Below are 144,179 nucleotides of genomic sequence, written 5' to 3' on the forward strand. Positions count from 1 at the left end.
TGCCACTGGGTCCAGCACTACTCCCCGCCGCCGCTGCGGCCCTCAAGTGCCTGGGCAGCTTCACGGCGCCTGGCTTGACCATGGTCTGGGCAGGTAAGGTAGGAAGAAGTAGAAAATTAAGAAAGAATAGGATAGGGAAGAAGAAAAGAAAAGAGTTTACAAAAGTAGTTTAAAAGTAAAGAAAAATAGCAGAAAAGACAAAAATATACAGCTAGGAAAAGAGAGGGATAGATAAGAAGCAAAATCGTAAAAAAAAAACTGAAAACAAGCAAAGGATGGGAAAGATATCAAGAGGATTAAACACCATGCCCAGACACAGGAAATGAATGAAAAACAAGATGGCCGGCGCCCGTTTCCGAGCGCGAAAGTCAGTTCGCGCGAGATTTTCCTCGCGATCTCGTGCGAACCTCTAGATTTCCCGCGCGATCTCGTGCGAACCTCTACTCGCAATGCGCTTACTGCGCGAGATTATACATAGCGGGCGGAAACGGAAATACGTCACGCAAACAAAATGGCCGCGCCCGTACTCGACCTTGGGGTAAATTCGCGTGTTGCGCTGCAAGCGGCTCGCGAATACTGCAAAAAAACTCGCGAAACAACAAGCCGCAAAAAAATAAAATGCTCATTCGCACGAATTGGCGGCTTCCGCGGTCGGTTTCGCACGACGCCGCGCCCCGCGAATAGCGCGAAAAAAACCGCAAAACGATTTCAGCAAAAGCAAAAGCAATGAGCAGGTGCAAAAGGTCAACCTCATGATTTGTAACGATTCTTTGTATTGCTTCCTGAGGGGGCCCTCCAGAATTCGGTTGCCTGCTTGCAACTATTGTGTGACCCTGCTCTGACCTTAACTGTATGCCACAAAGGTCCTGATTTACAGCTAAAGGAGCAGACAAGCAGGTGCCAGGCTGGAACTTTAAATTCTTTCAGTGACACATTAATTAGCCCCTAATTCATTATTGTCAGTTGGGGCAGGGCAGGTGTTGTAACTAATTTTGCAACAATGAAAGCACTTAGCAAGTGCAAAAGATCACTAATCAGGGCGCACTAAGGAAGCAGGTGCCAGCTAAAAAAATATTCTGTGACACATTAATCAGCCCCAAATTAATTCAGGTCACTTGAGGCAGGGAAGGTGTGCTTTGCTTTGCCGAAAATAATGTACACTGGACAACCAGAGGGTGTGGTGATGAAACAGAGGGTGGCATGGGTGGGCCAGAGGGTGGCATGAGTAGTCAGAGAGTGGCAGTGGTGACAGAGAGTGGCAGTGATGAAGAAGAGTGTCCCAAACAGGCTGGACATGTAGAAACAACAAGTTCGCAAAACTTGCGACCCGACAGGTAAGTTCGCAAATTGCGAAATTGTAAAAACCCTCGCGAACTGGCAGAAACATGGGCGAACACAAAAAAAAAAAAAAATCCGCAAATTCGCGGGAATTCGCGGATTTTGCGGATTGCGAATCCGCAAATCCGCAAAATTCGCGAACGCGAGATCCGCAAAATTCGCCCATGCTTAGGTACATCCCCCTCTGCATGGGACGACTCTTGGTGGCCAGAAGCCCTTGGAAAAGCACCCATCCCGACAGACCACGCACGGAACCTAGGCGTTATCCTGGATTCTTCACTTTCAATGAACAGACAAGTCAGCGCCGTATCCTCATCCTGCTTCAACATTCTTCGCATGCTCAAAAAAACATTTCGCTGGATCCCCACCGAAACCAGAAAAACAGTCACCCATGCTCTGGTCACGAGCCGACTGGACTACGGAAACACCCTCTACGCAGGTACTACCGCTAAAATCCAGAAGAAACTCCAACGAATCCAAAACGCCTCAGCCAGGATCATATTAGACATCCCGCGTAACGAACACATCTCTGGCCACCTGAAAGACCTCCACTGGCTGCCCGTCGATAAGAGGATCACTTTCCGACTGCTGACCCACGCACACAAATCACTCTACGACATCGGACCAGAATGCCTCAACTCACGACTGTCCTTCTACACCCCCTCCCGCCAACTACGTTCTTCCAGCCAAGCCCTCGCCACTGTACCCCGCATCAACAAGACCACCATGGGAGGAAGATCCTTCTCATACCTGGCAGCTAAAACTTGGAACTCACTCCCCACTTACCTTCGCCTTACCCAGAACCACCTAGCATTCAGAAAGCAACTTAAAACATGGATATTTGACAAGTAATCCTCCTCCCCTCCCTAAGCGCCTTGAGACCCTCTGGGTATGTAGTGCGCTATATAAATTCTTTGACTTGACTTGACTTGACTTGACTATTATGCAGTGTTCACTTTTGTTACAGATAGAGTCACTTTGTTACAGGAAATGTATTAATATGTGGTATGGCGTGTTCTGTATGTGTGCGTGGAACAAAATATACGTTAAATTGGCTGATGCGTTAGAACAACAACCTTAATGTTCATTGGGTGCGAACTGTCGAAAGTAGAAGTGTTTCCTGACATTCAGTTCTCCTCCGCAGAGTAGAAAAGACATCTAATTGGCTCACATGTTTTAAGGAGGATCTTCCTGAGCTTAATGTTGAGTGGTTGCAAACTATTGCTAGTGTTGCTAGGTATTCCCTTCTCCTCTGCAGAGTGGGAGGGACATCTGATTGGCTGACGTGATCTAAGGAAGAGCTTCCAGAGTTTCATGTTGGTTGGTTGCGAACTATTGAAAGTAGAAATGTTGTCAGCCATTCACTTGTACTCCGCGGAGTAGGAGGGACATCTGAGTGGCTGACGTGTTCCAAGGAGGACTTTCCTAAGCTTAATTTTGATTGGCTGTAAACCATTGAAAGTAAACGTGTTGCCAGCGATTGGAACATGTTGCCCAATGAAATATCCCTAATACTCCGCGGAAAGGGAAGGAATCGCTGACAACACTTCTACTTTGAATTTTTTACAGCCAATCAACATTAAGCTTAGGAAAGTCCTCCTTGGAGCACGTCAGCCACTCAGATGTCCCTCCTACTTGGCGGAGCACAAGTGAATGGCGGCCAACACTTCTACTTTCAATAATTCGCCACCAATCAACAATAAGCTCTGGAAGCTCCTCCTTAGAACATGTCAACCAATCAGATGTCCCTCATACTCTGCGGAGAGCAAGTAAATGGCTTCCAACACTTCTACTTCCAATAGTTCGCAACCAATCAACATTAAGCTCTGAAAGCTCCTCCTTAGAAAACATCAGTGATGTCATTTTAGATGTCAACAGTGATGTCATCAGTGATTTCACTGACCATGCCATGAATGATGTAAAATGTAATGTCATGAGCAGTGCATTGCGGGGAAGCAAGTTATAGTTAGCTGAACTAACTATAACGGTGGCATTTCTATGGTTTTGTATGAGTGAAATGTCCAGCTATCTATTACATCCCTGAAACCTATGGTTTTTTCAGTGAATATAAATATATTCACTGAAAAAAACCATAGGTTTCAGGGGTGTTATAGTTAGCTGGACATTTCACTCACACAAAACCATTGAAATTCCTCCGTTATAGTTAGTTGTGCTAACTGTAACTCTCGCGCCTGCAATCCACTGGTGATGATGTCACATATTACATCATTCATGACATGGTCAGTGACATCACTGATGACATCACAGCTGACATCTCAAATGACATCACTGATAACAACATCACTGATGACATCATTCAGGGAGTGTGGTTTGGTTCGTTATTTAAATATGTATTATATATACACCAATCTGCATTGAAGAATCAGTGGATATATAAATATTTGGATGGAGAATTTATTAGCAGTGTGATTGACTGTTTATTTGACTAATTTATCATGTCTCACTAAATATATTAGATAGTGAATAAACTGTATGAATATCTATATTACTTGGTCAGTTGTTGTGTAAACTACTGCGCCAGTTGGTTACTAGATACGTGAAAGACTATATTAGTTATTGATTAGTTAACTGACTAATTGTATGGAAGAGTGAATATGTGTGTGAATCGGTGGGGGATCTGTGACTTCCCAAGGATATGTGAATAGTTAATTTAGTAGGTATATGACGTTAAGACTACATGTAATAATAGTTGTTTGGGTGAGTGAATATCTTTATGGGTGTGGTGATGTGCAAATATATTTCTCAATGGTACATGTACAACAAAGTAGAAAAAATGAAAAGCATCTTATGTGATAGTTGTTGTATATAAATAAATATACGTAAAATTCATTGATTGCATGAGTGACTATATAGATAACTGTATACTTGCAATAGTAATTTTATAACACACTGAGTATGAGTTACTGTCTATATGAATACATGAAGTGGTGTTTCTATAAGTGTGTAGCTGACTAAAAGTAAGTATAATCCATTGTTTGCATAAGTAAGTAGGATGACTGCACAAGTGAATAGGATGTGTGCTAGTGTATAATGTCGATATAGGTGTATAAGTATATTTGATAGTGTTCTATTGATCATTGGCAGCATGTATGAGTGAATCTATAGGTAAGTGATTAGATGTGTGTGTAGCTCTAGGAATCACTAACTGGGTTTTTAGATACTTGTATTGCTGTGTCAATGGATTCAAATATGGTACTCTGTGTTTTACAGTGAGTGATGAAAGGTTATACTAGTGTATGATGAGGCGTATCTGATTGTCACGGGGATGATGTCATCAGCGTTGTCATCGGTGATATCATTTGAGATGTCAGCAGTGATGACATCAGTGATGTCACTGACCATGTCATGAATGATGTAATATGTGACATCATCACCAGTGGATTGCGGGCGCGAAAGTTACAGTTAGTACAACTAACTATAACAGAGGAATTTCAATGGTTTTATATGAGTGAAATGTTCAGCTAACTATAACACCCCTTAAAACTATGTTTTTTTTCAGTGAATTTCTAAGGTTTTTTTAAATGATAATTCCTGACTATAACCTGCCTGAAACCTATGGTTTTTTCAGTAAATTTCAAAGGTTTTTTAAGCGACAATTCCTAATTATAATGTTGACCACTTCTCCATATCTTCAACAAGAAATCAAATCTGCAATGCGACTTAAAAAAGCCGGCAATAGTTCCACTTACCACTAACAAATCAACATCAACATTTAACTAGTATAAGGATGTCAACTATGTACTGCAGGGGTCTCCAAACTGGTCCTGGAGGGCCGGGTCCATGCCAGATTTCTTGGATATCCCCATTGAGATACATGTAGTAATTTAAAAAATCTGGCATGGATTCGGCCCTCCAGGACCAGTTTGGGGACCCCTGATGTACTGCATGAATTACATCCCACTTACACCCATATTTAAAGTGCAAAATGTGATAGAGGTACTAATTAAACACTCCCACACCCAAAACCCAGCACCACCACTACTACAACTACCCCTCTGACCCCTCCCCCTCTACTACCTCAGAAGGCAGCGCAAAACAGGACAACGGACCTTCCCAAAATAATATATCCCCTCAACAGCAGACCAGCTCAATGTTCAGAGATGTGGCAACCAAGTATGTATAAGGGAAAGAACTTGCACATCAACAATAATGTACACAACGCCAAGACTACCGGTGAAATGCTATACACAATTCACTATACAAACCAAAAATGTTTCCTTGTGTAGATATGCCATTGGTATGTGTAGTGTACTGCATAGTGGACGCAACCATATTATCTGAGACACCGGGGAATATTTCGGTCCTGTAGCTGTGTTCCCCCACCCTTTGAAGCAGAAGTGGAGTTGGCTGGTCCAACGTACGCAACATCAGAGTAAGACTATAAATAACTAGGCTACACCTTGGGCGTGGTTCACTTCTTCAAAGAGAAGAGATACCACGACACAGCAAAGGTCCTCACCCTGCCACGTAGCTGCCACCATGAGCACATGCCTCCTCGATACAGGCCAATTGCGAACTCAGCGCCACAGCACCGCAGACCTATGTCTGTATCGACTACTGCCTTCAATCTCCACTGCGGACAGCAGGGTTCACAACTTAAATTCAGCTTTGGATCTACACTATGTACACCATTGAAGTTAGCCTTGATTTATGTAAGGCAGAGACAATTGTACTCTCTGAGCTCAGACTTTGTTAAAATAAGTGTTAAAAAATCTTCGTCAATTTCTGTGGTCATTACTGCCTTCGATCTATAGTGCAGTCAGTAGAGTTTACAACTTGATACCAGTTTTGGATAAGCACTACAGACAACATTGAATTCAGTCTTGTTTTTTTTAAGGTACAGACAATTATAATATGTTCTTAGATTTTATTAAAGTATGTGACAAAAAAGCATTCCTCGTTGTCTGTGTCAACTTCAGCCTTCGATCTACACTGCGGACAGCAGGGTTCACAATTTGAATTCAGCTTTGCATCTAAACTATGGACAGCATTGAAGTTAGCCTTGATTTATTTAATGCAGAGAAAATTGTACTGTATGTGTTCAGCTATTGTTAAAATAAGAAACAAAAATCATTTGTCCCTATCTGTGCTTCGATCTACCGTTTTTGTCAGCAGGGTTCACAACTTCAATTCAGCTTTGAATCTCTACTACGGACAGCATGAAATTTAGCCTTAATTTATTTAAGGTAGGGATAATTGTACTTCATGTCCTCAGATTTTGTTTAAGGATATGACAAAAATAATTTCTTGATGTCAGTGATGACTACTGTCTTCGATCTACATTGAGACGGCTCACGATTCAGGTAGACTAGCGATTGTACATGGCACATTCCAGTAGAGAAGAGACATTATACCACTGTGACCCCCCCAAACCGCGAACCATCTTTCGGTACCACTAACTCACTGCACGACAAGTCATCTCCAGGTAGCCTTATTAAGACAGAAATCCCTAGGCAAAAAACATTGCTCCCGGTGCAGCCTCCCTGCACTACGCATTATCGCAGGATACGTACAAGCTCAGCGCCAAAGATAGTACTAACTCAGTGCACCATAAATCATCGCAAAGAAGAGTGAACAGTTTTATGTGACGGTGAGACATACTGTCCCTTTTAAATGTCCCTGAAACCTACATATTTTAATAATGTATTCTATACGTGTTCTATCTTCTACTTCAATCGTGATTACAGATGATGTACTCCACCCTAAGATCTACACTATGGACAGCAGGGTTTACAACTTGAATACAGCTATACAAGTACACTATAGACAGTAGGGGATTCATCCTTGATTTACTTAATGCAGAGACAATTATACTGTATGTATTTACATTTTGTTTAAATAAGTGAAAAAAACACTTCTAACAGCATTTGGGGCCACCGTTACCTGTTCGTGGCTTCTACTGGTCTCCAGCAAACTCTGCTTGCCCCCGCCGCCGCAGACCATCCGCGGCCGCTGAGAGGGGCAGGGCATAAGGAAACTACATTTCCCAGTGTCCCCTGCTTCGCGGGGATGCAGCCGGACAGCTGGGGCTTCCGCCTGGAGGCGTATTTCAGGCAGCCCTTCCTCCGGTGGAGCGGGGAATATTTCTAACAACATTTGGGGCCACCGCGGGCATCGCCGGGCTGAGCCCGGGCAGAGGGCGGGCCGTCTGAGGCCGTCAGAGGGCCAGAGGAGGCCGGGCTGGGCCATATCCCTAACATCTTCGGTTACTAATGGACAAGCGCAAGAAAGCCCCGTCCACGGAGGAGGGTGGGAAAAATGCCAAGGTCCCAAGACATTCTAAATCCATCATGACCTACCTATCCTTGGCAGTGGGGGCCCTCACGAAGGAAATTGCCAATGCTGAGTACGAACTGGGCCTGTCAACTCCTCCTCCAATAGACAGCATTCCATCTACCCTCACGGACATGGTGGACATCGTGCCTACTGATAACCCACCACTACCCCTGTTCCCAGAGGTGACAACTATTAATCCTCCCCCCCCATGCCTTACCTCTAAGGCAACTATCCCTAACTCGCAAGCTAGACACACTACGCAGAGCCGAACGAAGGAGAATAATGCCAATAGGGCGAGCATATCTAGCATACCAACTGACCCCCTGGGAGTTAAACTGGAGGAACTCTTTGTTGCCAGGATAGAACCCTTACTTGTTGGGATTGCTCAGGACATTGTGGACACATTAAATACCTGTTTAGAAGGACTCCTATAGAAATGCACCCTAATTGATAGACTTGTTAACACTCATTCCCCTTGCTTAGATACACGTGATAGAGGGTTGTCTACTGAGGGAGAGGGGAGTATGGAGGTGTCCAGCAAGGGGGCAACGGCACAGGCACAATGTGGGGGGTCGCAAATAGAGATCAGAGTGATTAGTGCAGGGGCCACTAAAACGCCACTCCTAGCTAAGGAGGTATTTTCCTCAAACATGGAGGTTCCACTACGTCCTCAGCACCAGTCATGTATACCTGTTCTTAGGAAGAAAACCCCTAGTAAATATAACCTTAACCTACCACCCGAAGCATCCCCATTAGTGGCTGTCTTTATAGGGGTTCCCCCGCTCATGGAAGGCGAGGAGGAAACCACCCTGGATCTCATGGCCAAGACCAACAGGTGGTGCTCGGATACATGTTGCGGGGAGAACATCGCGGATATAGTTATCTACGCAAGGAGGGTGGGATGGATTGGTAAACAGCAAAAAACCACTCAGGGGGACTGCGTGGTCATTAATTTTAGCAGGGCTGACCTGGCGGATAGACTCTTCTGGGATGGCTCTGCTATTTCATTAAGGGACCACCTGAGGCCTGTCCCCCTGGGTTTTTTCTACCCACCCCCAGTCCGTACTATACAAACTGGCCGCTTCTGGGGGAGTAGGTTGGGTGGGAGGTTACCCCAAGGAGAGGGCCGCCCCCATGGTCACACATCATTACAACCCCCAAAGCGACCAACTACCCTGTCAACTCGCTACCCCCACGATCACCAGAGCACCGTCGAGGGTTGTGGGCTGGCCTTGTATAACCGTTTTGCCCCCCTGTTGGGTCTGGAGGACGTAGACTGACTACCAGTCGATCCACCCCCCCCCCGACGGAGGAGGGAGGTAATACAAACGATGAGGTAGGGATGTGTAAAATGCTTAGCTGGAATGTGGCAGGGATCAGCTCCAAATGTGATGATTTGGGAGTGGACTAGATTTGTCTCTGGTCATAATGTCATCGCCCTACAAGAAACATATGACACATCCTCTAGCTTCTGTTTGGATGGGTTTACCAGCTTTGTCGTGGCTGCCATCCCTAGTAACGCTGGTAGAGCCAGGGGAGGCCTTTCAACTTTATTCTCTCTAGAACTTAAAGGTACTCTTAGACAAATTAAAAACGCTTCACCTCATTTTCTTATCGTTGAAAGGCAAATTAGCCCCACTAAGAGGACATTATATGTCAACTTCTACAACTCTTGGAATAGGGACACTGGTGATAACAATATCGCCAGTTTAGATTCAGTTTTAATTTCAGTCAGTCGCAACATACATATAAATTTTGAGTGCGTATTACTGGGCGATTTTAATATTCACCCCTGCAAGCTTATGTGCGATTCAAGTAATATAGAGGGGGGAGTAGGACCTGAGGGACCTCACTTTGAGCACACCACATCAGGTGAGGAGTTGGAAGATCTCTTGGCTAATTTTAACCTCTATGAACCACTGTCTACTGAGGTGGTATCTAGAACACCTACCTTTAAAGGGACCGACCCTGGAATAATCATCGATTACATATTTGTAACCCCAGGTGTTTTAAACAGGGTGAGCTCCTATTGCACAGTTCTCTCTCCCTATAGTGACCATAACCCTGTCCTACTTGAGGTTGCATGGGGAGATTTTATTGGGCCCATGCCGGGGCTAGTAAAACCAGGACATATTCTACGCCCAGTCGATCAGGGAAGAAGGCTCAAATGGGAGAAGGTGATTCCGTATAACTTTTATGAGGAAGTTTTTCCGAAAATCGAGGCCCACGCGGGGATATGCCGAAATCCAAATGCTTTAGATAGCGAAATCATAGGGGCCTTCCAAGCAATTTGTGGACAGGTCTCGCGGGACCTAACGGTTAAAACCAGGAAGGGAATCTTTAATAAGCAGCGCTGGTTCGATGCCACTTGTTCAAAAACACACAAATCCCTAATGGCAGCGTTAAAGATAAAACCTAGGCCGAGGGCAGATATTTTTTTTTCACAACAATGGAGAGAGAGAGGGAAAATAATAATGCTAGGCACTATGTGAGGTGGGAACTCCTGGTCCCCCAATTAATCTGAAAAAACAATAAAGGAGTAACCCCTCGTGGGTAGAGAGAAAGGTAACTCTCTTACAATGAGCACTAGTGCTCTGGTTAGCACATTTTGCCCCAACCTGTTACTGGATAAAGCATATCCTTATAGAAGACCCCTCACTCACCAACCTAGTTGGTGACATGCTTCATCATCGGGGTCCCACCCCATAGGCCGAGTACCTACAGGGTGTGCTGCGACACCTGATTACAGTGGAGCTGGTTTCGTTTTTATGTGTACAAGACTATCAAAATTGTGTATTAAAAAGGGCCAACACTACTCACTTCAAGTATTTATTCTTGAGCGCTTGAACCCTTAGTAAAAATAAAGTGTGGCACCTTTGCCCAATTAGGAAGGCTTTGGTGTCAAAAAGTCGTGTTAAAATATATAAAAATAGCGAAAGTGTGCTATGTGAATGTGAATGTACAAAACTATTGTTTAAAAAGGTCTACATGTTTCAACCCAAACATGGATTCAAGGGTTTTCGTCAGGACCGTAGGTGATTTGAACTGGGTGGTCCGCCCACGCTAAGGAGCGTCCTGCCCTAGTTCAATTTAGAGATCGTAAATAGGGATCTCGTGCAAAAAGGTGCGTTTTTCACTTTTGAAAAAACCTGTGAAAAGACAGGGAAACAAAAAACAGGAAGGGGTCACACACGGGGATAGACAAAATGGATTGTACCACATATAACATATATATTCATGATTATTTAGGAACAATCATAATATCCACGTGTGGAATCATACCAGCATATCACTATCGTGATTAGAACATATCTACTGCGTGGGTGGCCACAGAAATATAGTGATAAAATGCCGGGAGGTGCCTTTCAATCAAAGGGCAGCCGCCAAATGAGAGGTGTCGATATGGTTTGGCGTCTGAGATACGTGAAAATCAGGGGTCGATAAATGGGAGAGTGACCTGTTAGCGTGCTGCGCTGTGAACGGCTGCCAAATAATTGTGAGCAGTCGTGAGAAAAAAACGGTCTCAATAGTATTGAGGCGGCTGGTTATTCAGTGCTTACGCTTGAAAGCGAAACTCTCGCTTCATAGGCACCAGCGTTACCAAGTGGACAGGATTCCGTTCTCCTGTAGGTGAAAAAACAAGTTTCCAGTGTCAGCGCTGTGATCAAAGCGCATTGACAATCGAGTATTGCCCCAAGAAGAAATAGTAAATAATACAGGCGGTCGTTCCCGCTTAGCGGTCCTTCAAGTGTACTTACTTGTCGCTTCTGTTCATCAGACCGATTAACCTACTTGGTTCTTGCTCGGCGTGCCCCGTGGAGTGTCTCCGGTGCCTGTTTGCCGGTAATGTGAACACTTCCTCGTTGGGCGTGGCCGGGTCACGTGTGGTGAGCACGTGATCCGGAGATGGCCAATCACAATCTTCGGTGAACACTGTTGTAGGACTTGCCCGAGTCAAGCAACGTATACATTGCCATGGAGACAGGTGCAGTGATCTCGGGCGGACAGCGCTCGCGTTGCTTAGCTATATTTCTTGGGTATTTTTATCGTGTTTCTAAGCACATACATGGGAGGCAGATATTGCCATATTGAGGAAAGAATACAAGCGAGCAGTCAAGTCCAGACAGGATAATATTAAGAACGAAGCCTGGAGAATCTTCTTTCAACGGCCGTCCTGCGGGACAGTAGGCAATTTTGGGCCATAATCAACCAGCCCTTCTTTTCTAATTCAGCCAATGCCGCCACGGATTGTGTTATCCCGGACGACAAATGGTTGGCTCATTTTAGAACAGTGTATGGAGACAATGAGACGGACCATCAAGTTTGTCATCTGGCGGTCCCGGATGCACCTCCCATATGTTTTCACAGGGTTGAGGTCGAGAAAGCCATTTTAGCCACCACCAAGAACAAGGCACCCGGCCCGATGGGGTGCCTGCTAACTTTTATATACACTCACCCAAGTTATGGGCGGGAGTTTTGGCCAATGTCTTCACCGCCGTTAATGGCAACCCCCTTCCAACCACCTGGGCAACTTCTACCATCATCCCCATTTTCAAGAAAGGCCAGCGTGATGACCCCGGGTGTTACAGGCCCATATCCCTCCTGGACTCTGCAGTCAAGATCCTAGGCCGAGTCCTTTTGGTCAAGCTGAGGGATAGCGTTGAGAGCTGTGGGGGCTGGCCGATATTCAATACGGGTTCAGGGAGAGGAGAGGTACGGTAGAGCAATGCTCCAACTTACATCTGTTGATTTCGAAATATACGGTGGCCAAGGAGGGGTCTTTATTCCTAGCGTTTATGGACCTCTCCTCGGCCTTCGACCTGGTGAACAGGTCTAAGTTGTGGGCCACTCTCCTGAAGATGAGGATAGATGAGGCACTGGTTAGGTATATGGCCTCACTTCACCAAGAACTATTTGCAGCGGTGCGGGTTACCAATGAGGGAAGGTGTACGTCCCGTTTCAACTCTATGCGCGGGGTCAGGCAGGGTTGTATATTGCCCCCCCCTGCTCTTCACCATTTACATTAATGGCTTGGGCACCCACCTGGAGGATGTCGGGGGAGACGTTCCGCGTGCAGGAGTAGCTAAGATACCTGCTCTCCTGTACGCGGATGACGCAGTGCTAATAGCTCGCACTGGTGTCTGCCTTCAACGTCTTCTGGATGCCTTTGGTACATTCATGGACCATCTGGATTTAAAAATAAATACGAATAAATCACATGCAATGGTTGTGGGGTGCCAAAGAATTAAGGGGAGATCTAAAACCTTTAAATGCAAAGAAGAGGTTGTCACCAGAGTCCCGGCTTTCCCCTACCTGGGGGTCCTTTTTGATGAAAGGGGCTCTTGGGGACCCCAGGTTAGGGCTAAGAGCCTGGCAGTGATTAGATCCTCAGCAGCCCTCATGGGCTTTGCAAACAGGTTGGGTGCTAGGCCGATGGAAGCCCTTTTAAAGATCTATAACAGCAAATCTGTTGCACTGGCTCGATATGGTTTACCCATTTGGGGTTATGTAAACCTTGAACCGATACAGAAGGCGGAAAACAGATTTTTACGCTCCCCGCTGTCCGTCCCAAAGTCCACACCGACCTTCTCCATACATATGGAGGTGGGCCTGGACTTCGTCATTGATAGACTGAACATGGCACCTTTGATTTTTTGGCTAAAGACGTGGCTCAATGAGGAACTGTCCCTTAACCACAGGAAGAAGTCTTTTACAGATCTGGGACACCCGGAACTCTTTACATCACCTTTGGACATCAGTTCAGTTCAGTTCTTAAACTTTTATTCGGTTATAACAAAGCAAAACCATAAAAAGTACAGAGATAAAATATTACAGTACATTGGAAAATCTCAATATCGCAGTACATTTAAAAACTATTATCATTTAAAACCTTTGTAGAAAATAGTTCAGTTAGGATACTGAGCGGGAATCAAAATATCGGGTAAACAGAAGCTCAATGTTTACAGATTACAGCAAATTTTTAAACATAATTTTAAGAAAAAAAGCTACGCACTTAGCAGTGTATTGGGAATCCAATAACTGCAGGGCCAGATAATCCGGCTGACACGTTCTCAGGAGTAATCCAGCGCTTGCGGGGAAGCTCATAGTATCTACAAAACAGAGTTACATGCATTGTAGACTGTGATGATATACCATCGCATGGGCATTAGATAAGAGTGTGAGACCAGTCCTGCTCTTTAGGAAAAGTAACTAGGCGAAAAACGAATTAAATTGGAACCTAGTCAAAACATATTTTTCTTGATTAGTTAGGTGAAATGTTAACTATGGTTGTATACCCAAAACAATCTGGACCGATAGAATCTGTACATTCAAAGGTTTATTTACTTCCTGGGAAAGACGCAGTTCTCTAAGATGAGTTAGACATAGTTTTTTCAGGTCTTTCCTGGTGATGTCTGTCATTGAAGTGGGTTCTATGAAGTAAGTTGTACAGTTCAAGTCCTTAAGGAAATTGGAGACATACAGAAGCCATGGGATTTTACTCGAATTTGCCAAGGCTAAACAGTCGGTTATCAGTGAGCGGGTTAGATGGCACTGTATTTTGGTCCAAATACGGTGCCACAACAAGATCGGCTGGCATCTGATACTATCTGTCAGATAGTCAATACCCAGCTCGATGTGGCAACCGTATATTGGGGCACTTTGGGGGAGTGCCAGTAAGTATTTTAAGAACCCGTTCTGAACCGTCTGTAAAATATCAATGGGAGTGTAACCCTAGACCTCTGCGCCGTAGGTTGCTACGCTATGGCATTTTGCGTGATAGATTTTTAGCAACTCTACTGGGGCAGGTTTGCCCAGTTTCCTCGAAAAGGAAACTAGAGCTGAGGTTGCTCTTTGAAAAAGTAGTTTTTTGGTTTTCATGGCTTGTTTCCAAGATAGTCTGTCGTCTATTAAGATTCCTAAGTAGGGATATTCCCTTGTGCATTCCAACCTAACTTGATCAATAAAAACTAGTTTAGGGTTCTTCGCCCTGGGGCCGATGTGCATAACAAAGGTTTTATTTTTGTTCACTTTTAGGCCCAGAGAGAGCATAAATTGACAGCATTTATCTAGTTGTCTTTGTAGCTGGTTTAAAGTTCTGGCTAAAATTACGGAGTCATCCGCATATAACAGAGCGGGAATAGGGCGGTGTTTAATGGATGGAAGATCCTGACTCCCTTCAAGCATGGCTGTTTCCAGCCGGTTAGTGTATATATGAAATAAGACGGGAGCCAGGACACAGCCCTGTCTAACACCTTTGTTGACGGGGAATGATGGAGATAGTTCACCTCCAATTCCTTATCTAACACAGGCAGTAGCATCTGAATAGAGTTCACGGAGAAACTGTATAAGGGGGGGATCTACCCCCAGTTCACCGAGAATGGACCACAATCTTGAGGGAATTACACAGTCAAAAGCTGCCCTGAGATCGACATAGACTAGCTAGAGGTTACCACTTTTGGCCCCCACGTACTTGCTGATCAGAAGAGCTAAGTTCAATACTTGCTCAACAGTGCCAAGTCCCTCCTGGAAACCATACTGGAGATCTGTCAAGATGTTATTCCCAGACGCCCAATCTTGGAGGCGTTCCAAGATCAGCCGGCCAGCGACTTTCCCCAGGGAGTCCAGGAGAGATATGGGCCTGTAGCATGCTGGATTGTTACGTTCGCCCTTCTTAAAGATTGGGAGTAAGATGGAGGTGGACCAAGAGTCTATTAAGCCTATTTTAGTAACTGCTGCCATGACTTGAGTAACGAGAGGTGACCAGAGTTCCAGACTATACACAAAGATATCTAGAGGTACCCCGTCCGGGCCAGGGGCCTTACCGGTTTTAGAGGATGACAAAGCGTTGGTGACTTCTTTGTGATCAAAGAAAAGGTCGATGGGAAATATCTCGTCCCCGGGACGATCACCTGCCACGTGATCCTCGTTTATAATAGCCTCGGGGGTACCACCGAATATCTTTGAGAAGTGGGCTACCCACTCGTCAGCCGACACTGCCACGTCAAGATGTTGGGAGGATGCAACATTTGCCAAAAAGAGTGATTTTACAGTACACCAGAACAGAGAACTGTCTTTGCGTAAGCAGCTCTCATGTTTGGACAACAAGAAACAGGATGTAGACACAATCAAGAAGCAGTTCATGAGTAGGGCAAGAGCTGGGCGGGAGGAAAGGGAATTGCTTAAACCGTCGGTCAGGAAACATTATTTGCTTGTATATTCTATGGCACTAGCACTTTACCTGAGTCTGGTTAGAAAGCCATTTCACAGGTTTCTCCTGACCAAGTTTAGGTTTAACCTGAATACATTTTTATTTGGGTAATTTCAAAAATTGGGAAAAACCAGAATTAGCCCCCCCTGTTGCTGTGATAACTTTTCTGTCCAAGATACCATGCATTTTGTTATGTTCTGTGATCTTTTTTTAGAGCCTAGGAAAAAACATCTGTTGCCTGTTTTAAAGGAGGCTCGTTTCAAGCAGGTGAGACCAGCCCTGCTCTATCTGCAATCACTGAATAACACCCGCATTACATTTTGCATGGCTAATTTCCTGGTGGCAGCAGCTAGAATCAAAAAATGTAATATAGTAATGGGCCTGCCCAAATTAGTTTTATTTTTAACCTCGTATAAAATGAATTAAGTCACCCTTTTTATACACTGTATGGAAAAAGAATCTTATTATACGCACTATTTTGTATGATATTGTAAATAGATTTTTATTTGTATATAAATGTTTTTATCTCTTTGTATGATTTTTAACTAAATCGAATAAAGATTCTTGACTGACTGGCAAAGTGAAAAAAAACATTATTCTATAACTGTGCTGACTCGTGGCCTCGATGTACACTGCGGACAGTAGTATTCAAAACTTGAATTCAGCAATCTATCTACACTAGAGACAGCAGGGAATTTAGCCTTCATTTATTTAAGGCACAGACAAAAAATACTCCTGTGTTACTGCTAGTATGTGCAAACACCTTTAATCCCAGCATCCTGTGAACTATGTTCACAAAGAATGGAGAACACAGAGCCAAAATGTACCTCCACACCAGCAATACCGAGTACCTCTGGGGCATCACCTTCAACATTGCCAACAGACATACGTCCCCATTTTGAGAAAGTTATAATGCACTGCGTGAAATGCAATATTTTAATTTGTTATGGGGAGCAATCAGTAGACCTAGTTTGCAGGACAATTGATAACCATCAATAGTAGGTTTTTTCCCCCCCTCAAAGTACATGCAATCCAGTTTGCAACATTCAATACTTTGAGTGCAGCCTGTTCAGACCATGTATAATCACAGGGTGAGCACACACTAAACACTAGACGTACCACTAACTCAGTATACCATAAATAATTGCCCGGGGCTTTTTTAAGGAAAAATTCAGTAGTCCAAAAACATTACCCCCAGTGCAGCCTGTCCGGACCACGCATCATCGCAGGTTACGTACATGCTCAGTCCCAAAGGTCCTACTAACTCAGTGCACCATAATTCATCACCACGTGACCGTATTCAGTCAAAATTCAACTGACTCTTCATTCATTATTTCCAGAGTGTAGTACCAAACTAATTAAAACATCTATCAAACCCTATACAATAACCCTTTAGTAGCCTTCCTTCAAAAACTTCTTTTATATCAGTTCTAGGTTTAGTTGAAAAACAAAATTCACGCTGCAAGTGCCAAGGCACACTCAATGGCAGTCTACACTTCGGCAGCACAGGTCACAACTTGAACTATAATGTCTGTGAAACATACACGTTTCAACAATGTATTCCTTACATGTCTCATCTTTTATTTCAATCGTGATTACAGAATATTCAGTCCAATAGACAACACGCTGACTAACAGACCGACCACTAACTCAGTGCACCATAAACAATCGCCACGTGGCCTCATTAAGGCACAAATCAGTAGTCAAAAGACATTGTTAGCAGTGCGGTCTGCCTGAACCACACATCATCGCAGGTTCCACACAAACCGACCCTACCTTAGTGCACCACAACTCATGAACCCTTTACGATAGAATCTTCTGTGTATTATTTTACATGTAGTGCTCCTACCTTTGTACAGCAGAAATCATAAACCATTTACGATTGAATATCTATGTATGATATCATGATTACTATTCTACTTGTTACCAACAGCAACGTAATAAAATGGAGTTGAGTACACGTGCCTGTACACACTTCAACTCTCTATTTCTGTCTGTGTATTTGTTATGTTTGTAAAATACTGCTCCTGCGCCCTTTCAGATTATATTGTGATGTAAATAGCATATATGACCATTCTACCTCTGACAGTAAGTGTGGGCTATTCCATCTTTTTTTTCTTTTAGCATATTTTATATAGCGCAAAATCAACCCAAAACGATATCAGCAATTTATATGAGCACCGTATTTACAAAACATTTTCAGGCAGGCGTTGATTATGTCAATACTCTACAATAACAGGATGTGGACGCAACTCCGAGCCTCGAACACTGATTTCCAGCACCGAGTTCAACAGCATACCTGAATGACCACAAACGTATATATATTATCTGCCTTTCATGTGCCAAAAACTGTAACTTAAACCTTTAACAGCCCTGTATTACGACAGCTACAACACTCCACTGAATGTACAACAAACATTCATAATCTCAGAAATGCGTCATGTCCACCATATTTTATGTATGCAACTATGAATGAATATAGTGTCAGTGATATCCCGTACCTTCCAGGTTGGCCATGTTGTGGAACTTTTCAGCTACAATGACACATTTCCGACCCGGGTGACGTCACCACTACAAGACGGGCACCAGAATCACTTGATTTCTCATATAGGTCATGACAGAACCACGCCCATAGCTCTGGAATCATGGTTCAGAGACTCAGGCAGCACTGGCATACGTCAGGCCAGCCCACTCGGCTTACGCTTCCAGGAAAAAACAAAAATGCAACATTGCCAAGATTTCCATTGTACTGATTTCTTAGTTCTATGTCTAGTTGTCAAAACAGCACATACACACACTTCTTCAAGGCTGGTATACACCCAGACCACACCCATCCAGCACATGCGTCACTACACATGTGACCCTACCCTACCAATAAAAAAGATGGGGCGCACATGCTCTACGACATTTTAGAGTTGCACTCATTGCAAATGCTGTGATGGTCCGTCCTAGTGCTTCGAACGCCTCATGTAGGCCAGAACAACCGAGTACAAGGGCCCACCACTACGTGCATGGCCTCTTTGGTCACTGAGTTAGTGGTACCGGAATTTCTGAGTGGGTGAGGAACCTGCGATGATGATAGGAGCACGAGTATGTCGTTACCCATACCGATATCAAGACTCCGCACCATCTGTCAGATTTCTTGGTGGTAGAGCGGGACTGCATGATGTAGACGGTGTCCTGTCCAAAAAAAGGTGAGCAATGAGGAGTAGGTGCGCATCGGAGGGAGTCGATGGGGTGCAGCAGATTGGATAAAAAAAAACGATGCAGCGATTTAGGGGTACGTAGTCCTATATACCGTATCTCATTGCATGTGTATATATTTTTTCCAATAGCAGGAACGTTTTTATAATCAGTCAAACGTCCAGAATATAAACTATACAAATAATTGTTTTTAAATGTGAGAGGGAAGATTTGTGAAAGGGCGATGTTATTTAACTCCCCATTAAGATAGTAACAAATACCAAATTATAACATCTTTCTTTTACTATCTTTTATATGTAGAGCTTCAGGGTGCATTATGCCCTGGCACGTGGTGAAAAACACACCGGTGACAGAAAGGTGAGCTCCGAATATTCTTTTCAGGCAGTCTCTCATTTCCTCTCTCCTTTGTTAAAGAAATGACACACAATGTTAACTTCCTTTTTATCTTACAGGTTGTGTTTCACAAATTGGCGTCTTTCCCCCCAAAACACCTACAAAGCTCTTCGTTCGTAGATTCTGCGATGATGCATGGCCATTGTAACAACGTCTGAGAAGGCTGCATTCAATACGTGGTACACCCTCGTTGAATCACGCCAATGGCACAAGGTGAGCAAATAAGCTTATTTCCGAAACAACGACTAGTCATCTGTGAAAGGAGAGAGTGGGTAGTGTGCAGCAACTTCACTGCATAGGAATGTACAATTACCCCCGAGCAGTGAGGATAGATTACAACAGTCTGAGGGGCAGATCTACAAGCCCCTGGCACCACTTTTGTGTCACTTTTAACATGGGAAAAGTGGCGCAAGGAGCTTGTAAATCGGCCTCTGACTTCCCTTGAAAAACACTCACTTCCGAACTCTGCGAGTCAATGGGGTGTAACAGTCTAGGTACACAATATTGAGAACTCACCACTATGCAGTGGAAGTGCAAGGGATATACTACTTAACAGCGCACAGACACCGCCTTACAGTGGAAGTTGATGAAATACATTATCCTGAGTGTACACATAAATAAAGCAAAAATATACGTGTGCAGCTGTATGTACTATGCTATTACTAACTCTATATACTATCTTTCAGATCACTAAATTGGAGGGTGCACTATGAACCACCACATGCTTGGACATACAACAGAGGCAAAAGGTGAGCTACGAGTATTTTCTCCAGTATTAACTGCTCCATCTATAACTTTCTCTCTCTTACAGTTTTAATGTCATTTTTTCTCTCTTTCTCTTTCTCACTCTCTCTCACATCGTTTCTCTTTCTCTTTTAAAGTTATGGATGCTGCTGTCCACTCTGCTGTGTACAACCAAAGCTGAGTTCAACTCTGTTGGTCACAGTGTTTACACAAGGTAAGCAGAGCGGCTTAGATATACAATGCCTCCAATTAAATGCATTAGAAATATAAGAGCTTATTTACAAGCCCTTTGCGCCACTTTTGCGTTACTTTTAACATAGGAAAAATAACACAAAAGTGGCGCAAGTGGCTTGCAAATATGCCCTAAAGAATATTGTCCTGCATAATGACTTGATCTCTCACCTAATTCTGTCTCATCTCTGAATCATTTTAACACCTTGAATGCTACAGCAAATCCTCCCAGATGCTGACCTCCCTTGACTCTCATTGTTCATGACGAGCTCAGCTCGTCATAAGCACACGAGCAGTGTACTGCATGACGAGCTGAGCTCGTCATGAGCATGGAAGGGGTTAAAGACCTGTTGGTCCATACTGTAAATCTGAAACAGTAGGCATTTCCGTACAGACACCTCTTGAATGTGGGCCTATAAGAGAGGTGGAATGTATCAGGCACATTGCAGACGTGCAAATTAAAAATTATTGCCAAGTATTACCTTCAATTCTAATGTTTAACCTCATTTAGTCACATCGATCTAATTTTGAACACTTATTTTCATTTTTGTTTTACAGATTACCTACCCTACTTCTATTGGAGTCCATATCACATTTTGTTTAATTGTTTTTTGAAAGTTATGTTTCTAGATATTTATTACATTGTTATCTTTCAGTTACGTTTCCAGTTATTTATTGTTGTTTTAACCCCTTCCATGATGATGACGAACCCCAGCCGTCATGTACTACGGTGCTCGTGTGCTGATGACGGCTGGGGTTCGTCACGGCCCGCCCCTGTTCGTTTTGTTTACAGCACACCAGGGGAATCGCGGCCGCATGGAAGGGGTTAATATAAGTTAATTTTAAAAAAGTATATACGTCTTCTTTTTCTGACATTTGACTATTATTTAGTGTGATAATAATACAGTTAAAAAACATTTAAAAATAGAAATTATATTTATAACTTGAAGTATAATACTGAGGCTAACTCTTTACCAGCTCTTTACCACAGTCTATAGCTACGACTAACAGTTCCTATGGAAAACTTTTAAAACTCCAGCACAGTAACTGTTTCGATTAGCAACATAGGGCCAGATGTAGGAGCCCTATTACCGGTCGGAAACGGCCGATTTTGGCTGTTTCCGACCGGTATTAGGCTTTTCAGAAGTAGGGGGCCTACCGAATCGGTAATTTTACCGATTCGGTAATTTTACCGATTTGGTAAATATACCGATTCGGTAAAATACCGAATCGGTATATTTACCGAATCAGTAAATCCATATGTAGCTGACACTCCAAAGAGTGCCACAGGCCCTTAAGAGTCGGTATTTTACCACGCAATCCTATTGTGTGGTAAAATACCGAATTCAGGTGTGCATGCACATCTGTGCATGCACACCTGTGCCATGTGACATGTGTGACACACAGACATGCCCTTAGGTGCTAGAGGGTATCAAAGTGACAACCCCTGCACCCTTGCAGGATTCGGTATTTACCAATTCGGTAAATACCGAATCGGTATTTCCCATTGATTCCTATGGGCTTCAAGGCCCATAGGAATCAATGGGCAATACCGATTCGGTATTTACCGAATCGGTAAATACCGAATCTTACAGATTCGGTAATTGTAAATAAAAAATTACCTACATCTGCCTCCTTCCGATTGACCTACTCTTAAATACCGAATCGGTATGATTCGGTATTTAAGAGTAGGTAAATCGGAATTACCTACATCGGGCCCTTATTGTGGTAAACTTCTAACCTCTGTGCTCACTTAAGTGTTCCATGCACTGTTACTATGGTAACAGGCAGTAAGAGGTTTGGAGGTAGGGTTGAATGGTACTGGCTGTACAGAAACCGTTATATTTACCCAGGATCCTCTACATGACACAAACGAAAGCAAAGTAAAACAGAACACTGTGTACCAGATTTACAACCCCCTTGCGCCACTTTCGCTTCACTTTTCCCATCTTAAAAGTGATGCAATAGTAACGCAATGAACTTGTAAATCTGCCCCTATGCACATTACGAGCAAAACAAGTACACTACTCATTCAATTCTTTATTGATCACAATTAGACAGTATTGCTTCACGAATCACAATGAACTTCAATAAATACTTCGCGCCTGTTTAAATGGAAGACGAGATTGGCTACATTACAAAACTTAGTGGCATATTTACAAAGACGGAGTTAAAATTTTAATTGCTTTAATGGCGGCAAACTACAACAAAAATGCCGAAAATGGACTTCAAAATCCTTTGTTATCATACCGGAAGATTTTCTAAACTTTGCTGTTTCCTATTCAAGAGTGAGAGCCACCCCCTGGGACTATAAAATAAATGGTTGGGGGAGCTTCAAGGCCCACCTGCAAAATTAGAAGTGTGTGGGCCTCAACGACCCCCCTCAAGCCCCGGAAACCACCACCCCCAGAGATTTGTGTATTGTGGGAGGCAGGCTGTGTGGCCCTCTGCCTGGAGCCCTCGAGGGCCCTTGGGACCGCCACGCCCCAGGGCCGGCTCCTGCAGTGTCCCGGGATGCCTATCCCCGGAACACTGCTGTTTTCTATGAGAGGGCTGGAATCTCGCGGCTCCCGCCCTCCCATAGCAAAGTTGGTTTGGATTTTGAAAGAGAGAGAAGGGAAATCTGTTCTCTCTTTTAAAATCCAAACTAGATTGCTTTTCCACATGCATATTAGCATCTCCCCATGTGGAAAAGCAATGCCGGCTCCTGAAGGACGCGTGGAGGGCATTTTGGCTCCCTCCACGATCCCCAACATTTTTTATAAGACCCGGGGGATGGGGTCCCCGGGGATATTAGAAATTACTGATAGGGACTATTTTTTACGGTAAAATTAGAAGTCGCGCACCCAGCGCTGCGCTCAGTGCAGCCCCCGGGTGTGAACACGCTAGGTGCATGACTCCAGCTCCTTTGGTGCACAACTTCTACGCATTTGGGAGCCGGCATTCCTTTTCCATATGGGGAGCTACTAACATGCAGCTATATATACACATAGTGGTGTCCATAAGCCTAAGCTTTCTCAAACCAGGTGGGTAAATCACAAGTTATGACTTGGATAAATCCATAAACTAACAACACCTAGACGGGAGTCCCTCACAAAGAATCCAACTATGGATCACATGAAGGCACGAGTTCAAGGAGATGTTCTTCGAACAAATGAAGCAGGACTGCAATAGTCCATATGTTACATCTATACTAGAAACAGTGTATTACGAGAAAAAATAAGAAATCTCAGGAACACTAGAAAAAAACAGCCCCAATAAAAAATAGAGACACTAGCTTAAAAAAAGGGGATATACAAAAGCTCTGAATAGATGTGAACATATACAGTATCTGAAATTTACTATTTTAAAAAGCGACCTCCCAACGGGAAAATACCTCTGAAGATGTTATCTAGAGTATCCGAAAAAAGGGGGGATTGACTGATATCTCAAAGATTACAGTGGCTAGAGCGATAGCCCACATCTATAGTAAATTAAATAGGTCTTCACCTATGTTCAGACCCATCGCGGACTTATTGTCAAGTTCCACTATGTAGCGTGACTCGAGCTGACGCAGAGTTCTCTCCCTATTGCCACCCCTCTTATTCAGTGCCACAACATTAATAACAAAGTACTGCAAACAACTCAAATTGTTATTGTGTATAGCTCTAAATTGCTGTGCCACTGAGGAGGTAGGGTAGGAGTTCACTATTGCTCTGAGATGTTGAAGTATCCGCACATACACTTGTAGTTTACTGCTGCCTACGTAGCAAAGATTGCAGCTGCATTTGAGAACGTAGATAGAAAATTCTGTACGAGAAATGTAGTGGGCCTTCAGAGCGATAGGATCATCTGAAAAGGGTGTAGAGTAAGTGGCAGTGTTAAAGCCCAACTTACAAGCTCGGCACAAGCTACATTTAATCTGTAAGGAGAATGGGCCATTCTTTTTTGATATTTTTAATGCATTTGGCCTGTCAACTATATCCTGTCACTAGTCTGATTTCCGCCCTTCCGCCGGCTTCTTTATCGTCTGGGCAGTCACTATCTTGTTGAATGTTCCTATTGGGGTTTAAGAGGGCAGTGCGGTTGAGGGCCTTAATTCCTCCTAGCCATTTCTAGCCTACCTGATGCATACCCTCTAGCTTGTAATCTTTTCTTGGACTCCAATTGGTAAAGCTGTCTGGCTTCTAAAGTGGTACGTGCTCTGTGTATACGAACAAGCTCACCATATGGTATACTGGCTATCGTGTGTTGGGGATATATATATATATATACTGATAAATCATACCCTGCAGCTCGACACTGTGAGACCACACACCAGAAAGACCCCGCACAAGTTAAATACGTTGTAATAGATGCAATCCCAACAAACAAGAGAGGTGGTGACCATGTAAGAGCAATACTGGAGCTTGAAAAAAGATACATCCTCAGGCTTGACAGTAGAACACCTAATGGACTTAATAGTGATGAAGAATTTCATTCCTGTCTTTAGTTTTAATAGTGAGATAATAGTTGTAATTCAGAAGTATTTAAGAATCCAAGAAGAAACTCAAACTGACTTCTTGCAAACACGGCCCATCTCAGAGGGTTTAGAACTGCAAACAACATCATGAGGTAGTAGCCTAAATTTGAGTTGTTGGAGATGAATATGATTCGTTGATTAATTAGGCACTAGCCTGCAATTTTGAATGTTATATGCTATGTGGGTCAATGAATTGTGCATCTCAATTTGACATCTGTCTTGTTGACACAAATGAAGAAAGTTTGATTTGATTTAGTTTTCATGAGGAACATTTAGAATACATGAATGTTTACTTAAGGTGAATGAACAAACTGTGTCTTGATACTTGTCTTGTATAGCACAGACATTTGTACAGTGAAGCTTTTGAAATATGTGAATGTTTATTTTAGGCACATCATACCCTAAAATGATATAATCATGTCCGGTGTGCTTCAAAATAAACTTGATATTGTGTTTAGATTTTAAATATCAAGTGATTGTAACTTGAATTGTAAGACAGTACTGGGTAATGATGTACTGGTAGTCTTTCTTTGTTGGCAGTTTGACCCCTGAAAAGATAAGGCCATTGATCGGCATTTGAGCTGTGTGTGACCAAGGCCGCTATGTTAGCTGAAAAGAGTTGTGATTTAAGTGAAATAAAGAAGAATTTTTGAACATTCCGCTATTGAAGTCGGCTCCATTTGTTGTGGTAACATTGTCAAACGTTTCGGTGGTGCAGGGCGTGATGGAATAAAATCTACTATATGCACCGCAATTTGGGTCTGCGTCCGTTTGTTGAAGTGGAGGAAGCACTGAATCTTAAGCATATATATATATATATATATATATACTCCAACCTCCGTATTCCTCCCGCAATCGCTCTCCCTTCGATCGTGCTGGACACAGACACGGACCAAACATGAGATGCTGGTTAGTTTTTATTCAGCTGTCGCCATAACGTTTTGATCACAGACATATTGTGCATGTATATTTTCTAAATTCACGATAAATAGTACGTGTCATTTTTACGAATACTATGTATTGCCTTGACTTTGTAAGTACCTCAATTTTCAAAAATAATATCGGGTTAAATCCCTGATTATATTTACAACTTTTTTTATATACATTTCATTCTTTGTTTTTCATAATTGTAGGATAAATCCCTTAGTTGCAAAAATGATACTCCTGTTCTAGGTCATAAGTCCTGCCCCTTAGCTTTGACCTTTTCCCCAACCCGTGCAAAAGTGCTTTTATGTGCAAATATAAAAAAGGTTTTCATTTTATCAAAGTAGGACCGAGCTTCTTACTTTACATCCTGTCCTTATAATATTTCAGTTTTAAGCTTTTTTTAGGTTCTAATCCTCTTCTTTTGAGCATTTCTCATCATTGATTACTTTTCCAGCTACCCTTCGCTTTTTATTCCTTACAGGCATATTTAACTATTTTGTTCAACATATATTGTTATTATTTTTCGAGCATTAGCATTCCAATTCCACATATTATAATTGTATAATCAGCCATTTAATCATATTGCAGATGTTTCCTCTGCATCATGTTGTCACTCACTACCCCCTTTAAGGTTTGACCATTATACCGAAGAGTCGAGATATACCTAGCCATTGTCGATCACATATCCTAAATTACTCATTGTATACCAAAATATATAACTCTATTAGTTTCTTTCCCTTACATTATTTACATACTAACAATAATAAAAAACAAGTTTCAATTTCATCTATATACACTATATACATACTGTTACATTTAATCTGGTTTTCACGACAATGTGTTGCCTCAACTCATTCTCCCTTATGTTTGTTTATTTGTGTAAACACGTATAAAGATCCTCTGTCAGGTTCAAACCTGCTGGCTGTTTGCTGTTAAACTTTAATATGTAGTTGGCCTCCATTTTGCGTAATTTTGTTTCTCTGTTTCCTCCCCTCCTACTAGCTGTAATGGCGTCTACTACATAGTATGTCAGTTCTTTGTTGTTACTTTGGTGGTGTGTTTTGAAGTGACGTGCCACTGGGTAAGTATTATCTTGTGTGGTTATGGCCCTTAAGTGTTGCAAAATTCTTCTGTGTACGGGGAGCTTCGTGCTCCCCACATATTTTAGTTTGCACGGGCACTCCAAAATGTATACGGCGTACTCCGTCTTACGTGTTAGTACCTTAGTGATACAATGTTCCCGGTCACTAAATCCATCTTTGTATACTTTCTTATTGACAGCATGTACACAGGCCTTACAGGTCTTACACTTGAAAAAGCCTTGATTATTCTTATACCATGATGTGTTGTCAATTATCTAAGGGCATGTCACTACCACTCTATCTCTCATGTTAGGAGCCTTACTAAATGTTATCAATGCCTTTTTGGGGAGGTTCTGGCCTATAATAGGGTCTTTGCTAACTATTGGCCAGTTTTTGTTTATTATTTTTCGCACTTCTCTATGCTGATTGCAGTAACCCATTATTACCCGAAACGATTCTGCTGATGTTTTACCTATACTGTCCGTGTTCATTTGAGTGTTTGATATCTCAGCCGAAATATCTTTACTTCCAAGCAATTCCATTCTGTCTTTGACCATTGATTTTTGGATTGCTTGTTTTATTGTGGTTTCATGGTACCCTCGTTCCAAAAATCTAAGAGTGCAGGAATCCTGAGCTTTTTTCAGTTCATCTGGTTCACTACATAGTCTTCGAAGTCTTAGCATCTCACCATGCGGAATACTCCGTATCAGATGGGCTGGGTGAGTGCTGCTTGCATGTAGGATTGTGCTTCCTGCAGTAGATTTCCTGTATAATCTACTTTCTAATTTGTTGTTGTGGGTATATACCTCGATGTCTAGGAAGGGGACCTGTGTCTGACTCATTGAGAACGTGAAAGTAATGTTAAGGTTGTTTTTGTTAATGTTCTCTATGAACTTTTTCGCCTCCATCCGTGTACCCCTCCACACAACAAACAAATCGTCGATAAAGCGGTACCATGCTACAATATTTTCCTTCATCTCTTTTTCAAAGTTGGTTCTGAGGACCAGTTCTTCCCAAGCCCCCATGTGTAAACATGCAACGCTTGGTGAAAAATTGGCCCCCATTGCCACTCCCTGACGTTGTCGATATACGAGATTATTGAATATGAACACATTGTGTTCCAAGCAGTAGGTTAACATTTTTATCAACATTGCATTATGCTCATTGAACTCTTCAGTTCTCCTTGTTAAGTAATATTTGACAGCTTCTATACAGTCCAGATGTCTTATACTCGTATAGAGGGCACTTACATCCAATGCTAGCAACCGATCTCCCGGTTGCCACTCAATGTTTCTCATTTTACAAAGAAAGTCACTTGAATCACGGACATATGAATCCAGGGATTGCACATAAGTCTGAAGAAAATGATCAATATATACCGATGTATTCTCCAGGAGCCCCCCTATTGCATTGATGATAGGTCTACCCGGGGGGTTATTTAGGTCTTTATGTACTTTAGGAATAAAGTATATGCAGGGCATTATTGGATGATCAACTTTCAAATATTGATATTCTGATTCAGATATCAGTTTTTTGCCCTTCCATTTGGTTAACCAAGAATGATATTCAGTTTGCCATCCCTTTACTGTTATCGCATTGACTCTTTCATAGTGATCGCGATTATTTAACTGCGCATAAGCTTCCTTTTCATACATTTCCTTTGTGAGTAAAACCACATTACCTCCCTTATCACTTGGTCGTACTATGATGTTTTTATCCTTGTTCAATTTTGTTACCAAGTTTTCATAGTCCATTGTTAGTTGATTGTTCTTGTAGTGTCCTTTACTTATTCGTTTATGTAACTCCTTCAGATCATTCGTTACATTTTCATGAAAAATGTCGATGCCATCACGTGGCATAATGGGGCAAAATGTTGATGGTGGTTTCAGTGATGTGAGTCCCGTTCCACCTTGTTTCTTACTTTGTGTACTTAACGTACTTGGCACAAGAGGCATTGGTTCCTCACCCTCTGTTTCCCATAGTTCAGCTAACTCTTGAGAGAGTGTTCCGTGTTGTTCCTCTTGATTGGTACTGTCATCTGCTTTTCTCAGTTTATGATATTTTTTCAATTTAAGCTTCCTTATTGCTTTGTAAATATCAATCCATGCTTTGACATAATTGAGATTTGTTTTTGGAGCAAATGAAAGTCCCAGTTTTAAAATATTTTCCTCTTTGTTTGTCAGTGCCATAGTAGTAAGATTGATTATTGTTTTGTTCGGCGTGGTTATTGCTTCTTGGTCCACTTCCCCCGGCCTCTCCACGTGGGTTGATTCGCATTTCCTCCGCCGTCTCGCCCTCTGCCTTTTCCTTGCGTTGTAGTTCTTCCTCCTTCGTTGTAGTTTTTTCGCGTTCCAGGTCTTAGAGATTGCAGTCTGTCCTGGCATAAAAAAATGATTTCTTCTCCAGGGGAGGGTCTTTTTCTTTGTGTGTCCGCCACCAACTCCCTTTGTTCTGACTCCGAGCCACTTCCTCCTTCCGAGCTGAAGTCCGATATTGTGGAGTCAGTTTGGTCCTTACGCATTCTGGATTGTGGCGCCTTATCTCGTTTAGCTGCCTGTGTCTTGCCTGATAACGCAGTACGCATGGAATCATATCATTTTGAAAATGTAAAGATTTGTCCCAATTCATAGTCTTTACGATCTCTCTGGAACTTGTATGTTTTTCGGTCAATAATCTTTTCTTCCTCTTTTTTTTAGCCTGGTTTTCATTCCTTTCAATAGTTTTATATATATGTATACATATATATATATATATTACTTACTGGCGGTCGCCAGTAGGTATATATAGTTAGGATTTTTTCTCTATGGGATTTTTGAAAATTCTATGTCTAATAACTTTGGCGTTTGTGGACGGAATTGGCTGAAATTTTCAGGAAAATGGCACACTTTGTTTCTGAGCAGCCCCTGAAAATTTGGGGGGGTTTCGTCAAGGGGGGGCTGAGAAAAAAGGGGGTCCCAAAACGCGTTTTTCCCATGTTAATTTCCATAGGGCGGTTGGTCTCACTTTTAGCTCGAATGGCTGAATGGATTTGCACGAAACTTGGCAAAATTGTAGGGACTGTTAGCCCGATGTGCCTTTGCTAGGTCTCAATATATGTGCTCCAGTGGATTTTGATAAATTAACGTTCAAAAAAATATATATATCTGTGACAGCGCTCCGGGTAGCGCTCCGGTTCGCGTACCTGACGCGTAACGGAACTTCGCGAAGCGAAGCTGATTGGCTCTCCGGTGTCTGTCAACATTCTAAACAGTCCGGAGTGGCCGCCATCTTGTTTCTCGGTAGGATCGAGTGACAAGAGGAGGCCAAAACAAAGGGGGAAATGACCATAAGGGGGAATATTAGATCCTCCCTGACCCCATAGGTTTGATGTGGAGGCTTTAAAAGGGCCCCGCGGGGCTAAAGATAAGGAAAACGTACTCAAGAAAGGCTTAAGCTTCTGTCCTTCCAATGATTTCAATCTGGTCGACACTAAGATCGACTTTTTCAGATACATTAGGAAGCTGAAATTCCAGAAGATCTTTGCCATGCATCCTAATACCCCTATAAATGTGGATAACCAATCTGCAAATGAACTTGAGGATAGTGTAACCCTCGCTTAATTTTTGGAGACAGCAAACAACACAGCTTTGACAATAACAAACACTCAAAGTGATGATGCACAAACTCCATTCAGTGCGAGCAAACAAATCGGAGACCCAAGCAATATGAGAAAGAAATCAAAGAAACTCCCTAAAACACAATATGATGCGATTGACGTCTTCAGTGATGCAGTCCTTTTGGACCTTGAAAGACTGGCAAAAGAAAAACTAAATGTGAAAAATTCAAATATAACTCGGAAGGAATGGGAAGCGATAAAATCTTTGCGCAATGATGATTCCATTGAGATTAAACCCTCTGACAAGGGTGGAAACATTGTAATTTTTATCAAAGAAAACTATCAGGAGGAGGCCCTGAGACAACTAAGAGACACGGACTGTTATAGCATAATCAACAGGGCAGAATACAATAAGAGCATTACGGACTTCCATAAACTATTGGCAGTTTGGAAAGATCAAGGAATGCTTAATATGGACGAACTATTATACCTACAATGTGAATCACCCATTCTTCCCACGTTCTACCACCTGCCAAAGGTCCATAAAAACCCAAAGAGACCCCCAGGACGGCCAATCGTCTCAGCAATTGGCAGCTTACTGGAAAATGCATCCAGATTTATTGATGGATACATTGCACCGATTGTAAAGGAGCTTCCCTCCTATGTGAGGGACACACAGAACTTTCTGCGATTGATTGACAGTATTGCTTGGGAACCAGGTTTCCTACTGATAACTCTTGATGTGGTAAACCTCTATACCTGCATTGCCCACGATAATGGTATTGCTGCAGCGAAGTTGTTCCTGGATAAGAAACATGACCAATACCGGGAGCACAATGAAATGTTGATACAAATGATGAGATTCTGTTTGTATAACAATATATTTTTGTTCGCAGGACAGCTGTACAGGCAGGTTAGAGGAACATCTATGGGCTCGTGCTTCTCTCCCAGCTACGCAAATTTATTCGTTGGCTGGTGGGAGAAGCACGAGGCATGGGGGGAGGCCAACGACCAGTGGACAGATAACATTCTTCTATGGACAAGATACATAGATGATCTGTTTGTAGTGTGGCGCGGTAGTAGAACCTCGGCTGAGGAATATATTGCCGCACTTAACAACAACACCTGGAACCTCAAATTCACGAGTACAATCAGTGACACCAGTGTCTACTACTTAGATCTGGAGGTTTATGTATACAAGGGGAAAATACAAACCCGACTATATAGAAAACCTAGGACGGGAAACGCTGTTTTACATGCAGCTAGTCAGCACCCCAAATGCCTAATCGGGAGCATCCCATATGGCGAATTCCTCCGCTTGAAAAGAAACTGCTCGGATGAGGAGGAGTACGTTCAGGCAAAGAAGGAAGCCAAAAGAAGATTCCAGGTCAGAGGGTACTCTCATAATGTACTAAACAGTGCTGAAGAGAAATCCAACAAAATCCCAAGAGAACAACTACTGATAGCGAAACATGTGTCAAAGCAAGAGGAAATTCCCAGAATGATCACCACGTTTAACGTGAAGTCAGGAAGGATAATGCACGTATTCCAAAAAAACTGGCATATCCTTAACACTGACCACGTAATGAGGAAAGTCATTCCAGAGAGACCTGTAATAACATACAAACGCAGCCAGTCTCTGGCGGACCATCTCGTCCATAGTCACTATGTGTCCGAAAAGAAGAAATCTGTACAAATCTCCAAATCGAAAGGATTTTTTCCTTGTCGAGCCTGCAAGGCCTGTAAAAATAGCAATATAACAAAAACATACCCAGGTAGAACCGATGAAAATGAGCCTGAAAAAAACATCAAAAAATTACTCAATTGTAATTCTGAGTACACTATCTACTGCCTCCTATGTCCGTGTGGGAAACGCTATATAGGCAGCACAATCAAGCCTACCAAGATGCGAATTCTCGAACATATGCGGGCAATTGCGAATAGAGACAAGTCGTACCCTGTGGCATGACATTTCGCAGAATTCCACAAAGCAACAGGGACCTGCTTAGCTTTTATTGTATCGATCAAGTGGAACGTACTGAAAGGGGTGTTGATAGAGAGAAATTACTGCGTACTCTTGAGTCTAAATACATCATCGGGCTAAAGACAATGGTTCCCTGGGGACTTAACAACAATGAAGAAATGTGGGTACACCTGTAGATGCAATTGGGTACGGAAGAACAACTGACAGTACCCCATCCCACATCCAGGTTCTAGCTTAGGCTGCATTTTCTGATCTGTATCCGACAATTCTACAAGACCTTGACTGCCCATTCAGGGCTTAATAAAGCGCCTATAATCTATAGATATACTTTTGCCCATTCAGGGCGGAAGCTTACATGACAAGGCTCAGGTTACGATGTAAAAATGACATATGTTCAAATAATATGCTATTGTGAATACCGTAGCCTGTGAACTAGAATAATGCTTGAAAAAATTCTCAGCATGCATGCATTCTGATAAAAAAGAGTAACTTGTTGCCTAAATGTTTTTAAATTGCACTAGAGCACTTTATTATAACACAACGCCGTGTTGATAAAATGAATGTATTTGTGAATTTGCACACTAAAAGATGGCCGCTGCTATTTTTCTATTACAATGAAAACCGTCATTTATGTTTATGATGCAAATACGGAATGTGGCTTTAAATGGCGTTGTGTAGTAACGCAAGGGTGAACACTAACGAAGCCTTCTGGCGAAACGCGTCTGTTGTGGGGGTAGGGGCCTGAATTAAAAATTCACAAACTCATGGTATTGTGTGCTGGTCGTTTGTCTAGCCGAGTGGAGTGGACTGTTCTTGAATATATATATATATATATATATATATATTTATATATATATATATATATATATATATATATAGTACCTTTACATTCACGAGCCGGTCCTAATGGAATTTGGAACACTCTGCCCACTTGGGCCTGACCCCTGTAGCTTCTATGTATCCTGTCTCCAATGAGTTTCATATGCTCAATATTATGTCAATTGTCAAACTTAGAATAGATGAGTTGTGACTGACTCGTACTTTACACTAGAGGACTTCAACACACATAGATTTGGCCACAATACCCATCCGAGGAACACAGTCTCTACTATGATAGTTAATTTACTCAATTAAACCGGCTCTCACATTTGTACATTATTTAGCCCAAAACCCGCAATATTACTTTTTCTATGCCCATTTATGTCACAGGGACTATTTTCACATTTCAATTCCAAGATGTGTTTAATCCCTTATTATTGTTTCACGTATTGTTGTGCTATTGTAGGAATGATGTATTAACAATGATAATTTATATTTACTTTGTTGCATTAATTCTCTTTGTATAAAATAAAATTGCACTGTCATGCAAGTACAGACATATGAGACTTCTATGTCTATTGCTCAGCCACAGGTTGCCGTGACAACCAACAGTGAGTGGTTAGCAGAAATACAGAATGTCTAAATGTACCTGATGTAGTGATCAAGGCTGTTTGCCGTCGAAAAGTGAGTACGCAACTACCACAAAGCTGAATACCTACAACACACTATCATGTTAATTGATAGGATCTCTATGTGCCTGAAAGAAAATGTATTTATGTTTGAGAATGTCCATTAAAAACAACTGCAAGGCACTTCTATGGGCACTTGCTTCGCCCCCAGCTACGCCAACCTTATGGTGGGCTGGTGGGAGAAGCAGGTGCTCTGGAACGATCAAACTGAAAAATGGGCCAACAATGTTTCTAATTGGCTAAGGTACATAGATGACATTTTCTTTATATGGAGGGGAACTGTGAAAGACCTTAATGATTTCATTGGATGTTTGAATTGTAATGATGTCAACCTCAGGTTCAGAAGACACTATAGCCAAAGTTCTGTAGAATATCTAGATCTAAAACTCACAGTAGAGAAACCTCTTCAGGGAAAGCACAGCTGGGAATTCCATCCTTCATTCCACCAGTTTCCACCCCCCAGCTTCAGGTGGGGTATCCCCTAAAGCGGATTCCTCAGAGCCAAGCGTAACTGTAGCTCTGAGGAAAATTTCACACGGGCTAAACAAGAAATGAAAATGAGTTTCAAAGACAGGGGGTATTCTAAGAAAGCTCTCCATCAAACTAAAATCAGAGTTGAGTCTCAGAGCAGAGAGGAAATCCTAGAAGCTAGCAAAACCAAGGTTTTCAAAGGGAAGAGTGAGAAGTAGCCCACAAGATTTATCACAAAATTCTGCAATCAATCAAACCAGATTTGTAACATCCTCAAGAACAGAAGGGACATTCTTTGGAAAGACCCCATATTGCGCAATGAGATAGGATTAAGACCATCCATTACATAAGAAAGGAATAAATCACTGAGGGACATATTGGAACACAGCCATCTTCATCCTAAAGAAAATAATTGCCTCAAGCAAACCAAAGTGTTCCGTAAATGTGGTAAATGTAAGGCCCGTTAGACGTAGTATCAATGTCACAGAGAAACTTTAGGAAGAACCAAAACGAAATGGAAGATACAGAAAGTTGTAACATGCAACACTGAGTACGTAGTATATGCCATTGTCTGCCTCTTTGGCCTTTGGTATATATGATCCACCACATTTGCAGTCAAGAAACGGATCCTTGAACATTGGCACACGATCACCAACAGTGATATGAGATATAGTACCGCGAAGCACTTTGCCAAGGAACATGGGGGAGACTGGACCAAAGCCAGATTTTTTGGATTGGATACAGTCAACCTCAATCCCAGAGGAGGCAATCGGATTGCCACGCTCCGCAAACGTGAATCTCGCCTTATCCTCTTAGCAGGTACAATATTTCCGGATGTCCCTAACTAAGTTGAGGAACTGTATAGTCACTTGTAAATACCTTTAGAACCACTGTAAAGTTCGAGAATATTGCCTAGCAGATGTCCCCACATTCCCCTTCCCTTCCCGTCCACCACCACACCACATCCTTGTTTTTATACATCAACACTGCAGATTTCATGATTATATGTAGCTGTTCCGTTTAGTAACTGTCTTGATCAATATGTTAAAGGTCTAAATTATTGCCATGAATCGCGTTGACTGTATATGTACTAATCGGTGTGTTTCTCCTTATAGGAATGTGGTGACAATACATCGCACAGGAAATCACGTCTGAGTTACAGATATGAGCACCAGAGTCCTGGGCGGCAACCCATCTCATTCCAAGTCACTCCTAGCACAATAGGGTACTATACCCTCACCGCACATTAGCTTCATTAGGTTCAGGTTTCATACGTCTTTATTTCGATTATTGCATCATAAAAGACAATTTCTACAATAAAAATTAATGGGGTACATAAAATGGATAAAACATCATATTTACAGTAAAACATTTCATCATTTAAGAAAGAATTAAACAATATATTAAAGACCTAATATATGAAAACCCTTCTAAAAATGTATCAATCAACAGGCTGCAAGTGTCTGGTTCGGATGATCCATGCCCACCCCAGAAACTTAGCCACACCTGTTACCACCATCTCTGATGTATTGGTACGTAGCGCCCACAAGGCTTCTGAGCTCCCTTTAATTTTCATTTTACAACAAATAGGCCTAATCCATTTGGATCTAGGGGCATAATAAGCTGGACACGGAAAGATAAAGTGACCCACACTCTCCTTTTGATCAATACACCAGGGGCAGAGCTCATTAGAATGGCCAGACCAGTTTTTGGTAAAAGATCTTACTGGCAGGGACCCAACACGAAACTGATGGTATAGTTTTTTGTCTAGAGTTTTTGTAATGACGTCCCAATAATTCTCCACAAAGGGGTCTAATTTATGGGCCAAAAATCTGCCTGACAAGCTGGTAGCATCAGATTGCGCAATAGATGGAAGTTTAACAGAAGCCCAATAAAGTGCTTTAAAAGCTTGCTTCGACGGAAATATAGTAGACCCCGGAGAGACCCACAGGTCATTCAGTCCCATGTCCTCCAGAATTAATTTCACCTCACGTAGCCAGGGAATGTTACTAGAACCCAATGCTGATCTCACACCCATCAATTCGCTGGCAAAGAGACTTAAATCTGGTGATGTCCAGATCCGTCTCCACAGAGCCACAACCCAATAAAGCGCCATCTCGTTAATCGGTCTGCAGCTCATGTCCAGCAAAAGTGGTTTGGTTGGCGTAGATTGTGGGAGACCTACCAAATTTTGCGTGAATTTGTTTTGTACTTTTACCAATGGTGAAAGGTCCTTGTAACCCCATAGATCAGCCCCATACAAAATGGCAGAACTAATCTTGGCCTCATAAATCCTGAGCGCTGGTTTAACCCGTTTTGTTAATGACATTTTTTGTTCCTGAATTAAACAGCCCGTGAGGCGTGCAAGTTTTAAGCAAAGCACGTCGATCTGGGGTTTCCAGCGGAGTCGATAGTCTATGGTCACTCCGAGGTATGTCTGAGGATGGAGTGGTGTGGCTCACTGGTTAGAGGCGGCAGACCCGGAAGCAGAGAACGGCCCGGGACCAGGGTTCAATTCCCGACGTGGCAGGGTCGTGGACCAGGGTCAGTGGACTTGATAATTCTCGCCTCGGTGTCTACTATAACCAGGGATCACACTCGGCAACTCTGGGTATTAGCTTGCCTCATCTCTACAACGGCCCCCCACATTCGCCGGGGATGCCTGGTTTCACCTTGGAGATACCCAGTAGGGACCATCTCACAGGGATAGCCAGGACGGGTTCCCCAGCGGTCTACAGCGCCACAACGCCTCAGGGCAGCAGTGCACTTTACAAGACCACATACATTACATTACATTACATTACATTACATGTCATGGCCTCCACTTGCTCAAGGCTGGCACCATTCAACGTAACAGAACTTTTAATGGGACAATTTTTGGTTAAGACCATAAATTTGGTCTTACTCACATTTATTTGCAGATCGTTTAATTTACAGAACTCCGCAAACCTATTTAATGCGGTTTGCAACCCTCTGCGTGTCTTTGAGAGGAGTAAAGTATCTTCTGCAAAGATGAGCATTGGAAATTTGATCCCACCTAAGCATGGTGCATCCGTGGGGGTGTTGGCAAAAAACGTAACCACCTGATCTATAAAGAATAGGAAGAGGGTGGATGCCACAACGCACCCTTGACGGACACCACTGTGTTACAGGAAAGCTGTCCCTCACCTGCCCTTGGCCACCCCACCTTACCCTGGCAAAATTGCCCTTGTGTAATCTGACCACAAGATCTAGTAGGTCTAGCGGTAATTCCAGATTTCTCAAGACTACCCATAATTTGGCTCTTGGCACAAGATCAAAGACCGACCTCAGATCTATAAAGGCGGCGAAGAGGTGTCCACTGCCCATCTGCACCACCTTCCAGTATATCAGAGTAAATCTGAATACCTGGTCGATGGTGCTGATGCCTGGTCTGAAGCCCGCCGGTAATGGGGAGAGAATGTTTTCCATCTCCATCCACCCCTGGACTCTCTCAAGGACCATCCTGGCAATTTTATTTTGTAGTGAGTCGATTAAACTGATGGGGCGGTAATTTCCTGGTGCTGAACGATCCCCCTTTTTTAAAAATTGGGAGAATTTCCGTCCCTTTCCAGGAGTCTGGAATCCTTGCCCCTTTAGCGATTGCATTAGCAATCAGGGTTATGTAAGGAACCCAAAGTTGGAGATTTGTTTTGAAGAGGTCCGCCGGAATAGCATTCATCCGTGGCACTTTCCCCGATTGGACCAAACTAAGAGCAGACTCCGTATGAAAAGTTGTAAAAATCAACGAGTGACTATAATGAAGGTAAGTTGGTGACTGTATACCTTGCCCATTAAAAGGTTGCAAATTAGGATCCTTAAACTGTAGTGAGAAAAATTCCACCCAATCTTCCACAGACACATGGTTTGCTGGGGTTTGGGAGTCGGGGTTCCTGCCCCATTTCACAATTTCCCAAAATGTAGCCTGATTCGTGGATAAACATGCCTCAAAGAGATTGGACCAGTGACACTCGTCCCACTCTCTCTTTGCCTCCACTGGATTTTTTTATACATTTTGCGTGTCATTTTAATGTCACTACTGACCCTTGATTTAATAGCTTTGATAAGATTGCTATGTCCTGCCCTACAGTTCTTAGAAACACATTCACCTTGCCACTCACTGAGCATGGCAAACCAAGGGCACTAGACCCTCCAGTAACATGGTAACAGTCACTCATGCGCAGTAAATCTGCAACGCACCAACACACAGAATAAAGACACACTGTGACATGATTAAATGCTAACATTTTAGCCAACATCTACCAACTTCCAACATGCCAAAAACTGCAGTTATGATGTACCCACATGCACTTATGATTTATATGCACCACCTCAAAGTTGTTTTTTAAATGTGACATATCAACATGTATCTATTATTTTCTTTATGTCTATGACAATACAATTACACTGTACCTTTAAATACCATGTATTGTGAAGCGTGGGTCATGTGACCAAGACTACGGCTGTAGTCGAAACGCCTCGTACCTAGCTGCCAGGAATAAAACCTTACTTGCTAAATCGATCTGTGGGCTTGTTTGATGTCTGTTCCATCCGATTTCTTTCTCTGGAAAAAAAATAATAAATAAATAATATATATATATATATACACACACACACACACACACACACACACACACACATATATATATATATATATATATATATATATATATATATATATATATATATATATATATATATATATATATATATATATATATAAAAATAATAAATATATATATATTCACTGAAATAACCATAGGTTTCAGGCCCGTTATACACTCACTGATTCTTCAACACACCTTGGCATATATATAAAACATATCTAAACTTTACAGAAACACACAGTCACTGGATGATGTCATCAGAGATGTCATCAGTGATGTCATTTGAGATGTCATCAGTGATGTCACTGATCACGCCATGAATGATGTAATATGTGACATGATGAGCCGTGCATTGCTGGGGCTTGAGTTATAGTTAGCTGAACTAACTATAACTGTGGAATTTCTATGGTTTTATATGAGAGAAATGTCCAACTAACTATAATACCCCTGAAACCTATGTTTTTTTCAGTGAATTTCTAAGGTTCTTTAAATGCTAATTTCTAACTATAGCGGGCCTGAAACTTATGTTTTTACAGTGAATTTCAAAGGTTTTTTAAATGCTAATTTCTAACTACAATGTCCCTATAACCTATAAAGTTTTTTAAGTAAATTTTAAAAACACCTGTATGCTTTTTATAGTGAAAACGAACATAACAGTAGTCTTTTATTACTTACAATTATGGCTCCTGGTTTTATGGTATTTATGTTTTGGGCATTTCTGTTTCTATTTATCCATATTTAAATAAAATAATTAAATCTGTATTTACCCTTATATATTTTGGGTTTGGTAAAAAATTAATCGGAATTGAGTATATTTCTACATTTATTTGGCTGACAAATATGCACTCATGCCTGAAGGACTGAACGTTTTCGGTCATATAAACACTGTCAGATGATAAAATATGCATAACCTTGATATTAAAATGTGCATGTTTTCTTTTACGACCATATATATTGCTCTTTAAGACTCTTTACTAAAATTGTTTTATTGTTTTAACCCTTATACTTGTAGACCGACAGACCTATTGGCCTGGTAGTCATGATTGACAGCATTTAGAATCGCTAAAAAAACTAACCCAATTTACGTTTTTATCCACGTTTTAACCCTTTAAGTGCTGCCGTCCGCCAATGGTCGTCGCGAGCACTACCTTGCCAGTGCTGCGCCCGACCGTTGGCCGACTGGGCCACACGCATTATTCGAACATTCAGCACTGGGCGCTGAACGTTCGACGCTCCTAAGGTGTTAAAATAAGTACAGAGAGGAAAATAAATACTTTTCTGTCTGTATTTATCTGTAAAAACGGAAATCAAGGAGCCCTACTTATAATTTAGCAATGTTTACAACTTAATTAGCAGTAAATAACATATAAGTGTAGTAAAAGTGTGACGCTGCCCCTATATTACCTGACACCACTATCTCACTGTGGGTAACACCTTGCTTAATCTTCCCAACGCCCCTGATCACAGGCACACCTTTCCAGGGGTAGCTCTACGTTTTACAAATGCTAGCATTTTTTTAATTTAACGTGATAGTGATGACAATTATTAGCACGTTTTTTTTTCTTCTATTCTTAAAGATATTTATTTTCATATCTTCTATTTAGATGTTTTTAATCATGAGAAAGCAAATGACACAGTTTGCCGGGTAACACTTTTGGTTCTCTCCAATTTTTGTAGATATTAAGGGCCTTATACGTGTGACGATGGAAATCTAAACCTTTACAGCTTCACAGTTTGTAACTTTTCCCAACACATGCACAAGTTAAACAGTTAAAACATGAGCATGTGTAAACTGTAAAACGTGACATCTAAATGGGCGGATCCTCATCTTCCTTGCATACACTAGTCAATAACAAAAAACTATATAAACCACACCCGTTGTGCGATTAGTTTCATTTTCGCGAGTTATTTCTCTGTGTCCATTCTGTGATGCAGGTTCCATTTTCTAGCATCATATTCTTCTTTTGCGTCAACAAAACATATTCTGGAGTTGTAAGTTGTTTGATTATGGCATAGCAGATATTTATAATACGTAGTTATTTGTCAATATTTCAACATTTATATGTAGTAAATAGTGTTATTGCATGTTTTTGCCTTTTTTCTGTAACATCTGAGGCTTGTTATGAGAAACAGATAGATTACTGCAAACATTGCTCCTTTTCTGGCTCCTTTGAGCTCATATACTCTGACTTTATATATTATAATATTGACACTGTACTTGACCTCTGAGGTGTTGGTGATTTGTCGGCACAATCCCGAAACATTTACAATTAACGTCACCACCTTCCAGTTGTTAGTCTGTTTTCTCCTAGGGATCATATACTGTTAAGATGTATAATATAATATGAACAGTCATGGTGATCTCAGAGGAGTTTATGACCAGTCGGCACAAAGACTAAAGATATGTATAAGCAACATCGCCAGCTTCGGGAGTTTATGATCTGTCGCCACGAACATCAAACTTTTCGACGTTCTGGAGAAAAGAAGCTCAGAAAATAATTACTGCTCGAAAGTATTTCGTTATGGATCTTTGGTTCTATTCATAAATTTCTTTTTCTTTTTTGTGTAACAATGGTGTCATTTGTTATATTGCAATAGTCTGTCCTATTGTTACCGAAGAGGAATTGGAGATTTGTCTGAGCCAGCTGTAATACGGCTTACTAACCTTCATATCTTACTTGATAAGATATTTTTTCAGTGAGCATATTTTACGAAATTGCAGTCTAAAAAAATTGTGCTTTCATACATACTTTGTTACTTTAAATATTTGATAAACTCTACATTACTGAATATTATTTTCTAATTTTTATTTTTCTCAGTTGTGGTTCCTATACACCTTCTCCCTATTGAATATTTATTACCAGTACTGTATATTATAATAGTACTGTGCTATATATTCTTCAAAGAGTAAGTGATTTGTTAGCGGAAAAGTGTGGGACCTCTAAGCACTACGACAGAATATACCTAAATTCTACAGAATACAAATTTGAAAAATGATAATGCATACATTTCTATGTAATATGAAGTCATATGTGTTTAACTGTTTTTAGCTTGTTCTTCTGATCTCAGATGATGTAATACGGGAGTGTTTGTTATAGCACTTCTTTTCTACTTTATCTAAAAGTAACTGATGCCCTCTTATATTATCAAGAATATGGGGCAACACTTTTACAAACTATAGCAGAAAAAAGGAGTGTGTTGCCATGCTTTACTGATATTTCATGAAATTCCATTTTTATTTGTCACCCCTTTGATATATATAGCATCAGTTTCCCAAGAAAGTTTAATTGTATTTGCTAAATAAAAACTCTTTCAAACTTAGACTGATATTTTTGCTGCGCAACCACACCTCCCTGTCAGAAAAGTAAACACCACATTATAAGTAAATAGTGCTCCTGGGAAGTATCCCACCCGCAAACTTGATAAAAACAAGCCCGCAAGACACTGCTATTTTTCCGCCGTGATTTGTACACCCCACTGCAATTATATAAATGGCTCTTAAAAAATATTAAAAACAATTTTTACCTTCAAAATCCCTGTCGACAACCTTGTGACCACTGTACAGAGTTAATAGTGTACCTACCCTCTCGTCTACTACTTTGTTTTCCCATACTCCTTTGGAAGTGCATCACAAAATGACTGATAACAGTGCGCCATTCCCACCCAATAAGGAGCAAACATGTGCTCTGAACACTTTAGCCAATAAAATGTTTTATGTTGTTCCGCAGAGGAGGAGGGAATGGCTGTCAACACTTCTACTTTTAATGCCTCCCAGCCAATGAACATTAAGCTTAGGAAGGTCCAGCTTGGAACACGTTACCCAATGAAATATCCCTAATACTCCGCAGAGAGGGAAGGAATCGATGACAACACTTCTCCTTTTGATGGTTTAAGCCAATCAACATTAGGCTTAGGAAAGTCCTCCTTGGAACACGCCAGCCAATCAGATGTCCCTCCTACTCCGTGGAGCACAAGGGAATGGCGGCCAACACTTCTACTTTCAATGGTTCGCAACCAATCAATATTAGGCTCTGGAAGCTCTTTCTTAGAACACATCTGCCAATCAGATGTCCCTCCTAATCCACGGACATCAAGTGAAAGGCTTCCAACACTTATATTTTCAATAGTTCGCAACCAATCAACATTAATCTCTGGATGCTCTTCCTTAGAACACGTCAGCCAATCAGATGTTCCTCCTACTCCGTGGAGCACAAGTGAATGGCTGCCAACACTTCTACTTTCAATAGTTCAAAACCAACCAACATGAAGCTCTGGAAGCTCCACCTCAGAACACGTCAGCCAATCAAATGTCCCTCATACACCGCGGGGGAGGAAGGAATACCTAGCAACACTTCTACTTTCAATAGTTCGCAACGAATCAACATTAAGCTCAGGAAGGTCCTCCTTACAACATGTGAGCCAATTAGATGTCTTTGCTACTATACGGAGGAGAACTGAATGGCAGGAAACACTTCTACTTTCGATGGTTCACACCCAATGAACATTAAGCTTGCTTTTGGACCACCTCAGCCAATTAAACGTAAATTTTGTTCCGCGCACATATACAGAACACGCCCTCCCACATATTAATACATTTCCTGTAATAAAGTGACTCTATCGTAACAAAAGGGAACACTGCATAATAAATAATCATTATTCCACTTTATATTAAAGAAAGGCCGCAATACGGCGCTTTGTTGTTTTCCCGATATAATTTCCACAGCCTACTGTACCCCCCTCCCAACATGAGTTACACTTTTTTATTCACTGTATGAGGCTATCTATGTCTCATCACCTTTCACATTACAGAGATGGACACAGTGCACTTGCGTAGACACAGCATGTAGATTAGATGATAGAACTACTGTCCAATTGCACATCATACATGCAAAGATAAAGACAGGCTTTTCCGATCTGCAAGCATTTGTCAATACATGTCTAGTCAATTAAGTACATGCCAGGTGTTGTAACACAATGGCATTTATGCATTTATGTTGAAGACAGGAATATGACCATGTATTTATGTATATGTCCGTTTTTGTAACATAACTGCATTTAGGCATTATTATTGAAGATATTAGTATGTATCCTACTGTGGGTAAACACAGGGTGTAGCAGGTCACGATCAAATGGAAATTAGTTCCAAAATGTCCACCACAGATCCCGAGTTCGGGACATACCTTGTTGTGCATAGTCCTCTGTCTTTGTTAAATGTTTTACATGGAGGTGTTTGTGTATTTAATGGTGACTTTTTTTTCCTTCCAAACCTGAGAGTGTATTATTATCACATAGCGAAAATGGATTTGGATGTGGTTACTGGGCGCTCTCCCAGTGTGTGCAGCACCCTCCACGGGTCGGGAGTCTCAACAGGATTGCTTTGGAAATTGGATATATTTTATATATATCTATATATATCTATCTATATATATCTATATATATATATATATATATATATATATATATATATATATATATATATATATATATATATATAACTATATATATATATAACTATATATATATATATATATATATATATATATATATATATATATATATATATATATATATATATATATTACCTACTGGCGGTCGCCAGTAGGTAGTTATAGTTAGGATAATTTTCAATGTTAAATCTCAACATTCTATTTTGAATAACTTTGGCGCCGGTTGACGAATCTGCCTGAAATTTTCAGGAAAATGGTCTCATGGCGGTCCGGTCCTTCCCTGAAAGTTTGGGGGGGATTCGTCAAGCGGGGGCCGAGATAAAAGGGGGGTCCCAAAACGCGTTTTCCCCATGTTAATTTCCATAGGGCGGTCGATTTCACTTTTAGCCCGAACGGCTGAATGGATTTCCACCAAACTTGGCAAAATTGTAGGGACTGGTAGCCCGATGTGCCTTTGCTATGTCTCAAGATATGTGCTCCAGTGGATTTTGAGTAATTTAGGTTCAAAAAAATATATATATCTATAGCCGCGCTCCCGTGCGCGCACGGGAGTGCGCTCCAGGCGCGACACGCGACTTGCGCGCAGGAAGCTGATTGGATCTCAGTTGTCTGTAAACATTCTAAACAGTGCGGAGCGGCCGCCATCTTGTGTCTCGGTAAAATCGAGACACAAGGAGTTTGAAAAAAAAAGGGGCAAATGACCATAAGGGGGAAGAGTAGACCCCCTCTGACCCCCTAGGTTTGATGTAGGGACTAAAATAGGGTCCTGCAGGGCATTAAAATTTTTTTTTCGTTTTGCGCGGGGATAGCCGCGCTCCCGTGCGCGCACGGGAGTGCGCTCCAGGCGCGACACGCGACTTGCGCGCAGGAAGCTGATTGGATCATAAGGGGGAAGAGTAGACCCCCTCTGACCCCCTAAATCCAGGACTATATTTATGAAGGCCTTGCGCTGTTAGTTTTGCGCTTCCTGTGCGTCAATTTTTGTGACGCACCAGCGGTGTAAAAAAATGCGCATTGTTATGCAATATTTAAAAAGTGACGCATCTATCTAGATGCGTCACTTTTTAAATATAGTGCAACGAGGTACATTTTATTACACTGCTGGTGTTATGCGTCACTTTTCTGTGCGCACTCCTTATGACGTTCCAGATGTGTCATATTTAATGTATGACGAATCATGTTGCAGATACAATATGGCGCAGAGTTTTAAAAAGTGACCCATGTACCTAGATGCGTCACTTTTTAAAAATAGCGTCAGGTATAATGTATGCAGAGGGGGTGTTCTCTCGCAAAAAGCTTTGTAATAGCGACGCAGTGAAATCTTTGAGATTTCACTGCGTCAGTTTTAGGATGCTGTTGCGTCAAAATCTTGTGTCTGCTTTACAGCAGGTGTTAGACTGAGGCAAGACCTTTCATATGCTGCTTTCCCCATTTGAAAGGACACATTACTGGAGTTGCGTCACTTTTGTGACGCACTCCAGCAATGCGTTACTTGGAATGTCATAAGGAGTGCGCACAGAAAAGTGACGCATTGCACCAGTAGTGTAAAAAAATGTGTTGCGTTGCGTTATATTTAAAAAGTGAGGTATCTAGGTAGATGGGTCACTTTTTAAAATCAAGCGCCACATTATATCTGCGTGAGGTATAATGCATGCAGAGGGGGTGTTCCCCCACAAAAAGCTTTGTAATAGCGACGCAGTGAAATGTTTGAGATTTAAATATAAATATAGTGCAACGAGGCACATTTTATTACACTGCTGGTGTGATGCGTCACTTTTCTGTACACAGTCCTTATGACATTCCAGATGTGTCATATTTAATGTATGACGAATCATATTGCAAGGAGTTACAGATACGTCAGTATTTCTGACATATGTGTAAACATAAAAGTGATGCGAGGCCGGCGCAAAATTTTGACGCAATAGCATCCTAAAAGCGACGCAGGGAAATCTCATAGATTTCAGTACGTTGTTATTACCAAGCTTTTTGCGAGGGATTGCCCCCTCTGCATACATTATACCTGATGCAGATACAATATTGCGCAGAGTTTTAAAAAGTGACCCATGTACCTACATGCGTCACTTTTTAAAAAATAGTGTCAGGTATAATGCATGCAGAGGGGGTGTTCCTTGCAAAAAGCTTGGTAATAATGACGCAGTGCGTCACTTTTAGGATGCAGTTGCGCCAAAATCTTGCGCCTGCTTCACAGCAAACCTTTCACATGGTGCTTTTTCCATGTGAAAGGACACATTACTGGAGTTGCGTCACTTTTGTGACGCACTCCTGCAATGCGTTACTTTTGTGTTTAGAGATATGTCAGAAATACTGACATATCTGTAACTCCTTGCGAATTGATTAGTCATATATTAAATATGACATATGTGGAATGTCATAAGGAGTGCGTCCAGATAAGTGACGCATCGCTATTTTCACGTAGCGATGCGTCACTTTTCAGAAATGAGGCCTCCAGTTTATTCACTGTGTCATAAATTTCTTTTCTAACACTCACCTTCTTTCAGTCCTCCTACTTCACTTCCTTTCACCTCTCATACCTTTCTGTTCTTTCTTACTCATTCTCCTTTCAATTATCAATGCACTATATTTCACTTACTCTTCATTTTTTAAGATTATAGCTCTTTGATGAGAATTGGAGGTAGTTCTGAAAAGAACTTTTGGTTTTCTTCTTTTAACTGAAGAGGAACAAAAACAGGGAATAGAAACTGCTCAACAGGAGCAAAAAGAAAAGAAAAAAATTAGGGGTGGGAAGGGCAGTGATGGTTCTCTAATGCCCGAACCATGAGCAGGACACTTTGCTCCCCATAGGTGAGGAGTTGATTGCAGTATCTGCATCTGACGACCCCATGGTTGAATGCAGGTTGGATGTTTGCCACCTGCCCCTGAGATTGATCTCTTCCGGAAGAAGTTGCTCCTCCTGTAGATGTAGAGGCCCCATCTCTAGGAACCTCCTGTGCCAGAGCCCTGACACTTTCCCGGGCAAAATTCTGGGGGTGCCTGGTCTCCACATGTCGGATCATCGTAAAGTTTCCAAAAGAGTACTTTTTTTGGGGGTTACCCCGTGACAGGACCTTTTTGCAGATCCTGCACTCTACTTTTGGTGCATTCACCTTCTTCTGGTCTGCTGGGAATTTAAAGAATTTCCAAATGAAATGTCCCTTCTTCTTTGGGGTAGGTGGCTCTTCATCAATGAAGTCATCTTCACTGCTGGATGATCTGGCAGCCATAATGAATCCAGGAATATGGAGCAGCAAAAAATGCAGGTCTTTCAGTCACAAAAGTGAAAGAAGAAGTGAAGGAAATGGGTGGGGATTTCATTCATTGTAACAAAAAACTGTTAGCAACCAATGAAAAGTGTTATTTTAGGGTCACATGACCTGACGCGCTTACGATGCGCGCTCGGGTGCACTTCCGGGTGCGTTTACGCAGCGCGATCGTAGGCGCTTCCGGGGCGCACACGTGGCGCGATCGTAGGCGCTTTTGCGTGCGTTTAGGCGCCGCGCACGTATGCGCTTCCGAGGGCACGTACGTTGCGCGCCGAAGTGACGTCATCAAACTTTAATAGAAATGCATAATCATTTTCCATATTAAAAAAAACAAATTTTATTTGTATGGTACGAAATGTTTTGCATTATTATTAACTTTTCATTCATATTTTTTTTTCACGAACGACAGTTGCGCTCTGGGTGCGCTTTCAGATGAGCGCACGGAGAAGCTTACAGGAGAGCTTAGCTGAAAGCTTCCCCGTGCGCGCACCCAGAGCGCAAAAAAAAAAAATCATAAAAAAAATGAATACTTAAAAAAAACAGCAAATTGTAAAAAAAAAAAGGTTAGAAACTCGATATACAAAGGAATTAGCATTTAAAAAACCTATGAAATGCACTGAAAAAACCATAGGTTTCACACCAGTTATAGTTAGGAATTAGCATTTAAAAAACCTTTGAAATTCACAGAAAAAACCATAGGTTTCACACCAGTTATAGTTAGGAATTAGCATTTAAAAAACCTATTAAATTCACTGAAAAAACCATAGGTTTCACACCAGTTATAGTTAGCTGGAAATTTTACTGATATAAAACCATTGAAATTCCCACGTTATAGTTAGTCGGACTCACTATAACTTGCGCGTGCAATGCACTGCTGATGACGTCACATATTACATCACTCATGACATGGTCAGTGACATCACTCATGACATCACTGATGACACCATCCTTGTGACATAGTGACAGACCTCCTCTCAGTGTAAAGTAACCCTTGAGACACATATTCAAAAATAGAAACTGAAATTTTTAAAAAATGGACATACCTATATCAGTTACAACAAGCAATTCTGTACTTCCACTATCTATATACTCATCCACTCATTCACCAACAGTTCTATATAGTCACTCATACATATACTCACTCATCATATGAAGAGATACACCTATACATTCTGTTACACACCGACATTCATCCAAAAGTTACTCACACACATATTCACACGTGCAAATAAACTATTGAACAACCATTTATTTGAAAATAGAGTTATACACACACTTCCACCTTACTTCTATTGAAAATTACACATATTTATTCTCTTAAACAATCACTTATAGAAACACATACTTATTTAAACAGGAAATCTTACAATCTCTTACTCTCACATATACTCAGTTATATACATCAATATTCATATATACTAGATTAAAACATATGTAGTTACTGATAAAGACACTAGTGAGACAGTCATTCACTCACTAACAAACACATATAGACACTCATCCACCCATACAGTCCTGTACATATGCTGTCTTCAAAACACATACAAACAAAGAGTCAGTCACTCATGCATCTATGTGCTAAGTAATACCTCCACCTAACCATATAGACACTCATACTAATACTAATAAAAATATCAAATAACCCATATACATACGCATGTAGCTACTTATCAACACATGTAGCCACTTATACACAAAGTGAAACACTAATATATGTATTTAAATATTTAAACATAACTCACTAATATTTATTTTTCAGAAAGACACATATTCACTGGATGGTGTCATCAGTGATGTCATGAGTGATGTCACTGACCATGTCATGAGTGATGTAATATGTGACGTCATCAGCAGTGCATTGCACGCGCAAGTTATAGTGAGTCCGACTAACTATAACGTGGGAATTTCAATGGTTTTATATCAGTAAAATTTCCAGCTAACTATAACTGGTGTGAAACCTATGGTTTTTTCAGTGAATTTAATAGGTTTTTTAAATGCTAATTCCTAACTATAACTGGTGTGAAACCTATGGTTTTTTCTGTGAATATATATATATATATATATATATATATATATATATATATATATATATATATATATATATATATATATTAAGTTCTGAAAAAAGATAATTGCACTTGCGGGGGGTTTAAATCCAAGTTGGATTTATTTTGCACACAAGGTTACAAAGATCAGAAGCGTTTCGGAGGTATGCCTTGTCAGTATCAGGCGGCCACCATGACGCTGCAAGATATAAACAAAACCACCTCACAAAATCTCACGGGATCTGTCTCTATTAGACGCCATTGTATGGTCAGGCAACATCGATATCGACATAATGAAAACAAATATATTGCTAACATTGGAGATAAGCAATAGAAGTGTCCAAATAATATATTGTTGAATTCAGGGTATAAATTGCACAAATCTACTTGGTTCTAGATTGGGAGACCAATTAACTAATTAGTTAAAATTTCAAATAATTTCATATGGTAATTGCATATTAACCCGGTCTCTCCCTTTCTGAACCAAAAACTGATAAATTCTTCTCATGGGCTAATAGGGCACATTTAAATAATGCAAAAAATAATGTGCACAATTCAAAGGTTAAATTATCAACATAATACTATTCATCTCCAATAGAAATTAACTAAATTCAAAAACTAATAATTGCAGATGCATCCTTAATCTCAGAAATTCAATTCATCTCTTGTGGCCTTAGGTCTCAGTGTGAGTTGGAAAAATTAATGACAAATGTTATATACAATATTTACAGTGTTTACAGGTGTACTTTCAATTCCTCCCCCATATTTAGTCCCAAAGTGGTTTTTGACGCCAAATCAATAATATAGCGAGACTCCAGTCTCCTAAGGCGTTTCTCTCTATCTCCACCTCTGGAGTCTCTAGCTACATGGTCTGGACAGAAATAACTCAGAAGTTTGAGGATACTGTTATGATAAATGTGAAAATGACGCGCTACGCGTTACTGTCATTGTTTTGTCTTCCCCTTTGATGTTCCAAAATGCGGATCTTAGCTGGGTGTTTTGTACTCCCTATATATCTAAGGCCACACGGGCAGATCAGACAGTAGACTACCAATGGTATCAGACAGTTCATAAATTTCTTAATGGTCACTGGATCACTCTTACCAGATACGTGATAGCATGTGATTTTCTTGCTGTCCGCGCATTCCTTGCACTTATTGCAGGGATAAAAAACGCCCAGACCCTGTATACCTCTGTTGACAGGTGCTAAGTGGCTCTGTACTAGTTGATCCTTTAGTGATCTGGTCTTACAAAAAGTAACAGACGGGTGTGCAGGAATATCACAACCAATAATTGGATCGTATTTTAATATATTCCAATTGGAATATATAATTTTCTTCAGGCTCTTGGCAGCATTAGAAAAACGAGTAATGAGCCTAAGGTTGTTGTTACCTACATTCTTCTCTTTGGAATTTTCCTTGATCAAGTCTGTTCTACTTCTGCCCTTTGCTTTCTTCCATGCTTCACTCAGTACTCTTTCTTTATAGCCACGTTCTCTGAATCTATTCAGGCTAGCTGCACCTGCTTCATTGAAGTCTTCTGGCCTAGAGCTGTTGCGTTTAATACGCAAAAGTTTTCCATAGGGAATGCCGTTCTTGAGACTTGTGGGATGACTACTACGTGCATGTAGCACTGAGTTTCCCGCAGTAGGCTTCCTAAAGAGTTCTGTTTGTAATTTGTCCTCTGTGACAAAAACTCTGACATCTAGATAAGTAACCTCAGTATTGCTAATTTCCCCAGAGAACTTCAAATTTAGATCATTGCTATTGAGATGTTTGATATATTCCTCAACTGGCTCCCTATCGCCTCTCCAGACCAAAAAGAGGTCATCAATGTAGCGACTCCAAATTATGGTCTTATTGACCCAATGGTCGCAGGAGTACGACCAGGCCGCCTGCTTCTCCCACCAGCCAATGAACAAGTTCGCATAGCTGGGAGCCAAGCAGGCTCCCATGGCCGTCCCCCGTTTCTGTCGAAAGATCTGCTCCTGAAAGATAGAAATGTTGTTAAACAGGCAGAAGCGAAGAAAGTCAACTAGCATCTCACTATGTTCTCTGTATTCAGATGGTCTTTGCTGCAAAATCTGAGTAATAGCGTCCAAGCCTTGTTCGTGAGAAATACTCGTGTATAGATTGGCTATATCCAGAGTCACCATTAGAAAATCAGATTCCCATGGGCTTCCCTCAACATATCGTAGGAAATCCTTGGTATCTCTAGTGTAACTGGACAATTCCTCCACAAATGGAAAGAGATAGAAGTCTATGAACTTTGACATATTCTCCAACAAGCCCCCAATAGATGAAATTATCGGGCGCCCTGGGTTTTTTTTGGGGTCTTTGTGCACCTTCGGCAGATGGTAAATTGTGGTTATCCTTAGATTAGGAACTTGCAAAAATGTGAATTCCTCTACTGACAGCATTCCTTTCATATGCCATTTTTGCATATATATATTTTTTTTTCACAAAGGATGCGGCTCTCCTGAATGGTATTTTAAGCTTATTTTATTGATAAGCGTTCAGCCCACCAACGCGTTTCAGCCACTCTAGGCTTTTTTCACGGTTAGTAAGTCCTTCATTAGTTTCACTATTTTATACTCCCACTTCTGCCTTCAAGTGGCATTGTGGGATATGTAGTGTAACACAAATTGTCAACAAACTTTATACAGATCACAGAAAGACAGTCACGCTTTTTGTCAGGCTATTGCATTATTTCATACGGCTCGCATTGTGTTTAACCTTGGCTATTTGACTGCATATGTGCAATAAATAAAGCGTCACATTTTGGTTTAGTACCCATGATAACATAAACTTTTCAGGGCATAGTTGCACGTGATTTACCCAAATTATACATTATTGCTTTGTGTATTGGGTTTAGTACGCTTTTAAATGTCAAGGTTCTATATTGCACAGTAGTGGAGGGCTGGCTGGTATCCTATTCAAGGTGCACATAAAGTTCCTCATCATTATTTATGCCTCTTGTGCACTTTGTCCTGAATCTTATGATCAGACGTGACTCCATTTGGCGTAGTTTTTTCACACGATCACCCCCTTGATCTCCTAGGGGTATCATTTTGTTTCCATAGAAGCACAATGCTCTCCAATCCCCCTTTTACAGATGCGCATATGTTTTGCTGTGGCATATGTCATGTTGGCGTTCTTGACTGCACGTATGTGCTCCAGGATTCACTTTTTCAACATACAAGTTGTGCTCCCTATGTACTTCATTCCGCATTTGGACTCTATCATGTATATTAGGAATTTGGAGGTGCGAGTTATATTCTGATCAATTAGCATCTTTTTCCTATTCGGTTCAAGAATGCTTGTCATGTTGGCGCCAATTTTGCAGGCTTTGCACGAGTTGCATGGTTTAAAGCCTTTTCGTTGGCTAGTTAGCCAATTTGTTTGTTGTTTAGTTTGAAAATGGCTTTTCACCAAAAGGTCTTTCAGGGAGATGTTTTTTCTATAGGTTACTGTTGGTTTGTTGCCCACAAGTTCACCTATGTCAGGGTCTACTGAGATGAGGTGCCAGTATTTCTTCATTTTGTTCAAAATGCATCCACTTTCCTTACTGTAGGTAGTCACGAACCTCGGCGGATCCTTGTCTTGGGAGAATTTCGGTTTTTCAATGATAGTTTCTGCTTTCGTTTTGAGATCAATTCTTTTTTTGCATTTGTTCAACGTACGCTCATTGTACCCTTTCAAAGTGTGTCTCCTTTCCTCTGCATCTGTTTCTTTGGAGCAGTTCCTTTTCATGCGTATAAATTCCCCATAGGGTATACTGTTTATTAGTGGTTTCGGGTGGAAACTGGTTCCATGTAGAACACTATTTGTTGCGGTCTTCTTTTGGAATACTGTTGATTTAATTTTCCCATACTCTACGTAGATCTTAGTGTCTAGAAAATCAATTTGTTTTTTGTGAGTTGTACACATAAATTGCAGACCGATCTCATTTTGGTTCAGTTTAGAAAAGTATTTCCTGAAATTCCTGATCTGTTCCATTCCAGATGAGGAACAGGTCATCTACGTAGCGGACCCATAGAACAACCCGCTCCAGATCTGTTTGATTTTGTGTGTTCCATGCTATGGTCCTTTACCACCACCCCATGGTGATATTCGCATAGTTCGGGGAGAATGAAATTCCCATGGTAGTGCCACACTCTTGTGTGAACAGCTCCTTGTTGAATAAAAACACATTATTGGTTAAGCAGATTCCTATCATCGTTAAGAGCATTGTTGTGTGTTCCAATTCTGGTATATTCCTTTGTTTTAGGAAGTATTGACAAGCTGTTAGCCCGACTTCATGTTTGATTGAAGTGTACAATGAGACGATGTCTATTGTGACCAAAAGATATCCCGGGTTCCAAGCTATTCCTGTGAGTATCCTGAGGAAGTCACCAATGTCTTTTAAGTATGAACTATTATTCTGCGCAATGGGGGCTAGAAATTTGTCAACATACTTGGACAGGTTTTCATACAGGGAGCTGCATGAGGAAACTATGGGCCCCCCTGGAATATTTATTACAGTCTTATGGATTTTTGGTAAAAAATATATACACGGTGTTACAGGGAAATCCATTGTTAAAAACCTTCTTTCATCATCGCTAATTAGTTGTTTCTCATACCAGATTTGCAGGTTGTCCTTCAGTTCTCTTATCATTTTCTCCATAGGGGTATTTTGTAGTCTACAATAGTTGTTTATGTCATTAGGTTGTCTTAATGCCTCTTGGACATAATCCTTGGTATCCATCATCACAATATTTTCCCCCTTATTGGCCGGCTTTATCGTAATTTCTTTGTTCTCCACTAGTGAGTTTATTGCATTCCTCTCTTGTGTCGTGATATTCTCTCTATGATTGGGGTTTCTAACATTGGTTAGTCCAACTCTTCAATCATAGCATCCGAAAATAGATCGATTTTATTTCCTGGTGATAGGGCGGGACAATATCTTGATTTCTTTTTTAATCCGGTGTCAGTCCTTTTATTAGTTTGTATGTCCAGGTGTTCCAGTACTTGTTCATCAGTCATAGCTTCATCCTCAAGCTCATACAAAATGTCAAACATAGTTTTTTTAATCCGGCAGTTGGTCTATTGAGATAGGCAGTTCGCTTTCGCCACGATCTGATGTGGTGTTTGCCTCCAGGGCTGTACATATTTTGTTGGCCTGAACTTTTGCCAATTTGAGCTTTCTAATGTATTTGTCCAGATCACTTCGTATTTGTGTATAGTTCAAGTGAGATTCAGGACAAAATGATAGACCTTTGTTGAGAACTGTCTTTTCATCTTGTGATAATTGGTATTGTGAGAGATTGACAACGAGATTAGTTTTTCTATTTCCTGTTGCGAAGAGGATATTATCTTTTTCCGCTTGGCCCTTCTGGTATTCTTGTGCTTGTGAGGGATTTTGTATTCCTCATCCTCGGCCTTGGCCTGCTGCTCTTCCGCCGCGGCTCCCCCTTGTTAGAGTCTTGTCTAAATTCATCAATCTCACTTCTTCTAAAAAAGAAATTTTTACAGTTTTGTTCATCTCTCTTGATGTCTCACTTTCACTGACATCCGACTCGCTCGTGCTCACCACTGTTGTTTTAGTGTATTGAGTTGGATAGCTCTTTTTTAGGTTGTCATACCGTCTTGCAAACGTGAGTATTCTACCATGTAGATAATCCTGCTTGTCACGTTTAAATTTGCGTTCTTTGCGTTCCTGTATTTCCTGCTCATATTTTTCTAGTCTAATGTCCATTTCCTTTCTTAATTTTTATATTTCCTCCTGATTTGTCTCCTTAGTTAATGCTTCCTCCATTTCTTTTATTTTTGCTGTAATTTCACTCACATTCAGTGAGCTGCGTTGCAGAGAGGTATTTAGATGCCACGCCCCTTTTTACACCTCTCTGCAATGCAGGCGCAGCTCTGTGGCATCTAGTGGCAGTACCCGGTGGGCTAGTTGGCCCCCAGGGACCCTCAGGATTGAAGAATTAATTCCCCAACTTCAAATGTGCCACAGCTCGTGTTTGCACACGTCACCTCAGGCCCCACCCTCTCCCTTCACCACTGTGCAAACGCACCCTGGGCGCGTTTTAAGTTGGAGGGTTTAGTCCCCTTGAATCCTGAGGGTCCCTGCGGTCCAACTAGCCCACCAGGTACCTCCAGTAAGTGCCATAGAGCTGCAATGCAGAGAGGTGTAAAAAGGGGCGTCGTGGTCTCTGAACCCCTCTCTGCAACGCAGCTCCCTGGCAGATAGTGGAGGTTCTTGGTGGGCTAGTTGGCCCCCAGGTATCCCCAGTATTCAAGGGGAATTACTTCTCCATCTTACAATGCACCAGGGGGTGCGTTTGCAGAGTGCTGCAGGGGGGGGGCGGGGCCTCCGGCGCGATGCCTGTCCTTTTTTATTTATTTATTCTTTAAAGAAGGGGGGCTGTGTGGCCCCCCTTCCTTTTCTCTTTTAAGGGCCCTGGGGACCCCATCCCCCAGGGCGTGACCCCATTTAAAAAATGTATATATAAATGTTACGGAAAGGGGACCGCGTGGGCCCCGGGTACCCCATCCCCTGGGGCATGGCCAAATATTTTTTTTTTATTATGGAACGGGGATTTGTGGCCCCCCACCTAAGGCCTCTATTGGCCCCGGGGACCTCATCCCACGGGGCCGGCCTTTATTTATTTATTTATTTTTTTTTTTTTTCTTTGGGAGGGGGCTGCATGGCCCCCCTCCTGGGCCACTTCTGTCCCCGGGGACCCCATTCCCCGGGGCCTGGCCATTGCTTTTTGTTTCGGAGGGGGCGGTGTGTCCCCCCTCCTCCGGCCTATTAAGACACCGGGGACCGCATCCCCAGGCCGGCATGCCTTCTTTAATTTGTAGGGGTGTCGGGCTGCGTGGCCCCCCTCCCGAACCACTTGTTGCCCCGGGGAACCCATCCCCCGGGGCCATCCCTATCCATTGGGAACCGTGGGGGTCCTCAAACCCGCCCACGGTCCCGCCGGCTCCCCGCTTCCTGACATGCAGCTCCCCTTATGGGAAAGCAATTCTGCTTTGCTTCATTGAAGCAAGAGCAGGTTTCCTGCTCTCCTTTAATGAAGCAACGCAGAGTTTGTAATGACAGAGTGGGAGCCTGTCATTGCAAACAGCAGTGTCCAGGGCACCCCGGGACACTGCAGAAGCCGGCCCTGGGGTGTGGCGGTCCCCAGGGCCATCAAGGGCTCCAGGATTTGCAAAGCCATAGGGGTGAAGGTCCCTGTGGCTTGGGGGTACATTACGGACCCCCCAATTTTAATAAATAGAGCCCTGGGGAGGTGGCGGTCCCCGGGGCATGTGGGGGGCTTGAGACCCCCACACAGGAATAATTTGAAAAATAAAAGCCCAGGTGGTGGCGGTCCCCAGGGCAGTGGGGGGGCTGTGTGACCCCACAAATTTATTAATAAAAACCCCAGGAGGTGGTGATCCCTGGGGCTTGGGGGGGCTTGGATGCCCCTCCACGTAAAAAATCAACCCCCCTGGAGGTGGCAGGGGGGCCATGTGCCCTCGCAAATCTTTGTGCAAAACCCCAGGCGTGGCAGTCCCTGGGGCAGTGTGGGGGGATTGGGGCACCCTACACTTTTTTTTCTGCCACCCGGACCTGGCCCTCCCGAGGGCTTCATTTATTTTCTGCACATCCCCGATTTCTTTTTTTTTTAATGCATTTTTGTGGGACCCCCTAAGCAGGCCTAGGGCATCATGGTGTTGCTTTCCTGACCCCTTTTCTTGTTTTGCGCCTTAGTTTTTCTGTTTTCTTGTGCCTCGGTTGCTGCCAACACTTCCTGGTTTGGAGTGTTGACATACAATTAGCATGAAGCTCATGATCGGGAGGGTGCGCGGATCCACCATGCCTTTATATATCGATATGGTTTTTATTTTTATTTTCTTAGCAACTACTGAATAAATTTACACCATTTAAAGAGTTCTTTCTTTTTGCCAAATTTGGTGTAATTCCGTTCAACAGTATGGGCTGTAGCTGTGTCTAAAGTTTCCTATGAGAATTACCATGGAGAAAACATGTTTTGGGACCCCTTTTTTTCTCGGCTGCCACTTGGCGAATCACCCCAAACCTTTCAGGATAAAAGCTGACCTTAACAGGCCATAAGTTTCGAAAATTTCACGAAGATTCATCAACCGGCACGAAAGTTATTGGGAAAAGAATGTTATGATTTTCCTATGGATAATAGGTCCTAACTGTAACTACCCACTGGTGACCGCCAGTAGGTAATATGTACATATTGTTTCAGTGGTTTCTCACAAAGAAGTCAGCATCACCCACCGAATGGGGGGACAGTGCAGGTCAGTGAGTGTGAGACTCGCTCAATATTATGAATGTAAATCCTGAACAATCATCATGATTCAAAAGCCGGCACACAGTGTGTTGGTTTACAGGTATTTTAATGGCAAAAAAATATATATATACACGCACTGCAAGACCACACACCAGAAAGACCCCGCACAAGTTAAATACTTTTTGATAGATGCAATCTCGACAAAAAAGAGGGGTGGTGACCATGTAAGAGCATTACTGGAGCTTGAAACATGATTAATCCTCAGGCTTGACATTAGAACACCTAATGAGCATAATAGCGATGAAGAATTTCATACTTGTCTTTATTTTCAATGGTGAGATAATAGTTGTAATTCAGAAGTATTTAAGAATCCAAGAAGAGACTCAAACTGACTTCTTGCAAACATGGCCCATCTCCGAGGCTTTAGAACTGCAAATGCCATCAAAAGGCATTAGCCTAAATTTGAGTTGCTGGAGGTGAATATGATTTGTTATTTAATTAGGCACTTGCCTGCAATTTTGAATGTTATATGCTATATTGGTAAATAAATTGTGCATCTCACTTTCACACTTTTCTTGTTGACACAAACTATGAAAGTTTGATTAAATTTAGTTTACATAATGAACATTTAGAATACATGATTTTTTTTACTTAAGGTGAATGAGCAAACTGTACCTTGACACTGGTCTTGTTTAGCACAGACATTTGAAGTCTGATCCATTATGTACAGTGAAATATTTGAAATATGTGAACATTTATTTTACGCACATCATACTCTACAATGATATAATCATGTCCTATGCGCCTCAAAATAAATTTGATGTTGTGTTTAGATTTTAAAATGTCGAGTGATTGTAACTTGAATTGGAAGACAGTACTGGGTAATGATGGACTGGTAGTCTTTCTTTGTTGGCACTTTGGCCCATGGAAAGATAAGGCCATTGATTGGCAGTTAAGCTGTGTGTGACCAAGGCCACAGTGTTGGCTGAAACGCATTGTGGCCTACGTGAAATTAAGACTTTTTTAACATTCCGCAATTGAAGTCGGCTCCATTTGTTTTGGTAACATTGTCAAACGTTACAGTGATAAATATATATATATATTTGGTCAAGGTCACCGTGGAGTGACCGAAACGCGTCATGCTGGCGAATCCGTGTGAATAAACCTTTTTGAAATTTCACCCTTGCGCTGTGGAGTGGTCTGTACCTGTGGTATCCGTTGTGGCAGATTGGATCTTGGTCCTGGTTTGAAGCAGCGGAACAGGACTGTGAAGTGCATATATATATATATATATATATATATATATATATATATATATATATATATATATATATATATATATATAGCCTACTGGTCGCCAGTAGGTAGTTATAGTTAGAAACTAGTTTATATAGGAAAACCATTTTTTGATTTGTTAATAATTTTGCAAAATTCTCCCCAATAAAAGTTTATCCAGGTCAGCTCCTATCCTGAAAGTTTGGGGGTGATTCGTCAAGCGGGGGCTGAGAAAAAAGGGGGGCCCCAAAACTCATTTTCCCCATTTTAATTTCCATAGGAAATTTTGCAAAGAGCTCCAGCCCGAAATGCTGAACAGAATTTCCCCAAATTTGGCAGAAAGGTAGAGCTTGGTTCAGAAAGCAACCTTTTTTTTAAATGGTTTAAATCCGTTCAGTAGTGTGCGCAATGCCGGATGCTTGTTCGCACTGTGCAATCAGTGGAAACCGCATCTTGCTCAGTGCAAGTGGTCGTGTTCTGCCGCTTGAGTAGATTTATACTCGAGCAGCAGCTTTCTCAACGCGGACTGGTAGTTTCTTATCGCGAGCGGTCGTGAGCATACATGACCACTCGCAATGAGAAACCTGACCTCCCCACGTTGAGAATCTCACCGGGAGGTTTACTTTCCATGCTCGCGATCGGCAACTTGATGTTGCTTATCGCGAACGAGGAAAAAGTCTCGCCGGGGTGATATTTTGCTTGCTTGTGGTCGCCAACTTGACATTGAGGACCGAGGGCAAGCAAAAAATGGCCGCTACGCTATGCTACGAGTTTTTGCACTGTGCTATGTGCAATTCGCATAGCGCGTAGTGGGGCAAACTACGCAAACTACATGAGCGTAGCATAGTCCTACGCCCAGGACTACCCAGAAATCCCTCTGTCACTACCCATGCACTTCACAAATCAGCCATCTAGCATCATGTACTTATCCAATCACTCCGCCAAAACCCAAGCAGTCATAAAATCACCATGCACTGTCCTTGCAGCTCTCTAATCATGGAGTCACTACCCATGTACTCATGCAATGACCCAGGAACTAACACATGGCAAATACAGAGGAGGTCATGCTAATCCCAGGGATACCCCAACGCATAGTGTTTCCTAGTGTATGTAGGTGTTTTCACTGTATTCTAAGTGTCTTTTAACATAGCACTGGCTCCGGTCCTAGTTAGTCAGATTCAGTTACCACCAGTACCAGTCAGTAAAACGTTGGGGGCACAGGAGGGCTTTTTATGCTCCTCTGTTGGTTCTTTCGGCACATCTCTTGCTTCATCCTGCACTTTTGTTCATCTTTCTGGACTTCTGTTGACTCTTTCAGCATTTGTCTTGCTTCTTTCTGCGCTTTTCTTCCTCTTTTGTCACATGTCCTCCCTTTGTAGGCATAGTTAGAAATTAGCAATTAAAAAACCATTAAAATTCACTGGAAAAAACATGGGTTTCAGGCACGTTATAGTTAGAAATCAGCATTCAAAAAACCTTTGAAATTCACTGAAAAAACCATAGGTTTCAGGGACGTTACAGTTACAAATTAGCATTTATAAAACCTTTGAAATTCACGTTATAGTTAGATGGACATTTCACTCGTACAAAACCATAGAAATTCTGACCTTTCAGTCAATTGAGCTAACTATAACTCGCGCCTCCACAATGCACTGCTGATGACAACATATATTACATTATTCATGACATGGTCAGTGACATCACTGATGACCACACTGATGACATCTCAAATGACATCACTGATGACATCACTGATAACATCATCCACGTGAAAATCTGATTCAGTTCCTCACAGTCTGCTGTAACCTTTGATACACCCACTGCAAAATACAGACTACCATTTTTGAAATCATCAACATTCAAAAACCAGTTTATACATACACACCTACTGATTCCTAGGTCTACACACACATCCACTCATTCACCCATAATAAGCTTTTAATTAACAAGTGATTACGGACCCACCGTGGGAGAAGTAATGTACAGCGAAACTTCAAAAAAGACTCCAACGCATCCAGAACGCCTCCGCCCGACTCATCCTCGACATCCCCCGACACAGCCGCATCACCGGACACCTGAGAGACCTGAACTGGCTCCCCGTCAGCAAGAGAATCATGTTCAGACTCCTCACCCACGCACACAAGGCTCTCCACGACCTGGGCCCCAAGTACCTCAACGACCGCATGACCTTCTACACGCCCACCCGCCAGCTACGATCGACCGGCCACGCACTCGCCACCGTACCACGCATCCGCAGAGCCACCGACGGAGGAAGATCCTTTTCCTACATTCCAGCCAAGACGTGGAACTCCCTCCCCACCCACCTCCGGCGAACCCAAGACCATCTCGCCTTCAGGAAGCAGCTCAAGACCTGGCTGTTCGAGCAGTAACTTTCCCCTCCCCCAGCGCCTTGAGACCCTCCCGGGTGAGTAGTGCGCTATACAAATGACGTGATTGATTGATTGATTGATGTTGCTTTTCTGAACTACGTGTTCCATCAAGTCTCTATGAATTAAGTGCAGCCCACTGAGGGCAAACAACCAATGGCAAAGTAAATAAAAGGAGAGCAAATCGTACTCACCTGTATAGCTACCTTTGATGAAGGGACAAAGAGTCTAGAAACGTGTTAGGCAAATTAATTGTGCTTGGATGAAAAGGAGAGTTGTCCATAAATAACCGGAAGGTTGGCTTGCTGACGAGTGCATCTTCTGAAAGCTTCAGGGCATTTGGTGACAAATATATATATACTAAGAAGTGAAGCTTCCTTTCCGGTTCTGCACGCCTTAACATCCATCAATAAAGTTTGGGAAATATAAAATACGTTTAGGCCTCTCCTTGTTGGCGAAAGTTGGATGGATATGAAGCAGTCACACCTGGGCCGTGGAGAGAGCCCAGCTGCTGGTGCAGTCCAGCTGTGATGCTGAAATTCGCTGTGGCATATAGAACGGGTGCCGAGATGGTGGTTAGCATGAGAGGCGTGAAGCAAGAAGAGAGCAACACTCGCCCACTTGGGGATACAATTTTAATACTTGCTTTGAATGCGATGACTCACAGGAGGATATTAGGCACTGCAAATATTTAGAAATTTTGAACAACACACCGTCTAATTTGAAATTCACATATGAAATGAGCGATACCAAAGTAGTATTTCTGGACACTGTAATCTATGTAGGAGGAAACCAGATTCACACTACTGTACACAGAAAAACAACAGCAACAAATTCAACATTACATGCCAGCAGTTTTCATCAACAATGCTTATTTGAAAATATCTCCTATGGGGAATTCTTAAGAGTCAGAAGAATTTGCTCGGAAGAATCACTATGGGAACAACAAAGTCCAATAATGGCAAAAAGATTTGTGAAGAGAGGGTATGCAAAAAACCACATCAAAAAAGGATGGGAAAAAGCACAACAAAAAAATAGTATGGATCTTTTGCAATCCAGTAAAAATGAGATCTTGAAAAGTGATCAAGAACCAATAGGATTTATAACAACCCTATCGAAAAGAATCACCACAAATCAAAAATATCCTAAAGAAAAACTGGAAGATTCTTAAATTGGATACCACTATAGGATCAATAGTGGGTAATGCTCCACAAATAACATATCGACGAGCACCAAACTTGAAAGATCATCTGACTCACAGTCACTTCAAAAAGTAGAAAAGGAAATCATGGTTATAGAGTTCCGGTTTCAAAAAATGTTATAACTGCAAGGTTTGTCAAATAGCTAAAAATGTGCAGAGTGTAATCATGGCAAATGGAAAAACGTGGGAAATAAAAGAACTCATCACTTGCAAAACTCAATATGCAATATATTTCATGGAGTGTCCATGTCATCTCAAATATGTGGGAAGCACAAAATGTGAACTAAAGAAAAGGATTTTAGAACACGTAAGAGCTACCATTCATCAAGATAGAAGTAATGCCGTAGCCAAACATATGGAAATCCATCATGACATCAATTGGAAAAGCTTATCGTTCTACGGAATTGATACAGTGAAAAACTCAACCAGGGGAGGGGACAGAGTAAAATCTTTTCGAATGAAAGAATAAAGACACATCCAGAACTTACGTACAATGAATCCACATGGGTTGAATCAGAGTGAGGAGATGTACATACATTTGTAAATAGTGTTAATGGACATTGAACAGTAAAGGACATCAGTAGGTAACATCTTTTTAAGTCTTCAGAAACATCACATTTTGCCATATAGGTTTCAATTGAATTTATTTTTTAATGCACAAATATGATCCCCAAAAAAACTGAAAAAATGTAAAATATAGTGGGGAGTAAATGATTTGTTAATCACAACATGACCCAGAAATTTGATTCATTCAGGACACTGGGAATAATTTAAGCAATGAGGCCAAAAAGAGGACATCACAGAATTACCCCACCAGAGACGGAAATGTTTGGGAACATATAACCTCAATTGTTTTTTGAATATTGTATTTTGAAAATTATTTTTGGACCCCTCAGTTAATTCAATTTAAAATTTAAGACTATTAGGGATCGCATTTATAATGTTTTACGTTTTATATTTGCATTGTTTATATTTTCGGGTGAGACACACATAATTTGTATTATTTGCACTATTTGTTTGAACTACATGAACCACAATGCCCTGGTAACAATAGTCACATGATATCATAATGTAATGAGTTGCTAAAACCAGAAAGTACCAAAGGGGCGTTACAATGAACAAGTTCTAAGTCTGAACGAAACGCATTGGTGTGTTTGTTTGTTTTTGGAAATAAAACTTTGGACTTTTACAAAGACTTTGTTGGAGTGCGACCCTTGGCTTTGTGAAAAGGAAGTGTGGTTTATATTTAGCTGGCTGCTCTCCCGCGGGACAACGCATGGCCGAAAGCAGCGTCAGGACCACGAATTGAGCGAAAAGTGACGAATATATCTATATATATATGTATACATATATATATTTATATATATACATACATATTTTAAGTAGGGCCCTTTTCAAAACTGGCTGTGAAATCGAGGAAGAGATAGAGAACAAAGAAAAAGACAGACCTTCTCACCAGTGTGCTGGCTGCCTAAAATAAATGTGCATGTGTGCAATTTATTAATCAGCAAATGTAAAGGCTGCTAATGAGCTTGTAGATGTTCAATTGATGAAGTCACTTCACTTGCAACTTCATAGTGACAAAGATGTATTCCTTTTTAGAGGTAATGCAAGAGTGCTATCAGGAGGACAATCATAAAAATGTTTGCACTAGGTACAGCATGATTGTGTATTATAAAACATATTTATTGAAAACACTTGTGTCCTAAGCCCTACCTCATCTTGAAACAGCCCATCTTATACTGTGTATAATGCAATTTCAAAACGATGACTTACCTATTCAAAGTGCTGTCTGTTACAGACTGTAAATATCCAAGTCACGGTTTCCCAAAGAGCAAACCAGGATTCACTTCTGTGACTCTCTGGTCACACACACAGACGTCTCCTGTGATCGCATGAGCCAAAGGAGGTTAATTTCCTAAAGATTAACTTAAAGTGCATTAATTTTTTGTTTAAGATGTGTTAGCAACAAATAAGTCACAAAAAATTGTGTTCTTTTCAGCCATGACGTTGATCCCATCATCAAATGCACTGGTGGCACTCCGGGTCACAGTTCCATTACCTTTTTAAATGAACGTTAACTCTGCTTGTAAATAAAGACTGCATGGAAACATGACAAATAAACACTGCCGCGCTTCCAGGCCTCTATATTTGAAGGTATTGCTGAGGCATTTGTGCCGCCTCGGGAATACAGCTACAACCCTGCACCGTGGTCACAGTTTGAAGACCTTTGGCTGTAGTGTGAGGTGTGCAAATGCGGGAAAGAGCCATACAGGTGGGAAGGGAAGGTGCAACAGAGATAGAAGGGGACCTTGAAGAATTGCAATGCAGTAAGGAGCATGGAGGTCTGGAAGACAAGCTGAAAGTATAAACCTGGAAGAGAAATAGTTCCATAAAATTATTTAGGAATCCATGCACAGCACCTTGTACAAAATGGGTTAGGGAAATCCAACCAAGTTTCAACCCGAGCTCCTCGAATTCTTCACTGCTCTGCTACTGCAACGTTTCAAAATGTAGGCCTAGTGGCCAAGTGTCTTTGATCATGCTCTATCCCTTCCTCTGAGTGCCCACATGTGTCCTTAGTTCTCCAACATGGCCAGCTTCCGCTGCGAAAATGGTCACAGAGGTAAGCTGCTTTTTTAAAGGGCAGAAGGATTGCAAATCTTTGACACATTTTCTTGTGAATTGCGAAGGGAGGGGCACATGCCTTTGCAGCCACCGTTTCGTTGGGATTCTCAAGGAAACTGAATGTTAACATTGTGTCTTGAAAATATGTTTGCAACTCGTAATGTCTGTTTGGTACATTACGATGTTGTGTTTTAACCATGGCAAACTATGCCACTTGGTTCAATAGAGACTTTGCGCGGGTGAAATCCTATTCAACAATCAGGCTCCATATGGTGAACTTAGGCCGCCCAGTTTCTTGAAAACAGAACAAGTGATTCACTTTTTATCTACTCCTCGGTGCTGATAAAAGTGCCAAGTGCGATTTGCCAGATTTCCAGGTATTCCATTTAAAGAAAGATGAATACACGGCAGGGGATGGCTGAATGTATGTGCAGGAGCAATTTCAGGTAATAGAATGCGATTCAGAGTTAATTCCATTGTTTACACACGTTCCCTAATTACATGCATATATTATATCCGAGGTTTATTAAAGGTATGTCCGTATAATAAACATACTGAACCTTTCGTATATGCAGCGATCCTGTTTTCAGAACTGAAATGAAAAACACATCCTCCAAGGAGTAACGATTACCAATTCTATCTTAGGCTGAGCGAGAGCACATTCCCCTTCAGGGTGTGTGTAACACATGTAAACAGTGCGCTACCTCGGCAGCTCTATGCTGATTCATTGATTGCAGTGTCTCCGGCTCTGGCTCTTGGCTCCCGGGGGTTCTGCCTTTAAAGGCCTCTTTCCCTGCAGATGCCTTTTGGATGCACTGTAGATGGGGTGTTCAGAAGACCGCGAAACAAAGAGCTTAGCAAGGGAAATACAACAATAATACTATGGTGGAGAAGTGTGGCTCACTGGTTAGAGCAGGCAGACCCTGAAGCAGAGGTCAGACCCGGGACCAGGGTTCAATTCCCGACGCGGCAGGGTCTTGAGCTCAAATGTCCACGGACTCGATAATTCTCGCTTCGGTGCCTGACCTAATCATGGGTCCACACTCTGCAACTCTGGGCATTAAGCTTGCTTAATCTCCACAACGGCCCCCGCGGTGGGATGCCTGGCTTTCACCTTGGGGATGCCCGTTAGGGGCTATCTCACAAGGAAAAGCCAGGACGGGTTCCCAAGGCAAGCACCGAGGTGCCTCCGGCTGATTCGAGCGCTATATAAAAACATACAAATACAAAAACTCCTTTTTGGTAGCAACGTCGACTCTCTCTTACCATACTTCCAGAGGTACATTTAAATTACATTCACTGTTGACGCCAGATTGCATAGTCCACCTTTGAAATACGAAGCCATACATTTTTGAATTCAAGTGACAAATATTGTAACCCTTGGAAATACATAAACTAACCCTATGTATTCCATTCTATCCACCCACCAATGCAGTAATCAAGCAGAGAATTAAAAAGTCAATTACATATAGTACTTAAGTATAAATATGTCACAACCTGTGGCCATATCATGATGAGATGCGCCCTCTCAGAGCAGAGTCAAATGCCCATTTTTGCAGTCCGAGGCGTCTAAAGCTGACACAGATATCTCAGGAATATGTACGAGTTAAAGCATGAACTTTAGACATCACAGTCAAAGACCCAATCTCTGCTCACCGTTTCCGACTCACTTTGCCTAAAGATCGTATTTTATCTTTAGAAATTCATAGTTATTTGTCCCTAATAATGCATGACACTTCCCTTGAAGTGTTGCACTGTTTCCAAACTTTAATATTAGTGATGCAGAGGTTTTGAATGTGAAGTTCATTGTCCCTCGAGACGAAAGTCATATAATGATGTATGATCCTTGTAATTGTAATAAGCAGCAAACAATCAGAGGCACTCGTCTCTTAAATGGGTGTAAATGATGCAGCATTACAACATGGTAAGTTTTCCATATAGTCCTTGGCATTATTGTAGCCTGATTGTGGGTCTATGGATTGAGTCATAAAGCAGTGACAAAAGAATATGAGTAGTACTACTGTCATTAGCGAACTGATATAAATGATGAATTGCTTTGGAAAGGTTGACGCCCAGTCTGGTGGGGAATGTGATGTTGAACACCACAGTACACTTCACCCTTGCTGTCATCACCTTAAGGTGAATTTCTGATCTTCTGATTCCTTGCTGCCTTCTGATCAAGAAAGCTCATTGTGGGGGGGGGGGGGGGGGGAGGGTGAGGGAGGCTGGCAAACAAGCAAGATGGCTTCATTGTGACAGAGCTTTGGTCACCCGTCCTGTAAACTCAGGTCAATCCGTGCAATTATCCTGCCCCCGCTGAGCACTCTCCACAACACGAGATGTGCGAAGCCGGAAGATGACCGACAGCGCCCTTACCGGAAGAATCAGAGCTCCGGAGGTGAAACCTCCGACAGAGGCCTGCTGGAGGGTGTGACACCTTCAGGCTGAATTGGTGATTGAGCCTGAAGGTGAAAGATTTAAAGATCGACTCCACGAGGGGCTGAACATCTGATATGATTGGTCCAATTGCTATACCTCAGGTAAAATTGATGATGGGGAGGAGGAGGGAGGGGAGTGCGGGTGGCATCCGGGAGCTGCTCCACCAAGTTTCGAGGGGCCTGGTTGTAGAGACTGGCCAGGGCGGTGATCGACCGGGTGCCGCAAGTTGCAAGGTGAGGTGAGGCACAGATATTGAAATGCGCTGGCGGATGGTGGAGAGACCAAGTAAGTGCCATCAAAAATATGTTTCAGCCATCTTTGAAAGGGAAATCCGTACCTTACTGTGGGATGGCGGTGCGCCTCGTATCGCCCTCCAGAAGCTGACAAAAGGGTGGTACGATGGTGGGATTGCCCTTCCAGATTTGCGCTCATACTATTGGGCCTTGCAAATGGGGGCAATTAATCATTGGATCTAGGACTCCTTGTCAAGTCCATCTTTTCAGTTAGAATGGTATCAAACAGGGCAAGAAGAATATGTGGGCGCCCTCTACACCAATGTCCGGAGGGCACGTCATTTGGGACCCATGTCACCAACCGTAGCCATTCGGCACAAGGCCACTAAATGTCTGGGCTGGATGGTAGATTCACGAAAGCCACACCTTTGTGGTCCTCTCAGCGGTTAGGATTGCTCGGTCACCACACAGGTTTCGACAAATGGGACACCATGGACATATCAACTATAGGGAAATTGGTCTGCAAAGGCAAACTTCTCACGTTTAAGTAACTACAAGCTAAATATGCTCTTGAGCCGGGGAAGTTTTTCGATATCTGCAGATTAGACATGCCCTTATTACGAAGATTTCAGAACTGACTTCCCTACTTGGGTCCCCCCCTTTTAGAGGACCGCTTGCTCTCAGAACCTCTCTTGAACAAGGCTGTCTACTGTACTTATTGTAAACTCTGTAACAACTTACCTGACTCCTTTCAGACTCTTCGTGATTGCTGGCGGGCAGACATAGGACCAATAGATGACAGTGACTGGTAATCAGCGTTAATGTCCCCCAGGGAGACAGCATTAAACCAACGCTTTCGCCTCATACAACTAAAAATTCTACATACGTTCTACCTTCCTGGGGTGCTAATGGCCAAAATAGGAAGTCGTACAGATGCATTTTGCCTCAGAGGCTGCCACCAAGAAAGCACCTTTTACCATGTCTTGTGGGACTTTCTCGAAATACTTTCTCTGTGGGAGAATGCAACCAAGAAAATGCAAGACACATTGGGTAAACAGATGCGACCGACACCAAGGTTGGGGATCCACTGACACCAAGGTTGGGGATCCTGAACATATGGGAGTCATACATCTAGTGATAGAGACACTCACTTGGATGCTGCTGTGGGATGGTGGGGCTGCTATGATATTATTAGCTAAGTTGTCTCAGAACTGGTATGACGGGAGCATTTTGCTCCCTACTCTACAACATTAATATTGGGTGGCCCACGGGTGGTGATAAAAAACTGAGTCTGCATCCCTCATGAGGAACCAGCCTACAGAACCTTAGAGCGCTCTATGGGGAGAGGCACAGGACTTCTTGTCCCAACCCGACAGCAACTACTCTGAGACTTTGGCATACCACAACAGCGGCGCTAGGATGGCATGGTGGAATTACCCAGGCAACACCACTGTGGGTCACTGCACAACTGGCCAAATACCACAGCTATAAGAAATGGGACTTAACAGGTATCTCACAGGTGAAGGATTTGTGGTCAGATGGAGCAGTGAAATACTTTGAAGACCTTAGCAGGGAATATCAATTGGCTCCCACAGAGTCATACCGATATCATCAAATTAGGCATGCCCTGGGGGTGAGTCATACCAAAGGGAATGGAGTTGGCGAAGGCTGCACCGCTAGAAGACAGGTTACTTGACGAATTCATGCATAGATGTGCCATCTCCTTGACTTAAAAATGATGTACAACCCCGCAGACCCTCTGCTATGCCTCAGAGATAAATGGGGGGAAGACCTGGGACAACTTGACGATAATGATGAGTGGCAAGAGGCGCTGGCATCTCCAAGGAAGGTGCCCATACGTTCTCAATTTTGATTGGTACAATCGAAGTCCTATTCCAAATTTACTATTCATCCACCTCCATGGTTAAGATGGGGAGGGCTGAGTCGTCCAGGTGCCCAAGAGGCTGCGACTTGAAGGTACATTTTTCCATCTAGAGTGAGAGTGGCCAGTGCTCCAGCCCTATTTGAAGGCGGTGGAAACAAGTATGATGCACGTATGTGTGGGTGACATGGGGATTTTACCAAAGTGGTGTTTGTTAAATGTATGTGAAGCAACTGATCTCTCAGCATCTCTAAACTTTGGGTCAACATTGCTTTCACTGTTGCCAAATAAAATATAGCAAGGATGTGGAGATCTGCCTCTACACCAACACTGTGGAACTGGGAATTTGACATGGATTGGTGCATGCAAGCGGAGAAGGTGGTTAATGAGGGGAGACGGTATCCACATAAATTGACGAGGTTGTGGAGTCGATGAAATGAGAACAGGTGGATGCTGGGTACACCTGTTGGGAGATTCTATCCGAATGCTGTGGAGCAATAGAGGCAAGGGAAATAGCCCCACTAAGGACAGAAGGCAGGGGGTAGCTCTTGGGACATCAAACAATACCTGTAAAGGCTCTTTGTCATTGTAGTATCATAATGCTGCATATGCTGATGGTTGTTGTTGATGCAGCTTAAAGCTGGGCAACATTTCTTATCACACTACTCATTTACACTCTGATCATTTAATTCACTGGGCCCATAACATAAACTAAATTGTCAATGGTCCTCCAATTGATAGATTATATGAGCCAACAGGGACTTGGATGTTTATAGAACATGAGGCAATTTCTTATGAGGACCTGAAATAAAAAATGCAAAATACATACTAATTTCCATAATCAATTCATAATTATCACCAACATTTATAATCTCATAAAACAAGAACGTTCACTCCAAGAATGATTCAAATACAATAAAGTTTCCTCATGTAAATAATTTACCTGACCATTAAATTTGAATGGTCAAGAAACATTACACCGCATTTCATACATCGCATTTCATAATCAGATTTTATAACAGTCAATTAGTAAAATTAGCCACACAATGCGATACAGATTCACATTTGCTGGTTGCCTCAGGAAGAAATGAGAGAGAAACATGGGAAAAATCGAGTTTTTATTGATACATTTTTGTCAAAAGTGTTGTTCAATCAAAAGAGAGTTCTTTGTCTTAGAGCACAAGACTACTTCAGCTAAATTCTGCCTTCCGAACAAGGACAGAAAAGTCTCTGAGGCCTACAGGAAAATTTGCGAAATCATTACCATGTTATGACTAATATAAAACGCACATTAATATAAGTATTTCGATGTTCTTAATTAGTTCAATCATTATTCATTTTTAGAAGTTTCATGTCAATATAGGGCTATAAGATTAACAGTTAGTGGGGTACAGATTGTGCAATTTGACATACTTGAGTAACTTAGTAGTTGACTACATTCATTAATGAGATTGCTGCCAAGAGCATAGAACAATGACCACCCAGCAATGCTAAATGGATGTAGACAGATCCGCACCCATATGACATACAAAAAACAAAATCAATGTCCTGAGCAAAATGCATATATTAACGCAAACAATTAAATTCACACAGTGATCTTCTCCAGTGTTTTTGTCGATGTTTAATTGTATCAAATCCTTTCAGGTAAGTGCTTCAGTTCTTATTTTTCTTTTCTTTTCCAACAAACGAAAGCCACCCAGCCAACACGTGTTTCATGTTATATGGGCATTCACAGCATAGTACAGGGTCAAAGGCTAAAAGATATGGTCAGTGAGTGATTGCTGGGGTAGCTGGGTCCTGAAAGTGGACTGTTGGTGTGTCGTGATGCAGTGTATTTTAAAAGAAATGCATCTTAAGTGCTTTCCTTAGTTAGAGCAGGGTTAGAGTGGTCCTGAAAGATACCAAGATATTTTTCCAAATTCTTGGTGCATTAATGAGAATGCCTGTTGTCTGTTCTTTCCTTTTCTTGCAACTCTTTGTCTCCATTTGGATGATGTCCCGGCTGTGAGCATGTCTTGAGCCTGCAGAAGTGGTGAGCTTTTCCTCTAATCTTTAAGTATGGGCGAAATATGCGAATTTGCGCGAAATCGAATTAGCAATCCGCAAAATCCGTGAATTCGTGCGAATTTGCAGATTTTTGTTTTTTTGCAAGTTCGCAGGGTTTTTTGCATGTTCGCAGGGCTTTCTGCGTGTTTGCGGGCCGCTTGCATGGCGAAGTTACCCATGCGGTCATGTATGGGCACAGCACCCTCTGGTTTACCACTACCACCCTCTGGTTCATCACTGCCACCCTCTGGTTCACCACTGCCACCCTCTGGTTCACCCCTGCCACCCTCTGGTTCACCACTGCCACTCTCCGGTTCACCCCTGCCACCCTCTGGTTCAGCACTGTCACCCTCTGGTTCACCACTGCCACCCTCTGGTTCATGACTGCCACCCTCTGGTTCATCACAGCACCTCTGGTTCACCACTGCCACCCTCTAGTTAACCACTGTCACCCTCTAGTTCAGCACTGCCACCCTCTGGTTCACCACTGCCACCCTCTGGTTCACCCTTGCCACCCTCTGGTTCACCCCTGCCACCCTCTGGTTCATCACAGCACCCTCTGGTTCACCCCTGCCACCCTATGGTTCAGCGCTGTCACCCTCTGGTTCACCACTGCCGCCCTCTGGTTTACAACTGCCACCCTCTGGTTCATCACAGCACCTCTGGTTTATCACTGCCACCCCGTGGTCAACTGCTGTCATCCTCTGGTTCAGCACTGCCACCCTCTGGTTCACCACTGCCACTCTCTGGTTCACCACTGCCACCCTCTGGTTCACCCATGCCACCCTCTGGTTCACCACTGCCACCCTCTGGTTCACCCCTGCCACCATCTGGTTCATCACTGCCACCCTCTGGTTCACCCCTGCCACCCTCTGGTTCACCCCTGACACCCTCTGGTTCAGCGCTGCCACCCTCTGGTTCAGCACTGTCACCCTTTGGTTCACCCCTGCCACCCTCTGGTTCATCACTGTCACCCTCTGGTTCATCACTGCCACCCTCTGGTTCACCACTGCCACCATCTACCTAGACCTTTTGTGACTCAGCGCCAGCACAAAAGATGTGCCATGGCGCTGGGTATTAACTAACCATGGGCGAATTTTGCGAATCTGGCATTCGCGAATTTTGCGAATTTGCGAACTCGCAATCCGCAAAATCCGCAAATTCTCGCGAATTTGCGGATTTTTTTTTGTGTTCTCAAGGATTTCTGCCAGTTCGCAAGGATTTCTGACAGTTCGCGAGGGTTTTGTAACAGTTCGCAATCGCGAACTTACATGTCGGCTCGCAACGGTCACGATTATGTTGTTTCTACGTCTGGTTCATCATCATAGGTTCCCAGCACCCTCTGTTTCACCCCGCCACCCTCTGTTTTACCCATGCCACCATCTGGTACATCAATGCCTTATGCCACCCTCTGGTTTATCATCACTGTAGATTATGGGGGGAAAAAGCAAGCACACCTGCCTGCTTCAACTGACATGAATTAATTTGGGGTGGATTTATTAATGTGTCACTGTTTTAAAATTCCAGTCTGGCACCTGCATCCTTATCTGTAATTTGCTTTCTGTTGCAGTGCAATTATTTTTTCCAGGACCTTTGTGGCCTACTTGTAGCTATTCTATGAGCCTGCTGTGAGGGTCAGAGCAGGGTCATACAATTGTTGCAACTAGCAACTGAACAATTGTTGCAAATAGCAACTGAACTTTGGGGGGGCCCTTGTCAGGAAGCACTACAGGGAATGGTTACTAATGATGAGTTTGAACTTTTGAACCTGCTTTCACTTTTGCAAAACTCGTTTTTCTGCAGAGCAGCATTACAGCAACTTTAATGCCCCACCAAGCTTATATGAGAAAGTTGATTTCTAATCCAAAAGTTATCCAAAGAAAATCAAAAGGCCTCAAATCTAAAAAAAGTGCAGGCAAATGTCAACCTGAGGAGTTATTCTGATAAAAATAATCATTTTCAGAAGGTCTATGCTGCTTGCTAGTAGATTTCTTGTGCGGAATTGCAATTTTTGTAATTTCGCGAGTGCGAGATTGTTGCTGCCCGCCGCACCTACATGGTCACAATTGCGAACTTACACCGCAAAGAAAAAAAATCCGCTGCGCGCGAATTTGCGGATTTTGCGGGAAATTCGCGAATCTCGCGGATTGCGAATTTACCGAAAATCCGCAAAATCCACGACCGTAACGGATTTTCCGCCCATGCTTAGTATTAACAACTTGAAGATTCTGAGAGATCCGTCAAGTTGTAAAGCCCTGCCCCATCAGGAGGCGTTCCGGAGCAGGGGAGGGCGTTCCTGCACAGGAACGCCTCCTAAAAGTAGCTGAGTGAAATCTACAAGATTTCACTCAGTCACTTTTAGGCCAATGCTGTGTCAAAACCCTGCGCCTGCTTGAAGCAGGCGCAAGGCTTGATGCAGCATTGGGAGAAAGGGCCCCCCAGAGCATTGCTGGAGCTGCGTCGCAAGCGCAACGCAGCTCCAGCAATGCGCTACTTTTACCGCACAGATGCGTGACGTATCTGTGCCGTTTTTGCCACATGGTGCGCCGCATTGTAAATGCGGCGCACCATGGGTGGCGGAGCTGCGGCGTACAATAACTGGCGCATCCCTGGGGATGCACCAGTTATTGTAAATCTGCCCCTATACATTTAGGCAACGAGGGAGCACTTACTAATTAGACAGTAGAAAGTACTCCAGTTGAGTAGAGGTATTGCACAAAAAGGTGGCATCTCCGTGGACAAACACGCAGGGCGGGATTCATTCTGCCCCCTGTTAGACTAATTTTTTGTGCCCTTCTGCCCTCTGTTAGACTTGCTTTTCCCTTGTTTTTCTGCCCTTCTGCCCCCTGTTAGCCTCGTTTGTTGTGCCCTTCTCCCCTCTGTTAGACTCGTTTTTGTGCCTTTCTGCCCCATTAGACTCGTTTTTTGTGCCCTTCTCCCCTCTGTTAGACTCGTTTTTCCCTTGTTTTTCTGCCCTTCTGTCCTCTGTTAGACTGTTTTTTGTGCCCTTCTGCCCTCTGTTAGACTCGTTTTTCCCTTGCTTTTCTGCCCTTCTGCCCTTTGTTAGACTGCTTTTTGTGCCTTTCTGCCCTCTGCATCACCACATCATCACTCAGCGCTACCCCAGCATCACTCAGCACCACCACATTATCACTCAGCACCACCACATTATCACTCAGCACCACCACAGCATTACTCAGAACCACCACAGCATCACTCAGCACCACCACAGCATTACTCAGCACCACTACAGCACCAGTCATCACCACCACAGCACCACTTAGTGCCACCACAGCATCACTCAGCACCACTACAGCATAACTCATCACTGCCACATTATCACTCAGCACCACCACTGCACCACTCAGCGCCACCACAGCATCACTCAGCTCCACCACAGCATCACTCAGCACCACCACAGCACCACTCAGCAGCACCACAGCATCACTCAGCACCACCACAGCACCACTCACCACCACCACAGCACCACTCAGCACCACCATAGCATCACTCAGCGACACCACAGCATCACTCAGCGCCACCACATTATCACTCAGCACCACAACAGCACCACTCAGCACCACCACAGCATCACTCAGCACCAGCACAGCATCACTCAGCACCACCACAGCACCAATCAGCACCACCACAGCACCACTCAGTGCCACATAGCATCACTCAGCACCACCACAGCATCACTCAGCACCACCACATTATCACTCAGCACCACCAAAGCACCACTCAGCACCACACAGCAACACTCAGCACCACCACAGCACCACTCAGGACCACCACAGCACCACTCAGCACCACCCCAACATCACTCAGCACCATCCCAGTACAGCTCAGCACCATCACAGCACCACTCAGCATTACCACAGCACCACTCAGCACCACCACAGCACCACATAGCCCCACCCCAGCATCAATCTGCACAACCATTCAACAACAACTGGTTCAAATATGTTCTCTTAATGTTTCAAACTTTATTACAAATGTCACAAAAAGATGTTAATATTTCACTTCTGTTCTTGGATTTTCGTCACAATAAAATACACTGAACATAATCTTCACAAAAGTTATTTACAAACGTTTATGCTATTGCCATTATAAATTAAAATCACTTTTATTTAAGTATTAATTATTTAAAAAAATTAAAAGCCTTTGTAATTTGTAATATCAATACAGCTAAGTCATGTAAATACAAAACATGTTGCATTACAAATGCTATAGGTGTCACATATGCGAAAGTTATAACTATTGGCATTGTAAATGACAAAGCTATTAATTTAGCTATTTTCAAAACCAACACATAAATAAAAAAATTGTCATTTACAAGACCAATAGCTCAAACTTTCCTAATGTGAGACCTATTGCATTGCAAATGCTTGTTTTTATATCTGTGAGTGCTTCCTGTTGAGGTGTAATTTTCGTGACAGGCGCCTCATTGCCTACTTGTAACTATTCTCTGACACTGTTTCAAGGGTCAGAGCAGGATCAGAGTATAGTTGCAAGTAAGCATGAGCGAATTTTGTGAATCTGGCGTTCGCGAATTTGCGGATTTGCGAACTCGCAATTCGCAAAATCCGCGAATTCTCGCGAATTTGCAGATTTTTTTGTTTTTATAGTGTTCGCAAGGATTCTGCCAGTTCGCGAGGATTTTGCAGCAGTTCGCAATTGCGAATTTACTTGTCGGCACGCAACGGTCGCGACTATGTTGTTTCTACGTCTGGTTCATCATCACAGGTTCACAGCACCCTCTGTTTCAGCACTGCCACCCTCTGTTTCACCCATGCCTCCCTCTGGTACATCAATGCCACCCTCTGGTTCATCATCATCACTGTAGATTATGGGGGGAAAAAGCAAGCACACCTGCCCTGCTTCAACTGACATGAATTAATTTGGGGTTGATTTATTAATGTGTCACTGTTTTAAAATTCCAGTCTGGCACCTGCTTCCTTATCTGTCATTTGCTTTCTGTTGCAGTGCAATTTTTTTTTCCAGGACCTTTGTGGCCTACTTGTAGCTATTCTATGATCCGCGCTGTGAGGGTCAGAGCAGGGTCATACAATTGTTGCAACTAGCAACTGAACTCTGGAAGGGCCCCAGTCAGGAAGCACTAAAGGGAATAGTTACTACTGATGAATTTGAACTTTTGCACCTGCTGAGTGCTTTCAGTTTAGCAAAACTCGTTTTTCTGCAGAACAGCAAATGTAATGCCCCAAACAAACACACTTGTGAAAGTTGATTTCTAATCCAAAAGTGATCCAAAGAAAGTCAAAAGGCCTCAAATCCAAAAAAGGGCAGGCAAATGTCAACCTGAGGAGTTATTCTGATAAAAATCATCATTTTCAGAAGGTCTATGCTGTTTGCTAGTGGATTTCTTGTGCAGAATTGCAAATTTTGTAATTTCGCGAGTGCAAGATGGTTGCTGCCCGCCGCACCTACATGTTCGCAATTGCGAACTTACGCCGCACGCTGCAAAATTGTATCACCAAGAAAAAAAAATCCGCTGCGTGCGAATTTGCGGATGTTCGGTTAATTCGCGTGCGTTCGTGGATCGCGAATTTACCGAAAATCCGCAAAATCAGCGAGTGGAACGGATTTTTCGCCCATGCTTAGTTGCAAGTAGGCAACGAGGCGCCAGGAAGCACTTACAGGCTTACAGCACAGGTGCCCAAGTTGAAGTTAATTTCTTTGTAACCCTTTTGTAAAAGGTTACAAAAAATTAGCTTCAACTTTTGCACCTGCTGCTGTAACCCTGTAAGTGCTTGGCTGAAAATTCGTCCCCGCTGATTCGCGGATTTTACCGTGATTTCGAGAGATTCGCGGAAATAGCGGAACGAATTTTCAGCCCATGCTTACTAATCTTCCACATGTATTGTGACAGCTTGGACTTCTTGGGATCCCTTAATATGATTGGCAATATTTACTGTATGTTTTTGATTCAATAGCTAGATTCATAGGTGTTCAAGCATTTGACAGAATTACCCCAATGATCAATTTCTTGAATTGGCTGTCATTTGAGCTTTGTCTGCAGTTTAAACTAAGGTACCAGACTTACAAGGTACATGTTATTAAACAGCCTGTCTATGTGGGAAAGTACGTTGTCTTTACTGTTGGGTCTTCTCCTGCATGGAAACAGGTGCTTGCTGTTGATGAGTTTCATACAATTCAGAGGCAGGTATTTGATGCTGGGTGTCATACAATGAGGCAATACCTCCTCTGTAAATATAGAATGTTTGTCATTCATTGGTCTCTCTAATTAATGTCTTGAGCTTTTATATGTCTATATATTTCCTTATTATTAAACAACAAAATGTAGCAGTGGGTCACAAGAAGAAATGACTAACTAAGTATCTGAAAAAGGCAGGAGAGAGAACCAAAATAAGTGGTCAATCTAAATCAACTTATTACTAAATAATATAACACTAATCAAAAAAAGGGGGTACTCTTTTCGTGTAAAAAAAATCCGTTCAGTTGTCGATCGATACCGCCCTGTTCAACATCTGGGATCCTTCACACCAGGAAGGTAAGATTTTGTGCCCACTGCAGATGAGAGAGATGTATACAACTCATCTGACCAGCGAGGCCCAGTGCTTTCTATAGTGTATCTAGGTGTAAAGTGACAACTGTAGAGCAGTGCATAAAAGGTGAAACAAATAATAAGTGAAAAGAAAGTGTGCTTCAATATCTAAAATTGGATAGTGAAGAGGCTGAAACACTTTAATAGACACCTCCTCACTCCCAAATCAATAAAAAGAGTGCGACAGTAGTAGTTTCAATAGATAGCTACTACTCAATGTGTGCGGTCAACATGTTTCTGCAGACTAAACGGAGCCACAAGGGAAATGAGCTGGCCAAAAGTTTGGAACATTTCAAGGAGATTCATCAATCGATGCTAAAATTATTCCAAATAGAATGTTGTGGTATTCCTATGGATAATAGGTCCTAATTATAACTGCCTACTGGCGACCGCAAGTAGGTAATATATATATATATATATATATATATATATATATATATATATACACACACACACACACACAAACACACACACACATAGATCTTAAAGGGGATCTTGGCAACTTATTGACACCCTTTCAGCACTTATATATACACCTCAACAAGGATTGGGAAGCCAAGGGTATTTAAGATAGTGTATTTTTTGCTGCCTAATCGAAAAATAGTTTAGAACCAGTTTGTGGCTTGATCCTACTCCAGAGGCTCAAATACACTTTCACATTCCTGGATTGGAGTTAACAACCCAGAACACATTGGAGAGTGTCTGGGCCTCCAGGCCCACGAAGCAAGGGTGCTGTCAACTACTAGTCACTAAACAGGGATTAGCCCCATAGGGGTAAGGGGGGGCAGGAATAGTTGGCGGAATAAAGGACAAACTTTAGATTTCTTATTTTGGCAATGCAGGTAGGGAGTCTAATAGGGCTGGCAGGGACTTCTCCAGTTCATTTCCATGGCCATTCTGAGCTGTCTAGTGGCTGAAGGACTCCTGTCTCCTGTTTGCATTCAGGAACAGGTCCTGCTCTCAGGGCTCAAATGGTTGTCCTTCTGTTACTGCTACCAGGATACAAAAGACTTGGCATAATGCTTTGAAGAAGGTCCAGCTGATCATTGTGCCCTAAGAAAATCCTGCTGAGAAGAGACTTAAAATGGACTGTAATTGAACAGCCATTGATTCCTACCCATGTAACAGATGTGACTAAATTTTTGTTTAAAAAAGAGCAAAAATGGATGTACAAACTGAACTCAGACAAAAGTGGGTTGAACGAAGACATTCCATGGATGTTGTTGTAACGCACTGCACTGATCTAATGGAACATCATGCAGGGGGTTGTTGTATACACCCTGGATCACATCCTTTGCGAATAAATACTAATACAGAGGTGCAGTGATGTGAAAGTATGTGTTGTCTGGAGAGTATGGACACAGATTGAGCTATATAAAACAGGTGCCTCCAAGCATTTTTCTTGGACCAGGCACCTCTTTACTAAGCACATAGCTTATGAGCCTGGGCACGCCATTTATTAAAAACGGACTAAATAAACACTCAATTGATGGGACCTGAGATTTGCTCTGGGAGGGAGTGCATTTGTACAATTGAACCATATACAGGGATGGGCTCATAGCACATATACATTCTTTGCCTAATTAAGAACAAGTTTATATGCCAGGCACTCCTATAAATAAATTATAGACTTTTTGAGTCTTATAAGTACAAGTTTTGCCTTCCCCTTAAAATACAAATAACAACTACAATCCCCAAGCACTTTAGCAATGGCGCTGAGAGACCACGCGCATTGATAAGATCCTTCTGGTAGAAAAGGACATTTAAATATACGGGGTATGCTGTCTTTGTCCTGGGCATTTTGCAAATAGTTGGATATCAATTACAACCCTTATAGGTCAGGCAGGCAGTGCATATATAAATGCTGCTTATTAAGAAACAAGCCGGTTCTTTTAACTTAGGGAATATTAACAACTATATTTCCCAAGCACCTTAGCAACGGCGCGGACTGATCACGCGCTTGACGCGACTTGAGTAATGGTACAGAGAGACTAAGCGCATGATACGATTTTGTTTTGTATTGCACCAAAGTATACGGTAAACATTGGTCCTGCCTTTGGCTTATCTTAAACAACTGGTAATTAACTTCACCTCTTATAAGCTAGAGAAAACGAGGCAGGCAGTTCAAATATAAATGCTATTTAATGCTAACAACTCCCAAGCAACTTAGCAAAGATGTGGCTCGATGACGCGCATGCCGCGATCTGAATCTCCCAGTAAAATGTGTGGCATACAGTGGTCCTGCCTTGGCCTATTTTATACAACTGGTAATTAACTTCACCTGAGCTAAAAAACGAGGCAGGCATTTTGAAATATAAACGCTATTTACTATTAAAGAAACTGGGTTCTTAGTTGAGGTAATATTCATAACTACAACTCCCAAGAGTCTTTGCAACGACGCAACTTGATGACGCGCACGACGTGATCTGAGTCTTGAAGTAATGCATTTAAATACGGGGTGACTCTTCTGGGTCGGTACCTCCCCGAGACAGCCCAGAAGGACGTCTGGAGTACAGACAGGAAGGTAGGAGCAGCAATCCCCTGACTCGTGCCTAAAAGAGAACAGTTTTTGACCCGGCGCGTCTCTGCTCCACTGTCTTTTGAGTGTGGGGCGGTCTTGTGATGCGGTTTGGTCTGTTAGACAAACTAGGTATCCCATGGAATGTGAAAATAGTATTTTGTTACAAATGATAGTAAGTAGATCTGTGTATCATGAGATCTGAACGAAAGGCAAAACATTTCACTGTGTAAGATTACCTTGCTATTTTTCAGCTGACAACAGGTTCCTTGCACCACGAGGTTTGATAAACCTGCAGTCAGTGTCACCTATGCACGGGCACTAATATATACACAGTCTTAAAAAATTTATGGGGTCCTAAGGGTTCGTTTGTGAGTTGGAGCGAAAGCATTTCAGACACACATGGAAACTATCCTTCCCTTCACCCTGTTGCTTTGACCAGTTTTATGATGTCAGTGTTACTGACGTGTCATATTGATCCCTTCTTTTTAATGTTTTCGTCCACCAGAGCGGTGCTACAATTACCTGCACTGTGGCCAGGTGAGGTGGAGTTTTTCTCTCCTGCCATCTTGGTAAGGGAGACGGTATACTTTATTAATATGCTAGATAGGCATATAATCTGCCTAGTATTGGATCAATTGATATAAATTATATGGATCCTGTAATCAAACTGATACTAATTGTTGTTTGTTTTTCTCCCAATGTATCTGATTGTGTGTTTCCTATTTACTTGATTTTTTGGGGACCAAAAGTCAGGAGAATGCTGACCGATTTAACACCCAGGTGATAAATCTTTTTCTTTTTCACCTAAAAAGTGAGCAGTAGCGATACTGGTCCTGATGAAAGCAGCAGGATACCCTTGTGGCTCCGTTTAGTCTGCAGAAACATGTTGACCGCACACATTGAGTAGTAGCTATCTATTGAAACTACTACTGTCGCACTCTTTTTATTGATTTGGGAGTGAGGAGGTGTCTATTAAAGTGTTCTAGCCTCTTCACTATCCAATTTTAGGTATTGAAGCACACTTTATTTTCACTTATTATTTATTTCACCTTTTATGCACTACTCTACAGTTTATACCTAGATACACTATAGAAAACACTGGGCCTCGCTGGTCAGATGAGTTGTATACATCTCTCTCATCTGCAGTGGGTACAAAATCTTACCTTCCTGGTGTGAAGGATCCCAGATGATGAACAGGGCAACTTTTTCACACAGAAAAGTACCCCTTTTTTTGATAAGTGTTATATTATTTAGTCAGTAATAAGTTGATTTAGATTGACCACTTATTTTGGTTCTCTCTCCTGCATTTTTCAGATACTTAGTTAGTCATTTCTTCTTGTGACCCACTGCTACATTTTGTTGTTTAATTGTATATGTTTTGGGGCTGTAGCGGTGTGTGGTCGATAAACATCCCCTTGGACCCTCATCTCTCTTTTATGTTCATATATATTTCCTTATTCTTCACCGCTCCACAAGCTATGCTGGCAAAAGTGAACTGAAAACTATAATTGAAGAAAAATAAAAAAATCTGAACATGACCAGAACAAAAATAACCTTACTGCTTGTAGATTTGATATTATGAAGTTCAAATGTAAGCATTCTAGTAGACTCTGGTAATATTTGTGAAAGTAGGTATTTGGGTGTAGCAATAATCAAAGATCCTGACACTAATCCTGTAAGAAAGTTGATTATTAATTTGACAAATTGAGGCATCAATGCCATCTTAATAACTATACCCTGGGTAGGATACAATATAGTTCTAGGAGGAATCATTGCAGCTGTGACACAGCTGCTCCTACCAACAAGTTTAAAGTCAAAGATGCAGCACACTAAATTTCCTAAACCAATTTAAAAAACATAGAGAAAAATGAATCTGTAATATTACACAAAATGGTTAAAACAGAGTGAGGGAACCAAAAGTAATGATTTTCAAAGTGTTGGGGAACAATGGAAACATAGAGGTCCCTTTCAGTATAGTTACATTACCCAAAATAGATACCAGAGGATGTTGCTGAATCTGAAACATAAACAAGGAAATAATCCTAGCAAACGGTTCTGTTTCACAGAGGACAGGAGGTAAGGAGCAGAGTCCACAGTCTTACACACGGATGCACTCCAGTGGTTTGAATCATTTTGATGCTCTTCTGGGATATTGGGGCCACATCTCTAAGACCGAGACACACTAATTGCACTGCTAAAACAAACAGTCTTGGTGTTTCTTGATGCTGGGAAAGTCACTTATACTATCTGTCCACACATCCCACAGAACTATGGGCAGGCTTCCAGGCACCAGATCTCTTCTCAGCTGGATTCTCTTAGCGCCCAATGATCAGCTGGACCTTCTTCAAAGCAGTATGCCCTGTCTTTTGTATCCTGGTAGCACTAACAGAAGGAAAACCATTTGAGCCTTGGGAACAGGACCTGTTCCTGAATGCCAACAGGAGACAGGAGTCCTTCAGCCACAAGACAGCTCAGAATTGCCATGGAAATGCACGGGAGAAGTCCCTGCCAGCCCTATTAGTCTCCCTACCTGCATTGCCAAAATAAGAAATCTAAAGTTTGTCCTTTATTCCGCCAAATATTCCTGCCCCCCCTTACCCCCATGGGGCTAATCCCTGTTTAGTGACTAGTAGTTGACAACACCCTTGCTTCGTGGGCCCAGAAGCCCAGACATTCTTTAATGTGTTCTGGGTTGTTAACTCCAATCCAGGAATGTGAATGTGTATTTGAGCCTCTGGAGTAGGATCAAGCCACAAACTGGTTCTAAACTATTTTTCGATTAGGCAGCAAAAAATACACTATCTTAAATACCCTTGGCTTCACTATCCTTGTTGAGGTGTATATATAAGTGCTGAAAGGGTGTCAACAAGTTGCCAGGATCCCCTTTAAGATCTATGTTTGTGTGTGTGTGTGTGTGTATATATATATATATATATATTCAATGAAAAAACCATAGGTTATAGGCCATATATAGTTAGGAATTAGCATTTACAAAACCTTATTTTACTCGCATAAAACCATTGAAATTCCATATATAGTTAGAAGCGCTAACTATATATCGCGCACCCGCAATCCACTGCTGATGATGTCACATATTACATCATTCATGACATGGTCAGTGACATCACTGATGACATCACTGATGACATCTCAAATGACATCACTGATGACAACTCAAATGATTGTATGTGTCTGTAAAGTTTAAATATGTTTCACATATTGAAGAATGAGTGGATGTATAAGTGTCTGGATGAAGAATTTAGTAGGTGCATGACTGACTGTATGAGTGAGTGATTAAATGTGTCTCACTGAGTGCATGGGTTAGTGACTAAACTGTCTTAATTTGTGCATCAGTATGTTTGTTGTTGTGTAAGCTGCTGCATGTGTTGATCAGTAGCTATAAGAGTGGCCATATGGGTTATTGATTGGTTGCCCAAGTATTTGAATGGGAGGCTGAGTGTGTGTGTGGGTGGCTGGGAGGTGCGTGACTCTGTACATAGATGTGTAAGCAGTTGATTCACTAGGAGTATGAGTTCAAGAGTGCATGTGGAAACAGCTATATGGGCGGTTGACTATGCATGGGTGTTTTGGTGAGTGAATGGATTTCTCATTGCTACATGAGCAAGTAAGTACGTATGTAAAACACAATACATGTGAGAGTTGAGATATATAAATAACTGAACATAAGAGCCAGTGAATGTGTGAGTGGCTGTATCGATCACTGTGAGCTTGTATCAGGGATTATATAAGAGAGTAAATATGTGTTATTATATGTTTGAATAAGTAAGATGTGTATAACTGTATAGTTGAGGAAATGGAGGTGTGATTGATTCTTTGCATGACTGACTAGGTGTGTGAGTAACTCCATGGATGACTGACAGTCTGTGAGTGTCTGTTTATACTGAGTGTATGTAAGGTTATATTAGAGTCTGAAGAGGTTCATTGTATTATCACATGAGTGATGTGATCAGTGATGACAAATGAGATGTCATCAGTGATGTCATTTGAGTTGTCATCAGTGATGTCATCAGTGATGTCATTTGAGATGTCATCATTGATCTCATTTGAGTTGTCATCAGTGATGTCATTTGAGATGTCATCAGTGATGTCATCAGTGATGTCACTGACCATGTCATGAATGATGTAATATGTGACATCATCAGCAGTGGATTGCGGGTGCGCAATATATAGTTAGCGCTTCTAACTATATATGGAATTTCAATGGTTTTATGCGAGTAAAATAAGGTTTTGTAAATGCTAATTCCTAACTATATATGGCCTATAACCTATGTTTTTTTCATTGAATTTTCAAGGTTTTGTAAATGCAAATTCCTAACTATATATCCACTATAACCTATGGTTTTTTCTGTGAATTTCATTGGTTTTTTAATAGCAAATATGAAAAGCTTTAAAATGTCAAGTACGTGATAGATAAAAACATTTTCGTATTTATGCACGCTGATGTGCTTTGAACGCTGCACCCCCCCCCCTCCCCTCTTTTGCCTTAGTAGTACTCTCTCTTTGCAGATACTGAAGGGTAGTTAACGCAGGCCTTTACCCCCGTTGTAATCCGTCGTGCCTCCTTGTCTCTCCATTTGATTGATTGTTGTCCAAGCATTTACTGTTTTAGAATTGGTTCTCTTTGGATCATTCTCTATTTACAAACAAGCACAAAGTCGCAATACTCTGTTTAGTCTTTGCAGATAGTGAAAAATCGTGTAAAAAAATAAAAGTAATCGATCAAAATCAGTAGGCCACTAATTGGATCTCTTTTTGACCTCGCTAAAATAGAAATATTAGGAACAACCCTTCTTGAGAAATACGAAAATAGTGAGATGAACTGAGCTCCACACCATGAGGGCTGCAAGACAGCTCGGCTCCATCACCCATCCCGCACAAAATAACGACAAACCCTATGCAAATATTAAAAATATAGACAACACACCAGCAAAGAAACAGGGTAAAACATTTTATTAAAAAACTATTTACATAACGTTGGTTTATAAGATGATGTCAGTAGTGGACCGATGTGTGAATAGATCGAAAACAGCACAAGGCTCCAAGATCCAGATAGCAAGCTCCTGGATGTTGGGTGCCATAGTTTAGAGTTCTGAATTTCAGCCTTTTTCAATGCCTGTGCTTTGTTGAATCAAAATGGCGGCTTGACACAAAGCTGACTCAAGCGTTGTTACTGATGCTATGCAGACCAAAACTGGTTTTCAGTTTGTACATTTTTCTAGATTTTTCAATCCAAGTTTGGTTGACTTTGTAGAACGATGGCTTCAGATTTTCAACATACGGTGTGGTGGCGCTGACTGGGAGGGGGCGCTTCGCTCCTGCCCCCTCCCCAAGTAAGATTTTCATACGTGAAAGTACGTTAATGGTTTTGGTCCCTGAGATGCTTCGATGTCACTACCATTCTCAAATAGCATAAGTTCTGGATGTTGGGTGCCATAGTTAAGAGTTCTGAGCAGTGCTTGTAACACTGTCTGAAGCTTATTTCCACCTACTGCAGCTTCACTATTCTCAAAGTAAGTGAGTGTCGTTTGTGGACCTGACTGCATTAGAAAACAATGTGATATGTTACCTTCCTAAACAGCTTGACGGAGGCCCCTGAGGGGCGGTGTGATGGCCATGGACTCGGAGAAGACGCTTGGCTCCGACACCCTCCCCAAGTCTTATAGCACTGGTGTAGCCTGAGATCGCCCCCGACATAGGCGGCCGGCTCCCGGGGTCCGGCGGAACTTTTTGCCTTTTGATGACTCTTCAATTCTGGACCTTGTCCCACAATCCGTTTGACCTGAAGACAAGCTGTAGTGGGGCGCCCCTTTATCGTTTTAGTTGCCATTCCGCCCGCTTTTGCTACACTGTGCCTCTTCCGCCATTCAGCTGTTTACCGCCCGCTCTTGCGACTACAGCGTCTCGCTCACCATGTAGTTGAGATGCGCCCGCTCTTGCGGTGCAGCGATAGGCGGCTGCCACAGGACTCTCAAAATGGCGGCCGGCTCTTCGGTTTTGGGCCTGGTCCACTAAAATGGCCCTGGGACACCTTAGAACTCGGACGCTTGTCTGCTAGGGCTTGGGTCCCATTCTCGAAAAGCGTCCCCTCAGCCGTGAAGATTCTACAAAAGTCTTGGGGGCCTCCGACTCCCGCAGGCTTCTGGTGGGGAGCGGCTGCCATGATTGCTCGTGGAATGGCCACGACGGAGCTACGAGATGGTAGTGGTCTCATGCTGACGCCAGCTTTAGTCTGAAACATCCAGAAACACTGTAGACTACCAATTCGATCAGTTCCGGTAGCGCCCCAACATGACCCGGAAGAGAAGAACTTGCCCTCCCCTCTTTGACTGATGGTTCTTGTTGCCTGTCCCCTCTGTTGTCATTTAACAGAACTTTTTGGACTGCTGAAAGGGGTTGTGTTCTGAACGCTGGTTGGTGGAGACATTTAGACTATATTCTTGACCTACGTTGTCGCGTAATGCGTTTTATGACACGCCGCGTTAGCGCACCCGGAAGTGATCCGAGGCGCGGCGCGCAGCGCGTAACGTAAGCATAACAGGTCATGTGACTTGTTAATAAAACTTTTCATTGGTTCATTTTACTTTTGTTAATTTAATGATGAAAAGCTTGGTCATATGACCTAAAAATTACGCTTTTTATTATTTTCGAACAATATTTTTTTTTCAAACATATGTTATAATATTCCAGGCTAATGTACTTTCCCGGAAAATTTACAACTGTCTTGCAAGTAAAATATATTCCTTTTTCGAGAAAAAGGGCGTTTCTTCCTTCCATGACGGAGCCGTTGAGTAAAAGAGATTCGGCCTGCTGTCTTAGTCGCCGATACGCCTGATTATCAGATTCTTATCGATCACTTTATGTTGCAGACATGAAAAACACAACTGCCCTTGACCATTTATCTTTACTGCGTTCCTACATATTATACCTTTTATCCGTCATGTAATTGGACTGCTTTATTTCACTTGCCTTTTACTGATTCGAAAACAGTCACTAAAAGTAAAAACTTTACAAATGAAAATACTACTACCGTGTTTTGTTTTAAAAACCTTTATTGTAAAAATGTCAGTATACAAATACGGGCCTACAACCACGTGGGCCGGCCACGGAGCAAACTGAAATCCTATATGATGAGGAGACATTTACACTGTAGAAGAACGTAATGAGCGGGCCATTAGGTGACAAGAACAAAGGTGTCTAACAGTTGCGGAATCGGTGGACGTACATTTTGTAATTAAAATACGACAGGGCCACTTACAATAACATTTTCTAGATATACATTTGCGGGCAAAGAGTTACGAGTCCCATTTATACCGGCGCCATTTTGGGCGAGGCCGGGCAGGTCCAAGATATAGTCAAAATGTCTCCACCAACCATCGGCCAGACCAGAACCCCTTTCGGCCCTTTATGCTACAAGATGGTGTCTTCCATTCAGAAAATATTGGTGGCAGCATTTTGAAAGGAAACAGAAACAGCCGTTCTCCTAGTGAGTTTCACATTGTTACATTTAGGAAAAATGTTGAAGAGTAGTATGTGGAAAATCTGAAGCCATTTTTCTACAAACTCTCAATCAGACTTGGATGGAAAAAAAAAACCTGAAGAATGTACAAACTGAAAACCAATTTTTGTCTGTATAGCACCAACAGTAACGCTTGAGTCAGCTTTGTGTCAAGCCGCCATTTTCATTCAATCAATAGCGTCCCCCTGCACACATTCAGGGACCTGGTCGTGTCTTCAGATGAAACGCATTGTAGGAAAAGAAGCAGAAAGGAAAAGGAAAAAAGTTCCGCCGGACCTAGTGAAGCTGCAGCAGGTGCAAATAAGCTTCAGACAGTCTTCAACTTACTCTGATTCTTATAATAAACTTCAGATAGTCTTACAAGCACTGCTCAGAACTCTCAACTGAGGCACTCAACATCCAGGACTTGCCATTCGGATCTTGGCGCCTTGTGCTGGTTCCGACCTATTCACACATCAGTCCACTACTGACATCACCTCATAAGCCAACGGGGCACCCCACGCCGACTTTCGGCGCAGCATTGTAGGATGGCCACACCAGTGCGGCAATTTGCTGGACACCACCTCGGTGCCATCCAGATCTCGGCGCGTTCATTCAATCAATAGCGTCCCCCTGCACACATTCAGGGACCTGGTCGTGTCTTCAGATGAAACGCATTGTAGGAAAAGAAGCAGAAAGGAAAAGGCAAAAAGTTCCGCCGGACCTAGTGAAGCTGCAGCAGGTGCAAATAAGCTTCAGACAGTCCTACAAGCACTGCTCAGAAATCTCAACTGAGGCACTCAACATCCAGGACTTGCCATTCGGATCTTGGCGCCTTGTGCTGGTTCCGACCTATTCACACATCAGTCCACTACTGACATCACCTCATAAGCCAACGGGGCACCCCACGCCGACTTTCGGCGCAGCATTGTAGGATGGCCACACCAGTGCAGCCACTTGCTGGACACCACCTCGGTGCCATCCGGATCTCAGCGCGTTCGAGTCACTGTGCCGGAAGAGTGACCGGAACTCAGCTGAACACGCCGTCTTTCGGCGCAGCATTGTAGGATGGCCACACCAGTACGGCAATTTGCTGGACACCACCTCGGCGCCATCCGGATCTCGGCGCGTTCGAGTCACTGTACCGCAACAGTGACCGCAATTCAGCTGGACACGCCGTCTTTCGGCGCAGCATTGTAGGATGGCCACACCAGTGCGGCAATTTGCTGGACACCACCTCGGTGCCATCCGGATCTCGGCGCGTTCGAGTCACTGTACCGCAACAGTGACCGCAATTCAGCTGGACACGCCGTCTTTCGGCGCAGCATTGTAGGATGGCCACACCAGTGCGGCAATTTGCTGGACACCACCTCGGTACCATCCGGATCTCGGCCCGTTGTGCTGCCTTCGGCCTATTCGCACATCGGTCCGCTACTGACGCCGCCTCACGTGCCAACGGATTTTCTACGCTTTTTGTAGCCCTATGTCGCATAACAGGTCATGTGACTTGTTTATAAAACTTTTCATTGGTTCATTTTACTTTTGGTTTCCTAAAGATGGAAGGCTTGGTCATATGACCTAAAAATAACACTTTTCATTGGTTTAGAACATTTTTTTTCCCCAAACGATGAAAGCCCCACCTTGTTTCTGGATCATTCAGACTGAAGCTGGCGTCAGCATGAGAGCACCACCATCTCGTGGCTCCGTCGTGGTCATTCCGCGAGCAATCATGGCAGCCGCTCCCCACCGGAAGCCTGCGGGAGTCGGGGGCCCCCAAGACTTTTATACAATCTTCACGGCTGAGCGGACGCTTTTCGAGAATGGAGCCCAAGCCCTAGCAGGCAAGCGTCCGAGTTCCAAAGTGTCCCAGGGCCATTTCAGTGGACCAGGCCTAAAACCGAGGAGCTGTCCGCCATTTTAAGAGCCATGTGGCAGCCGCCTATCGCTGCACTGCAAGAGTGGGAGCAACTCAACAACATGGTGAGCGAGACGCTGTGGCCGCAAGAGCGAGCGCAACTCAGCTAGATGGCCGCCACCTGGGGAGGCCCGTTCACGCCGGCTCCCCCACGCCCCCCCCCGAGCCGCCGCACGCCAATTTTCGGAGCAGCATTGTAGGATACCAAAACCAGTGCGGCAGTTTACTGGACATCACCTGGGTGCCTGTCGTACATGTTGTGTCAGCCATGTGACACTGGACACAGACCGCTACTGACGAGGCCTCCCCCCGCACCACCCGGGACGCCCCACGCTGTTTTTCTGTGCTGCATTGTAGGATCCCTAAACCAGTGCGGCACCCAGGCGACATCACCTGGGTGCCGTCCAGAACTCTGCACGTTGTGCTGCCTTGGGACTATTCGCACAACAGACCGCTACTGACGAGGCCTCCCCCCGCCCCACCCGGGACGCCCCACGCCAATTTTCGGGGCAGCATTGTAGGATCCCTAAACCAGTGCGGCACCCAGGCGACATCACCTGGGTGCCGTCCAGAACTCTGCACGTTGTGCTGCCTTGGGACTATTCGCACAAAAGACCGCTTCTAACCATTGTTGCTTTTTGTGTTGAGAAATGTTTAAATGTTTTTAGTTTTTGTTCCGTTTGTTAAAGTTAGTAGTTAATAAAGTTTTATAACCTTACTTTGTTGGAGTGTTATCTATTTTTTTAAAAACGGGTGAATGGGGCCTTGAATCGGGTTATTGTCATGTGTGGGCTTTGGAAGTGTGCTGCTGCAGGATCGGACATTTCAAACTCAAATGCACGTTCTTTTTCTTACCTTTCCGAAGCATGGAGCGCAATAGCAGGCAGAGAAAGGGTGATGCACGTGTTGAACACTACCTGACCTGGCAAGTTGCTGGCAGTGCCCCCCCGCCCGCTCCTGAAAGAGGGCACACACACACCGCCGCCCCGAGTACTTCACAAATCTTTAAAAGACCATGCGCTTGTTCATGAGGCTTAAATGGTTTATCACCTCTTCTAGAACCCCTGCATCGACCCTCTGACGTTTCATGGAAAAAAACCATGTAACACAATACCAAGCCCTGTCAGCTGAAACCCCCAAGGAATCGTGGGGCATATTATCAAGGGGGTTTATCTCCGCTTTTTTGGCTTTAAAAACCATGAAAGCGGAGATAAAATTATTTCCCTATTATCAAGCTGTCGCTAACACCAGTTAGTGACAGCTAAAAGGAGATAGCGACCATCTTGGGCCCCGCTTTGCATGTCAGTGATACTTATCACTAATGACATGCAAAGTGGCGTGCCAAGATGTTAGCGACTGGAAACAGTCCCTAACATCGCTACCTTCTATTACCAACTTTTGGAGATATTCGCGCTAAGCGCGAATATCTCCAAAATCTAACACCTGCCCTGAGCAGTTCTTAGCCATGTTATCCAATGGGAGGTGGATAACATGGCTAAGAGCATTAGGTCGATAATACATGAATATCGCTGACTTTTCTGCGATAATAGCGAGGTTTATCTGCGATAAAAATCGCCGATGTGCGGCGATAATTTTTGTCTCTAAACAAGTTAGAGACAAAAATTATCGCTAGTTGTTCGTAATATGCCCCCGGGTTTTTGCTTGCAGAAATCGGGAGGCGGGAGACTAGCACTGAAATCAGTACTCACACGCCTGAATCAGGAGGATTGGCATGTCTGAATTCTCTACAGCTGGGGCCATAAACTACATCCGCAGGGTTAGGTGATAGCCTGGAACCAGCCTGGCATCTAAAATGGCTGCCGTGCACGACAAAATTGTGGCATTCGAAAAAAGGCAAGATGGCGCAGCCGCTGGAAGAGATGTATCAACATATATCTGCCTCCTCAGCCACCCTCAGGAAACATAGGGGATTAGGATATGTCTCCCACACCCCCTTATACCTAGTACTTTAATTAACGAAGCACAAAATGGCGAATTCCCGTTTCGCTACCAGTTTGCGGCCCAGTTCGCGGCCCGTGAAGCGCTTCTACCGTGAAAAATCATTTTTTTTTATTTTCCCCACGGGACCCTTTAATAACCCCAACAACATTCCTAGGGGGTCAAGAAGGGGATACCTTGCCCCCTTTCATTAAATTCCCCCTTAGTTTTTCACCTTTTCTTCTCTCTCGATCCTACCGAGAGACAAGATGGCGGCCGCTCCGGACTGTCACGCAGCAAAAAAAAAAAAAAAGCTCACGCACAGCCGCTGGAAGAGATGTATCAACATATATCAGCCTCCTCACCCACCCTCAGGAAACATAGGGGATTAGGATACGTCTCCCGCACCCACTTATAACTAGTAATTTAATTTACGAAGCACAAAATGGCGAATTCCCGTTTCGCTACCAGTTCGCGGCCGCGCTTCTACCGTGAAAAATCATTTTTTTTTTATTTTCCCCACGGGACCCTTTAATAACCCCAACAACATTCCTAGGGGGTCAAGAGGGGGATACCTTGCCCCCTTTCATTAAATTCCCCCTTCGTTTTCCACCTCTTCTTCTCTCTCGATCCTACCGAGAGACAAGATGGCGTCCGCTCCGGACTGTTTAGAATGTTGACAGACACCGGAGAGCCAATCAGCTTTCTGCGCGCAAAGTTCCGATAAGCGAAAAGTAAGCGGACCGGATCGCTGCCCAGAGCGCTGTTACAGATATATATCTTGGTTTGAACGTTAATTTCTCAAAAACTACTGGAGCACATATATTGAGACCTAGCAAAGGCACATCGGGCTAACAGTCCCTACAATTTTGCCAAGTTTCGTGCAAATCCATTCAGCCGTTCGAGCTAAAAGTGAGTCCAACCGCCCTATGGAAATTAACATGGGAAAAACGCGTTTTGGGACCCCCCTTTTTTCTCAGCCCCCCCTTGACGAAACCCCACCAAATTTTCAGGGGCTGCTCAGAAACAAAATGTGCCATTTTCCTGAAAATTTCAGCCGATTCCGTCCACAAACGCCAAAGTTATTAGACATAGAATTTTCAAAAGTCCCATAGGGAAAAAATTCTAACTATATATACCTACTGGCGATAGCCAGTAGGTAATATATATATATATATATATATATATATATATATATATATATATATATCTATATATATATATCTATATATCTATATCTATATATATTTATATATATATATATATATATTCACTGAAAAAACCATAGGTTTCACACCAGTTATAGTTAGGAATTAGCATTTAAAAAACCTATTAAATTCACTGACAAAACCAGTTATAGTTAGCTGGAAATTTTACTGATATAAAACCAATGAAATTCCACGTTATAGTTAGTTGGACTCACTATAACTTGCGCGTGCAATGCACTGCTGATGACGTCACATATTACATCACTCATGACATGGTCAGTGACATCACTCATGACATCACTGATGACACCATCCAGTGAATATGTGTCTTTCTGAAAAATAAATATTAGTGAGTAATGTTTAAATATTTAAATATATATATTATTGTTTCACTTTGTTTATAAGTGGCTACATGTGTTGGTAAGTAGCTACATGCGTATGTATATGGGTTATTAGATGTTTCTCTTAGTATCAGTATGAGTGTCTATATGGTTTGGTGGGGGTATTACTTAGCACATAGATGCATGAGTGACTGACTCGCTGTTTGTATGTGTTTTGAAGACAGCATATGTGCAGGACTGTATGGATGGATGAGTGTGTATATGTGTTTGTTAGTGAGTGAATGACTGTCTCACTAGTGTCTTTATCAGTAACTACATATGTTTTAATCTAGTATATGTGAATATTGATGTATATAAGTGAGTATATGTGAGAGTAAGAGATTGTAAGAGTTCCTGTTTAAATAAGTATGTGTTTCTATAAGTGATTGTTTAAGAGAATAAATATGTGTAATTTTCAATACAAGTAAGGTGGAAGTGTGTGTATAACTCTATATTCAAATAAATGGATGTTCAATAGTTTATTTGCACGTGTGAGTATGTGTGTGAGTAACTTTTGGATGACTGTCGGTGTGTAACAGGATGTATAGGTGTATCACTTCATATGATAAGTGAGTATATGTATGAGTGACTATATAGAACTGTTGGTGAATGACTGGATGTGCATATAGATGGTGGAATTACTGAATTGCTTGTTGTAACTGATATGGGTATCTCCATTTTTTTTTAAATTTCAGTTTCTATTTTTGAATATGTGTTTCAAGGGTTACATTACACTGAAAGGAGGTCTGTCACTATGTCACAAGGATGGTGTCATCAGTGATGTCATGAGTGATGTCACTGACCATGTCATGAGTGATGTAATATGTGACGTCATCAGCAGTGCATTGCACGCGCAAGTTATAGTGAGTCCAACTAACTATAACGTGGAATTTCATTGGTTTTATATCAGTAAAATTTCCAGCTAACTATAACTGGTTTTGTCAGTGAATTTAATAGGTTTTTTAAATGCTAATTCCTAACTATAACTGGTGTGAAACCTATGGTTTTTTCAGTGAATTTCAAAGGTTTTTTAAATGCTAATTCCTAACTATAACTGGTGTGAAACCTGTGGTTTTTTCAGTGAATTTCAAAGGTTTTTTTAATGCTAATTCCTAACTATATAAGACCTGAAAGCCCACCAGGAATCTCCAGTATGCGCCAGGGGACTGCATTGCAGAGAGGTGTAATGAAGCCACAACCCTTTTTACACCTCTCTGCAACGCAGCCCCCGTGCATGTTTGAAGAGGGGAAACTAATTCCCCTTGCATACTGGGGGCCCCTGGGGGCCTATTAGCCCACCTGGAACCTCCAGTATGCGCCTGGGGCTGCATTGCAGAGGTGTAATGAGACTATGCCCCTTGTTACACCTCTCTGCAACGCAGCCCACTGCCGCGTTTGCAGAGGGGGAACTAATTCCCCTTGCATACTGGGGGTCCCTGGGGTCAACTAGTCCACCAGGAGCCTCCAGTATGCACGAGGGAGCTGCATTGCAGAGAAGTGTAATGAGGCCACACCCTTGTTACACCTCTCTGCAATGCAGGCCACTGGCGCCTTTGCAGAGGGGGGACTAATTCCCCTTGCATACTGGGGGTCCCTGGATCATATCTGCCCAAACACCGATATTCCGAACGATTGTAAATGACTTTTCTTGAGAAACATTTGGATTTGGATTATCATGTCCTATACTTTGGAATTTTTGAAAGACTGACTTTGAGGATGCTATAAATTACTCAAGTCTGCCCGAATTGTGTGGGTAAAATTGATACCTAGTCACTTTTAATAAGAATATACTTATGTCTCGTCTAACATTTGGAAGAAATATCTAGTTATATGACAACGGGATACCGACATAACTTGAAGGAAATAAGAACGCCCTGAAGAAGTTCTGTTGTACAGAACGAAACGTTTCGGCTGGCTGTGGTACATAAACTTAAGGAAAATAAAAGCATTTGAATATACACCAAGATTCAGCGCTTCAATAAGTACTCTAAGTGATATGATTTGATTGGACTCATTGTGAAAGTGGTGCTGTGCCAAACTTTGGAATATTCTCCACTACTCTCTACTACTTACTCTCTCCCACTCTCTACTACTCACTCTCTACTGCTCTCTACTACTCACTCTACTACTTACTCTCTACTACTCTCTACTACTCAGTCTCTACTACTCACTCTCTACTACTCTCTACTACCACTCTACTATTCACTCTACTACTCTCTACTACTCACTCTGCTACTCTCTCTACTGCTCTCTACTACTCTCTACTACTCACTCCCTACTCTCTATTACTCACTCTCTACTCTCTACCTCTCTACCTCTCTACCTCTACACCTCTACCTCTCTACCTCTCTCTACACGCACACATATAGACATATATGCATATATATATGTGCATATGCATTTATATATATGTATGTGTATATATAAAAAAAACAACTAAACATTTTTTTTTTCTAATCAGCTACTTTTAAAACTGTCATTCTTTTTCCCCATGGTACACTCCCCGGTACGCTTACCGGTGCGCGTACCGGGCGCTCACCCCGCGAAAATCAAAAAATTTTTTTTTTTTTTTTTTTGCCCCGTGGGGCCCTTTTATGGCCCCCACATCAAACCTAGGGGGTCAAGGGGGGTCTACTCTGCCCCCTTATGGTCATTTCCCCCTTTGTTTTGGCCACCTCTTGTGTCTCGATCCTACCGAGACACAAGATGGCGGCCGCTCCGGACTGTTTAGAATGTTTACAGACACCCCAGAGCCAATCAGCTTTCTCCGCGCAAGTCGCGTGACGCGCCCGGTGCGCGTACCGGTGCGCTTACCGGAGCGCTGCTATAGATATATATATTTTTTTGAACCTTAATTACTCAAAATCCACTGGAGCACATATCTTGAGACATAGCAAAGGCACATCGGGCTACCAGTCCCTACAATTTTGCCAAGTTTGGTGGAAATCCATTCAGCCGTTCGGGCTAAAAGTGAAATCGACCGCCCTATGGAAATTAACATGGGGAAAACGCGTTTTGGGACCCCCCTTTTATCTCGGCCCCCGCTTGACGAATCCCCCCCAAACTTTCAGGGAAGGACCGGACCGCCATGAGACCATTTTCCTGAAAATTTCAGGCAGATTCGTCAACCGGCGCCAAAGTTATTCAAAATAGAATGTTGAGATTTAACATTGAAAATTATCCTAACTATAACTACCTACTGGCGACCGCCAGTAGGTAATATATATATATATATATATATATATATATATATATATATATATATATATATATATATATCCATCATAGGCTTCCATTCAGTAGAACAGACGTCTCCGACACTCACAAGTTGCAGTGCACGTAGTTATTTTAATCAGCAGGAAAACAAAGTGTTTCGCAATGTAGCTTGATCACGTTTACACATTCCAACCAAACATGTGTCCTTTTACTCTTTCCCAAAAGACGTAAACATCAAAAGTGGACTTTCACCCAAGTGTAAAGGTACTGGTTTTGGCAGACATTTTGAACTGGTCAAACATTATGGATATTATAGCCAACTTTCGTAATTTGTTACAGTTATAACAAATTGCCTTACATATCATATCTATTTGTAAAACATTTTCAATTAATTCATGTTTATACAAAAATTCATTATTTACATTGCGACTTTGTCGTTCAAATGTTTTACAAATGAGGGATGTTCGCCCAAGTGGGCACTCGATTATATCTTACGAACTCTGGCTCGATATGAATCTCAATATAATATTGAAATTCTAACTGCAGGAGTTTAGGCATACGTGGGCAAGTGATCCTTCGAGCCCTATGTTTGTTCTTTTCAACTACGCCCAAGTGGGCAATAAATGTTAATCTCAATTAGTTACAGTCCGTTCTTATCACTGATTCAAATTATAGAAAAGAAACAAAGAAAGAATAGTCCGTTATAGTCCAAGCCCCAGTGGGCATGCTTCTCAGATTAACCGAACCCAAGAGTTCTGTAGACAAATCACAATGTCAAAATTAAGGAAATGGCAACCAAATACTCTTTCAGTAGTCACATGTGTTTGACTTCGTGTTCATGGTCACAGATATTCGTCACAGTACCTATAAGATAAAATAGACGTTTTAAAAGAAAGACCATAAAGGGTCCTACAGCAGATACTTTATATAATTACATTATACTTAGGTTTTTCATTATGCTAAGTGTATTGCCAGCTCCTCATTAATATTCAATCCATTCGGGTTCATGCATTCGAAATCGATTATATATCTCGACTCCATCTGTCGCAGTGCTAGTTTTTTATTTCCTCCTCGGATACCCAGATTAACTTTGTCTATGACAACCATTCTCAATAGGTTTTTGTTTTGAAAATGATGGTCAAAGAAATGGCGAGCCACTGGATATTGCTCGTTGTGGTTTTTTATGGCCCTGCGATGCTGTAAGACTCTTTCCTTAGCTTTTAAAGTAGTGCTTCCAACGTACCACATTTCACACGGGCAAATCAGTATGTATACACAGTACATTGTGTGACAGGAAAGGGATTTTTAGATTTTGAACACCCTTCCTGTGGTTGGAACAGTGAGTTCTTTACAATTAGTGCTGTGCCGGCAGGCTTTACATGAGCCACAGCATTTAAAACCTGGATTGCCTTTAGGTTCTACTTTGTTCGTTACAGCATTGGGGCTTAGATCATCTTTAAGTGATCTACACTTTCTGAAGGTAATCTGGGGATTAGGGTTCAGATGGTTATCAGTCAAGAGAACATGTCAGTGTTTTTGAAAAATCCTTCTAATCTCATATGACTGACCTGAGAAGGTTGTGATGAACCTGACCTTATTCTCATCTTGTTTTATTTTGTTGGGGTTAAGTAACTCATTTCTAGATGTTATATCCACCTTTTTACATGCTTCTACAATAGTTTTGTTCTTATAACCCCTTTCCCTGAAACGATCACTCATGACTGTCTTTTCTGCCTCATACGCCTCATTAGTACTGCAGTTTCTTCTAGCTCTTAACAGTTCCCCATAGGGTATACTTTTCACGAGGCTTCTTGGGTGTGCACTCTTTGCATTTTGGAGGCTGTTTCCAGAAGTTTGTTTGTGAAACAGACTCGTAGTCATGGCAGTCCCTTGTATTTTTATCTGTATATCTAGGTACTCAATTTCAGTTTTATGTATATGTTCAGAGAATGCCAGGTTAACATTGTTTTTGTTCAGTGAGTCCACCAATGTTCTTGCACTGTCAACACATCCGTCCCAAATCATAAAAATGTCATCGATGTACCTAAGCCACAGGACAACATTGGTGTTAAATTTGGCTAATTGATTGGTCACCTGCTCCTCCCACCAACCCATGAAGAGGTTGGCATAACTGGGGGCGAAGCAGGTGCCCATAGCCGTGCCCTGTAGCTGTTGGTACATCTTGTTGTTAAACACAAAAAAATTGTTTGTCAAGCAAAATTCAAATAGCTTGAGCAGCATTTTAGAATGGTCCAAATATGAGACTGATCTAGATTTAAAAAAATGTTCTATGGCTACTAGACCTAGGTCATGACGTATGCTGGTATATAGACTGCTCACGTCTAATGTGACCAATGTGAAAGAAGGTTCCCAGATGATGCCTTCAATAGCTTTCAGAAAGTGGGTGGTGTCTTTAGGATATGATGGAAGGGAGGTTACAAACGGTCTTAAATAATGATCAATGTATTGGGATGTGTTCTCTAGTAGTGATTCTATAGATGACACGATTGGCCTTCCCGGTGGATCTACAGCATCCTTGTGTAATTTAGGAAGGAGATACAAAATCGGTGTTTTCGGATGATCACATCGCAAAAATTTGTATTCATCCCATTCCAATAATCCTCTCTCCCTGTAATCTTGTAACAGGTCATCAAAGATACTCTTCACATTTTTTATATCAGACTGGGTGCACATTTGATAACATATTGTGTCATTTAGTTGTCTCATACCCTCAGCCAGATATTTTTCTTTCTCTAGCACAACCACATTACCCCCTTTGTCCGCATTGCGGATAACAATCTCATTGTGCTCCTTCAGGTTTTGGATAGCTTGTGTCGGTTCAGGGGTCAAGTTTTTCATGTTGTGCCCTAGTCGTGTTTTTCTGAGTTTTTTAATGTCATTGAGTACACCCTTTTCAAATACATCAAGCGCTTCACAGGAAACGTGGGGAATAAATCGAGATTTAGTTTTAAAATTACTTCCAGGATTCACATTGGTGACCTCATCTAGCAGAAAATCATCACTTTCGATTTCTCCTGATGATATTAGCTCCAAAAGTTCCATATCATTTGAATTCAAATTCCTAGGATTGGCCACTGCACCATCTACAGAAGATCTGGACCCCTGTAATTCAAACCACTTTTTAAGTTTCAATTTTCGTGAGAACTAGAATAAATCAATCCTGGTCTGAGCATAATTAAAGTTGGTAGACGGACAAAACGATAACCCCAATGACAATACATCATTTTCATGTACAGTTAGAGGTCTGTTAGAAAGGTTAATTACCGTCATACTTTGGCCTTGCTGCCCCTTGTCATTACTCCCATGGGCGATTTTTCTGCACTTCTGTCTTGCTTTGGCTTGTTTGTTCCTCTTGGCCTTACCCGGTTTCCTCTTCCTCTTCCCCTTTGGGCTCCTTGATCTTGTTGTGGCTCCGTTCGCCCCTGGTTCAGGACTTGGAATTGCAATAAAAAATTCCTATTTCTTTTTTGTTGGTCATCCGAAATAACTTGATTTAATCTTGCCGGGGATACATCGGGGAGACTTCCATCAGAGGCATCACTTTCCACAGCTGCTGCTTGCATCTGTGTATCGAGATTGATACTTTTCCCCGCCTGTGGTTTTTCAAAGAGATGGTCATATTATCTTTGAAAGGTTAATGTGCGACCTGATTGATAGTCTTTGTAATCTCTTAGGAATTTGCTTTGTTTTTTAGTAGTGATCTCATCTTCTAGTTTCAACATCTTTGTTTCCAGATTTTTTAGGTAGTCTGCAAGCGCCTCTTTTGACATCAGTGTATCGATTTCACTCATCAATTTTTCAATTTCTTCAAGAAGCTTACTTCGGTCTTTCAAAGCGTATTTCACTAATATACGCAGCATTGTGGTGGAGCAAGAAGCTGAATTGTTGGCCCATTCTTCCAGCATGTCGGGGTCGGGATCTTCAAAAGTTGGAATTGTGAATATCCGAAGGCCACGAGGTACCCTACCGACTTTAATGTACCGTTGGAGAGATTCAGCCTCCCACTACTTAGAAAGTTCTTTTCTATGTAATTTCTCCAGTTTCGCCAATAGGGCTTGCAGATGTACTTCCTTATTTATGTTTGTCGATGTTTGTTCATTGGAGCTTGAGGAACCGCCAGCCTGCATGAAAAAAAGTTTATCTGCTGTGGCCTTTCGTTTGGCATCCAATGCTGACATAATTACGTGCTCCCAAAGGTTTTCTTCGCAGCAACTTGCGCCGATTAAGAGGACGTCTCCCCGTTATATAATCGGCTCTCTACGCTGTTCGCCAGGGGAAATTTGAATTGTCACGGACCACGCTTTCGAGCGTACTTACACCAGTGGTGCCACAGATTGTGGCGTTCCCGGGTTTTCCGCACACCAGAGCGTTTTCCGCAATTTTTTCAAGATCCCAATTTATCGTGAGCCTGACCTCCGTCGTCGTATTTGCAACCCTTCTTTCAATGAGAGACAGTTTGTATCGCGAGTTTGTTGGTCAACTCGCCCTTGCACGGATGGTCGGCTAGGCTGAACAAGGGAGCGGACCGGTATTTTGAAACTTTATCCACTCAAGATTCCGGTATATTACCAGTCCCGCTCACGAGTGGGTCGGAGTAGGGCTCCCGGTCACCCACTATTTCCATCATAGGCTTCCATTCAGTAGAACAGACGTCTCCGACACTCACAAGTTGCAGTGCACGGAGTTATTTTAATCAGCAGGAAAACAACGCGTTTCGCAATGTAGCTTGATCACGTTTACACATTCCAACCAAACATGTGTCCTTTTACTCTTTCCCAAAAGACGTAAACATCAAAAGTGGACTTTCACCCAAGTGTAAAGGTACTGGTTTTGGCAGACATTTTGAACTGGTCAAACATTATGGATATTATAGCCAACTTTCGTAATTTGTTACAGTTATAACAAATTGCCTGCCATATCATATCTATTTGTAAACCATTTTCAATTAATTCATGTTTATACAAAAATTCATTATTGACATTGCGACTTTGTCGTTCAAATGTTTTACAAATGAGGGATGTTCGCCCAAGTGGGCACTCGATTATATCTTACGAACTCTGGCTCGATATGAATCTCAATATAATATTGAAATTCTAACTGCAGGAGTTTAGGCATACGTGGGCGATTTTGTATCTCCTTCCTAAATTACACAAGGATGCTGTAGATCCACCGGGAAGGCCAATCGTGTCATCTATAGACTCACTACTAGAGAACACATCCCAATACATTGATCATTATTTAAGACCTGTGTAACCTCCCTTCCATCATATCTTAAAGACCCCACCCACTTTCTGAAAGCTATTGAAGGCATCATCTGGGAACCTTCTTTCACATTGGTCACATTAGACGTCAGCAGTCTATATACCAGCATACATCATGACCTAGGTCTAGTAGCCATAGAACATTTTTTAAAATCTAGATCAGTCTCATATTTTGACCATTCTAAAATGCTGCTCAAGCTACTTGAATTTTGCTTGACAAACAATTTTTTTGTGTTTAACGACAAGATGTACCGACAGCTACAGGGCACGGCTATGGGCAGCTGCTTCGCCCCCAGTTATGCCAACCTCTTCATGGGTTGGTGGGAGGAGCAGGTGTCCAATCAATTAGCCGAATTTAACACCAATGTTGTCCTGTGGCTTAGGTACATCGATGACATTTTTATGATTTGGGACGGATGTGTTGACAGTGCAAGAACGTTTGTGGACTCACTGAACAAAAACAATGTTAACCTGGCATTCTCTGAACATATACATAAAACTGAAATTGAGTACCTAGATATACAGATAAAAATACAAGGGACTGCCATGACTACGAGTCTGTTTCGCAAACAAACTTCTGGAAACAGCCTCCTCAATGCAAAGAGTGCACACTCAAGAAGCCTCGTGAACAGTGTACCCTATGGGGAACTGTTAAGAGCTAGAAGAAACTGCAGTACTAATGAGGCGTATGAGGCAGAAAAGACAGTCATGAGTGATCTTTTCAGGGAAAGGGGGTATGAGAACAAAACTATTGTAGAAGCATGTAAAAAGGTGGATATAACATCTAGAAATGAGTTACTTAACCCCAACAAAATAAAACAAGATGAGAATAAGGTCAGGTTCATCACAACCTTCTCAGGTCAGTCATATGAGATTAGAAGGATTTTTCAAAAACACTGGCATGTTCTCTTGACTGATAACCATCTGAAATCCCATCTGAACCCTAATCCCCAGATTACCTTCAGAAAGTGTAGATCACTTAAAGATGATCTAAGCCCCAATGCTGTAACGAACAAAGTAGAACCTAAAGGCAATCCAGGTTTTAAATGATGTGGCTCATGTAAAGCCTGCCGGCACAGCACTAATTGTAAAGAACTCACTGTTCCAACCACAGGAAGGGTGTTCAAAATCAAAAAATCCCTTTCCTGTCACACGATGTACTGTGTATACATACTGATTTGCCCGTGTGAAATGTGGTACGTTGGAAGCACTACTTTAAAAGCTAAGGAAAGAGTCTTACAGCATCGCAGGGCCATAAAAAACCACAACGAGCAATATCCAGTGGCTCGCCATTTCTTTGACCATCATTTTCAAAATGAAAACCCATTGAGAATGGTTGTCATAGACAAAGTTAATCTGGGTATCCGAGGAGGAAATAAAAAACTAGCACTGCGACAGATGGAGTCGAGATATATAATCGATTTCGAATGCATGAACCCGAATGGATTGAATATTAATGAGGAGCTGGCAATACACTTAGCATAATGAAAAACCTAAGTATAATATAATTATATAAAGTATCTGCTGTAGGATCCTTTATGGTCTTTCTTTTAAAACGTCTATTTTATCTTACTGTGACGAATATCTGTGACCATGAACATGAAGTCAAACACATGTGACTACTGAAAGAGTATTTGGTTGCCATTTCCTTAATTTTGACATTGTGATTTGTCTACAGAACTCTTGGGTTCGGCTAATCTGAGAAGCATGCCCACTGGGGCTTGGACTATAACGGACTATTCATTCTTTGTTTCTTTTCTATAATTTGAATCAGTGATAAGAACGGACTGTAACTAATTGAGATTAACATTTATTGCCCACTTGGGCGTAGTTGAAAAGAACAAACATAGGGCTCGAAGGATCACTTGCCCACGTATGCCTAAACTCCTGCAGTTAGAATTTCAATATTATATTGAGATTCATATCGAGCCAGAGTTCGTAAGATATAATCAAGTGCCCACTTGGGCGAACATCCCTCATTTGTAAAACATTTGAACGACAAAGTCGCAATGTCAATAATGAATTTTTGTATAAACATGAATTAATTGAAAATGGTTTACAAATAGATATGATATGTAAGGCAATTTGTTATAAATGTAACAAAATACGAATGTTGGCTATAATATCCATAATGTTTGACCAGTTCAAAATGTCCGCCAAAACCAGTACCTTTACACTTGGGTGAAAGTCCACTTTTGATGTTTACGTCTTTTGGGAAAGAGTAAAAGGACACATGTTTGGTTGGAATGTGTAAACGTGATCAAGCTACATTGCGAAACGCGTTGTTTTCCTGCTGATTAAAATAACTACGTGCACTGCAACTTGTGAGTGTCGGAGACGTCTGTTCTACTGAATGGAAGCCTATGATGGAAATAGTGGGTGACCGGGAGCCCTACTCCGACCCACTCGTGAGCGGGACTTGTAATATACCGGAATCTTGAGTGGATACATATATATATATATATATATATATATATATACATACACACACACATATATATATATATATATATATATATATATATATATATATATATATATAATCCACAAATTGCCCTAAGCATCCTGGAAGGCACTCGACAGTTCTCTCCCCTCCGGGCTGTAAGTTAGCACACCCTTCCGCCTCCTTTCAAACATTGATTATGCCCGACGCGTTTCAGGGTTTTAGACACCCCTTCCTCATGGGCTTGCGGCAAATGAGACTCGAAGACAGGATTGTGTGTTTCCGGCATGTTTTTATTACCATCTCGTCCCCCAGTGGGCGTTTGCTGCCTGTTCAATTTCACTGGCGTCATCTGGGACTTGTAGTCCGTAATCCTGTAACTTTGTTTAACCTTTGAGTAAGGTCGAGTCTTCAAATGCAGGTTAATGCAGTCCGTTATAAGCCTTGAGTAGGCTGGGGTGCGGTCGGGTGTACTGATAAGCAACGAGTCCTGTGCTCCAAGTGTCTATTCGTTAGAGTCTTGAGCCTTGTGCAGCCGGTGAAGCCTTTTTTGACCAGCGCCCAATGGTGCCTCCCACACGGCCGGGCCGCCGTGCAAGTATATAATCCACAAATTGCCCTAAGCATCCTGGAAGGCACTCGACAGTTCTCTCCCCTCCGGGCTGTAAGTTAGCACACCCTTCCGCCTCCTTTCAAACATTGATTATGCCCGACGCGTTTCAGGGTTTTAGACACCCCTTCCTCATGGGCTTGCGGCAAATGAGACTCGAAGACAGGATTGTGTGTTTCCGGCATGTTTTTATTACCATCTCGTCCCCCAGTGGGCGTTTGCTGCCTGTTCAATTTCACTGGCGTCATCTGGGACTTGTAGTCCGTAATCCTGTAACTTTGTTTAACCTTTGAGTAAGGTCGAGTCTTCAAATGCAGGTTAATGCAGTCCGTTACAGCCCGGAGGGGAGAGAACTGTCGAGTGCCTTCCAGGATGCTTAGGGCAATTTGTGGATTATATACTTGCACGGCGGCCCGGCCGTGTGGGAGGCACCATTGGGCGCTGGTCAAAAAAGGCTTCACCGGCTGCACAAGGCTCAAGACTCTAACGAATAGACACTTGGAGCACAGGACTCGTTGCTTATCAGTACACCCGACCGCACCCCAGCCTACTCAAGGCTTATAACGGACTGCATTAACCTGCATTTGAAGACTCGACCTTACTCAAAGGTTAAACAAAGTTACAGGTTTACGGACTACAAGTCCCAGATGACGCCAGTGAAATTGAACAGGCAGCAAACGCCCACTGGGGGACGAGATGGTAATAAAAACAGGCCGGAAACACACAATCCTGTCTTCGAGTCTCATTTGCCGCAAGCCCATGAGGAAGGGGTGTCTAAAACCCTGAAACGCGTCGGGCATAATCAATGTTTGAAAGGAGGCGGAAGGGTGTGCTAACTTACAGCCCGGAGGGGAGAGAACTGTCGAGTGCCTTCCAGGATGCTTAGGGCAATTTGTGGATTATATACTTGCACGGCGGCCCGGCCGTGTGGGAGGCACCATTGGGCGCTGGTCAAAAAAGGCTTCACCAGCTGCACAAGGCTCAAGACTCTAACGAATAGACACTTGGAGCACAGGACTCGTTGCTTATCAGTACACCCGACCGCACCCCAGCCTACTCAAGGCTTATAACGGACTGCATTAACCTGCATTTGAAGACTCGACCTTACTCAAAGGTTAAACAAAGTTACAGGATTACGGACTACAAGTCCCAGATGACGCCAGTGAAATTGAACAGGCAGCAAACGCCCACTGGGGGACGAGATGGTAATAAAAACATGCCGGAAACACACAATCCTGTCTTCGAGTCTCATTTGCCGCAAGCCCATGAGGAAGGGGTGTCTAAAACCCTGAAACGCGTCGGGCATAATCAATGTTTGAAAGGAGGCGGAAGGGTGTGCTAACTTACAGCCCGGAGGGGAGAGAACTGTCGAGTGCCTTCCAGGATGCTTAGGGCAATTTGTGGATTATATACTTGCACGGCGGCCCGGCCGTGTGGGAGGCACCATTGGGCGCTGGTCAAAAAAGGCTTCACCGGCTGCACAAGGCTCAAGACTCTAACGAATAGACACTTGGAGCACAGGACTCGTTGCTTATCAGTACACCCGACCGCACCCCAGCCTACTCAAGGCTTATAACGGACTGCATTAACCTGCATTTGAAGACTCGACCTTACTCAAAGGTTAAACAAAGTTACAGGATTACGGACTACAAGTCCCAGATGACGCCAGTGAAATTGAACAGGCAGCAAACGCCCACTGGGGGACGAGATGGTAATAAAAACATGCCGGAAACACACAATCCTGTCTTCGAGTCTCATTTGCCGCAAGCCCATGAGGAAGGGGTGTCTAAAACCCTGAAACGCGTCGGGCATAATCAATGTTTGAAAGGAGGCGGAAGGGTGTGCTAACTTACAGCCCGGAGGGGAGAGAACTGTCGAGTGCCTTCCAGGATGCTTAGGGCAATTTGTGGATTATATACTTGCACGGCGGCCCGGCCGTGTGGGAGGCACCATTGGGCGCTGGTCAAAAAAGGCTTCACCGGCTGCACAAGGCTCAAGACTCTAACGAATAGACACTTGGAGCACAGGACTCGTTGCTTATCAGTACACCCGACCGCACCCCAGCCTACTCAAGGCTTATAACGGACTGCATTAACCTGCATTTGAAGACTCGACCTTACTCAAAGGTTAAACAAAGTTACAGGATTACGGACTACAAGTCCCAGATGACGCCTTGAAATTGAACAGGCAGCAAACGCCCACTGGGGGACGAGATGGTAATAAAAACATGCCGGAAACACACAATCCTGTCTTCGAGTCTCATTTGCCGCAAGCCCATGAGGAAGGGGTGTCTAAAACCCTGAAACGCGTCGGGCATAATCAATGTTTGAAAGGAGGCGGAAGGGTGTGCTAACTTACAGCCCGGAGGGGAGAGAACTGTCGAGTGCCTTCCAGGATGCTTAGGGCAATTTGTGGATTATATACTTGCACGGCGGCCCGGCCGTGTGGGAGGCACCATTGGGCGCTGGTCAAAAAAGGCTTCACCGGCTGCACAAGGCTCAAGACTCTAACGAATAGACACTTGGAGCACAGGACTCGTTGCTTATCAGTACACCCGACCGCACCCCAGCCTACACAAGGCTTATAACGGACTGCATTAACCTGCATTTGAAGACTCGACCTTACTCAAAGGTTAAACAAAGTTACAGGATTACGGACTACAAGTCCCAGATGACACCAGTGAAATTGAACAGGCAGCAAACGCCCACTGGGGGACGAGATGGTAATAAAAACATGCCGGAAACACACAATCCTGTCTTCCAGTCTCATTTGCCGCAAGCCCATGAGGAAGGGGTGTCTAAAACCCTGAAACGCGTCGGGCATAATCAATGTTTGAAAGGAGGCGGAAGGGTGTGCTAACTTACAGCCCGGAGGGGAGAGAACTGTTGAGTGCCTTCCAGGATGCTTAGGGCAATTTGTGGATTATATACTTGCACGGCGGCCCGGCCGTGTGGGAGGCACCATTGGGCGCTGGTCAAAAAAGGCTTCACCGGCTGCACAAGGCTCAAGACTCTAACGAATAGACACTTGGAGCACAGGACTCGTTGCTTATCAGTACACCCGACCGCACCCCAGCCTACTCAAGGCTTATAACGGACTGCATTAACCTGCATTTGAAGACTCGACCTTACTCAAAGGTTAAACAAAGTTACAGGATTACGGACTACAAGTCCCAGATGACGCCAGTGAAATTGAACAGGCAGCAAACGCCCACTGGGGGACGAGATGGTAATAAAAACATGCCGGAAACACACAATCCTGTCTTCGAGTCTCATTTGCCGCAAGCCCATGAGGAAGGGGTGTCTAAAACCCTGAAACGCGTCGGGCATAATCAATGTTTGAAAGGAGGCGGAAGGGTGTGCTAACTTACAGCCCGGAGGGGAGAGAACTGTCGAGTGCCTTCCAGGATGCTTAGGGCAATTTGTGGATTATATACTTGCACGGCGGCCCGGCCGTGTGGGAGGCACCATTGGGCGCTGGTCAAAAAAGGCTTCACCGGCTGCACAAGGCTCAAGACTCTAACGAATAGACACTTGGAGCACAGGACTCGTTGCTTATCAGTACACCCGACCGCACCCCAGCCTACTCAAGGCTTATAACGGACTGCATTAACCTGCATTTGAAGACTCGACCTTACTCAAAGGTTAAACAAAGTTACAGGATTACGGACTACAAGTCCCAGATGACGCCAGTGAAATTGAACAGGCAGCAAACGCCCACTGGGGGACGAGATGGTAATAAAAACATGCCGGAAACACACAATCCTGTCTTCGAGTCTCATTTGCCGCAAGCCCATGAGGAAGGGGTGTCTAAAACCCTGAAACGCGTCGGGCATAATCAATGTTTGAAAGGAGGCGGAAGGGTGTGCTAACTTACAGCCCGGAGGGGAGAGAACTGTCGAGTGCCTTCCAGGATGCTTAGGGCAATTTGTGGATTATATATATATATATATATATATATAGGAATACCGCAACATTCTATTTAGAATAATTTTAGCATCGATTGATGAATCTCCTTGAAATGTTCCAAACTTTTGGCCAGCTCAGTTCCGCTTGGGGGTGATTGATGAAGCGGGGCAGAGAAAAAAAGGGGGTCCAAAACATGCTTTCCCCATGCAAATTCCCATAGGACCTTTAGACAAGGCTACAACTTATATGGTGTTTCTGAGAAAAATACGGTTAAAGTCATTTATATACCTATGGGCGCGGTGGATCCGCTGATTGTGCAAGGATTGACATCGTTGCATAAGTGCATCGTCCCAATCATGCGCTGAATTCTAATTGGCTGTCAAGCGGTTGTAAACATTCGAAACCAGGAACTGTTGGCAGCCATTTTGTGCCTCGGTAGAAGCAAGGCTGAGGAAGTCAGTGAAATATGTATGCAAAACATGAACAGGGGCAGGGTAGACACACCCTGACCCCCTAGGCCTGCTCAGGGGGTCTCATAAGGACCCGTAGGGCAAAAAATGTAAGACATTTTTATTTTTACGAAAAAAGTCAGGGGATGCTCGTAGGGTCCGCGCTTTTTGCCGCTGAAAAAGAGAAGCATGTATTTTTGAGATATATGTCAAGCTTAGGTGTTTAGATGTTGGGTGGCTCTATAAAGAGCCCTTGAGTTTATTGAGAGATTTTAGTACTTACAAGTAAGTACCGATGCAGAGTCTAAAGTTGATGAGGCAGACTCTGTTCCCTTCATCTGTAAAATGCACACCATCTCTCCTATAAATGCCATCCATATTGAAACACAGATTGTTGTGGTATATGGACCAAATTCTATAGTCTCGGAGAAAAGCACAAACAGATTTATTCACATGTTTCCTAGCTTTCTCAATTTGTGGACAAAATTGATTGGACTAGTTCCATTTGTGCTTTTGGCATAAGTTAGAATAGACAAAGGGCGTTTGGGGGAAAAGTGAAATCAATTCTCCAAAAGTGTCCAACATAGGATTTGCAGACCTACCCCAGGCAAAGTGCCTAGGTCATTGCCACCACAGTGCACAATTATGAGGTCAGGGTGTTGGAGATTGTAGCGACCGGATTTTCAGACCATGTTATCAGCTTATCGATTTTATAACACACCCAGCCACCACGTCCACCACCCTTCCCAGTACCTACAAGCACTATATCTAAATTACTCACCTGGGAATGGGGAATCCACACTATATCCTATAAGTACCCCAAAGAAATGGACATATTTCTGATTCTGCAATTGCTGTAACGTCTCTCGACGATCTCATTAACGCCCGACCACTGATGATCTCACTAACGCCTGACCCCGGACGATCTCATTAACGCCTGACCACAGACAATCTCATTAAAGTCCGACCCCGGACGATCTCATTAACGCCCGACCACGGACAATCTCATTAACGCCCAATCATGGATGATGTCTCGGACATCTACTATTTGAGTATCTGATGAGAGTCAAATTCCCTATCACATGGAATAGGGGCCTAATCCTCCCAGACAGAAACTATCAGTGCCAATCAAACTCACTGGAAGTTATTTCCCATCGAAAATCAACATCTTTCCCCCGTCATCAGTTACCTGTAAGAAGGGAATTGCCCATCCTTATATACGTCAGCACCATGCTAAAAGGAAAGGTTAATCCTGTCATAGAAAACAACATTCAAGTGCAATTTCTAATCATTGGGATTTCTTTATTACAAAGTGATAGAATGACAAGACAAAGAAAACATTATAGCAATAATATATGTATAGGCAATACAGTACGAAATTGTTATTGCAAGTGGGGACCTAAACATAACATAGGAAGCAAAAAGGAGTGAATGATTATAAAATGCAAACTATCTAGGAGCGCCTCACCATAGTCTCACGCATTCCGGTCTCAGCAGCTGAGCTGGTCCCTCTTCCTCTCGCTTTGGTTCTTTCAGGACTCTGCTCTGCACTCGCTGGTACACGCCTGCACTGCTATGCCTCATCAAAGCTGCTATACCTTCCGGCTGCTTGAACCCTCTTAGGTCTCTTCATCTACATCAGTCTAGGATAACACCCTGACAGCCACCCCTGCTGACTTCAATCTCTGAACGGAGCAAGTAACTTCGAACTGCTCCCAAGTCTGGCTGTTTAACATTCTTCCATCTTGGAGACCAACTGACTTCTTCAACTGACGTCTCCAACTAACACCTCTCCAACAACCAACGGACCAACTGACACCTCTGCTTCACTGCTCTTTGATAATATGGGAGGCCCTCTACTCATGGAAATTTCCAGCAAGCACCCTGCCTCCCACCAAATTCCTGTACCAAGCCCCGCACTCCCTGCGCTCCCACAGTGACCATCTGCAGTTGCATCTAGATCCCGGGAAATAGGCACATTCCTTCGATAAGAGCCGGTCCTCACCGGTTTCTAACTAGTGAATAACAGACTGAAACTAAAACATTAACCTTAGCATTCAAGCGCCTCGGACAATTAAGGCAGGAAGACAAGATGGCTGCTCTCTAGTTTAGGCCTCTAGGCCCGAAAAGAGGTAAAAGAGACAAAAAGTCATGCCAAAGCCAATAGGTAAACCTCGCAAATAGGTGAAATAAAGTCGGAAATAAAGAACCAATCATCATATACTGAGATGACGGTGGACAATGGTCACCACCAGTCCAAATCGTACAAATTACCCTGTTGGTACAGAGATGCAAAAAGGATTTAAGCAATGGCGTCAATTGGTGTCACTTTTATCCTCTCTGTCCAATCCATTTAATGTCTACATTTGATAAACCTAGGTCTTTGTGTTCTGCATTTCTTTGGCTCAAGAAAATATAGTTGTGTCCCACAATTCACACTCTAAGCATCTTGAAAGGAGGTCTCGATGCACTCAGATGGTCTCTGTAAATAAAATGGCAGTTTGAAAACTAAGATCTTTCTAAAATGGTGGATAAGATGCAGTGTTGAAAAACAGAAAAGAAATGATTGGTTAATTGACAATATTCTACACAGAAAACTAGGGTGCATGTTTCTGTTTTTTAAAAGCATGATTCTTATTGGTTATTAGAACATGATTGAAAATAACATTACGTAGGATAAGGTTGTATATTGAGAAGTCGAACACACTTGCTGTTTTATTTAGTAACATTGTGTGATGAACTTTTGCGTTCTTCGGGAGCCAGCATTACTTTTTTGCATGGGTAGATGCTAATTTGCATTTGGAAATGCAATCTGCTCTGGATTTTGAAAGTGACAACAGATTTCACTGCTCTATCTTTCAAAATGCAAACTAAGTTTGCTATGGGAGAGGGGAGTCGTGAGAGTCCCGCCCTGTCAAAGCAAACAGCAGTATACTGGGGGTAGGCACCCCGGGACACTGCTTTAGCCGGTCATGGTAGTTCCCAGGGCCCTCGAGGGCAACAGGCAAAGGGCACGCAGTCTGCCTTCCATAATACACAAATTTCCAGGGGTGGTGATTCCCGGGTCTTGAGGGGGGTCGTTGAGGCCCACATACTTGTAATTTTGTACTGGGGGTTGGACGCGAAAGTGGTGCAAGGGGGTTGTAAATCTGGTACACAGTTTTTTGTTTTACTTTGCTTTACGTTTTGGTCTTGTAGAGGATCCAGGGTAAAAATAACGTTTTTTGGAAAGCCAGTAACTTTTAACCCTACCCCAAACGGCTTTTTTGCCTGTTACCATAGTAACAGTTCATGGAACACTTACTTAAGCACAGAGGTAAGAAGTTCACCACACTATAGGTATAGACTCAGGTAAAGATCTGGTAAAGAGTTAGCCTCAGAATTATACTTCAAATTATAAATATCATTTCTATTGGGGAATGCTACCCCCACAAAAAAAAGACGTATATACTTTTTTATTACCTTTTATTAAAACAATTAATAACTGGAAATATAACTAAAAGATCATACAATAAATAACTAGAACCATAACTTTAACAAAACAATATATTAAACAACATGTGATGTGGACTCCAAAAGAAGTACGGTAGTTAATCTGCAAAACAAAAAAGATAATTAGTGTTTAAAATTAGATTGATGTGACTAAATGAGGTCAAACATTACAAGTCAAAGTAACACTTGGCGATATTTACTATTTTTTAATGTGCGCAGTGTGCCTGACACATTTCACTTATCTTATAGGCTTGCATTCAAGCGGTGTCTGTATAGAAGTACCTACTGCGTCAGATTTATATTTGAGATCCACAGATCTGTAAAATGATTCAAAGGTGAGACAGAATTAAGTGAGAGATCAAGTTATCATGCAGGACAATATTTTGTAGGGTTTATTTACAAGACTCTTGTGCCACTTTTATGTTGCTTTTCTCATGTTGAAAGCAACACAAAAGTGGCGCAAGGGTTTGTAAATAAGCTCTTTTGTTTCTAATACATTTAATCAGAGGTATTGTATATCTAGGCCATTCTGCTTACTTTGTGTAAACACTGTAATCAACAGAGTTCACTACTTCAACTGTGCTTTGGTTCTACACGTCAGAGTTGACAGCATCGTCCATAACTTTAAAAGAGAAAGAGAAACAATGTGAGAGAGAATGAGAAAGAGAAATATAGAGAAAACGACATTAAAACTGTGAGAGAGAGACAGTTATAGATGGAGCAGATTTACAAACCCAGCCTCCACCACCCATGGACCTTTCTCCCAGTTGTTGCCACCTCCTTTGCTATGCCTTATCAATCAAATCTCTTCACTTGATCTTGGGTGTACCCGCTCTCAAAACACTTCCACTGGCCATTGTACATGAAGACTTTGGTCCACCAAAATGAATGTTTTGAAATAAATTTCCACAAGTCTTAAAAAAGGTGAATGCAAGAAAAGTTACTTGCCGCATGTGCAAGACTGCTCTCAAGAGGAGACCCCAATAAAAAGTACTGGTGTGGAACTGCAAGTATGCGGAAGCACTTGCAGACTACGAATCCAGTCAACTTTGAAAGGGGAGAGTTAAGGAGATTGAGAGAGGCTCTTCCTGCTTCATGAGAAGGCCCAAGTACCAGTGGAGCAACACCGTCAACCTCTACTGCACAGCCTAATATTTGTCACCAATTTGGAACCCTTTAAGAGAAAAAGTAAGAAGGTTGGAGCTCTGTATGCCATCCTAATACTTAATCATCTATTAGTTATACAGAGATCCACCCTGTATCAGACCCATCTGTACAATTGTGAATTGGAGATTATCTGCCACCAAAAACCCCTCAAGTACTTATATCCGTTACTTTTTAACTTAGTCGACTAGTCATATTGAGAGTATTTACCTTAACGTTATCCGTTAAAAATAAGTTAATGTTTTTGGCTTCTCACAACTAGTTCATGCCATATTTGAGACATCGGTGTAATGAGCTAGAATAGGAGGATATACTTTCTTCAATCTCAGCAATTTGCTGCTGACTTATGTAACATTCTGCAAACTGAAAAAAAGAGTTAAAAATGTATATGCTGTACATATGTCCAAGCTTAATTTTAATGTACAGAAAAACAATTGTTCTCAATAGGATTGGGGTTGAAAAGCAATCATCAGAGGTTTCAAACCAACCGTGTTAGGGCCATACTAGTGGCTAGACAAAATCATATGTGAATACCAATATGCTTTCGAGGGGCACTATGGACACGCTTGCTAGGCGTTCATAAGTGCCATCCCTAAGAGCCCTCATTCCTATTTACAACTATTCAAACGAAAACAGTTATTAACATAAAATAACATAAAGTAATGTATCTTCAACAAATTAATGTTTTAGGAAGTATCATTACCAGCATGCAAAAAACACCACAATTGTAGTTATCTGTCTGCAAACAAATGAAATACACAAATGCTCAACTCAGAATGCTTTTCTATCATGAAATGTTGAAGTCAAACCTTGTAACTCCATTAGATCCATTGCAATTTTTGGCTGATAGCATATGGAGAGTAGTCAGTGGATCTTTTGTGTCGAGTTGTTGACCACAACCTGGGATAGTGCATGGGCAGTAATAAACAGTTTGTGGCGATCCAATACGTCCCATTGTTGAGACATCTGTATAATGAGCTAGAACAGAGGGCAAATCAAGTTTAACGTTATTAAAAACCATGGAGAGCGTGATAAAATACAATATTGGCCACTCGATTACATGTGCAGTACACAAGAAAACTACATCGCATTAACTTGAACAGCACGTAGTACACTGCTGCGGGAACGGCCACGTGGCGTTTGGCAAATTAAAGAAACGCGGTAGGATTAATTAATTTGCACAGAAGAAAGGATAAGAAATCAAGTTTAACGTTATTAAAAAACATGGAGAGCGTGCTAAAATACAACATTGGTCAATCGATTACATGTTCAGTGCATGGGGAGGAAGCAGCATGTGGCGCACTACTTAAAAAATTAAAGGCGGCAGGATTAAGTTATTTGCCCAGAAACATCACCTACCAAGGCAATATATTTGAGGTATAAGAGCTGGAAACAGTGCTAAAATACACTATTGCCGAAAACATTACTTTTGCAATGCATGGGGCACGTGACGCACTACTTACACGAGAAAAACAACATCGCATTACCTTGAACAGCACATAGCATACTGCTGCGAGAATGGCCACGTGGTGCTTGGCCGGATTAAGTGATTTGCACAGAACAAACGATAAGAAATCAAGTTTAACATTATTAAAAAAACATGGAGAGTGTGCCAAAATATGACACTGGTCAATCGATTACATGTGCTGTGCATGGGGAGGAAGCAGCAAGTGGCGCACTACTTAAAAAATTAAAGGCGGTAGGATTAAGTGATTTGCCTAGAAACAACGGCTACCAAGGTAAGTTATTCGATATACAAGAGCTGGAAAATGTACTAAAATACACTATTGCTGAAAACATTACTTTTGCAATGCATGGGGCACGTGAGCACTACTTACACGAGAAAAACTATATTGCATTAACTTGAACAGCACGTAGCACACTGGTGAGGGAACAACCACGTGGCGTTTGGCAAATTAAAGAACCGTGGCAGGATTAAGTGATTTACATAGAACAAATGATAAGACATCGTTTAACGTTATTAAAAAACATGGACAGCGTGCTAAAATACAACATTGGTCAATCGATTACATGTGCAGTGCATAGGGAAGAAGCAGCACGTGGCATACTACTTGAATAATGAAAGGTAGCAGGATTAAGTGATTTGCCCAGAAACAAAGGCTACCAAGGTAACTTATTCGATATACAAAAGCTGGAAACCGTACTAAAATACACTATTACTTTTGCAATGCATGGGGCACGTGATGCACTACTTACACACGAAAAACTACATTGCATTAAGTTGAACAGCACGTAGCACAATGGTGCGGGAACAGTCACGTGGCGCTTGGCAAATTAACGAAACACACCAGGATAAAGTGATTTGCATAGAAACAAAAGTTACAAAGTCAACTTTAACGATATAAAAAAGCAGGAAAGCGTGCTTAAAAACAACATTGTCAAATCAAACAAAAATTCGCATTTACGCGGTATTTAAAGTACGTTCAGATTAATTAATTTAATTACTCTTAAAAAAAGAGCTCACCTACGAAGAAGTGGATACAAACACTTTCAATGGCTGGGACTGCGGAATAGTAAAAGTTTGAGAAGGTTGGCAGGTTATAAATGCTTTGCAGAACAATGATTGGTTGAGCATGATGTCACTGGGTGTGAGAGCTGTGATTGGGCATGTTGTAATTGAGCATGCGCAAATAAAATGAAAAACATTAGGAGTACTTAGCCAGACGGTGTGACCTATTGTGCGCATGCGTAACATTAACACGCATACGCTACCACAAACATGCAGGCGCAAAAGTGAAGTCAACTCCTAGGGGGTAAATACACAGATGGAGTTCGGATGTTGTTTGGACACTGGCTCCTGCAGGAGGCGGGAAGCCGGCGGGACATTGGGGGAATTGAAGACCCTCCCACAGTCCCCAAAGATAACGGCCTAAATTTTTTTTCAAAAAGGCAGTTTCCGGGGAATGGGGTTCCTGGGACCTTGAAGTGGCTTCAGGACGGGGGCCATGTAGCCCTCCTTTATTAAATAAAAATATAAAATTAGACATGCCCCGGGGGATGGGGACAGCGATGCCTGGTATTGGCCACGTGAGGAGGGCCATGCGGCCCCCTTCCCATAAAAAAATTGAATACGGATACTCCGCTTATTGTCATCGTACCATAAGTGTACCCTTTCGAACACGCGCTGTATGCTAATTGGCTGACAAGTGGTTGTTAACATTCGAAACTAGAAACTGTTGGCTCCCATTTTATGCCTCGGTAGAAGGGAGGCTGACGAAGCGTGTGAAATGTGTGTTTAAAACATGAAAAAGGGGAGGGTAAACACACCCTGATCCTCTAGGTCTGCTCAGGGAGTCTCAAAAGGACCCACAGAGCCCCAATCAATTTATTTTTTGGGGTAAAATCGCGAGGTGCACATATGATCCGCCCATTCTAGCGATATATAAAAAAAGAAACGTGGGCTTTCGCGCGTCTTTGGTAATTTGTATTCTTTTAACTGTTTAGAGAAGATGCACATGTGCTGGTTCCAGGGTCCACCCCTGAGTAAGAAAAGGTAAGGATAACACTATTTACCTGCTAAGTGAATTTTCTTTCATAGGCTAACATTGAGTGGTTTCACTTGCACATTTTTGTGTGGAGTTTTGGAACTTTAAAATATTCACCTAAAATCATCCGAACAACGAATTCCAATTTTCTCACCTGTTATCAGGAGAGAACCCAGGGCTGCATCTTTGAGCCCTACACTGACACTGAAAAGTAGTTCTTAGCATACTTACAAGTAACTTGTATTTCCTTCTATAGGAATCCCTTTCCCATAAAAAAAATCAATAAAGTTAGATTTGCGGGTCAGGCTCTGGAGGATGGGGTCCCCAGGGCCCAACAAAAAGTAAAGGGAAGGGGGGGAGCCACAATGTAATGTAATTTAAAAAATAAAATATCTAAAAATAAATAGTTAAAAAAAATAGTAAATCAGTATCAATAAAAAAATATAAGAATAAATATTTTAAAATTGTCATTAACAAAACCAATAAAATTCATTGAAAAGACCATAGGTTTCATACATGTTATAGTTAGAAATTAGCATTTAAAAAACCTTTGAGAATCACTGAAGAAACATACGTTTTAAGGGTGGACATTTCACTCGTACAAAATTCCTCCGTTATAGTTAGTTGTACTAACCGTAACTCTCGCACCCGCAATCCACTGATGATGATGTCACATATTACATCATTCATGACATAGTCAATGACATCACTGATCTCATCACTGATGACATCTCAAATTACATCACTGATGACATCACTGATGACATCATCCAGTGAATGTGGTTTGGTTTGTTATTTAAACATGTATTATATATACACCAATCTGCATTGAAGAATCAGTGGATAAATACATATCTGGATAGAGGATTTAGTAGCAGTGTGATTGACTGTTTACTTGACTACTTTATAGTGTCTCACTAAATATATTGGATAGTGACTAAACTGTGTGAATATCTGTATTACTTTCTCAGTTTTTGTGCAAACTGCTGCACCAGTTAGTTACTAGCTACGTGAACGTCTATATTAGTTATTGGTTAGTTAACTGATTATTTGTATGGGAGAGAGAATCTTTGTGTGGGTCGGTGGGGGGGGGTCTGTGACTGCCCAAAGATGTGTCAATAGTTGATTCAGTAGGTATATGATATTAAGAGTACATTTTATAATACTTGCCTGGGTGAGTGAATTTGTATATGGATGTGCTGATGAGCACATATATCTCTCAATGGTTTATGTCCAACAAACTAGAATAATAAAAGGCAGTGTTTGTGGCATTTGTTGTATATACATAAGTATACATAAGACTCAGTGATTGCATGAGTGACTATATGCATTACTGTATACTTGTAATAGTGACTTTTTGACACACTCAGTATGAGTTACTATCTATATGATTAAATGAAGTGTTGTTTGTATAAGTGTGTGGCTCAGTAAATATAAGTATGATCCAATGTTTGCATAGGTGAGCAGGATGACTGCATAAGTAAATAGGATGTGTGCTGGTGTGTAATATCAATATAGATGTATAAGGATATTTCATAGTATTCTATTGATCATTGACATCATGTATGAGTGAATCTATAGATAATTGATTACGTGTTTGTGAAGATCTAAGAATGACTGAGTGGGATTTTAGATACTTGTTTTGGTGTGTCAATGGATTCAAATATGGTACTCCATATTTTACAGTGAGTGATAAAAGATTATAGTAATGTATGATGAGGTATATCTGATTGTCATCAGTGATGTCATCAGTGATGTCATTTGAGATGTCTTCAGTGATGTCATCAGTGATGTCACTGACTATGTCATGAATGATGTAATATGTGACATCATCACCAGTGGATTGCGGGTGCGAGAATTTGCAAGTAACTATAACACCCCTGAAACCTACGTTTTTTTCAGTGAATTTCTAAGGTTTTTTAAATGATAATTCCTAACTATAATCTGCTTAAAACCTATGTTTTTTTCAGTGAATTTCAAAGGTTTTTTAAATGACAATTTCTACTTATTATGTTGACCACTTTCCCATATTTTCAACCAGAAACCAAATATGCAATGCTACGTAAAAAATCAGGCAATAGTTCCACTTACCATTAACAAATTAACATCAACATTTAACTACTGTAAGAACGTCGAACATGTACTACGTGAATTACATCCAACTCACACCCATGTTTAAAGAGCAATATGTGTTAGAGATTGTAATTAAACACTTCCGACACCCAACAAAATCACAATACTCAGCGCCACTACCACTACAACCACCCCCACGGACCTCTCCTTCCTACTACCTTAAAGGCAGCGCAAAACGGGACAATACGCCATTCCAAAATAATATATCACCACACAAGCATAATCTACGGAGATGTGGCAACCAAGTATGTGTAAGGGAAAAAACTCGAACATCAACAATAATGTATACAATGCTAAAACAACCGGTGAAATACTATACACAATTCACTACAGAAATCAAAAACTTTTCAGTGTGTAGATATACCATTGATACGTGTAGTGTACTGAAAAGTGGATGCAACCATATTATCTCAGACACTGGGGAATATTTCGGTCATGTAGCTGTGTTCACCCCCCCTTTGAAACAGAAGTGGAGTAGGCTAGTCCAACGAAAACAACGTCAATGTACGACTATAAATAATTAGGCTACGCCTTGGATGTGGTTCATTTCTGCAAAGAGAAGAGACTGCTCCGCAGCGAAGGTCCCCACCCTGCCACGTGGCTACTGCCATGACCGCGTGCATCCTTGATAAAGGCCGATTATGAACTCAGCGCCACAGCATCGCAGACTTATGTCTGTATCAACTAGTGGTTTCCATCGACACTGCAGACATCAGGGTTCACAACTTGAATTCAACTTTGGATCTAAATTTGTCTTCAGTATCTGTGCTGAGAACTGCCTTCAATCTATTCTGCGGTCAGTAGAGTTGAAAATTTGATACCAGTTGAATTCAGCTTTGCATCAACACTACAGACAGCATTGAATCCAGCCTTGCTTTATTTAAAGCAGAGACAATTGTACTGTGTCCTCAGATTCTATTAACTGTGACAAAATAGCATTCATCGATCTTTGTGTCGAATACTTCCTTCAATCTACACTGCGTACAACAGGGTTCACAACTTGTATTCAGCTTTGCATCAACAGTACGGACAGCATTGAATCCAGCCCTGATTTATTTAAAGCGAAACAAAAGGGGATGATGGACGGAGCGTTTGAGCAAATCAAACCATGACCATGACCCCGTGCCTCATGGGAACAGTCCAGCCCGAACTGCCAAACCATTCTTCCCTGGACCGGAAACAAGCATCCTGGGACCGGTTTCGGATTCATAATCCTCATCAGCCAGGCTATCTTGAATCCAGTGGCCAAGTGAACAAAGGACTCACGTCTGAGCATACCCTGCCAACTTAGGGCGAACAAAGCGAAACAAAAGGAGTGGATGGACGGAGCGTTTGAGCAAATCAAACACTCATCCCCATTCAACTGATCTGGGTTTAATCCATCACCATTCTTTAGCTCGCTCAGCCATCCCAGTTCAGACATGGCCATATGCAAATCAGTCTGACCCTGTGCCTCATTGTTTCGCTTTGATTTATATAAGGCAGAGACAATTGTACTGTGTCCTCAGATTCTGTTAACTGTGACAAAATAGCATTCATTGATCTTTGTGTCGATTACTGCCTTCAATCTACACTGCGTACAACAGGGTTCAAAAACAAAAACTTTAGTTGCCTCCTGATAGGCTGCCGTTAATTGCCTCCTGATAGGCTGGTAGGTATTCTGGGATACGTAGTCCACTATGTACAGTTGCATGCGGAATAGTGTTAAAAGACCCTCCAATGGGCCCAAGGCGTGCATGGTAAATGATAGGTGCCATGGCTCCAATCGTTCAGGACAAGATTTCCAGCTCGCTGGACCGCTGCTTTCCTGCCTTCATGAAATGGTGCTTCCCCTTACGGCTGGGTTGCCACATACATATGAAAGCTCCGAGTTCCCCACAGGTTCGGGAAGCACTCCAGCCCCGGTGTACATCCACACACCCACAAACACATCTCAGACAGCCGACGCGTTTCGAAAATAAATTCTTCTTCAAAGGCTTCATTCCACAAAGTACACAGTGTTCGTTGAGACCACACCTTTATTCCATACAAAAACTTTAGTTGCCTCCTGATAGGCTGCCGTTAATTGCCTCCTGATAGGCTGGTAGGTATTCTGGGATACGTAGTCCACTATGTACAGTTGCATGCGGAATAGTGTTAAAATACCCTCCAATGGGCCCCGAGGCGTGCGTGGTAAATGATAGGTGCCATGGCTCCAATTGACCAGCACAAGATTTCCTGCTTGCTGGACCGCTGCTTTCCTGCCTTTTGCGGTGGTGCTTCCCCTTACGGCTGGGTTGCCGCGTACATATGAAAGCTCCGAGTTCCCCACAGGTGCGGGAAGCACTCCAGCCACGGTGTACATCCACACACCCACAAACACGTCTCAGACAACCGACGCGTTTCGAAAATAAATTCTTCTTCAAAGGCTTCATTCCACAAAGTACACAGTGTTCGTTGAGACCACACCTTTATTCCATACAAAAACTTTAGTTTCCTCCTGATAGGCTGCCGTTAATTGCCTCCTGATAGGCTGGATCTTTAAGTGAAGTTTGTTTTAACATTCTATGTTTGAAAATACCACTTTTAGTAAGTAGGTATTTTCTTGTCTAACTATCCAAGCCTGCCTCTGCTAGGTTGTGTATTCCTTGTCTGGAGTTTGAGTGACAGGATCTGAGGGATTCCAGGAGACAGGATGAGTCATCTCAGTTGTGAATAGAGAGATCGGAATCTAGATGGGAGGGAGGAGTTGCACCTGGGACCTGAATAGGCTGTGCCTTCCCTCCACAATGCTGGCTCCACCTCCTATGGTGCGTCTGATGTCTCTGCCCTGCACTGTGAAAGGAAAGAAGGAGTCATGTTATCAGAGTGCTCCAGGACTGTGTGTAAAAGAGGGGACCCAGACCCCAGAGAATTACATCACTTCCGGACAAGAAGAAGAAACCTTTGCTGAGGAGTGGAACCAGAGACTCTGAGGAGAGACTATCCCTAAGCTGAAGTCCTGCTTGGGGGATTGGACTGCAGTGGTTGCCTGACTGCCAAAGAAAGGAGAAAGGAACTTTGTGTGCTTTATTTAAACTTGTGAATGATCTCCAAGGGCTTGAGAGAAGAGCTTGCCTCCTGCTGAAGTCTCAGGGAAAACAGACTTCAGCCACCAGATCCCCAAGCGTTCTTTGGAAGTGCCTGCAGCTGTTTTGGGCCTTCTGACGGACTGCGTGTCGCAAGGAGCTGGAAGCGCGACTCACAAAGAAGAAGCGTGTCACCGTTGCACCTGCTGCCGTCGTATCACTGTAGTCAAACAAGAGTGCCTCTCACTTTTCAATTACAGCCAAAAATCAAGGCAGGTTGAAGACGCTATTTGTCGTTTTCAACACGGTATTTTTATTTATACCAGTTACTTTTATAGTTTGTTAGATATTTGTCGTACACAACGTATGATAAGCAGACAAAGACCTGTACAGAACATCAATTTTAAACAAATTTTGAATTATTCATTGCAACAAATTGTCAAAATTAAACGTGGACCTGAATGTGGTCAACAGATAGAAACATTAAACATATGTGACAAAGTACATAGTGCAACACATATTTACATCAGTGCAAAATTTGATTAAAGCAAAAAACTAGCAAAGAAAGAAAAGATTAGAAAAAAGGAGGGCGAAAATGAATTCGAGACTCTATTTTATCGTCAGCAATGGCTTGAATTTAAATTGTCCTTTTCTAATTCGCCGACGTGTTTCGAATCCAGAGATTAACTGTCAGGATTCTCATCAGGGCATAGTTAATCTATCGCTTTTAGAAGAAGCTGATTTCAGCAAGGAAATAAAGTGCAGACTTGCAAGTGGGTCCAAGTGTGGTGCGCCGTCATTAGTTTCAAAGTCGATCAGGACGACTGCTTATTGCGGGATGAGGGCTCCGCAGCGTGCTCGCAGTCGAGGAGGAAGCAGTGGCGCTTTTGCGCTTGCCACTGTGGGTCCAAAAGGGGATCCTGTTGTCTGAGGGGACGTCTTGGCGAAGTCGACGTGTTAAGGTTTAGTGGACGGGCTACAATTCCGCTCGTAGTGATTCTGTTGGCGGCTCACAGCATTCTGACTGGTTTCCCGTCGTATCACTGAACAAGGATGTTGCCGCTGTAGCTGTCGCATTGCACCGCACCACAAGAAACGTCTTGCAACATTGAAGAAGCTTGTCCCTGTCACAGCCACTGCCGTTGCATCATTGAGCAAGTGTGTCGCTGCTGTAGCTGCCGCATTGCACAGCATTAGCGCCTCGCATCCTTGGAGAAGCTGTCACAGCCGATGTTGTTGCATCACTGAACAAGGGTGTTGCCGCTGCAGCTGTCTCATTGAGCAGAAGCATCTTGCATCGTCGGAGAAGAGTGTCGCCACCAAAGCCGCTGTCGTCGCATCACTGAACAAGGTTGTCGCCACTGCAGCTGTCGCATCGAGTCGAGACATCTCGCAACATCGGAGAAGCGTGTTGCATCAAGAAGAAAACACCATCTTTGTTTTATCGCACCAGATCTTCAACGCATCACGGCGTTGCTAGCCGCACTGCCACACAAGTGCAGCAAGAAACCGACATATCACCGTTCCTGCGAGCCAGGAACTGACGCATCACCTTACCTGCAACACTTTTGTGTGTAGCGTTACGCATACAAAGGTACATTAACTCAAAGTGTCGCATTTTAAGATCTAAAGAGAACTAAGCTAATTCTACCATTTTAAGTACAGTATCATGGATTTTTGTTGTTTGTGGTCTTGTGTTAAATTTATATAAAGAATAATTATTTTTAATACACAACTGTGTGGTGTCCATCTGTGGTGTTGTCACTGGGTTACTGTATGTGTTCACAAATGCTTTACACACTGCCTCTGAGATAAGTCTGTCTGCTCGTGCCAAGCTACCAAGGGGGTGAGCATGGGTTATTTTAGGAGTATACCCCCTTAACCCTACTAGATGCAAGGGCCTCTATTTGTCACAGGTATCTACCTATGCCAACTAGAGACCCTCAAAACTAACTATATATATATATATATAATCAGTCAGTGGTTATGTACTAACTGGTATAGGGTTCAGACAGCGGTAGTCTATTTTAGAGTAGGTGTGTGAAAGTTTATATTAGGGTGTGAAGAGGTGCATCAGATATTAAGTGGATGATGTCATCAGTGATGTCATTTGAGATGTCATCAGTGATGTCATCAGTGATGTTACTGACCATGTCATGAGTGATGAAATATGCGATGTCATCAGTAGTGCATTAGGAGGGTGTGAGTTATAGTTAGCTCAACTAACTATAACGGCCACATTTCTCTGGTTTTGTACAAGTGAAATGTCCAACTATCTATACCGACCCTGAAACCTGTGGTTTTTTCAATACATTTCCAAGATTTTTTTAAATGCTAATTTCTAACTATAACGTCCCTGAAACCTATTTTTTTTAGAGAATTTCTATGGTCTTTAAAATGCTAATTACTAAATATAATGTTTCTGAAATCTATGACTTTTTCAGCAAATTTCTAAGGTTTTTTAAATGCTAATTACTAACTATAACTTCCCTGAAACCTATGTTTTTTTAAATTGTAATTTCTAACTATAAGGTAGTAGTCACATTTGCAGAGTGGTGCAGATATTGGATCTGGGACTCCGACCAGTGCTCAGGATTTCTGCTGCATAGGACTTACAGGAGGTACCAGGAGGGCTACTTGGCTGCCCTAGACCCTCAGGAGTAAAGTGGACTTCATCCCCCAACCAGTACTGTGCCAGGAGGTGCGTTTGCATTTGCAGAGTGGTGGAGAAAGGTGAACATAGCCTCCGAAGACCTCTTAGCAATCCCACTGTATGGGACTTACTGGAGGTATCAGGTGGGGTAGTTGGTCCCCAAGGTCAATCTTGTGGGCCAAGTACCACTCCTATAACCTCCAGTAGGTCCCACACAGCAGGATTGGTAAGTCATCATAGCAGGCCGCACCACCTTTCCCCACCACTCAGCAAATGCACTTCCTGGCATGCTCTTGGATGGGGATTAAAGTCCCCTTCGATGCTGGGGGTCCTTAGGGGCCAACTAGCCTACCTTATACCTCCTGTATGCCCCAGATAGAGGGATATCTGACAGGTGGACACACACCATGCCCCCTTTCTCCACCACTCTGCAGATTTACCTCCTGGCGCATTCTGGGCTGGGGGATTATGTCCCATTGAATGCTGAGAGTCCCTGGGGGCCAGCTAGCCCACCAGGTAACGCCAGTAAGCCCCACATAGCTGGATTGCTGAGTTGAGATTGCCACGCCCCCTTTTTACACCACTCTGCAAACACACATCCTGGTGCACTGCTGCCGGGAGAAGAAGCCCACTTTAGTACTGAGGTCCCCAGGACACAGGATGACCTCTTCGCCCCTCCAGCAATGCACCAGGAGACGCATTTGCAGAGTGGTGGAGAAAGGGGTGTGGTTTCGGACCACCTCATTTGGTTTGCTGCACTGCATTTGATTACAAAATAGTTCCGCTCCGCAGCCTCCCATTTTATATGAGGGATGGTTCTCCTCATCACGGCAGGTCTGCAGTGTGATTAATTTACAACAATGGCCCAAAAGCTTGGGAGGGAATGCGCAGGTCACCCACCATGCGGTGTATCTCTTCACCACTCGTGCCAATTCGCTGGATTCCTGCAAAAGCTTTGTAGTTATAGTTAGGTCAAGTTTTCACTAATAAATATATCACCATTTGATATATTATATATATTACCTACTGGCGGTTGCCAGTAGGTAATTATAGTTAGGAACTTGTTTCTATTCAAAAATCTTTTGCCAATATCTTTGGCGCCATATGACGGATCTTTGCGAAATTTTCAAAACTAATGGTTTACCCAGGGCAGCTCCTGTCTTGAAAGTTTTGGGGTGATTTGTCAAGTTGTGCAGCTGCCTGAGCTGGGCACTGGCAGCACATACAATTTTGCATAAAGTATCACAGAAAGAAAGTACACACTCAAAGCCCCAGGGGTCGACCCAAGAAATTGGGAATGGACACTGTTTAAATGGGAACCCTTGTCCCAGAAGTGACCTATTTCCTAGTGCCCCAGTTCATTGGGCCCATTGCAATGAAAAGTAAATGCTGACTTATGAAGCAACCTGAGTGCAGCTGTGCTCTAATCCTAAAAGTCCCCAGGAACCAAGTATGACAAGGATTTGGACAGCTTCTTCTCCCTCCCACCTTGAAGTGGTTGAGGGGCATACATGTCTAAAAACCTAGAGAGATATGCTGGCAGGAGCCAAGTATCCTGGCAGGGTCCCCCAAGCTGTGCAGGTCAAAGAGTAGAGACAGTTAAAGCACAATCCACTAGACCTCCAAGTTGGGGGTTTGTTGCATATAAAACATTTGTTACCGGAATAGAAGCAAGAACAACTAAATCTTCTTGGTTTAAGAGACTTCTATGAGTCTCTGCATAAGACATGCACGACTGACAGTATTCAAAACCTCAAGGAAACTATTGACAAGATGATGGAAGTTCTGAGTGCAAGACGAGAATCAGATTCTGCAACGTATGGACTATGTATGACACAGAATAGCTGTGTCAAGAAACTTCTGAGATATGCTGCTACAACCTACACATCCTGGGGTCAACAACAGCAGGTGGACCAGTTCTGGCAGAATGAAAACCCCCACAGGATAACCAGTTGTGTACTCGGGAAGATGCAATGACCAACATTTATTTATTTATTTTATTTTACAGACTTGTAAAGCGCATGGCTGCCCATGAGCGTCCCAGCGCTAATGATAGATCAGGAAAGATTGGGAAGAAAAATGGGTTTAAGGGAACAACCAAGTCTTAAGTGCCTTGCGGAAGGGAAGAAGGTTAGGCTGGGCTCGGATGTCTGGGGGGAGAGCATTCCACAGCTTGGAGGCGTTGTACGAAAACAGTCGGCCTCCAGAGCGGGCTTTCCTAACTCTGGGCACTGCTGCCAAGTTTGAGAATGAGGATCGAAGAGTTCTGGTGGTTTTGTGAGGGGCAATAAGGTCTTTCAGGATGGGTGGGGCTTTTCTGTGTAGAATTTTATGGGTGGTGCAGAGGGCCTTAAAATGCACCCTCTCTTGGATAGGCAGCCAATGCAGTGATTTTAGGGCTGGTTTAGCCGAACAACGGCTATGTGTCCCTGTGAGAAGACGGGCAGCTGTGTTTTGCACCGTCTGAAGTTTAGCCAGCACCTTGTTTGGGGCTCCTAGATACAGGGCATTACCGTAGTCCAATCGGGCCATCACTAGGCCTTGAATCAGTAATTTTTGGGATTTTGCAGGGAGCAAAGGGAGGATTTTTCTAGAGGTCCGTAGAAAACCATAGCAAGTTCCAGCTGTTTTCCTTGCTTGGGTAAAAAAGTTAAGACCTTCGTCCAACCAAATCCCCAAGCTCTTGATCTCATGCTTGGGAATAGGGGGCATACCCATACAGGGAGGCCACAAGGACTCAGGGCCAAAGTGTGACTGATTACCCAGGACCATGATCTCAGTCTTTTCACTGTTCAGCCTGAGATGTGACTTATCCATCCATGTTGTTATGTCACTGAGACAGGTGTAAAGGTCAGAGGGAGAATGGTCATGCTGGTTCAGGGATACCACCAGCTGGGTGTCGTCCGTGTAGGTTAAAAGCTTAATCCCAAATGGGGCGACAATCTTCTCGAGGGGGGACATATACACATTGAAAAGGGTCTGGCTCAGGGATGAGCCCTGAGGGACCCCGCAGTGTATAGGTGTTGATTTGGAGGTGAAATTACCATCGGTAACCTGAAAGGAATGATCCCTCAAGAAGGATTCTAGCCAGGACAGGGCAGGCCCTGAGATATTCAGCTCCTTGAGCCTCTGGACCAGTGTCGAGTGGTTGACGGCGTCGAAGGCCGCACTTAGGTCCAGGAGGATCACTGCCACTGATCCTCCTGAACATCACAAAGAAGTAGCCATCATTCTGAGAAAAGAGATAGTGAAATGCCCAATTGAATGAAAACCAGTCAACAGCAGACTCATGATCACCAGGTGTAAAGCTACAGCCATTATCCAGTGCTATGCTCCAAACCAAGGACACAGAGGAAACAGTCAAGAACTGCTTCTAACAACTAATGCAAACTGAGCTCAAAGTTGTTCCAAACCACAACCTGAATATTGTGATGGGAGACTTGAATGCTGAAGTGGGAAATTACAACATGGACCAATTCAGAGCCATGGGAAAAGAAGGTTGTTAAACAATGAACGACAATGGAGAAAGATTTTGGAATTTTGCACCATAACTGATCTGGCCATGGAAGAACTCTCTCCCCAACCATGATATGCAAGAAATAACATAGTGCTCACTGAGTGGCAGGGACAGAAACCAGTGGAGATCTCTCAGGTGGCTGGTAATGTGGTTGAAGCGGGGAATGTTTAGGATGAGTCTGGCAGAGGCATTATGGATGCTTTTTAGGTTCTTTTGGAGTTTTTGCATCGTGCCAGCGTAGAGTGCATTGCCCTAGTTGAGTCTCCTGCTGACGAGTGCGTGCATAATCATTTTCTTGGGCTCGGTGGAGACCCACTTGAAGATTTTCCCCGGCAGGCTTGGCATGTGGAAGCAGGAAGACAAGACAGCATTGATCTGACGGTTCTTTGAGAGAAGGAGTCCAGGATGATGCAGAGGTTTCATGTGTGGTCTGTGGGTGAGGAGGGGTTCTGAGCACTGCGGGCCACCAGTGTTATCCCAGGTGCAGGGGGGCACAGGATGAGGACCCCGGTCTTGTCTGAGTTAAGCTTGAGGCAGCTGTCCTTTATCCAGGTGGCAATTACCTTCATTCCACTCTGGAAGTTGTTCTTGTTGGCTGTGGGTTCGTCAGAGAGGCAGAGAATCCGTTGGGTGTCATTGGCGCAGGAGACAATGTTGAGTCTGTGGTTTCTGATGATGGTTGCAAGCAGGGCCATGTAGATGTTGAAGAGGGTGGGGCTCAGGTAGGAGCCCAGTTGCACTCTAAAGCTGATTTCTGTGGGTTCTGAGAGAAAATGTGGAAGTCTGACTCTCTGTGTTAGCCCAGTGAGAAATGTGCAGTATTCAGTCAAGGGCTTTGTTGGAAATGCCAGCATCATAAAGTCTAACAAAGAGAGACGAGGGAGATGGTGTCGAAGGCGGCCGGGAGGTCCAGGAGGATGAGGGCTGTTGGCTCTCCACTGTTTTTTTTATATTTATTTATTGGTTTTCTAGGAAAATCACAGTAACACAGTACATGATTGGGCAACACTTTGCAGATAACATCATAAAATGACAAGTTACCATCAGTCAGCAGCTTTCACCCCCTTACCTTAAAAAACTCTGTCTCCGCTAGCATGCATCAGTCCATTTCTCTGCCCAATAGGGTAATACGAGGTGGGACTCTATCTCCGCATCCCCTTGCCACCTCTCTTTTCACCATTGTGTAACCCAGTGTAGTAAACTGTTGTTCAATTTCCGTTAGGTCAGTGGCCTCCCAAATATTGAGCAGTCCCAGTCGCTGGGCGAGAGCTATTACCTGTTGAAGAGGGTGGGGCTCAGGTAGGAGCCCAGTTGCACTCTAAAGCTGATTTCTGTGGGTTCTGAGAGAAAATGTGGAAGTCTGACTCTCTGTGTTAGCCCAGTGTGAAATGTGCAGTATTCAGTCAAGGGCTTTGTTGGAAATGCCAGCATCATAAAGTCTAACAAAGAGAGACGAGGGAGATGGTGTCGAAGGTGGCCTGGAGGTCCAGGGGGATGAGGGCTGTTGGCTCTCCACTGTTTTTTTTATATTTATTTATTGGTTTTCTAGGAAAATCACAGTAACACAGTACATGATTGGGCAACACTTTGCAGATAACATCATAAAATGACAAGTTACCATCAGTCAGCAGCTTTCACCCCCTTGCCTTAAAAAACTCTGTCTCCGCTAGCATGCATCAGTCCATTTCTCTGCCCAATAGGGTAATACGAGGTGGGGCTCTATCTCCCCATCCCCTTGCCACCTCTCTTTTCACCATTGTGAAACCCAGTGTAGTAAACTGTTGTTCAATTTCTGTTAGGTCACTGGCCTCCCAAATATTGAGCAGTCCCAGTCGCTGGGCGAGAGCTATTACCTGTTGAAGAGGGTGGGGCTGGAGTACCACAAGGCTCCATTTTAAGCCCCCTGCTTTTTAACGTTTACTTAATCCCTCTCATTTCCCTGAACGAATCATTCGGCATACCTGTGACATCGTATGCTGATGATACCCAACTCATAGTCCCGTTAGATGATAACTCAACCAATGCCGAACAAAATCTTAAAAATTGCCTGAAGGACCTTTTCCACTGGATGGAAAAAAACCACCTCAAATGCAACGCCAGCAAGACAGAAATCCTCCCTATGGGGAAAAATGTCAATTTCTGTCCTAGCCTATGGTGGCCAGAGGACTCCACCGCTCCTCCCCAGACCGTTGCAACAGCAAGAAACCTCGGAGTCATATTCAATACTGACCTATCTTTTGACCAACACGTCAGGAATGTGGCAGGAAGCTGCTTCGGGATTATAAAATCTCTTAAAAATTCTTTGATTTCCTACCAACTGACGCAAGAAAGGCAGTAGCAGTCGCGCTAATCCTCGCCCGCCTAGATTACTGCAATGGTCTAATGGCAGGAGTGAAAAAAACCACACTAAAAAAACTGCAGAGTGTCCAACATTCAGCCGCCAGACTGGTACTAAAACTTCCCAGGAGGTCCTCAGCATCAACCGCTCTGAGAACCCTCCATTGGCTGCCTCTGCACAAAAGGATATTTTTTAAGATCTTAATCATCGCATTCCGGGCATTCAACTGCACAGGCCCCAAATATCTAACCAAACGTTACCCCCACTACAACCCCCTGAGGACCCTACGATCCTCCAACAATAACCTTCTAAAACTAGCCAAATTCAACTTAAAAACTAAAGGTGGGAAAATCCTGACCTATCTGTCTTCTGGAGCATGGAACTCCACGCCCACAACCTCAGGTCACAGACTAAAGAAATCCATTTCAGGAAGCAACTAGAAACATGGATTTTCAATCTCCCAGACGAATATGTTATGGCCGCCATCTAACTCCGCCTCTGTAATTGTATGCATACTATCTAACCAGCGCCAGGATGCTCCTTCCGGAGCGATAGTTGCGCTCTATAAATACCAAAATACAAATACAAATACAAATACAAATACCTTTGCTATTGCAGTGGACATATGTGTTGTGGCACCCTCCCATAGGGGGTGGACTTTTCGGCACGTCCATAGTGTGTGGTAAAATGTGGCTTGTTGGCCACGCCCTCTTCCGCACCTGTTATCAGGTTTAGCTCCTACATTTTCCAATACTTTCCCGGTTATGTATGAGCGGTGAAATATTCTCAGTTGGATCAGGTGGAATCTCTGGGTGATGGCCGCCCCAGGGGGGACATCAGGTCCGACTGCCAGTCTTTGTCTTCTATAGGGCATACATCATCCTGTCAGCGCTCCCTAAGCTTTAGGAAGGCGTCTGGAAGGTTGTTACTCAATTTTTTATAGGTTAAGGAGATCACTTTCGAGCTAAGAGGTCCATCAAGCATCAAGTGGGGTGGATTCGGGTATATCATCAAATGACGGAAAAACTGTCTGTAACACGTGTCTATTTTGAAGTTATTGGAAAATCTCTCCTTGAGCCAACTGATATTTGTCTTGGAGCTCAGCAAAATTCTGAATCGTCTCCTTTTCAGCCAAATCCCCTACTGTGGACAGTCCAATGAGGTCCCATTTATCAACCCCCAGCTGATATCCCAGTCTCCCCAGCTTCTGAGCGAACCAAAGTAGAGTGGCCAACGATAAGGTGTCCGCCCATACCAATCGTGACAAGACTATGTGCCAAATATCAAGTGTATGCCTAATCTGCCCGAATAACTTTCCTTTGTTTTTCTTATCTGTGGTATATAGGCGCCCAAAAAACCGGAGAGGTCGGTCTGGTACCTATCTAGAGCATATGCTGGGTCATCTGGGGGGTAGTATATTCAATGATTGACAGTCACTAGTTGCGCCGCCCAGTAGTAGCATTGCAGGTCTGGGAGGGCTATGCCCCAATCATACCAAATTTTTGTCAGTTTGTGTCTAGCAATCCTAGGGGCTTTACCATACCATAACAGCATGGGGATCTCACCCTCAACTGCCTTAAAATAGGAGTCCAGAACTTTATAGGGGCAGTTGTGTAAAACATAAAGGAATCGAGGAAGTGCCAACATCTTAAAAAGTGCTGCTCTTCCTACAAGCGTCAGAGGTAGGTCCCTCCAGTGTTTAACATCTGCACGTAATCTGGTCAGAGGCGGAGCCAAATTTGAGTCATAAAAGCAGGCGGGATCTGAGGTCACAAAGATCCCTAAATATCGAAAACCATCAGTGGCCACCGTTATCGAACATTCTGTTGGGAGACGTGGCACCTCCCCTCTCAACATGAAAATGACCGACTTATGCCAGTTTATAGCAAACCCTGAGTATCTACCAAAATGTGTAATATATCAAGGACAAGGCTAATCGACCTGTATGGGTATGCCAAAAACAGAAGGATATCATCCGCAAAGAGCGAAATACGGTCTTCCGCGTCTTTTGCCCAGCGGAGGCCATGCACCATCACATCTCTACGTATCCAATCCACAAGCGGCTCCAGTACAAGGGAGAAGATCAGAGGGGACAGCGGGCATCCCTGTCTCATACCTCTGCGAAACTCGAATATCCGTGAAGTAAAACCGTTCAATCTCACCTGTCCTAACACTCCTGTATACAGTAGACGTATCCATGCGAAAAATTTGGCGCCTAGCCCCGCACTGCTCAACACCTCAAATTAATACGGCCATTCTATGGAATAAAATGGCATAGAGGGGTCAAGGGATAGTATCGCCGCGTCTTCCTCTAGGTATGGCCGTCTAGCCACGACGGTGTGTACTCTTCATAAATTGAGAGACGAGTTGCTCCCCGGCATAAAGCCAGACTGGTCCGGATGAACTAAAGAAGTGATGACCGTTGCTAATCTATTTGCCAGAATTTTCGCCAATATCTTTGTCTCAACATTTATCAATGAGATCGGTCTATACGAGCTACATTCGTCGCTCGGTTTTCCTTGTTTATAGAAACCACTATAGTAGCCAGCCGTTGGTCAATGTGGAGCTGGCCCCCTTCTAAGCTCTTTTCATACATGGCTTTCAGACGCGTTATGGTTAAAGAGGCTGTCACCATCAGAAAATCGACCGGAACCCCGTTAGGTCCCATAGCCTTTCCTGATTTAAGTTGTCTGAGAACCTTGCCTATTTAGTCCGTGTACAGATCAGTCTCCAGGGCCACTTTGTCTGTCTCCGAGAGGCAAGGCACCTTACTGTCTGCAAGGAACTGACGAGAGTCTTCTGCTGGGTAGCTAGTAGAGGGGGAATATACCCCTTCAAAGTAGCCCGCTACATCTTTCTGGTGTGTTACCATGTCTCCATCCAGCCTCATCAGCTTATGAACCCATCTGGAGCCTTTTTCCCTCCTCTCCAGCCATGCCAGCCTTCTACTGATCCTGTCCCCCAATTCATAAAGCCTGTGTTGCATCGCTCGTTGCCTGGCCATCATTTGCTCTCTTGATTTTAACCTAAACTCATCCTGATTCAGGAAAAGTCTATTGCTGTTTTCGGGCGAGGGAGCACTCGAGTGCTCCCGCTCCAGGTCAAGGAGATCATTTCCCACCTTAGTCAGGAGTTCTCTCTGGTTAACAGTGTAGCTCGTTTTCAGTGACCTTGCTCATCACCTTAAAGGCCTCCCAGATAATTTGTGTGGATTCGACCGAACCCACATTTTCGGTAAAGTAATTTCCTGTCTGTGCCTGGAGCTCGTCTCTAATATCAGGAATACGCAGGAGCCAAGGGTTGTTCACTATTGTCGCTGGCGATTGTTGTTCCCAGTGTGTGAATGCTGTCCAGACCGGGGAGTGGTCCGAGATCCCTCTAGGCAGTACTTTATACTGTGCAAAGTTATCTACTGAGGACAGATTTATAAGTGGTACAAAAGGGGGTGGTGATGGACGGAGCATCTGAATCAATCAAACAGTCACACCCAGTCAAAAGATCTGGGTTTAATCCATCACCGTTCTTTAGCCCACTCTGCCACCCCAGTTCAGACATGGCTATATGGAAATCAGTCTGACCCTGTGCCTCATGGGAATAGTCCAGCCCGAACTGCCAAGCCATGTCTTCCCTGGACCGTAAACAAGCTTCTGAGGACCGGTTTCTGGCATTCCAGCCGTCTTCAGCCCGGCTTGCTTGAATCCAGTGGCAAAGTGAGCAAGGGACTCACGTCTGAGCATACCCTGCCACACTTATGGCAGCCAAAAGAGGTACAAAAGGGGGTGGTGATGGAGGGAGAATCTGAATCAATCAAACACTCACACCCAGTCAAAAGATCTGGGTTTAATCCATCACCGTTCTTTAGCCCACTCTGCCATCCCAGTTCAGACATGGCTATATGCAAATCAGTCTGACCCTGTGCCTCATGGGAACAGTCCAGCCCGAACTGCCAAGCCATGTCTTCCCTGGACTGGAAACAAGCTTCCGAGGACCGGTTTCTGGCATTCCAGCTGTCTTCAGCCCGGCTTGCTTGAATCCAGTGGCAAAGTGAGCAAGTGACTCACGTCTGAGCATACACTGCCACACTTATGGCGGCCAAAAGCGGTACAAAAGGGGGTGGTGATGAACGGAGCATCTGAATCAATCAAACACTCACACTCAGTCAAAAGATCTGGGTTTAGTCCATCACCATTCTTTAGCCCACTCAGCCACCCCAGTTCAGACATGGCTATATGCAAATCAGTCTTACCTTGTGCCTCATGGGAACAGTCCAGCCTGAACTGCCAAGCAATGTCTTCACTGGACCGGAAGCAAGCTGACTGGGTTTGAGTGTTTGATTGATTCAGATGCTCCGTCCATCACCACCCCCTTTTGTACCGCTTTTGGCCGCCATAAGTGTGGCAGGGTATGCTCAGACGTGAGTCCCTTGCTCACTTTGTCATTCATCCGGGAAGTCACAGTGGGCAGCTCCAGCACAATGATCCCATCAGGTTCTCGCCCATATCTGCGCACCCTCCCTGGGGTATGGTAGAATAGGTCCAGCAAAGCCCATTAACGAAGCCTCTCCCAGATAGAAAATGGAATGAATGACACTGTATCAGCCTCATTCCACTTTTGATAAAGTCACACGTAGGCCCAGTGTTGGGTTGCACTACCCCTAGCCTTTGAAAAACAACTCGCGCTCCTTCGGTATGTATCTGCACACTGGGCAGCCTCTTCGAGATCAACAGCCCGCCAGGCACGGCACAGGGCACCACCCCCTCCAAGAACACACTCCCGGGCTCCACAGTCTTGAGACCGCAATGGCCACCGAGTAACCCGCCTCTCGCTGCCACCAATGTATTTAATACTGGACTTTCTTCGCCCGTATGCCATTTGGAAAAAAAGGGGGGTTGGGGGCGCTAAGATGTCCTACGCGACTCTGCTCTGCCCATACCCCTTCTCCGCAGTAGGTACGCTCTGTCCCCCGCAATGGCCGACGCACCACCCACCTCAAGGGCTGACCACACGCCCCCGGAATCTAACCACAGGGTGCCGGGCACGCAATACGATTCTCAGGCTGGGTGCAGGACAGGACTCCTGGGTCTGGGGTCTCTGCTCTTCCTCGGCAAATGGTGGCCTGTACTGTAAATATCTCTCTCCCCAGAGTGGGAATCCAACCAGGGCCCACTGTCGGCTGTCGGTGAGTCCCTGGCTCACAACATCCTTGGCCAATTTTTTCAGTAGCCCACACTCCAAAACCAGATGCGGGTCGGGGTTCCGGAAGATGAGACTTCATTTACCTCCTAACGGGTCTCTGGCAGTCCCTCAGGGTCCCGCTGGGCACCTCTATCCGCCCTCCCGTCACCGCTGTGATAGTCTCCCCTGCGGGGTAGGCTGCGAAGCCGGGGCCTCAGGTTTTCATGCGGCCGGCGGAGCAGGAGTCGGGCAGCCCCATACACAAAATCATGTAGTGTCGATCCAGTGTGTCAGATCCTGCTTCGCCGCCTCTAACCACCATTTTGTCCTAGCAGCAACATGTCACCGGGGGCATGATCGTAGCTCTGCTGCGGGGACCCTTATCCTTAAAGAATGTGCCGCAGGCCTGCCATTACTCACCCCGATCCCCACACAAACTGAGCCTGTTCCATGGTGTCACACGTTGTGGCGGGAGTCTAAAAGACAGCACGGGGGTCTAGGAGTCAGACCATCAGTAGTGAAATGTGAGATACTTTATCGGATGGCTCAGGATGTATGAAGGTGTCTGCATAGTGGAAGGAGCTCGCCTAGGCAGTGGCCATTTCTCACGGCTGCAAGCCACGCCCCGGCTTGACTCTGTTGAGGAGGATGTCGTCTATGGCACGAGGAGAATGGTCCAGTTGAATCCAGATTGGGAGTGATCCAGAATGTTGTTCATTTTGATGAATTGGGAGAGTTGGGCCCCTTATGGTCTTCTCAATGACTTTGGCTGTGAAGGGGAGCAGGGAGATAGCCCTGCATTCTTGAGTTACATCGGGTCGGCAGAGGGTTTCTTAAGTAGGGGGCTGACCTTTGCGTGTTTCCAGTCTTCAGGGAAGGTGGCAGATTCAATGGAGCAGTTGATTGTGCAGCAGAGTTCTGGTGCGATGGAGGCACTGGCTATGTTGAAGATGTGGTGGGGCGAGATTCGAGGGTGCTCCGGAGTGGATGCTCTTCATGATCTTGAACATCTTGCCAGTGGTGAGTAAGTACTAGTTGTGTAGGGTTGCTGGTGTTGGGGGCAAGTGAGTGCAGTGGCTGCATGTGAGGTCAGTGGGTCTTGGTTTATGAAGCAGCTGTAGTTTGCCTTGATCTTGCGATCGAAGAAGGTGGCGAGGTTGTCTCGGAGGTCTTGAGAGGTTGAATTTTTTTTTACCACTGTGGAGAGTGGCTTTCTTGGAAGTTTGTTTGCCTGAGGGTATCCTGGGAGGCCAGTGTGTTGGTGTAGTTGGATATCCATAGGTAGAGGTTGTGTTGTTGTGTGTTGAGACGTTGGCGTCTGTGGATGTCGGTGGTGGTATTTTGCTGAGGGATGTGGTGAGCTGGTCTTTGGTGACCTTTTTCCAGCTTCTGCATGGGTAGTGATGGGCATGCTGGTGTACGGTGGGTTTGGTGAAGGAAAAATGGATAGTCGGCCCACTGTACTTTGGAGTGTGGCTAAAGGAGATGTTGTTGCTTGCGGAGAAGATGGGGTCAAGCATGTGTCCTGCTGAGTGGGTTGGGGAGGTGACCAGTTGCTTGAGTCCGATGGTGGAGAGGTACTCCAGTAAGGATGATGTGCTGTGGTCGTCAAGGTTGTACAGATTGAAATTGAGGTCTCCATAATTGAGATCTCCAAGGAGGATGTAGTCTCGGAAAGCGATGGCGTGATGTGTGAAGAAGTCCACTAGGGATTCGCTGAAAGGGGGATGGATTCCGGCAGGCCTTATAGATGAGGGTACCATCTAGGTTGGCATTCTGGTTGGTCTGTATCTGGATGTGGAGGTACCCCCTGAGTTGTCATCCGAGTTGATTGTGATGCGGAGGGTGTATCTGTGTACAATGGCGATGCCATCCAGTTTTTGTGGGCGGGTCTTGGGTGTGGTGGCAGGCGAAGGTACAGTTGCAGCTGCGGCAAGAGAAAGGGCCCTAGGTATTATTTGGCGATGCAATGTGAAAGGCAGTGGGACGTCTGGTGTTTAGGATGTGGAGGGTGCTGCAGTCATACCGGTGGATGGTACGAGTATGGGCTTGCAAGCAGTACACAGCAGCCATCATTAACAGTGTTTGCTGAGGTCAGCTGGGAGGCGGGAAGTGGGAAAATGGTGCTGGAGTGGGGAGGGGGCCGCAGGGGACAAGGAGCGGCAAGGGCACAGAAAGGGAAAAAAGGCACAAAAAAGAGGGGAAATTAGAGAATGTGAAAAAAGCAGGTGGGTGCATCTGGGTGAAGGAGGGCCTCGAATTTAGGACCTGAAAGGGTCAGGGGACAACAGGTACCAAGCAGAGCTGTGCCTCAAGGTTAGCAATTTACTGACAAGGTCAGTAAGATAGCTCCTTCACTGCACAGTGGCTGCCATAAAGTAGTGTTTGAGGAGGGCTGGACAGCTGGCAGGCAGGAAGCTGGAAAAAGGCTTTGGAGGGTGGGCAGGGTCATGGGGGCGAGCAGCGGCAAAGGCAAGAAAGGGAAAAAAGAGGGGAAAAGGGGAAAGTGAAAAAAATAGGTAATGGATAAAAGAAAGGTGAGAAAAGAGCAGAGGAACAAAAAAGGCAGAAAGCAGAAAAACAGAGGACAGGGAGAAACAGCAGAGATGCTCCCCACTGGGACGAGGTGTACTCAGGTGCATACGGGTGGAGGAGGGCATCAAACTCAGGACCTGAAAAGATCAGGGGCAACAACTACCAGGCAGAGCTGTGCAGTGAGGGACACAATTTACTGACAAAGTGGTGGCGCTCACTACCAGATGATAGAATGTGGAGGAGAGCAGACGTCAGCAGTTGTCACCTTCTAGTGACTGCTTTTGTGAAGCTGAAACTCAGAAAAACCGAGTGCAAAACACCAGGACAACAGCATTTTGATATGGCAAAAATTCCAGGACCCTAACACCAAGAAGACATTCATCTAACAAATCAAAAACATTTTCTAACTCTTGGCAGATACATATGATCAGTCTGAGCTAGCTGCAGACATAGCCAACCAGACATGGGAACAGGTCTCTTTAATGTATGTGAACAGGAGTGAAACATGGTTGGGGACCAAGATAAGGAAGAAGAAAGAATGCATAAAAAAGACATATGGCAAGTTTTTGAAGACAGGAGGGCATAGGAAAAGAAACTCATGTAGGCCAAACCTTGGAAGCTACAGGAGAAGCACAAACAACAGTACATAGAAGAAAACAGCAGTCAAAAAAATGAAAGAAACAGACAAGCAATAGACAAGCCAGCTCACATGGTTAACCTTGCTAGCCAAGCAGAGGAGTGAGCCAGTAGTGGAAAACAGGGAAAGGGCTTCAATATCACGAAGATGGTCAGTGGAAAATCTTTTGCAACCGTCACTGACAAGCAAGGTAGACTACTCACAGCATAGAAAGAGCAGGAAGCACTTCAAAGAAGTCTTGAGTACCAGCAAGTGATGCAAACATCCAAGAAGCAGAGACAGATTGGATGTGAACAGTGCCCCAGCACAGAAATAAGAAATTGCCACGGTCATCCGATCTCTCAAGAATAAAGCAACCTGAATGTGGAAATGTTCAAGGCAGACGCTAAAACATTAGCCAGGACCATCCAACTACTGTTAACATTGTTTTGGGAGGGAAAGAAAATAGCTGATGAACTAAATCATCATTGTCAAGATTACAAAGAAGGGAGCATTAACCAACTGTTAAAACTGGCATGGAATTGCCCGACTGTCAATCCCAAGAAAAATCCTGGTGAAACACTTTATACAGCACATTTCTGATCCCATGGACAAGCAGTTCAAACAAAAACAGACTGGGATTCACAAGGTGGAGGGTGTGCTGTTCAGATGCTTACTCTGCACAACTTCACAAAGCAGGGCACAGAGTGGCAGAGACAACGATTTATCAACTTCATTTGATTATCATGTTTTAAGGAGTGAGCATAGACACTATAGGCCCTGGTTAGCAATGGTAAAGATTGTAGGGTCCTAATGCCAGCAAAAATTATATCAGAAAAATATGTATGAGGAAGGCAAAAGGTTGGGGAGAAGATCACCCTGAGGATGACAGGTGTAACATATATTTAGGGAAATGTGAAGTACAAAGCATGAAGCAACCAGGTTCCTGGAGAAGGATGACAGTATTTATAGATAGTGCTGTGTGACATATTTGGTGCATTGCTACTTTAGGATTCTGTCTCATCCATCCTGATTAAGAATATCCCTATTAACCATGATGTCCGCTTTATACGTATATGGCCTGATTCACAAAGTAAAGTTATACTTTCAGTAAGTTTAAATTTTGCAGTACTTTTACTACTTTTGGTATTCACAACCTATGAGTATAAAGTTACTAAAAAAGGGTATCGTACATGTCTCTACCCTCAGAGTAAGGCAATTGTCTTCCTCTTGTATTGCTGGGTGACATCCCTCCCTAATCCCCTCTCTGACCCTTCCTAAACAGGGTCTCCTTTAGAAGTAAGTTCGCCCCTTTACCTAGCCACTTCCTTGTGTCCTTTTTACATATACACTACTAAAAACTATACTTACACGCAGGAAAACTCCACAGTTGGGGTATAGACCTTTGCACAAATAAGTATGGGCAAAACCTACCTTTTGTGGTGCGTTTTATAGTGTTTTGTGGCACTGTAAAATATACTACAAAGGGCAGTTTGAGAATCAACCCTCCCTAAAACTATCCTCACAGCCACAGATGGGCATTTGAAGATATTTCCTGAAAGGATAAAAAAATATTGGCAGAATAAACAGTAGTCGAGTTAATTTGTGTCATCATACAGTTAAACACCACAACTAAGTTTTAGGACAATGGTGGGCTTTTATGACGAAGTGCCCGATTAACTGAACCTAATCACATTATTGCTTCAATTTGATTTACTTTAGATGTATGCTTACGTTTTCTCTGTACAGCAGCTACATACGTTTTAGAGGCTTTGGAGGTGATTTAGAGTTTGATTGAGAAGGATCCCTACCATAAATTGGTTTTGCACCCTTCCTCACCGGACTCACAGTTCTCCTGCCCTGATTAACAGTGAGGGAACTGTTGGGTTTCCGATGGTTGAACCGTAGCCAGCTTTTTTGGTGGAAACTCACCACCTGCTTGGCCATCGACCTCTGGACTACAGGTCGCAGTGACAGTCACTCCCACCTCTAGTGCTGGCTGACAGTCAATGCATTTCCCTTCTCGGCAATCGCCAATGGAGAATGGTGGTCCTGGGAAGAAAAATGTTCAAATGTCCTTAATGCAACGAGAGAAAGCGCTCTGTGCACAAGGAACATGTTTCTGTTGCTTTGCAGCACCAAACCCCAGCTTTAGAGACCCCGGCTTTAGGGACATGGGAGGTTTCTTTCTGTAAAGTAAATAAAGTGCCATATGGCCACTTTATCATAACCGCTCAGCATTCAACAGCAATGATGTACCTCTGTGACAGATCCGTTTTCACTACAGAGATACTTCTAATTATGGCTGGTGGGTCTTAGCCACGTGTATAAACAGCTCTGCTTCCGGAGATCTGGCAAGGTCTAAATGACCATGTATCTTTTCTAACTAGAAATCAATATTAAGTGCCTGATTTAGGTCTCGTCGGGCAGGTTACGCCATCACAACGGTGACGGATATCCCCTCTGCTGAAATATAAATTCCATTATATCTAGGCCTCCCGGTTTTATGGTATTTATTTTTTGGACCTTTCTGTCTGTATTTATCCATATTTATTTTGTTCTGATTTTATCTGTATTCACCCATATTTATTTGGAGTTTTGAGGAAAAAGGAAGCGGAAATTAGTATATTTCCACATTTATTTAACCAATAAATTGGCACTCATGCTTGAATGCCTGTCAAGTTTCAATTCTGTAAACACCGGCAGAAGATAAATCAATGTACTTATTTGAAAATATGCACATTTCAGTATCAACATTGTGCATATCTCCTGCTGGTAAAGCCTCATTAGTTACATTCCTTTCTTTTTTAACCCTCTTACCTATCAATCCATACAGCGAGTGGCCTGGCAGGCATGGCAGACAGTATTTAGAATTACTGAAAAAGCAACCTATTTTCCGTTTTCATCCACATTTAAAAATAAATACAGACAAGAAAATACATGTTTTCTGTCTGTAGTTATCTGTAAAAATCAGTAAAAACAGAAAACAAGGAGCCCTAATGATATCCTATGGGGTTTACATTTTAGCTGATGGGATACCAGTCCCCATTGTGCAGGAGTAGCCCGTCTGCAGTAAGCTAAATCAGGCCCTAGGTTTTGAAAACTTCAGTGAAACTTTTTAGAAGATTATTTATTGACTTCACTGTATAAATTATACCTACAGCATTGTGCGGCTTCGTCCATCATTTATCATGGCACACGCTAATCGCTGGGTACTTTATGCGAGAGGAAAAAAATCAACATCATTTTTAGAAAGGGGTATAAAATCTGTCTTTAGTACCTCATAGAGATCTTGGGGTCATTAGGATGACGGGCGGATTTAGTCTGGCCGCAATCCCATCGGGGGAAGGGACCGCCCGCTATAAGGGCGGGGGTCCTGTGGGGGGTATTAGGATGCGCCCGCCACAGTGGCGGGCGCCTGGGTATTAGGATGCGCCCGCCACAGTGGCGGGCGCCTCATACATGTTCAACATTGCGGTGTTTACACCAGCACCCGCCGCAATGTTAAAAAGGCTTGTGATCCATTTGCATACACAAAGCGGCAGGCACCCCCCACACTACCTTCACCATGGGGGGGTTCAATGGTCCCCCAAAGTGAAGACCGCATGCTTTTCAGTGGCGGCATTGCCGCCACCGAAAGGCATCTGACAAAGCACATCCTGATATGGCTGGCAGTGTCTGATAGACATCGTCACCATATGAACCCTTTTCCACCCCGGTCGCAAGGTGTCCACCGCGGACCCCCTAGCCATGTTAATATGG

The sequence above is a fragment of the Lissotriton vulgaris genome, chromosome 2_1, assembly GCF_964263255.1.
Source record: "Lissotriton vulgaris chromosome 2_1, aLisVul1.2, whole genome shotgun sequence".
NCBI lineage: Eukaryota > Metazoa > Chordata > Amphibia > Caudata > Salamandridae > Lissotriton > Lissotriton vulgaris.